Source organism: Pituophis catenifer, unplaced genomic scaffold (assembly GCF_029215685.1).
Source record: "Pituophis catenifer annectens isolate HBS135680 unplaced genomic scaffold, rPitCat1.0.hap2 SCAF_3, whole genome shotgun sequence".
Lineage (NCBI taxonomy): Eukaryota > Metazoa > Chordata > Lepidosauria > Squamata > Colubridae > Pituophis > Pituophis catenifer.
Genome location: NW_027256883.1, coordinates 42,540,343 through 42,684,521, shown reverse-complemented (window position 1 = coordinate 42,684,521; position 144,179 = coordinate 42,540,343). Strand labels below are relative to the sequence as shown.

General features: G+C 35.9%; 1 protein-coding gene and 2 long non-coding RNA genes across 3 annotated transcripts; 1 reads left to right on the top strand and 2 right to left on the bottom strand.

Annotated features, from left to right (window-relative positions):
• Nucleotides 1–43,053: 43,053 nt before the first annotated feature.
• On the bottom strand, nt 43,054–94,109 carry RB1CC1 (RB1 inducible coiled-coil 1). The gene is made up of 24 exons (XM_070940543.1): nt 94,062–94,109; nt 93,449–93,564; nt 90,442–90,571; nt 89,824–89,950; nt 89,568–89,738; nt 86,001–86,203; nt 84,187–84,619; nt 79,266–79,436; nt 75,574–75,758; nt 73,848–74,034; nt 73,643–73,724; nt 70,028–70,089; nt 68,489–68,592; nt 67,576–67,702; nt 61,948–63,863; nt 56,146–56,299; nt 55,397–55,505; nt 55,066–55,306; nt 53,104–53,155; nt 49,897–49,944; nt 48,312–48,370; nt 46,673–46,809; nt 44,322–44,392; nt 43,054–44,004 (listed from the first exon to the last, which is right to left on the bottom strand). The coding sequence occupies exons 3-24, from the start codon at nt 90,510–90,512 to the stop codon at nt 43,927–43,929; spliced, it is 4,788 nt and encodes a 1,595-aa protein (XP_070796644.1). The 5' UTR covers nt 90,513–90,571; nt 93,449–93,564; nt 94,062–94,109; the 3' UTR covers nt 43,054–43,926.
• Nucleotides 94,110–94,916: 807 nt separating this feature from the next.
• Nucleotides 94,917–100,622, bottom strand: LOC139314726 (uncharacterized). The gene is made up of 3 exons (XR_011600211.1): nt 100,538–100,622; nt 96,956–97,007; nt 94,917–95,058 (listed from the first exon to the last, which is right to left on the bottom strand). It is a non-coding gene; the product is annotated as an uncharacterized lncRNA (long non-coding RNA).
• LOC139314725 (uncharacterized) lies at nt 100,611–115,344 on the top strand. The gene is made up of 3 exons (XR_011600210.1): nt 100,611–101,011; nt 113,102–113,227; nt 114,486–115,344. It is a non-coding gene; the product is annotated as an uncharacterized lncRNA (long non-coding RNA).
• Nucleotides 115,345–144,179: the final 28,835 nt, after the last annotated feature.

Sequence of the window (144,179 nt, the reverse complement as noted above, 5' to 3'; positions counted from 1 at the left end):
CATTCACATATTACTGTTATATAAAACAGTAATATTTTCCATATTGCTGTGGAAAATGCATCCATGTCTGAGTTGTTAATTATGAAACAATTGTGCTATAACTGTACTGTGGGATTATGAAATTCTATTAATTCAACATGGTTGAAGGGAAAGTATGTTTTTTCCATTTGTATAAAGTAAAAAACTTAAGAATAGAAGTCCCGCTAAACTTTCTTACGTGTTTCACACTTTCTCCTTCTTTTTGCATTTAACCAGGACTGCACACAGATAGCATTAAATACGTTCTTGAATAATCAATTCAAGAATTTTCTGTATAGCTGTTCACACATTCTCTGGCACACGTGGAAAACTCAGAACGCTCTTCTAACCGGACACTTCAAAGGCAAGAAGTGCTTTGATCCAGGATCACCGCTTCAAAGGAATGTAATGACCTGCAGTTTTCTTCAACTGAAGTGCTTCCAAGGCTATGCACAGCCAAAGTATAAAATATATTTATCTTGAATGGTTTTGACATTGGGTACAATTAATATAATTATGATTTTAATAAGTTATATATTCTTTATTTTAGATACAGTATGCTGTTTAATATGTGATTTTCTCACTGTGAGAAATAATACCTTCAACTATAATTCACATTCTATTTTCTTTTTGCTACAGCAGGAAGCTGAGAAATCCTTCATAGTACACAAGTTTCCCTATTTCGGAACCCTGCATATTCCTTATGTTCTACCAGGTCTAATTAAGGATGCAGGAAATTTTGGAAATAATTGTTTGGGTTTAATTCTTGCATTTCTCCTACATTTACATCCAAATTTTACCCCTTTAACAAAGCCCAAGGAAGATGTTTGGAAAGTATAAGGAAAAAAATTGTCTTATGATTCTTGTAAGTATATAAATATTTTGATAAAATCCACTACTTCATATTATTAGAAATAATTCAGAAAAATAAAATCTTTTAGAAGGCAGAACAATGAATTCTTCCCCCTTTACCTGCTTACTTTCTACATACAAGAATTATTGCTGTGTATCCTTAAATAGCTTCTGTATTTTTATCTGAAAATAATTTTGCATCGGGTTGTTAGGATTGTTGTGAATTAACTTAATAAGCCAATCATAACCATAACAAACATCAGAGAAAAATCTGGTATATTTAACATGGAAATATCAGAACTCAGCAAAATAGAGTTCAGGTTTAACTGAATTAATCAAAATAACACAGACATATTGTGTGTGCCTGAATATGATTATTGCTATTTCTTTGCCTTTTTAAGGAGTCAGACTGTGTAAACTTATTCCACTATTTTGTCTGTGAGTACCGTATTTTTCGGAGTATAAGATGCATCGGAGTATAAGATGCACCTACCTTTTTTGTTTTGTTTTTTTATAAAAAGTTTTTTTTTAATTTTTTAGACAAACACACATATAAACATACAATGTATTTTCTTTGAACAGAGTATTTGGCCGGTTCACAAATTTAAACAGTGTTTAGTTATTTCAATTAAATTTACAATTTCTATATTTCCTTATATAGATTTATTCCTATATTTATTCCTCATCTATTTTTTAAAAAAACCAATATTACCCTTCATCCTCATCTCTAATCTTAATCAAATTCAATTTTTCCCTTCTATTCTATATTATACCCCTTCCCATTGTCATCTATTTTTATATCCATCCTCACATTTGTTAATTATGTAATATTACAATTATTTAATACAAATTCAGCATTTTAATATAAATCAATTAGTTATATAACTATCTTTTTTGTAAATTAATCAATATGAACATGAATATTCCAATTATTTCCATGCAATCCAATTTCTTACAAATCAATTAATTATAATTACCAATAATAATAAACCAAATATTTTTCCCCATATATTCCTCCAAACCACAATTTAACCATTTCTGCTTTCAACACAATATACACTTAATAGTATCTCAATTATTACAATTCCCTAGTTAAATAGAGCTTTCCCCTTATGTTACTCATTTTCACATCTTAAACTCTCCCAATAACCCAAATAGTTTTGCCCATATAATCCTCCAAATCACAACTTAATCATTTCTACTTTCATCACAATATATAATTAAAAATATTTCAATCGTTACAATTTCCCTAATTAAATTTAAAAATGTTCTAGCTGTTATCCAAGCTACAACTTAATCCTTTTTACTTTCACCACTATATACCATTAAGGGTATTTCAATTGTTACAGTTTATACGTATTCATATTTCTAAAAAAAATAAAAAAATAAAAACTTATCATTGTCTAGATTTCAAAAATACAAAGACAAATATTCCAATTATTATTCATTTCATTTTTACAATCATGATTTCCCATTTATTTCTTACTACTATTCATATTTCAATGCTAAATACGTATAACATCTTTCTCTTTCATTTCTTTTTCTTTTTATCCCTTCCCATTTTTATTTTTGCCTTTTTCTTTCTCCTTTTTTTCTTTTGTGTTTTAAAATCTTTAACTCTCCTCTTTTGCCCTAAATTTCCCATTGTTTGCACCTACCTTTTTTGGTGAGGAAAAAGAAGAAAAAGAAATCTCCCTCTGCCTCTGCCTAATTTTGCCACGTTGCAGCAAACAGCAAACAGCCTGCTTTACTTTCAGTTTCGTTTTCAGCATAGCTTGATTAGCGCAAGGAAAAAAAAATCTGCTCCAGCAAATTACCTCTTTGCAGCAAGCAGCAGATCTCTACACAAAACAGCTGAGAGTAAATCAGCTGAGAGTCGGGAGGCCAATCTAATCAACTTGTGCTAATTAGGCAGTGCTGAAGCTTAAAGGTGCTGTTTTTTCTTGCTGTTTGCTTGCAAGGTGGCACAGACCAAAGGGTGGTGGCCAGTGGGTGGGTGGGGCTAGATTCGGTGTATAAGACGCACCTAAATTTTCACCCCCTTTTAGGGGAGGGAAAGGTGCATCTTATACTCCGAAAAATACAGTAGTTTCTGCAGCAATTTAATTGAACAGAGAAATTCAAAAAGGGGGAAATGATGGATATACAGCACTTCCTAACTATAAGCAGTTTATATACACAGAAAAGCTACTCATCTTTACTCTATCATGCATGAAACTTTAAATATTAACTCACAAGATATTTCATTTTCAGTTAGTTTCTTCCTCTAATCTTTGATGCTAATGTTTGTCTCAAAATTGCTTCCTTGATGAAACATGTCTGAAAGATTCAATATTTAATGCTTCCAAAGAAAGAAATGCATGTTATCTAATTCAGAGAAGACAAATTATATTTATCAGAAGAATAAGCAGTATTCTCTAAGTTGTCAAGGACTATCCATTCTGATTATATAGAGATACACATGAAAATGTTAATCATTCTACTTTTTTTTCAGGAATCATTGTTAGGATTATGACACAAGTGTGGCAAGAATACTCTGTAAAACGAAATAAGATTCTGTCTGGATAAATGACAGGTTGTAAAACTATGCATTGACTAAGAAATTAATGCAATATTTTGTTTTTCGTCTACCAAAAGATGGCAGTGATCCTCTAGTTTGATACAAGTTCAACAACACTCAGGTATGTTTATGTGGTCCACTGTATAATAATAGTGGTAATATGATGCAGTCAGGCTCTATGATCTTTACAGGTCCCCAGATCATGAAGGAGCATTTCAGAGCTGCTTTGTAGTTTTAAAAACTGAGTTGTTTATTTAACTGTGAGTGCAGTTGATAGAAACTAAATGTAGCTAATGACAAGGTATAATGAGAATGAAAGAAACCAAGTAAGAACTGTTGCTGCCAATGTAAAAGCAATACTGGGACTAAAATACAAAATAGAAAAGACCCTATCAAATCCTAGTCTATTGATACTGAGTTCAACATAAAAGTTTTTAAAAATAATAAAATAAAATCTAAGAACCCAAGTTAAAAGAAAAACAAAAAGCAAGATAGGGAAGGAAAAATGATTTTAGCAAGCAGTTTTGTGAGTCCTTGAAAAATATTTCATTTAATATATTATTCTGAAAGTTGGATATGATTGAGGAAAACTGCAGGGTAAGAGTGAAGAAACTGGAAAGATGAAAAAAACAGATATTATAGTTAAAAAGAAATCTTCTCTGTTTCTTTGATTCACCACAGAACCGCAAAGGGGATAAACCCCGACAATATTGAGAAAATAAGTCCTTTAAAAATATAATTGGGAGGCCTTGCCTGTGGTCAGTTATACCCAAGTCAACTCCTGACTGAATCCCTGCAATGTTCTCCTGCAATGTATTCCTGGACTGCACTTAAAGATCATCTTGAAACTTTAGCTGGACTGGATTGCAGTGGCACAATCAGTTAATAGCACAGCTTGGGATACCCACATGATGCTCCTACTCTGTAAGCTGCACTGGCTTCAATTGAATTCTGAATGCAGTTCAAGGTGCTGGCATAGCACATGGCATAGGATCAGATTATTTGCATAACTGTCTCTTTCCCCCCAAGAATATTTGCCCATCCAACATGTTTTTTTAAAAAAATAATAATAAAGTTCTTTTAAAAAACATAAAATGTAACACAAACTAATAAAGGGTTAAATAAATCAAAAGAAGAAAGAAAAAATAGTGAAGAAAAAGAAAACCAAAAGAAATAGAAAGAAACAACTTCTGATTTCTTTTGCAATGATCACAAATAAAATTACAATATTGTTTCTTACTCTTTCTTATTACAAAAAGATCATTTTTTTCTATCATCCAATTTTTTTCTAATCATTAAAACCATTAAAACTGTGTGTGTGTGTGTGTGTGTGTGTGTGTGTGTGTGTGTGTGTGCATTTATATATGAAATTTTGGTGTATTTGGGTCTTTTCCCATGTAAAATTGAGAGTATCTTGGCGACGTCTTGATGAGGTCTCACTCGTCATCTTCAGGCTGGTGTCTTCAGCTTCGTACTTGTGTGAGGAAAGCGTGATCAGAGCTGCCATCTCTCTATAAATACTGGTGAGGAGGTGTGGGGTCCTGGCTTTGTTGCTGTGAGCAGGTTGGTTGCCTGTGTTGTTACATCTTGATTGGTTGATGGAGTTAATGTTTGTAGATTAGTCAGCTATTTAAACAGTTGTTTAAATATAATATATTTAAAAGTGGGGGGTGGAAGAGAGATTTAATTGACAGTTTAATGAAAAGAAGGACTAGGGGTGACATGATAGCAGTGTTCCAATATCTCAGGGGCTGCCACAAAGAAAGGGAGTCAAACTATTCTCCAAAGCACCTGAGGGTAGGACAAGAAGCAATGGGTGGAAACTGATTAAGGAGAGAAGCAACCTAGAATTAAGGAGAAATTTCCTGACAGTTAGAACAATTAATCAGTGGAACAACTTGCCTCCAGAAGTTGTGAATGCTCCAACACTGGAAGTTTTTAAGAAGATATTGGATAACCATTTGTCTGAAGTGTTGTAGGGTTTCCTGCCTAAGCAGCGGGTTGGACTAGAAGACCTCCAATGTCCCTTCCAACTCTGTTATTGTAGGGTTTTTTTTCTGTTCTGGTTTTTTCTGTATGTTACAGACTTCATGTGCTAATATAAAAAAAAGTGGAGCTCTGTATTAATCATTTGCTTCCTAAATACAGGTAATTCTTGATTTACGACCACAACTGAACACAAATTTCTGTTTCTAAGTGAGACAGTTGTTAAGTGAATTTTGCACATTTTATAATCTTTTTGCCACAGTTGTTAAATGAATCACTTCAGTTGTTAAAACGGTAACGTAGTTGTTAAGTAAATCTGGATTTCCCATTGATTTTGCTTGTCAGAAGGACAAAGAGAAAGACAGAGAGGTTTATCTACTTAGCAGTGTTGCTTTCTGTTAAGACACATTTTGAGGATGCTGGAATGTAAATCATATAGAAACAATTCTAATAAAATGAATGGAAGGTACAATTTGAGACAAAATTTTCTAAATGTTGATCAGAGTATGGGGAAAATTCTAACACCACAGAGGTTCAGAAAGATCCAAGTAATAAAAATGTCATGGGCGCTTTGGGAAAAAGAACAGAAAGCATTGTACCAGTACACACATTTTTCCTGATAAAAAGCTCAATCCATATAAAGTTTCCATGCCCTCTGCTGGATAAGAAAAATAGTTATCCAAATTACTTGGAATTTATCTAAGCCTTCTTGAATCCTTTACTCACTTAGCGGCAGGAGGGTGAGAGTAACTAGCAAGAAAAGTTAAAAAATATTGGAAAGAAACATACACCCTGTTTGCAGTTCATTTCCAATATATATTGTTTTCCAATATTTATTCTAAACATTTTCTTCCAGAAGAGGAGCAAGGAATAGGACTTACATCTAATCTCACTGTTGTTTCATTATAGTGATTTAATTGTTTTTGTCTTTCCTATTTTTTACTATTTATATCAGATTGCATTATGATGTTATATACTTATTTGTTATTTAATAAGCCATAACAATATTTTTTCTTCCGTCCCATGTGATAATATCCTTTATACTGTATCTCTTATGTATAAAATCTTTCATGTATTCTTTATATATAAATTATAAATATTTTGTATAGAAAAGATAAAACTACAATATCATGTTGAGGACTACACAACTGCAACATGTGTTTAGTTATACTTTATTTTCTTTTACTTTTTATGTTTGAACATAACTTTATAATGTAGAATGGAAGGCACAAATTTTCTACCTTAGCAACCAAATCTCTGTAATTTTATAATTGCAAGATAAGAACTTTCTCAAGCTGAAGTAACAAATGATTATTTACCGTGCTTTCCCAAAAATAAGACAGGATCTTATTTTCTTTTGAACCCCAAAATAAGGGCTTGGCCTTATTATCGGGGAGAAGGGTCTTATTATTTTGCGGGTGGAGGAGGCAGCGAGTGTGGGACCGGATATTCCATTGTCGCTGCCGCCTCCCCTCCCTATTCTTCATGCCGGCCGAGTGGCTGGCCGCCGCTGCCCTGATGTGTCCCACCGCTGCCGCTGCCTTGTGGAGCAGGACTCTGCAAGGCTTGTTGTGCTGTTGCATGCATGAATTGCAGCACCACCACGAGCTTCCTCATACAGGCACAGCTGGTGTCCTGCTGCTTACGGCTGCACTGGTATGTGAAACCTTGCAGCAGTGCTGCCATTCATGCTTGCAAAGGCACAAGCCTTGCAGAGTCCTGCTCACGAGGCAGCAGCAGCGATGCAATGAATCTCACAAAGACTCATTTCTGACAGGTGGGGTGGGGGAGAAGCGAGACGCATGGAGCGGGACATGGCTCCCCTTGCCATCTCTTCTCCCTCCCCTCGCCGGGCATGGATTCTGCCCCTTGCTTAGCTACCTGCCCCCTTTAGGGATGCAATTTGGGGTGGCAAGTGAGGCAGGTGAGAAGTGGGACATGCATCTTACCTTTCCAGCTCGGTGGCGTTCCTTACCATTGTGTCCAGGGAAACACATTGTTAAAAAAAAAAAAAAACCCTTCTCGCGAGTTCAACTTGCGAGAAGTTTTCTTTTACAATGTGTTTCCCTGGACACAACGGTGAGGAACATGACAGAGCTGGAAAGGTAAGGCATGTGTCCAGCTTTTCGCCCACCCCATTTGCCACCCCCACTTGCCACTTGTTCATGAATGCATTTTACTAGTCTTCTACCTGTTTGTCCTACATAGTGGTTGTTGCAGTCATTACATAATCTACTTTTAATACAATGCTTATTCAAATGGTCATTTTTAATATTATGAGATGTTTAGCAAGCTGTCCATCTTTCTGATGTAAATGGGCAGGATGATTTCTTCCACCCAACCAACTTTTCTTTTGTATTTCTTTCTGCTTCTAATGAAGCTTGTAATCTGGACAGAAACTGGGAGTTATCTGCATTCCCTGTCTGCCTCATTACTGGAGCAGACTGGCAATCATTTCTAGAGGACAAAACAGGTGATGTTGCCCTGTAATAATCCTTAGTCACCTTCAAAGTATATTCAGGACATGTTTTTCTATTTCATTTCCAAAGTATAATTTCCCTTATTAAGCTACCAAAAGTATTCCTTTTAGGGTAGAGTAGTTCTGCTTTTGTGAGATAAACTTAGCAGTTTATTGAGTAGTTTGCAGAGGAAGGACTGCTCCTTCAACTGAGACAATGAATACTTAATTTTATTGCAGTCATTAACCAATACAGGAGAATTGGTATTAAAATATACAAAATAAATTGAAAATTTTGGGATAATTAAGAAAAGTACATACAGAAAAAATGGCTAAAATATAATATTTAAATCAAACTATGCTAAAGGGCTTGTTCAGGCTAAACATATACAACAAGAAGTAAAGAGATTGAGGGGTGTGGCCAGCATCGCAGCAGTACAGTATGGCATGGATTCCAGGGCTCCGGGAAACACTGATATTCCAGCCACTTTTGGGGATCCCCAGGGATCATAGCTGTCCTGCACAGGCTGGCACGGACAGGGAAATTGCAAGTTCCCTGAAGTGCTGACAATCAACCTCTGACCCAGCGGTGAGAAAAGGTTGCCATAGGAGCTGTCAAAAGCCAGGGTGGCCACAATCAAGAAAAGGAAGAAGAAAGAGGTGCTCATCTGGGAGAGAGGGTAAGATCTTGGAAACAAGATTCCTTTTACATATTTTTCTCCTGAACTTTTAAAAACTATCTAATTTAAGAAAACTGGCAAAGAAGAGAGAGGAAGGGGCGGAACAAGGCTACCTCCCCACTTCTTGAATAGTGGCGAAGAAGCAAAAGCCATTAATATATTAGTATATTTTTAACTGTATTTTAATATTTGTACTTGATGTTTTTACTTGGCTGTTCACCGCCCTGAGTCCTCAGGGAGAAGGGCGGTATACAAATTCAAAATAAAATAAAAAATAAAATAAAGATTAATTAATGAAAGCTGAAAATGTAACTTAATGAATTGAAAGCAGATTGGAAAAAGAGGCTTCTCTGGTTAATGAATTGTATTTTGAAAATTTGAGTTTTGTAGCTGGGAGTTCAAAGCTGAAAGAAGAAAAATAAATTGGTATTTTTTAAGACTATTTTGAGTGAATTGCAGTGCCATCTAGAGGTGACAGAGAAAATTAAAAAGATATATTGAATAAAGGAGAAGATGAGAGTTGAATGACCTTGGACTATGTTTTGGAAACTGGCAAGAAGATTCTGATAAGAAGTGGTGTTGTGATTTTGTAACAGAAGGGGAAAGATATAGAAGAAGAAAAAAGAACAAAAGCTGTCTGTTTTTTCCTTTCGCTTGATGGAATAATACTTTTTCTTTTCTGATTTTTCTTTTTGTTCTTTTTTCTCTTTTTTTGTAGAAGTTTTTTCTTCCTGGATTTAAAATTTTTATGATTGGGATGGTTTTTGTTTTTTCTATTTTTTAATTCTTTCCAGGATATTATAGTATATATTTTTTTTTCATCTTTTTATTTCTTGTTTGGAACTTGTTTTTTCTTTTCTCTTTTTTTCATTTTTTGTTTTTTTGGGCATCTTGGTTGTTTTTGGGTTTCCTTTTTGTTTTGTTTTTTGACACAGCCTTTCTACCTTTTTTTTAAATATATGGATTATGGATTAAACCTATGTAGATTAGGGTATCAAGAACCTGAAGAGTCTGATTCAGCAGTTTGAATTTGAAGAAGTCGATTATTTGGATTATAAATTGGGCAGTAAGACTTGGAAAAACAAGATGAAGAAAACAACACAACATCTATCATCACCATCAATATCAACAGCAACTGGTACCACAGGGCAAAAGATAACAGAAACCACACCACAGCAAGAGAAAATCAACCCAGAATTAAAAAATATGCTACAGACTATATATGAAGACCTCAAGACAAGATTAGATAAAGTAGAGGAAAGAATGGAAAAAATAGAAGGAGAATTTAAAGAAGTTAAAGAGATGATAGGGAAAAATGAACAACGATTACAGCAAGTAGAAGAAAAACAGAAACAATGGAGAAAAAAGTGGAAGAAATGAATTATGGACTTACAATTACTGATAAAAATCAGGAAAAAACAATTATAATTCTGGAAATGTATAAAGCTTATTATTATTTAAGATTCCAAAATACTGAAGAAGAAAAGGGAGAAAATTTAGCAGAGAAAATTGCAGAGATATTAGCAGAAGCAATGGAAGAAAGCAAGCAAAGGATATTAAATGGGATCGACGAGATATATTGAGTGCACACAAGATATGCGATGAGAAATAATCTTCCTAGAGAAATTCACATCAGATTTACCAAGAAAACACTGAGAACAGAGATATTGCAACTGATGAGAAACACGACAATAAAGCAAAAAGGGAGAGAAGTAGTGGCACTGAAACAAATTCCAAAAAGAGTGAGAGACCTGAGAAAAGAATATCAATTTCTCACAAAATGTTTGATAAAGAGAGGAATAAATTGTAGATGGTTGATTCCAGAAGGAATATTGGTGAATTGGCAAGAGCAAAGCTACAGATTAGATTCAATAGAGAAAGCAGTTATTTTATAAACAGCACATAGATTTTCAAGAGGAAGAAAGATTGAGAAATGAAAAAGGGGATGGATGACAGGAGAAGAAAGAACAGCCAAGAGAGATAACGAGAAAATAAGAAGTGAGAGCGATAAGAGAAGGAGCAAGAACAAAAAAAGTTAAAGAACAAAGGGAGAAAGTAGAAGAGGAAAGGAGGAAGGGAAGGGAAAGAAAGAAGAAGGAGAAGGTTTGTTGTGAAATGAGGGAAAAGAAAGGGTAGAAGAGCAACCCTGAATGTAATTAAAATACCTTATTTTTATCCTTACTTTAAGAAAAATATGTCTATGTAAGACATATGTATACAATTATGTATAAGAGAATGTACATTTACATTATGTGTATAAGAAATAAAAATAAAAAACTTCTCAAAAAAAAGAAGAAGTAAAGAGATTAAAATTAGCTGTCTGGATAATATAAATTTTGAAATAAAAAAAATAATCTTTTTCCAAGCTATGGCAATGTCTTCACTGATATGCCTGCTTAGTCTCTGCACTTATTTTTCAAAATAGACATTTATATCTGGACTCGTTATGGAGAATGCTTGACCATATGAAGAACAGATCTGAGAAAAAGGACGTCCATATTTTAAAACATGATTTAAAGACAAATATTCAAGAAACAGAGAAGACACTAGCAGTTAAAATTCATTTCAACAGGCAAATTAATGTTGGTAGAGAGATTTACATAGAAGTGCTAATTTCCTTGAACAAAATTCCAACATCTGACAATCACCAAGAAGGTTATCACAGGAAAAAAAAGCAACTTCTTTAGCTAAGAGGCGCAACAGCCTTTGAACAGTATAGCTTTCTAAAAGCAAATGATGCTTTCTAAAAGCAAATGATGAAATTGTTGACTCTTCCTAGTCTCAAAGTTCTCTGTGGATCTCACAGATGATGTTTGGGGGTGGGGGGTATCATAGTCTTATTTCCATAATCGCATGTCTAGAGAGAAAAGTATTTCCCAAATATCTTCAAACATGGGCAGTATCATATAAACATTCTCAAACATCATTATCCAGGCATTAAGTATCTGATTACTACAACATGCCGTATACATATAAAAAACCAAAACATTCTGGACAACAAATACAAGCTAACAAAAGCCCCAATAATTAAATAAATAATAAAAGAACAAAATGAGTTACTCTTCCACTGTTTTAGAACCCAAAGTAGTCTCCTGTTAGTATATTGCATATTTTGGCTGACATGCTCAAATCTTTGGGGTAGGGGGTGGGGGAGTTGAGAAAAAAGCTGTTAGTTTTTTCTTTTTCTCAAATTTTAATTTCTTAATCTTTTATTCTTGTTAATCTTTTTTCCCAAACTTTAATTTTCTGTTATAGTGATCTATTTTGTTAATGCAATATTTTTTACCAATGTATAAAGCCGTGATGGCGAACCTATGGCACGTGTGCCAGAGGTGGCAGGCAGAGCCCTCTCTGCTGGCACGAGCACCATCGCCCCAGGTCAGATCTCCATGGCGTTTCTTTCGTGAGCTTCTGTTTCCCTGCAAACAACGAAACAGAAGCTCACAAAAGAAACAGACCTTACCTCTTGCTGCGCTGCCGGTGTCTTTGGGCCTCTCCTGTGCATGTCGGCGTAGGTTTGTGCATATGTTGGCACATGTTGGCACATGCGCATGCATGTTGGTGCATGCATGCGTTCGCATGCGCGCACACACCCCTTCCAGTTTGGGCATGCACGAGTGCACAGTTTGGGCGCTCGGTGTCTAAAAGGTTCACCATCACTGGTATAAAGAGTTCATCCAATTGTAGATTAGTATCCTTTCAGCAGCATTTTAAATAAGACACTTTAAAATGAGAGGCAAGGAGGGATTCACTTAGTTACTATAAATTTAGTTTGTTGTGCAAGCACAGAAGTTAATAGCAGGTTACTCATTTTAATTATTTCATTAAATGTAAAATAATTTGCTGCTGACAGACCTCTATTCCTATTATGATTCCTATTTTGTCATAATTCCTATTACATTACACTTACGTAGTAGTTGTCACAATCACTTCTTACAGAATAAACAAATAATAATAATTAACTGATGTCAGCAATTGAAATATATAATTACATATGATTTAAAAAGAACTGAAAAGGTAACTGTCATGACAATTGTGCTTCTAAATTGTACCCAATGACAATAAAACAATGGATACCTCCTCGTCTTGGCTGTTAAATTCTCACTGAAACTGAAGATATGATTTTCATATCAATTCAAAAATGAACTGAAGAAAATGTCTGAAAAGGAAGCTGGGATAGATAACATATCAGCTAATTCTGCACATAAAAACTAGTAATTCATTTGTTGAAGTTAGGCTTGTGTTACACTTCAGTGAAATATAATGTATGTCTCTAAATAAACTTGTGGCCAAATGCTGTACCAAAAGAGGTATTTTTTAAACAACATTTTGAGGTTATTTGTTGGGAGGAAAAAAGCTTGCTTTAAAAAAAATTAAAGTAATTCTGAAGACTGGTATGTTAAATTGTTCATTTCAATTTCAAGGCCATTTGATTCTTTAAAAACTGGACAGCTTATAAATAATCACAGAATACATATAAAAGAAAGATAGGTTTCCAAAAGGCATGAACTAGTGACGGCAGGGAGCTGGACTAGGACAAGGACCTTCCAGCTCTGTTATTCTATTAGTTAATGCCTTTCATGCTACTTGCTTCTCATTATACAACTATCTGTCCAATGGTTTGTAGCCCTCCCATGATGCTTTTTTAAATGAAAAACCATGACAGCAACACCATTCACCATCCATTTGCAACAATAAATTCCAAAATAGCATGTAAAGAATTTCATTCTAAATCATTCTGAAGGGGATAGTTGATGGAGTGAGAGGGTGTTGAGACAAAATCTCATTTGGAAGGAAAAAAAGAAAAGTTTCAAAAAATTGAAGGACATACTTTAATGCAATCTCATTGAACTATACAGACAATACTCAACACACAACACACAATTGTTGATATAAAAAAGGCAAAAGATCTCAATAGTAAACATTGAAATACCTGGAGAGAGCAGAACAGAAAAGAAGAACTGGAGAAAATCACAAAACATGCAGACCTGCAGATAGAAGTAGAATGGCTGTGGTAAGGGAAAGCGAAAATAGTAATAGGCATATTGAATACCATGAGCTTTGGCAAACAAACGGGGAAAAAAAAGACTAACAAACATCCAACACTAACCACATAAAGAGAAAACTCATGTGGTTCAAAAAGAAAAAGAAAAAAAAACACCAATTATATCTAAAATTAAACATTTTAAAAAAACCCACTCTGGCTGCAATACCATCAGCATTGAGAAAATCACTATACATCAATTGCAAAAGGCAGATTCACTTGGAACAACTTACAACCTGCGACAATATTTTTAACACCATCAAGCAGCAACATTTGCCTATTCCAGGATCTAGGAAGGACTTGATAGGTGGACAAAAAGAGACTGGATACTGTTTGTGAATTTTCCACACATTCAATACAATGACAAATGGTTAACAGAGGGATTTGAAGATTAATTTTAACTTTGGGGTATGTGAACAGATGTAGGGTCGATTCGATTATTAGATAAATAGATTTCCACATCAGGGATATTTGTTTACATAATGAAGCATTTTTGCTAAATACAAACGGGAAAGTTTATAGCTATTTGTAGACCTGTTATGTAAGGGTAGTGGAATATATTAGATGTTTGATGTACCTTTCAGCAGTTACCCAGAGTGGGTTTTTTTTAATGTTTAATTTTAGATGTAATTGGTATTTTGGGGATTTTTAATGTTTAATTTAAGATGTAATTGGTATTTGGGGTTTTTTTTCTTTTTCTTTTTGAACCACATGAGTTTTCTCTTTATGTGGTTAGTGTTGGATATTTGTTGGTCTTTTTTTACCCCCTTTTCTGTGTTTTGCATTTTATCTTTGGCAATGAAAAATAAATAAACATGTCTGAAGAAGTTATGACAGATCCTCCTCCCAAAATACTTATGCCCCAGTTCTAATAGCTGCCCCTCTCCGATGATCTTGTGACAGCATTTTGAGTGTTTGGCAACCGGCCTGTATTTATGGCCATTTGCAGCATCCTGTAGTCACATGACTGTGATTTATGATATTTTTGCCAAAAAAATCAGCATTTATTTCCAGTTTTAAACAAAACTGCACCATAATACGGATTTGTTTAATGACTGCTGCAAATGAAATTTGTAAAATGTGATAACCTCCTGGATGACCATCATGACTTATGACCATAAGGGGTAGGCTGCATTACAGTTGCAATCTGAGAACTAACTGTATTCTTAGGGAGCAGTTATCTACGCTAAGGACATTACTACTCTCACTAGTAAAAGAGGAACGATTCTTACTACTGGAATAATTGATAAATCCATGAAATATCAAGATGAACTCTTGTGATCTTGTTTACGAGTTTTTTCCATTTTCTCCCCCGACATGCTCAGTATTTCACCAGTTAGCAGTAAACAGTTCATAATGGATTATGAAGCTGCATGTGTTTGACTTGCAGTGTTCCCTTTGCCCTTTTTCAAAATATACAACTTGCAGTGTTATAATTATGTAACTCACACTTTGTTACTAATAAACAGAGCTGCTAATCCTTCTTTTACCCATGATATAGACTAAAATCTTATTAACGAGGTGTGGATGGACACATATCAAAACTAAAATTCTAAAACCGGCTCAAAGCTAAACAGATTTTTCAATGCTCAGTAATGGTGCTGCATTTTTTTAAAAAGCAGTATTTCATTGCTTCACATGGCATAGGAAAATGCCATCTTTTGCTTGTTTGCTGGCAAAATATAAATTTCATGCATATCACTAAGAGATATTTGAATTGTATCAACAGCTGGATTTGTTTTCCTATAAGCCTATTATTTGTGTTTTGGAATACGTGCATCATAGTTATTTTGAAAACATAGATGGGTTTTATAAATGGATATAACTAATAATTAATTACATCTGATCTCCCCAAGCATTGGATTTGTTTTATTTATTTGAATAGATGGTGCAAAAGTCACATGAATTTATCGTTGGATTTTCCTTAAATCCTGACAATTGTTCAGCATTCCCCTGCTCTGCTAATTTTGCTAAGTTTGAAGACAAGAAACTACTTTGCTTTGTATTCCACTACTGAGTTGTATTCAGGTTGCATTTGCTACCTGGGTAAATCCTTTTACTTCTCAATGATAGAGCTATGTTTAAATAGAGGATGTGTTTTGTATCCTGGTACTTCACATCTATATACTACTAAATAATCTCATTGTCATGGCCTTTAACTGGGCAAAACAGTGCATCATAGGGCAATGGGTTTTGAACCAAGATACCTCAAATGAGATAACTTACAGAATGTCTCCAAAATCCAGAACCCAAGGGAATGAAATTTGAGGAAGTTGTGGCTGCTTCAGTACTGTTAGCTGGTGCTGGGGTGCTGTTGCAGTTATATGATCTTCAAGTTCAACATTCCATGACAGTTCCCAGCCAGTCTGGCAACCACTTCCTGAATTGTTCACCCTCCCTGCTGGAAAAGGAAGGGAAGTGGGAAAAAGGAGGCAAAAAACCCTATGCACCTTTCCTGGCCCATGCCACAATCCTTGCATAGTGCTCAAAGCTGTGCCACCTCCCTTGTACCTTCCCTGACTTATGCAACACCTTTTGTGCATTCCCACAGACCTTCCCTGACCCATACCACCCTCCCCCATGCACCTCCTCTGACCCATGTGGCACCTCTTGCATTTCCCCATGCACCTTTCCTGACCTGTGCTGTTCCTGCACATATCTTCCCTGAGCCACGCAGTACTCCTTGCACATTTTCAAGCACCCCCATGCAACCTTCTTGATCCAGTCCCTCTGTGCACCCTATCCGATCCATAGCAGCTCTTGTATATCCTTGGGCATCTTTCCAATCTATGCCACCCATCTGTGCATCCTGCCCGACCCACGTAGCATCTCTCATGCACACCCACATATCATTCCTGATCAACACCTCCATGCAACCTTTCACTCCTTCTTCCACCTGACTGCAATCACTTGCCTGTCAGCTGGCCTTGGTATGCAACTTCCTCTGGCTTCTTTACTGAATTTCTCCCTACAAGTTTCCCAGAAGGAAAATAAATGGAGAAGCCAGCATAAATTTAAGGGAGAGAGGAAGGAGAGGGAGAGACAGAAGAGAAAAGTAGGCAGGGCTGGCAGGTAGGTTTTTGATGTTCTCTGTCAGCTTTCCACAGGGAAATCCTGCAGGAAGTCAGAAGTCACTGCCACTTCCACTACTTTTTTGCTTATCACTGGTCATTCTGTTTAGGTAATAAACTAGCTCTCAAACAATGGCCCAATGTTTACTTTCCTTTAAGAGTAAGCCATCCTTTGCATGCAACAGTTTCACATGTACATTTTAGGATGCTTTGGGCTATGGACTGGAGTAACTAATAAGATTTCCTCCTGATTTTTTAAAATGACTACTAGGCTATATATCTGGTTGCATTTGCTAACTACATCTGGTATTTGATAGCTTAAGTGACACCAGGCATGCTAATAAATCATGGTCATGTATTGATGTCTCCTCTCTAGTTACTCTTTCATCCTGCTTCAAGGAAAGTTCCAATTTAATGCAGAATTTCACTTGCATATGGTGGCGAAGTATTGTTTGTATGGGTTTGCATTCTTCCATGATCTTTCACACCATGGGAAGTCAAATCTGAAATCCCCCCTGCTGAAAGTAGCTCTAGTACCTTTTAATGCTTAACATATGGAGATATTCTATCTACAAGACTACAAATCAAATCAGGATCATTAATATTTCTGCTTGCTGTTATATTCATCTAATTGTTAAAAATATTATGCATTATACTATTAGCTTCTAAATATTTTTATTTATTTATTAATTTTTACAATGCCCTTTTTGGATAGAAATGCAGTAAGAAATTGGGTAACATTCAGCAGTATAACGCAGGGTATTCTTGAAGATAAAATGAAAAGGCATTCAACGAGATCCCTGTCATGGAAGTGAACTAAAACACCGGGCTGATTTTTTACCATGCCGGTGGCATTTCTTAGAGTAAAACTTGATTATTAGAATAATAATTATTTATTTCTATTAAAGAAAGAAAGAAAAGAAAATGCTGTATTTTATTAGCATTAAAGTAGATAATGCAAAAGGGATGCAGTGGCTCAGTGGCTAAGATGCTGAGCTTGTCGATCGACAGGTCAGCAGTTCAGTGGTTCGAATCCCTAGTGCTGCGTAACAGGGTGAGCTCCTGTTACTTGTCCCAGCTTCTGCCAACCTAGCAGTTCAAAAGCACATAAAAAATGCAAGTAGAAAAATAGGCACCACCTTCGGTGCGAAGGTAACAGCGTTCCGTGCACCTTTGGCGTTTAGTCATGCTGGCCACATGACCGTGGAGATGTCGTTGGACAACGCTGGCTCTTCGGCTTTGAAACAGAGATGAGCACCACCCCCTAGAGTCGGGAACGACTAGCACATATGTGCGAGAGGAACCTTTACCTTTTTTAGATAATGCAAAACTAGCTTCATGCTCTGGTTTAAATTTGTAGTTGGTAAAAATGATCTTTATTTGTTCCTTAATTTAGGACAACTTGGTGTAATGCCCTCCACAAGGGAAGGCATAAAACACCCATGTTTTCAAGATAACATGCCTATTAGCTATGCTACTTGGATATAATGGAGATATGGAGGATCTCATGTTTGGATTCTGATCTATGATAAGCCAATCTTATCAATCAGTCAGATATTGTGCTTAAAACATCCACTACATGGGTAATTCCAAAGAGTAGCATGATTAAAGTTTATATTACATGAGACATACTGGCACAGTGGTTAGAATGCAGTATTGCAGGTTACCTTGCAATACTGAAGTTGACCATTTTTCTGACGTCAGTAGAACTAAGTCCCACATTGCTGGGGGCAATATGCTGACATTTGTAAACTGCTCAGAAAGTTCTTTAAAGCACTATGGAGCGGTATATAAGTCTAAGTACTATTGTTATTGCTATTGCTACACTGGCTACACATTATTTAATCTAACACTGATTGGCTTCAATTTTATCTTTCAACCTTGAATTAAATTGAATTATATCAACTAGCATTTTTGAGATTTGGTTTATAGAATAAAGTGTTAGAAGATCTGCAAATATATACATAATTCTGTACTACTTTCAAAGAATTTCAGGCTCTGACAGATTTCAGGGCTACTATTTCTAAATAAATAAAAAAATTAGGCTAAACATATATTGTTATGAGGCTTCTTCCAATTAAATTGGAAATATGTTTTTTTAATTCAAGTGCTTTGTTATAATTTGTAGACATTTCAGTTTGGAATGTGAAAGCTATCCAATTGGAAGCTGTCAAAGAATAATTATAATTTCATATTATCATTGCATGCATTTATTTTCTATACTTTTAGACTAACACAATTCAGGGCAGCTTACAAACTTCAATTAATATAAGAGCTTACTTTAAAAAATTATATGACCAGTATAAAAAGAACAATAAGATTACAATATATTAATAATGCCATTGTAGACATGTTTCAAAAAGTGGAAACTTCATGGAACACAACTGAGTTTATGTCCAGCTAAATGTGTATAGGGTTACAGTATAGGATCTTAATAATACTTTGGGAATAACATGATTTTGATGCCTTACCACAGTGTATCTTAATCTTGGCAGATTTTAAGGTGTGTGGACTTCAATTTCAAAATTCTAGGAGATGAAGTCTACATATCTTAAAAGTACCAGGGTTAATTTTGCCTTACCAAAACATGCCATTTTAAGGGTTACACCTGAAATGCCTTTCTGTGCCCTATGAATACTGGGAGAATCAGAATTTTGCATATTTTTATTGCTGCAGCAGTTTAATCATTGGAAAATCCTCTAATTTTTCCCCTATATAAAAGTGACCTGCGTTTTTTTCCCTCGTTCTTAAGAATTCCTTTTGGGTTGTTGGGATGTACCACCAGTGCTAGTTCTGTTATGGTTTTGTGTTATCTCTGTCTATCATTCTGTGATCTCTTTAACTGAGCAAGTTTTCCAAGGTTAAAAAAAAATGAATTAAAGTGTGGGAAAGATACTAGTGATTGTGCAATAAAAGAGAGGATATTCATCCCTACTTCTTCTTCTATCAGTTCCCCCTAAGTGCAAGAAACCTCAAATTGTTCCATTAAATTATCCTGAAAATTTTCTCTAATTCATAAAGAAACAAATGCATTCACACAAAAGCAACCTCATCCTATCACATGAAATGAGAATTGTAAAACAAATTACATCTTCAGCTTAGCGCTTCTGTTTCTTTATATTTTAGTTCTTCATATTAAATTAAAGTAGTATTTTAAATTGTCAGTTCTTATCTTTAGCCCCTTTGATTTTTTTATAAAGGTAGTATATAAATGTTTTAAAATAAACACAGTGAAAATTTGAAATGGCTAAGAGCAAACTTTCATATTATTGTGTCTTTGAAATCAAAAGCCTGTGAGGATGATATTTCCAAAAGGCTGGCTGAATATTTAATAACAGGAAAGCAAAACCAGAGTCTACTTCAAAGAATAAATTTATTCAAAGTAGCAACTAGAGGCTAGGCTGAGCCCAGGAATTGGTTATGGTATTTGTGTATGGGTATGTCTATCATCTCTGTCTGTCTGTCTCTCTCCCCCCCCGCTACCCCTCTCTTTGCCATTCTCACCTAAGCGATGCTGGTGACTCACAAAACAGATAAAAACAATCCAATAAAAATAAATTAAAAAACAGTCTACAAATATATAAAAACATTTAAAAATGACCGCAATCAACACCACAGCAGAAAAGGCTGAAACCTGAAAGGCTGAATCCTGAAAAGGCTGAATTCTGAATCCTGTCGAATGTTACTTCTTCATAGATGGCACCCGTAATATGCCTCTCCTGCTGGTCCTGAGGGGATGAGTTGATATAACCGAGGAGAGTCAGTCCCTCAAATAACCCAGGTCCAGGCCATATATAGCTTTATAGGTCATGACCACCATCTTGAACTGAACCCAGAAGCAAACTGGAAATGAATCACAGATCACAGAGCAGAGGTGTAATATGTGCAAATCGAACACCATAACTGCCTACACTGTGACATTCTGTACTAGAGGTTTGTGTAGCTTCAACTCAAGAATCCTAGTGACTGCCTGGCCAATTCCCTGTAGTTTCTTGGCAATATTTTTAGAAGTCATTGAGAGACAGCCCAGCTAGCTATGTGCCAAAGGTACGATTCACATCCTCCTAGTTTATATCCTGGTGTTCTAACAACTATACTAGATTGGCTGTCTTTATGGTATGTTTATACCAGAATTATTTGTATACACTTACCTGATCATATCCTCAAGTTCTGCAAAATTTATGCCTACCTACTGTTCTCCTCTCTATTTAACCTTGTCCAAATAGTTTGAAGTTCAGTCCTTTAATGTGATACTTATTTACATTAAAGTAAATAAGAATCTGGTTTCTACTAGGCATGATTGCACAGCGAAGTGCTATGTTCCATTTTTATTGGTGCAACTCAGGGGTGGGCTTCAAAAATTTTAGCAAGGGGTTCTCTGCCCAGTTGCTGGGTGGGCATGGCCATGGTGGGCATGGCCTAGTTGGCCTCCTGCACCACGGCGGGTGGTGGTGTTTTTGCCCTCCCCTGGCTCCGAAGGCTTTCCTCGAGCCTCTGAGAGGGCAAAAAAGGGCTCCCCAGACTCCAGAGGCCCTCTGGAGGCCGGAAATGGGCCCATTTTTGGCCTTCCCAAACTTCTGGTAGGCCCGTTTTTCACCCTCCCCGACCCTCTGTGCGTGCCCTGCACTTACCTGCATCCAAAAGAGGCCATGTGGGACACTTGGGAGGAGTGGGGTGGATGGGGCCATCCAGGATTGGGATTTGGGGGTTCTCTGAACTGCAAAGAATCTTAGCTAGAGGTTCTCCCAAACCCCTGCAAACCCCCAGCAGCCCATCCCTGGTGCAACTCATCAACATCTAAAGCAGGTTTTCTTCTGAATGTCATGCTTTCTGTTTGTTTATATTTCTGAACACAAATGTGCAGTGTCATTCTGGTCTCTCATGCCCAGAGCAGGACTTTTGGGCAGCTGAATTGAAGGGAGGTCCCTTCCTTCCTTCTAGTGGCACTTGGAATGTGTAGACCACTTCACTACATCACCTCAGATCATCAGTGCCACATGCATGATTTCTTAATAAAAAATTCAGAAAACACACAACCGCTATTATGTAGATTTTTCTGTATTTGGTGTTTTATGCTTTCATATGCCCCTATGCACTATGATATTTTTACACAATTCCTAATACAATTTTTTAAATCTATTATTTATTTGAATGTGTCTTAGTTTTAACTTGTTTTCCTTTATAACACTTTCAATTGTGCTCTGATTTTATGCCACTATTCCAAATGTATGTTAATAATTAATAGACTTTGCTGATGGAATGGCTGCCATCTCACCAGACATTGCCGTGATGGATCATGATGTTTGAGGTAAAAAGAAATCTGACAAAGAATTTTTCTTTCATTCCTTATGACAGGCCCCATTAATCCTTCTCTTCCTCCTTGTCACTATTGCCAACTATTTCTTTTGCTTTCTGAGTTGGCTAACTCTATCTAGTAATAAGCAGCAGCATCCACGGCATGTTCATTAGCATATGGAAATCCATATAGTGCATAGTAGAATTATTAAAGAGGAAAAGTAAGTACAGGTAGTCCACAATTTACAACTAAAATATTTGTTTAACAACTGTGATGATCAATCCTCATACTTATGACTGCCACAGCATTACTGCACTTTAGTTATGTGATCAGAATTTGGTTATTGGCAACTGGCATGTATTTATGATAGTTGCAGCATCCAGAGTCATGTGATTATTATTTATAACTTTCCCAAGAGGTTTCTAACAAACACACTTGTCAATGGGAGAATCCAGATTCAGTTAACAACTCCGGTAAAAAAGGTCGTAAACTCAAGTGTGATTCATTACCAATAGAAGTTCCAGTTCCAATTGTAAACATAAATTGAGGACTATATGTAATATTGTTAATCCTATTAGCCTGTATTTACTTATAACAAGAGACTTGTCTACACTTTTGTTCAAATCTAAACACATCGGCAACTTTTTTTAAAAAAGCTATTGAATGTAAATTCCTTGACCAGTGATTGGTCATGGGATTCCTCAGACACTGCCCAAATAATTTTGCTTGATTTTTATTTATTTTTACTGGCAGCTTCTGACTGTAAAGGGCAAATCTCACTGAATGCTTCAGGGGATTGCTTTTCCTTGAGATGCTTTTGTTTTTAGAACGTTTCATAATTACTTTTGTTGTTGTTAGTTGTGAAGTCGTGTCCAAGCCATCGTGACCCCATGGACAATGTTCCTCCAGGCCTTCCTGTCCTCTACCATTCTCTGGAGTCCATTTAAGGTCACGCCTACTGCTTCAGTGACTCCTCCAGCCACCTCATTCTCTGTCGTCTTCTTCTTCTTTTGCCCTCAATCTTTCCCAGCATTAGGCTGTTCTCCAGTGAGTTCTTCCTTCTCATTAGGTGACCAAAGTATTTAGTTTTATCTTCAGGATCTGGCCTTCTAAAGAGCAGTCAGGGTTGATCCCCTCTAGGACTGACTGGTTTGATTGCCTTGCAGTCGAAGGGATTCACAGGAGTCTTCTGCAGCATCATAATTCACAGGCCTCAATTCTTTGGCGCTCAGCCTTTCTTATGGTGCAACTTTCACAGCCATACATTGAAACTGGGAAAACCATAGCCTTGACTATATGCACTTTTGTTGGCAGGGTGATGTCTCTGCTTTTTAGACTGCTGTCTAGATTTGCTATAGCTTTCTTCCCCAGGAGCAAGCGTCTTTTAATTTCTTGGCTGCAGTCCAGTGGTGAAATGTAAAATTTGTTACTACTGGTTCTGTGGGCATGGCTTGGTGGGGGAGAAGGGTAATGTGACTGGGTGGGCATGGCCAACTTTTTTTTTTTAATTTTAAAAGCATTTTTTCTACAACCTCTAAAGAGGTTGTAAAAAAATGCTTTTAAAAGGCTCTGATGATTCCAGCTGAGTTGCCTGATCTTCAGAGGCTTTTGTTTTCTTTTAAAAGCATTTTTTTTGCTTTTAAAAGAAAAAGAAGCCTCAGACAATCAGGCAACTCAGCTGGGATCGTCGAAGCATTTTTTCTACCGAAGGCTTTGATGATCAGCCGAAGAGGTTGTAGAAAAAAATGCTTTTAAAAGGCTCTGATGATCCCAGCTGAGCCACGCGATCATCAGAGGCTTTTTTTTAACTTTTAAAGCATTTTTTCCGCCGAATAGAAAATGTTTTTAAAAGTAAAAAAAAAAAGCCTCTGATGATTGCGCGGCTCAGCTGGGCATGGGGGGGCAGGGATTTTTGCTACCGGTTCTCCGAACCACCCGCTGCCATCGCTACCAGATCAGGCGATCCAGTCCAAACCAGGAGCATTTCACCCCTGCTGCAGTCCCCATCTGCAGTGATCTTGGAGCCCATCATAATTACTACTGATTGCTTATTCAGCATTTTCAAACTTAATTTAGAAAATATGTCAAATACATCTTCGAAAATAAGAATTTGTTTCTTTCTTTGTCTGTAATTAGGTCAAAGCTCCCAATCTTCTTTTCCAACTCATCCTCTCTGCTCATCTGAGCTCATCTGACAATGTTAGGCCAGGTAAAACTGCAAGAGAGGTGACCCCACAGTCTTGTCCAGTCCCCTGCACATGGTCTCATCCAGTCCATTTCATGGCGTCTATCCTAGTGGTTAAGGCACTGTGAGTCCTATCTGTATGAAAACCAGCTGGATGACTTTGAGCCAGTCATTCTCTCTCAACCCAAATCATTTCACAGCATTAGGAGAAGGAGAAAATATTAGGTATGTTAATTGCCTTGAATTATTAATCAAATAATAAAAGCAAGGGTTTTTTTTAAAAAAATGAAAAGTAAAAAATCCTCATCAGAAAACAATTGGGCTTCGAGGGAGTCTGGAGAAATTATTCCCTGCCTCAATCATCACTTTTTCTCTGAATTATAAGAAAAAGTGAATTAATGATTTTTAAGAAGAGAGACCTAATTAAGCAACAGAAAGAATCTGATGGTAATAGTAACATTTTTGATAGACTTCCTTTTTTGTTGCTGCTTTCCAGGGCCTACTTAGCAGCAGAGTAAGGGAATTCCAGCATGCAGAGAATGATTTGCGAAGGTATGAGCATAACCACAAACCAACTCTGCTAACTACTGATGAGTGACAAAAGTAAGTAGATTTACTTTGTACAAAAATCATCCAAAAAAGACACCTGAGTTTAAAAACATAATAAATTAATTAAATTAAGTTATTCTTTGGTCTGTAAAGCTCCAGATTTTCAATATTTTCAAATTTTCAGGCAGGAATTTTTCTATCCCAAATGACAATGTGAAAGATGAATTTGGGATTGCGTGTTTGCAAAAATGTGCCCCCTGGTATTATGACCTTCCTTTAAAAATCCCATTTAAAAGGTTTCCATTCGTAGTATCTTTGGTCAGCAGACATCCCACTAGACCAGGGGTGTCGCACTCAATTTCATTGAGGGCCACATCAGGGCTGTAGTTGACCTCAGGGGGTAGGGGGGTGGCTGACTGGGTGTGTGTGGCCAACTGGATGGGCGTGGCCAGCTTGACATCACTCTCCAAACTTCTGGCATGTTTCCTCTTCACATTGGATAGACCAGATCAAAGCGATGTAGGCTGGCCCTTTACATTTTCCAGGATGGCTCCACGGGCCTGAACCGACCACATCACAGGCCAGATCTGGCCCCTGGGCCTTGTGTTTGACACCCCTGTCTTAGACTGTAGGACCAAGATACCCTCTGACTTCTGTATCTGGAAGTCTGCTCTACCTCAGTGAAAAAGCTGTAGAAAAAAAAAGCCAATGGTTTGTTCCAATATTGGCCAGCTTCTATGATTAGAGATACCAGATGTGGACTGAAGATGCAAATGATAGCCCTATTTGTTTTTCAATTGTTCTGGGTGAGAACATATAACTTAAAGACCTAGGAGTGAAATGAGCCTCTTGAAAGCCATCTGTAAAACTTCAACATAACAATTCTTCCAGCTGTTTTAAAATTATCTTTGGCAGTCTTAACATTGGTTTGAAATGATACATATCTATGAAAACAAATACTTGGCATCATTTCATTTGCCTCCTTAACTGGCAAAACATGCCTTATTTTCTTCTTATTTATAAAATACTACACTAAGAATAAAGTAGGAACTGTTTAGTAACTCAATTGAACACCACAGAGTTTATTTCTGAGCAACAGAAAGACCGTGCAAATTATTTATGATATAGCCTAAGAATGAATGACTGAATTAATTAAATAATTGAATAATAAACCAAGGCATGGCTGAAGAAGTACTATCTTTCTGTGTTAGATTTTTTTTTTCTAAATGTACATTTGTAAATTAACTGGATTAATGAAACAAATCCATGAAGACGTTAACCACATAAACTGATGGTTTTATTATACTGTATATAGACAATATAATTCCTTTTCTGAGATGAGAACATTTTTTGAATAATTGTAACTTTAAAAAAAAATCTAACTACTTAATAGAGTACAAAGTCTTGCTTTATTCACATATAAATGTAAGTTTACTCATGAAGGCATGTTTTCATAAACAATATCAAGATTAAAAATGATATTCAACAAAAAAAATGCCTGATTTCCTTCCAATGAATAGCATATATTTAGAAGAGCTGCTGATATTTTGCTATAACTAACAGATTAAATTTGTTGTTTCATCTCTGTTAAACTTATCCATACAAATAGGTTCTAGTCTATTTGTGTAATATAATGTATAATTAAATTAAAGCAAGAAAAAAAATATGCAGTTTTATTTCATTATTCAAAAATATTTGTTATTGAAATGAAAAATTTATTTCATTATTCAAACATCTCCCATAAATTTGTTCATCTATAATGCATTCCAAAATACATTTTTTGATAAACTATCAGTCAATAATTGTGCCAGGAGTTATAGAGAACATTAAGACCCCTGCTCCCAGGAAAATATCTCAAATCAGGCAGCAGAGGAAGTCAAAATGGGATGTAAAACAAAACCAAAAAGTGCAAAAGAAACAAACAATCACAATTTTTTTTTTATTTATATGCCACCCTTCTCCGGAGACTCAGGGCGGCTTACAATGCGTTAAGCAATAGCCTTCATACTTTTGTATATTTATACAAAGTCAGCTTATTGCCCCCACAAACTGGGTCCTCATTTCACCTACCTTAGCAAGGATGGAAGGCTGAGTCAACCTTGAGCCTTGGAGAGATTCGAACCAGCAGTAAATTGCAGGCAGCTGTGTTAATAACAGGGTACGTAGACCACTGTACTATCAAGGCTCATCTACTATCAGGAGTGACTACATCACTCCTGCCACCTTACAACAATAAAATAATTCAATTTATTCATTAGATTTATATCCTGACCTTCATTCAGAAGTTCAAGTCTTTGTGCTGTGTGCTTCCATCTACCCATTTTTTATTTATTTATTTATTTTTGTATAAATAATCCCAGAGGTAAATTGGGCTAAGAAAAGGTGAGCAGCACAAAATCCCCCAAAGTAAATTTCCTGGGTTGAGGAGGTAGTAAGCCCAGGGCTCCCCAATGGCTCCAGCAACTTAACTACTGTATTGCTCTCTCTCTCTCTCTCTCTCTCTCTCTCTCTCTCTCTCTCTCTCTCTCTCTCTCTCTCTCTCTCTCTCTCTCTCTCTCTCTCTCTGTGTGTGTGTGTGTGTGTGTGTGTATATGTATGTGTGTATATGTATATATATATATATATATATATATATATATATATATATATATATATATATATATATATAGGATAAACAATTTCATCTATTTATAATATATTGAGCTATGAAGCAACTTTCTTTGGAATCACTATTTCAGAATAGTTAAAAGAGTTTTGTAGAACCAAAACCTCCACTTTTACATTTTCCAGTAGAACCAATAGAACCATATGAAATATTGAGACTTACATTTCCCAGACTTTTGCAAAACATTAAAAAGTATTGATATGGAACATACATATTTGTCAATTAAACATAAGAAACACCATCATATAAAAAAGTCCTATGTTCTGTGAACACTTATATTCATTAAAGTCTGTTCAGTGTGTCTGTAAGGCTGGTCATTGACATCAATATCAAATTAAATATAATGAGAAAAAAGGCATCTTTGTTTAGCTTTATGAGCCATCTTTATAGACGAATAACTGAATAATTTGTAATGTCATAGAAAGAGTTGGGTATTATACTTAAATACAATGGTAGAAATCCATATTTGGAGAAAAATTGTGTCACAAAGTTTCGTTGTGCTTTTTCATATCTGATTAAATCATGACTGTTGATTTTAGTGATTCTGAGTAAATATACAAAATATTCTAATAATCTAGTATTGGATATTTGTCTACTTTTCATAAAACCAGGCTGGGAAGAATAGATAATCAAATGAAAGATTACCTGTATTCTGCTGGTTGTGTTTGCAATTGCTATTTTGGCATCATTTTTTTACTATTAAAATATGTTTTAGCTTCAATATCCTTTATAATAAGAATAATATTACTTTGTTGTAGCTATTTTAATCATGAAGCCAATAATTTACAGTATTTCCCCTTGCTCCCATTTTTTTTTTGAATGATTCAGTAAATATTCTGATCCAAGTACACAAGAGGAATTAAGTTAACATCCATAAAAGCTTTATATACTTCTGATGTAGTTGCCTTCAAAAGTTCCCTCAGCCAAAAATCTCTTTAATTCTCCCGTCCAATTGTCTTATTTGCGGTCTGTATGCTATTTATCTTTCTTTTTCCATGAAGCAAAAGTAACCATGTAAGTACATATATATATGTACTTACATGGTTACTTTTGCTTCATGTCTTAAAGACTTTCCAAACCACTATTAGGATCACAGAGTTTCTATGTAAATAAACTAATCTATAATCCATATTCTTTTGAGAAGAATTTAAGAAGGATTTAAGGATTTACAAGATTTAAGGGATTTAAAGGATTTAAGGATTGTCATATAGCTGCCAAACTGATTTGATGTATAAGTTTATAATATTTTAAGTACAAAATTAAACTTAAGTAGAATACAATTATGATCAAAGGATCTCAAACTTTATTAAAATTCCAGCCATAATTATCTGACCTATATAAAATGAAAATATGCTGAAAATTCCTATATCATATATCTGTACAATCTTTAGTGGGAAAATAACAACTGATAAATGACAATATATTTATTAAAACCTATCAACGGATATTTTTTTAAAAAAATCTTTCTTTTAAACATTGTTTAGCTCTTGTTTCGCCACTATATTGCACATTCATTAATCACATCCCAGAAAGTCTGAAATTTCTACTGACATATAGTTGGCCAATCTATCTTCTAGTTAAGAGATGTTTTTCTTTGGAATAAATATCTATATCCTTGGAAGGACATCTAAGGCCTTTTACATTCCATTAAAAAAATAAAGAGGTCATGCTGAATGAAGACTAAGCAAAGAAAAGAGAAAAATGGCAAAGACCAATATTTATTTGGGTCATGGGAAAGAAAATAAAAATTGTCTAGTGATGGGAAAACTTTTTAAACTAACTCAAAAATAGCCAATTAAAAAAAGAAAAGAAAAAGAAAGAAAACCTAGCCCACAGAAAAGTAAAAAAAACTAAATTAAAACCAAAACAGAAATAATTTCCTGCCTTCTCTTGCTATCATTTTAGTTGCTTCCCTCCCAGATCTACTGTTGTTAGGATTTCAGGATACTATACGGTCAAATTTTAATACAGGAATTCCCCATAAAAAGGACCACATATAAATATGATTGTGGTGTGTAAAAAAACAATTTAATATATAATGCATTACAATAATCTTTGTTTTCCATTCCATTCCATTCCATTCCACATGTCACAATAAATGCAGACTATTGTTCTGAATCCCAGAACACAAAAGTCTCACAACAATAGAACTATGCTTTTGGGTGGACTAAAACAAAAACAAAAACAAAAACCCACACAATAAGTGGTTTCAGTTTCATACTTAATATTGCATTTACAGGGAAAAGAAACAAATACCCTTCCATATTTTTCACATAAAATCTGCCATGTGCTGATCACACTCATTATTAAGAGGAATATTTGGCAATCCTAAATTGTTCCTGTATACTACATATAGTCCATTCCAAAGATACATATTGACATTCAAAATGGTTTTCACCCTAGAATGCCATTTATGAGAATTTTAAAATATGAAATATTCTTGTTTCATTTGAACCAACCATTAACTTTTGTTCAGCTTCAGCCTTTTTTTAATCAAAGCCATGAAATCTTTAGTTGAAATCTAGACACCTTGCACAAAACGTTTTATTGCATCAATTTATTCATTCCAAAAGTTTATGAATGATGCAAAGTTGTGGATAAATTTCTTCCAAACACTTCACAAAAAAAGGTGAGCAAGTCAGGCTCATGATATTATATCTGTCAAGCTCTTAGCCTTCCAGTCTTTTCCAGTGCTGAAGTATTAGCCTTTGTGATGTCCAAAGAGTTAAATGAAAGAAAGCTAGCAGATGTTAAAGAAACCTGATGTAAAAATGGAAAAAGGGAAATGGGAACAAAAAAAGAAAGTAGATAGGTGGAACTGGATAATAAACTTGTGCATTCATGCTAATAGGCAAAAATGTGCAAATGACATATTTTAAGCAACTTATACAAAGATGATCCACTTTATACATTTTTATATATAATGAAATAAATCCACTATGTTAAAGACTACAGGATCATACTATTTTGGCAGCCTTCACAGCAACCTCCCGTTAGCATTTAAAGAGAAATGATAGTAAAATATTCCTTCTGAAAGATTTATCTTAATGTTATTATTTTCTGATGTCTATCTGCATAGCTGTCAAAATATTATTATTAATGAAAATGTACAATAATTGTGTAGACCAGTGTTTCTCAAACTTGGCAACTGTAAGATATGTGGACTTTCACTATTCCCCAACTACTGCAGTGCAGTGTAGACCATATATTAAATCCATCATAACTCCATATTATGGCAAGACTTCAAGATTCTGACTTATCTTTTGTGAGTAGCATGATGGGGAGTTGTGCTGACCTTGTTACTGTTTGACTCCAGTAAGCAGGAGTGAAACATGGAAGCTTCTTTCTTGGGAGGCTTTCTGTGATACATATTCTAGCAACTCTAGTTTTTCCCCTTCTAAGGATTAGAAACCTTCAACTGGTCTTGGGTTCCACAGTATGACTTGTTTGGAAGTGGAAAATTTCAATGATGTTAAGTGCCAAAGCTTTTGAATTTTTCACTGAGTGTAGATGCACTGATATTAGGAAAGGATTTGGAAGTCTTTGGGTGTTCCTAATTTCATTTTATTAATAAAGGCAACTTAAGGCATACACAAATTAATGGAAGTGAATCTATAGAATTACATATCATCTAGTGGCTACCCATGAGTCAAATGGGAATATAATTTTTTCCATTTTCATTGAAAATTTCTGGAATGTGAGTGGTAGCTTGCTTCTTGGGCTCTCTTGTGTCCTCTGCTAAAATGATTCTTGGATGCTGTCCTAAAAGATCAGCTAAACAGATCCTTAAATGCTTAAATGGCTGTGTTCTGAAAATACCTGTCTGGTGCTGATTTACAATAGCTAAGGAGTTTATTGTTAGTTTCCATTCATACTTATTATAGCTATATTTTATTCCCTTTGTAAATATGCATCACCTAGGAATGTTCTATGAAAGGAAACATCCGTTTTTAGGTATGTATTTGAACATTTATCAGGAACATGGTCAAGCACAGTTGAATTCGGCGTTTGGTATGAAAGGAATTTATTTAGTTTCTTTGAAGACTCATTCATACACAAAGATTTTCCAGAAATTGAATTACAAGTACAAAAAAAATTCAGATCTATTTTTCTTATCCCTCAAATAGCTTGCTTAACCAGTCTGTTTAGGTCTGTAATAACTTCCATGATCCATCAAGCTAAATCCATGCCTGGCCAGTTGGGAATGCAGTAGTGTCTAGCCTATCTTGCAATACATGCTCTCCTGAGTTGTTATTTTCCGGTTGTTGCAAAAGGAATGATTTGGCACTGCTTGAATAAAAAGAAGAAGAGCTTTAGAGCACATTTTGATTTACTATTGCCTACTATTAGAAGTGTTTAAAATATAAAGGATCAAAATAACCATGTACAGACTCTGTTTAATCCATAGTAATTAGACATTAGCTATGAATGTAAATATTAGACATACATTTTCATAACTTTCACACTATTAACAAATGCATAAACAAATATGCATTTCCAAGATTTTCCTAACTTGGATGTGAGGTGAATGTAAAAGAATCCATTAGGACATCAGAAATAGAATATTCCTATTTCCATGTTCCATTAAAGTAAACAAAGAGATTCCTTTCTGATGGCCTAAAGATTCCATGTTGGATCTCTGCAGTGTTTCTAGATTTTAGCAGCTTATAAACAGTTATGCGATATATGCCATTCCTTTGCAAATTTTGCAATAATTATTATTAGGGACGTCTTTTTTATTTGAAATTGAAATCAGTATTTTCTTTGTTGAGGAATAACTCACATTTATATCATTAAAGTGATATTTTTAAATTATTATATAAACAGAAATGTAACATAATGTTTTCTCTTCAAGGTCGACCAGATCAGAAAATTGACTCAATAATACTTAGAATTCTACTGAGATAGGCTGTAGTACACAGATGGTGTTGTACTTCCTTTCCTCTTAAATTCCAGGAAGGTAAGGCAGAACCACTTTGTGTTTCTTTCTAATGGTTTTTTTGTTTTGTTTTGTTTCTCAGGCTTAAATCTTGCTTTTGTAACCTCTGCTACATAGTTCCTTCAAATTCATCTCTATGGTTGTCTCCCCAAGCATTTTCTTTTCCAAAAAATGAAAAGGTTAGTGAAATAATTTCATAAATAAATAGCACCTGCTAACAGCCAAGGCATATTAGCACATTTTGTGATAAATTTGCTGTAGATTTATTCTTATAATGGTATACTTAGTGTTTCTTCATTGCAGAATGTCTACATTGTTTGATGTCTAGAGGTCTAGCCCAATAGAACATATGTATCCTTAAACTAGAATAATTATACTAAAGCAGACGTGGGCAATTAATTTTTCCAAGGGGCCACATGAGAACTGGGATTGTTGTGGAGGGTTGCCGCTGCTGGTTGCCCAACCCCACTAGAACCCCACTCACCAATGCTGCTGCATCAATGCTCTGCCTGCCTACCACTACACCCTGCTGCCAATGCCATCAATACCGCGGACCAGACTGGCACTGCCCATAAGCAAGATGTGCCCCACAGGCTGTAAAATGCCCAGGTTTGGTCGAAAATCATGTCAACAATCCTGTGGAGCAGGACAGGTAAGCTAATTGTTCATCACACTTTTATATATTATTATCTATTATGTATATGTTTATATATTATTGATATAGCTAATATCAATTTCATGAACCTCTTAAAAAATAAAATTTTAAGAATAAATTATTTACTATAAAGATTGTTCTTTAACAACTGTGAAACTTCAGAACTGGGAATGTTATTAGGTTTGAATAAGTCAAATAAAAAGTGCTTGATTTAAAAAGACTGTTTAAAAGCTCTCTAAAATAAGTCAATCTCAGCTATAAGATCTATTTTTCTTTTAAAAAGATTTGTTAATTAGTCCAAAGTAAGAGTGGTAGATGTATACAGTGGTAGATGTATACAGTGGATATATTTTAAAAATGCTATTAAAATCTTGGAATATATAAGGATATTGATCTATATATTATAGATCAATCCCATTGTAATTTGGGATCTGTTGTGTTTGTAGTGTTTTTCCAGAATTAGGAAAATCTTCTATATAGAGAGAATGATGCTTAAAGATTTGTGAACCCATTTGGATTTTCAACAGTTCTGCATGAATGTGACCTAAAATGTGACCTTTTCTTCATATAAGTCTTGAAACTAGATAAAGAGAAACCAAGTAAGCAAGTGAGCCATCTGTTGATGAAGGTTTGGGACTATACATTTATTCTAATAAACCGTATCATTTCAGGATACCTACTCATCAGCTGAAGTGATATATGTTCTATATATAATGTTATTAATAAGAGAAGAACAGCAACAACTGTTAGATGATATTGGGATAAAATCTGGAGTGCTCTTTATGACTACTTTTCACAAGATGAGAAACATCTTAACAAATTAGAGATGCTATGAAATTAGAAAGTGAACAATAGCCCTATATTTAAGCTACTTAAACTTTTCTTTTATAAGAAACCAGGAAGGAATCTGAGAGTTCTCATATTTGTACCTCCTATTCAAAACTCCAGGGCAGATAGCCACTCATGGGACAAATTGTGAAATGTTAGTGAGGCATTAACTTCATATGGAAATAGGTGACATCTTGGACTAAATTTATTACAAAAGGACAGTTCCTTATTAAATGGAGTGGTGACAATTCAGGAATAAAAACTGAGTAATTTGCCTTGTGATTCGCAAATGTGAGTCAGAGAGGAAGATGCACAGGAAAAAGCATTACTCATCAAAATGGAAGATCAGTTGGTACAAAAGAGTTTAATTCTAAAGCCAAGTAAATCCCAACTTTGCCCAAGAAAATAACATACACTCACAATTCTTCAAAATTAGCAAATATTAACAAAACTGTTAAAATATTTTTTTAAAAATGTGAGAATATGATGGGGTAGTATATTTTAAATTTTTTAATTTTTTTTTAAAATTTTTATATTTTTTGTGTATATTTGTTGATTTTAATAGTTGTTGGTCAATTGTTGTGTGAGCTGCCCTGAGTCCTTGGAGATAGGGCGGCATACAAATTTTATAAATAAATAAATAAATAAATAAATAAATAAATAAATAAATAAATAAATAAATAAATAAATACTAAAAAAATAATTATAGGCATTAATAAATTATTTAAAATACATCTTTAAAGCATGAGGACTGTGTTTGAAATTAAATCAAAGCTCTAAGGACAAAGACTGAAATTTGTTGGTGCATTAGAACATGCTGATATTGTCATAAGGAAATAAGTCATAATTTCAATGCAGAAAGAAAAGAAAATAGTGAGAGACAGAGAGAGAGAGACAGAGAGAGAGAGAGAGAGGGAGAAAGAAAGAAAGAAAGAAAGAAAGAAAGAAAGAAAGAAAGAAAGAAAGAAAGAAAGAAAGAAAGAAATAAAGAAAGAAAGAAAGAAAGAAAGAAAGAAAGAAAGAAAGAAAGAAAGAAAGAAAGAAATTTTCCTCTGCCACATATTCCCTAGCTATATTGGATAGATTCCCAGAATTTCCAGTCAGTATGAGACCTGAAATCCAAAACATTTCAAAGCTGCCAGGCTGAGGTAAAACAATAGAGACATCACTATGATTATGATTGCCAACAATTCTATCCTATGAATAAGAGGGTGTATTTAGACACTTGAGTAACTTTAATGAAATGAGTGGCATTTATTAGTCACAATCAAGTCTTCACTAAGTTTAGATTCAACCCATTAAGATGCCTGCTGAAAAATGGAAGCATTTTAGTAGAAAATGCTTGGAAGACAGCACTTCATATTGTATCCTCTATAGATGAGCTGCTTAGATTCATCCATCTAAGAGAAATATTAGATATGGAGCTCTGCCAAGGCAACATTTTTTTCTATAGCAGTCATGTCAGTTGATAATATATCCATAAACTGTCTTGCAATAACATCAGATGATTGTAGTAGGATGTTATTAACAACTACATTTACAAGTATATGCACAAAAACACACAATTAAACTATAGAGTTTAATTGCTTAAGGAAAGGTTTGATAAAGTATCTTAGATTAATCTGAAGATTACTTTCCTGAAGTAATCAATTAAAATTTCCGTACATAATTTCTTGTAAAGGCAAAACCACAGAGCTTAGTCAGATATAAGTACAATAAAAACAACTAATACAATAGAAATTTCAAGAACTAATGTCCCAGAAAATAATTTTAATCATCCTGTAAGGTTTTTTTCTCTCATAAATTTTCCATTTATATGAATGAAGCTGCACAAAAGAAAGAAAAAACCAACTAAACAATAAAGATTTTTTGATTAGAAAATCCACTCTTATCCTTACGCCCAAAGTTTTAATTGTTCTGTGGCATGATTTGATTCTTGTAATACACTCCCTTTTTCAGGCCAAGTATCCTCCTCGGATTTTGCTTTACATGAAAATTAAGTCCTCATTTTGTAACACCCACAAAGCTATGCATTTAAATGCAAAGAAAAAATTAGGATGCACATAAATTTAATAAACAAAATTAAAAAGAATAGATTTCTGTGATCATTTGCCAACACAATCAAATTTCTAAAGAAAGCCTCCACTTCATTACCTACATTTGGCTATTTTCTGAGAAAATAAATGAGCCATAACTGAATAGTAGAGAACAAGCTTCGTGTGCCAAAACCTACTACCAGTAACAGTAGATGAGCTGTCAATAACTTGCTTCCATCCAACTGTGATGTGATCCAAATGTGATCAACAGTCTGTAATTCTGGAAACAATAAATACATCTGTAGGGCACCTGATCTGGGAAAATATGGTTTATAATTTTGTATTCCCTGTCTCATTCCTTAAAATGGTATATTTGTACATACCTGTACAAAATGTTAGGGAACTATGGGCAGTTGTTCTGTCATCCTTTTGGCAACAGCACCCATGCTACTATATACTGTTGAGCAATATCTGTTTTACCTATACTACTCTAGAAAAATGTTAACATTTCCTCCACTATGAATTGTATTTATAATTACGTCTTACATGGCACTGACACAAAGTCAAAACTGGGTGGTCTGTAGCGGCAGTCAGTAACTTCAAAATAAGTAGTCATATTAACGCCACTCTTTTTTATATGTGTGCTATGCATGAGACACATACCATATATGATTTCCTATTTACATCTGCCATTTTGACATGTACCAAATGGATACTCTTGGTGGTAGAGTTGCTATGGTTATTCTATGCTTTGCACTTCTTATATTTCTATCTTTAGCTCTTCTTTTCTTTCACAGCTTGGTGTCTGGTAAAGTTGACAAGAGAAACTTCTTTTTGGCATAGTAAATTATTAGTGAAGATCAATAAACACCATAGGGGAAAAGTTATATCTCAAATAAGGTTCCATCCTTTATAGTCAACCAATCAAGAATTGCCTATAGTCTTAGAAAATCAACCAACCAGGTATTGCCAAGAGCAGAGATGAAGAAAGATGCTAAGTATATTCAGAGAAGTCTGTGTGTCCATCCAGGCAGTCCTATATAGATTTAGAAGTTGAGTTCATTATTCTATTCATTTAAATTCTTTTTTTTTTCTTGTGAAATTCTAGATAGTTCTGCTATATGAAGCTTTAATCTCTCTGATTCCAGAATGACATAATTGCTTTCCTTTCTTGGTTGCCATTGCTTTACTTCTCCTGTTTTCTATTTTGATTAACATGAAGTAAAGATAACCAAGTCTCTGGTGGTGATAACCAAGCTTCAGTTTCTGAAGAAGAAAACTGATAGTTTATCATTGGTACTCAGGTACTTGGGTGGCATGGAGCTGGAAAAAAATCTTGATCTCTGAATTTGAGACAGAAACACCTTTGCAGAGTAGCTATTTTGTGCTCCCCTCCCCAAATTATAAGTACTTCAGGCAAAGTAAAAGGTGTTTATTGGGAGGGGGGTGTTCTTTATATAGGGCACAGAAACAAATGATATTTAATATTTGTGACAAATGTGCCATGAAGCAAAGAACCAAACAATAGAACACATTGATTCTAGATAATATTTCACAAGTGGCAATTTTATAGGTTACATCATTCCCTATCCCAGTTGAGTTTTTTTCTTAACCATTGCAAGTGTATTCATAACTCTAGAATATGCTTCCTATTGTTCACTTGCTGAAAAGACTAATTTTCACATATCAAAGGAAATGGTCTTGGCTATGTGCGAAGGTAAGACCCCCATGTCACCCTTGTCACCCAAACCACTCGCCAAACCTGGCCATCCCTGAGAGTATAAATAAATAAAACACAAATAAACAAAGCAATAAAACAGAAGACTTCCTAAGCCTTTCCGCTCATGCAGTATTGACACTTGAGCTGAAACTGACTAAACCTGTCTCTGGCCAGAAGACAGGCAAATATCAGCAACTCAGTCAAAACCATAAGAAATCCCCTCAAGTTATGAAAATCCTTCACATACACACCAAAGATTCTCCAGACCCCAGAATCAAGATGAATACTGGGTACATTGGGTCTACTGGACTCAGCCCAACCCCACCCACTCTGAAACAAACCATGTTCTCATACTTTATAAACAAAGACCAGACTTTCCTTTCTAGGCTTGCCTTTCAACGTGTGGCCACCTTAGATTGCAAAGCTGCCTCTTCTGTCAAATAAATTCCACCTGCACTTCAAGCAGTTGTTCTGTGCTCTTTGACCTGACCTGGATCAAGAGCCTTGATAGTACAGGGGTTTAGTGCACCCTGTTATTAACACAGCTGCCTGCAATTTCTGCTGGTTCGAATCTCTCCAAGGCTCAAGGTTGACTCAGCCTTCCATCCTTTCTAAGGTAGGTGAAATGAGGACCCAGTTTGTGGGGGCAATAAGCTGACTTTGTATAAAATATACAAAAGAATGAAGGCTATTGCTTAACGCATTGTAAGCCGCCCTGAGTCTCCGGAGAAGGGCGGCATATAAATCAAATTAAAAAAAAAAACAAAAAACCAAGAATTTTCTTCTAACAGCTGAAAAAGTGGTTTCCGAAATTATAAAAGAGACTGCCATGTTAAAAATCCTACTATCACTTTTTAAATGCTAACAATGAAGTCTCAAATTCCCAGGAACAATAGCAGCACAAGTCAGCAATGTTTGGGAAGGACACAGCTTGGCAGTTTTCCTATTAATATCGCTGTAATGAAATATCATACAACTCAATTTTAATTGTTTCTTTTTGGACAAATGTTATTTTAAACTTGCAACTCCCTATGTATGATCTCCCTTACTCTTAATCATATTTATCTTTCTATAGTTTAACTCCAAGCTTATTTTTATATTGTATATTAATTTATTAACAAAAACGATCAAGTGATTATTTCTGATTTTTCATTTGTTTGTTTCAAAAAGCCCCAGGACAAGATTTTTACTTTCTACTAGTGAAGAAATCTGTTTCTTCTTTGCAATTCAGTCAATTAGAATGGCAATTAGAATACAGTTGAAAACCACATTGTGAATGAGAGTAGAATGTCCAACCTACAAAAGATATCAGATTTGACTTATGCATAACTAGAGATATGGGTCATTACTGTCCATCAGTCCATCTGTAATCAATTGTGATTCACATCTAAAGTAAACATTTCCCTCGGAATTGGAAAGAGCAAAACTCTTTGCTGATGTAGCTTGGGTTATCCTTTGCTGATATTGAAATACTGACAAGAGAGATAGATTGAATATTGTATACTGGAGCTGAATTCTTTAAAGGTCATCCAGAACCTGAATCTGAAGCCAGCCAGAGTTGTCTAGAAGATAGCTCTCTGTAAAGAAGTTGCTTGACCCAAACTCTGGGAAGAGCAAGCTTCCTCTAGTGTCATGAATGCCTCAGGGATCAGAAATACAGATAGCCCTTGACTTACGATCACAATTGAGCCCAAAATTTATGTTGTTAAGCGAGGCATTTAAGTGAGTTTTGCCCCATTTCACGACCTTTCTTGCCACAGTTGTTAAGTGAATCACTGAAGTTGATAAGTTAGTATCCTGGTTGTTAAGTGAATCCACTTCCCCATTGATTTTGCTTGTCAGAAGATCGCAAAAGGGGATCACATGACCTTGTGACACAGCAATGGTCGGAAGTGTGAACCAGCTGCCAAGCATCTGAATTTTGATCAGGTGATCATGGGAATGCTACAAAGGTCGTTACTGTGAAAAACGATCATAAATCACTTATTTCAGTACCGTTGTGTCTTTGAACTGTCACTAAATGAACTGTTATAAGTTGGGGACTACCTGTAGTTATAGCTTTAAAATGACCAACTTAACCAACTCAACCAGGCCAAAATTCAGTTACTATTTATTTCATAATGCCCCTATTTCTTTCTTATCCCCAGAAAGCAGAATTCGAGCAGTGCTTTTTAAGGCTACTGTTATGTATTTTGAATTCTTTGTTTTAACTGTATACATATTCACTTGGTTACCTTTGAATATATATTTCATCTTTTAGAAATCTCATTAGTAGTATAGCACACTTAAACTGTACGTCAAGCATTATTCACCCATGGAACAAAAGGTGACCATATCAGTAAATGCCTTAGCAGACCATTGAAATAGAATTATACATATAGATGTCAATAAGGCCTGTAATTTTTATTACAAACTTGATACAAAAACAAAAGCACCCTGGCTTATTTATGATTTTATTTTTATTAGCCTGATTTTACAAAATTATATAAGAGCATCAATTACTTGAAAAAAATATAATTAAGTTATACCACTGAATTTAATATCCAAACATGGTAGAAATACCTATATATTTGAGTGTTAGTTGACTGTGTAAACTGAACGAGTGTAGGAATGCTTTCAGGAATAATTTTTTGTCATGAAATTTGGTCCAAGAGGCAGAGATATATTATTCAGGTTAGAGTTCAAATAAACTAAGATATATGAATCTGACCAGAGATATTGTAATTGTTTTTTTATAATGTCATTGAATGAGTTTTTAGCAGAAAGTTAAACTTTCTAAGTTTCTCTTGTTATGGTATTTAAAATATATTTGTATGGTACTGTATTTCCAATAAGCAAATTCCACAATACGATGGTACTTTCAGTTCTGCTGCATTTCTAACCATCAACATATTTAAAATATAATTTTTAGTTTAGGAAGAGAAGCATGGTAATCAGTCAAATGCCCTTCAATACTGCTGTTTTCGAGAAAAATAATTCAGCTGTTCAGAAAGTTTCATTAAAGGTGTGAATGTTTCCTTTTCATACAGAAACATGCTATTTTATTCTCTATTTTGTTTATGTGCATTGCTAATGAAGTTTCTGCAGATATATCAAGTGAATCCTTTTAAAAATGATTTCTCTTTTTGGCAGCGAGTCATAGCTTGCCAAAAGTTTACAAAACTAAGGCCAATTGTGTACAAGATTATTGAAAGCTGATTCCATACTGAATTGTGTATAAGAGGACGAAATCACAATGGTATGCAATCCTTTAGATGTTTGCAATATTCTAAAGTGTGTACAAAAGCATCTTTTGTTTGAAGCATTGACACAGCCCTGATTTTTCTAGACTTGCACAGCTACTTGAAAACTACTCCCAGATGTCTCTCTATTTGTTGCAGGATAGTCACTTTTCCCAACAATAGGCAGCAGCTCCAAAAAGCTTTTAAACAACAATAGTCCACTTTATTAACTGAAAAACAGGTGCTTTGTCCATGCACATTGCAAAGAGGTTATTTTGAAAGGTTTATACTGGTCTATTAAATGAAGGCTTTTCACTGTTCACTGAGCTGATTGATTCATAATCATTGGCTTGGCAAATCAGCTATATATTGTAACAGCCATTTTCTTTTCCTATTCCTAGCTTGAAATGGAAGCCTTTATACATACAAGTTGATTGACTTTTTGAATTTAAAAAGTTGATTACATTTTTGTTCAAACAGTTTTTGCTCACCACTTGGTTCATATCAGAAAGTATTTGAGATATGTAAGAGAATGAGAATTCCCTCCCCTCCCGTAAGGAACTACTGAGTCACTTAATATATCAGCCTCATTCTGTAATGTGTTCTTTATAGAATTATAAAAATATGGATGTGGTTTTATTATTGTAGAGTTTGATGGAATAACAGTACATACCATTCATAGTTTCATAAGCCAGCCAGGCTATAATATCCAACAAGAATGTAAACTAAATATTTTTTGATGACTGTTTAGAATCATTACTGAATATGTTAACAGTTCTGTTTGACAGAAGTTCCATTCTAGATACACACGAAGATTATAAAATGAAACAGATGACAAATATTCCTTAAAAACTAAGATTATCACAAGTTATTTACATTTTAAATGCATGACTTAATGTTCCTAACGTTTTTCTGAGACACTGCTGCAAGCAATGTGCACTTTTTTTTCACAGTTAAAATTTATAGAAATGTTATGTTACCTTTTGCTCTTAATTTATGTAATGAGATGCAGTGATAAGTGAATATACTAGTGTCTTGTGTTTCTGGTTTCTTATTACAGCACAATAAACAGGATTGTACATGCCGAACATAGTATACAACACCTTCCTTCTTCCACCTGTGTCCCATTACCATTACCCTATTCTGCTTTGGCTAGTTGAGCAGTAGTGGTGGCTGCGGTGTATTTGGGAATCAATTCATGCCTTTCACTAATGTAATGTCAGTACCATTACCTTGGAGGATGTAACTCAGGCCACGTTTTACCTCCATCCCGGTTCTTCTTGTCTTTTATAAATGTTAATAAATCATTAATTAAAGTAAATCTACTGTTAAAACATTTATATTAAAATAATCTTAAATGTTTAAGTTTGTCTTCCAAATGATATAGAATGAAATACGAAGCACTCAATGTCAACAAAAATGCATCACTTAAAAGCTTTGAAAATTGGAAGATTCTGCTGCTAATGGCTTATTGCAGGCATTACAAATCAATTTTTGAAGGGCTAGTTGGAACTGCTTGAACAGAAGGCTTGAAGATCTTTCCTTGCTTCATTTTCACTAAAACTAGGTATAAAAGTTAGATGTTTTATTTCCATTTCAAAACAAACCACTATTAATCACACAGCGATAATTATATTTGAATTGAGATGTAATGATTAGGAAAAATTAAGATTTGGTAATGTCTTTGTCATCATATATCAAGATCAACATGATGTAACAAAGGAAGCATGAATTACTTACTGATCATATTATTACAGAGTATTATAAATTCTTGGTCATTAAATATAGATTTAGTGTTATCTGTTGTTCTATTTTTTTAACAGAACAATTCTGTATTCTCATTTTTGGTAAAAGACTAAGAGTGGAAATATTTACAGACAGAGATCCAAGCTCAAAATAAAGAGGAATGCCCTGACTATGGAAGCTATTACGTAGGGTATGAATAAGTAGGGCTTTCAGGCAAACATTGCACAGCCATTTGTCTGGGATAGTTTGAGAAGTCCCAAGGTCCCTTTCAACCCTAGAATTCTAGAAGAGAAATGATTAGAACATTATTTTGCCTGTAATTTACTTAGATAATTTTACTTAGGTGTTTTACTGTGCAAACGTAAATGATGATTAAAATAATTAGCTTGATCATACATGGAATGTTTCAGAAAACTCTTTACAGGCATTTTTAAAATATTTATACAAAGTATCTTATACATTCAACTTCAAAATTTACAAGAATGGTCATGGATAGGACTGCTCTACCATGTAGAATTTAAAAAGCATGTAGACCATTGAAACATTTACAGGTTCAAATCTTTATTGTTTTAAAATTCTACATGTCTTTTACAGTACAATAATTTGTTATTTAAGTGATCTTTGTATAGTTAATGTACAATGGTTTTTTTTTTCCTCCCTGAACCTTAGCCATGAGATACAATTTCATTAATATGATTTTTCTTTTAAATAGATCAATACAAGACTTCTCTGAGGACTGGGAAGGTGTCTCATTTAAATACAAGAGCATAGCTACTTCCTTCCAAGATCTGTGATCAACCCTTCAAAAACTTCAAAGACTGATCCATATTAGCTTAGCAAGATACTGTCTTTTTTTCCTTTCTCTTATATTAAACAGCTTTTTAATGCAATAAAGCAAGTTGCAAGAGTTACCTTTTCATCTATTGAGGCAAACTCATGCTGAAGAAAATTATCTGCATGCAATGAACACTCCTGTATTATAAATAACTGATGGTTTTATACATATTATAAAGAATCTGTTAAAGAGTGAAAGTAGTTTGATAATGGTTTCACAAAAGGACAGATGCTGGTAATGGTAGTTAACATTTAACATCTAATATGAGCTAATGTATATTTAAACAGGCAATTAACATGGCTAGTAAACAAGCCATGATATGTAAGATTTGCCCTTTCAGAAAATGAACTCTTTTGGTCCACATTTCTAAAGTTATCTGAATAAAAAATCAGAACAATTAGGCCAGACATTATGATGAATTTCTTGTTTCTAAAATATAACACATTAAAAAGAAAAAAAGGTTCATAAGAAGCATTGTCATATGACCTCTGTATTAAAAAAATGGCCTGCTACTTGGATTGATGAATGGGCACCGAGAGACTAGCCAGAAAATATGGGATTGAGTTGAGTTTTCCTCATGTGTTATACTTTCTTATTCCATGGTACTGCTTTTACTCTGTAGAATTTTGTACCCAGAGGAACTTTGAATCGGTTTTGTGCCTAAGGAAGAAAGAAAAGAAAGAAAATTATTTTAAGGGTAGCACCAGATCTATAACCAACTGTAAACAATAATTTTTGTAGTCTGCAATGCACATATGGATGGGCACATGCTATATGCATGACATTTTAGGTACTTTAGGTAATTCAATAGAACATGGCATTTCATATCTTTTGAACATGGCATTTTGTATCTTTTTATTAATTGAACAATGATGCAAGTAGGAAAAAAGCTGTATTATTCTTCTCAGAAAAATAATGCTCAAATTCTACTATATAATTTATCTGAACCATGACTCATCAAAAAATTTAACTCTTACCTTTTTTGCCTGACAATATTCTTTTTCCATTACTTTCCCTAACACCCAAGGTCTTCGAGATGTTCCAGAAGCTACAAGAAAAATGTTCATGACTTGAAAACATTATATTATACTGTTCAAGGTTATATGTCTATGTATTTAACTATTTAATAGGGAAAAACTTCCACATGTGTAATACCATTTTGATAATAGAGCGAGGAGTAGAGGGTAAGAAGAGGAGAAGGAGAAAGAGGAATGGAAGAAAGGGGAAAGGAGAGGAAGAAAAGGCAGGGGACAGGAGTAGGAGAGAAGGTGAGAATGTACATTTATATTATGTGTATAAGAAATAAAAATGAAAAACTTTTTTCAAAAAAAAGAAAAGATAATAGATGACACATAATTGTTCCTCTCTCCTCTCTGTAAATGGTATAAAGACCATTGGACTTCCAAAAATATTATATTACAATATAAACATTATAATAATAATAATAATAATAATAATAATAATAATAATAATAATAATAATAATAATAATAATAATAATTTTATTTCTATACCGCCCTTCTCCCGAAGGACTCAGGGCGGTGTACAGCCAATTTAAAAACACAAGACACAACAATAATTAAAAATTAAAATAATTAAATAGATTTGGCCGATTTAAAACCCCAAAAATTTAAAATACCCCAATTTAAAATTATTAAGTTGATAGCCCGGCCTGGCGGAACAACAGGGTCTTCAATGCGCAACGAAACACCCGGAGGTCGGAGATCTTGCGTATTTCCGGGGGCAGTTCATTCCACAGGGCTGGGGCTCCCACAGAGAAGGCCCTCCCCCTGGGTGTCGCCAGCCGACATAACTTGGCTGATGGCACCCTGAGGAGACCCTCTCTGTGGGAGCGGACTGGTCGGTGGGAGGCTATTGGTGGCAGAAGACGGTCTCGAAGGTACCCGGGTCCTATGCCATGGAGCGCTTTAAAGGTGGTAACCAACACCTTGAATCGCACCCGGAAGACCACTGGGAGCCAGTGCAGCTCGCGCAGGAGGGGTGTCACGCGGGCACGAGTTGCGTCCATAACCACCCGCGCAGCCGCATTCTGGACCAGTTGGAGCCACCGAGTGCTCTTCAAGGGGAGCCCCATGTAGAGAGCATTACAATAGTCCAGCCGGGAGGTGACAAGGGCATGAGTGACCGTGCGCAAGGCGCCCCGGTCCAGAAAGGGCTGCAACTGGCGGATCAGGCGAACCTGATAAAAGGCCCCCCTGGCCACGGCCGTCATATGCTCTTCTAAAGACAGCCGTGCGTCCAGGAGGACACCCATATTGCGAGCCCTCTCTGTGGGGGGCAAAGATTCACCCCCAATAGTCAGCGATGGCACCTGCTGACTATATCGGGACGCCGGCAGCCACAGCCACTCGGTCTTGGACGGGTTGAGTCTGAGCCTGTTCCTCCCCATCCAGACCCGCACGGCCTCCAGGCAGCGAGACATCACATCAAGGGCATCGTTGGGGTGGTCTGGGGTGGAAATGTACAGCTGCGGCGGTTAAGAGGGTTAGGAATAGGGGGCACCGTTCTGCGGTGGTTCTCCTCCTTCCTCTCCGACCGCTCGCAGTTCATGTTGGCAGGGGGGCAGAGGTCGACCTCGAGGCATCTTGCATGGGGAGTGCCACAAGAGTCGGTCCTCTCGCCCCTTCTGTTCAACATTTATGTGAAGCCACTGGGTGAGATCATCCGTGGTTTTGGGGTGAAGTGTCATCTGTACGCTGATGACACTTCACCCCAAAACCACGGATGATCTCACCCAGTGGCTTCACATAAATGTTGAACAGAAGGGGCGAGAGGACCGACTCTTGTGGCACTCCCCATGCAAGATGCCTCGAGGTCGACCTCTGCCCCCCTGCCAACATGAACTGCGAGCGGTCGGAGAGGAAGGAGGAGAACCACCGCAGAACGGTGCCCCCTATTCCTAACCCTCTTAACCGCCGCAGCATGATACCATGGTCGATGGTATCAAAAGCCGCTGAGAGATCTAATAGGACTAGGACAGAGGAGCAACCCCTGTCCCGAGCCCTCCAGAGATCATCCACCAACGCGACCAATGCCGTTTCTGTGCTGTGCCCCTGCCTGAAGCCCGACTGGCACGGGTCTAGATAGATAGCTTCATCCAGGTGCCCGGGATGAACATTATGACATTTATTTGTGCATTAAATGTTTCTACTTAAACATAGTTGTAAGTTTCTAGTATTACTTAGCTGTGTTCATGTGTTTATACATAATTATAAAATATATGTGTGTATACATCCTGATAAGTACACAATAGTTCAAACATTTTTTAAATATATCATAAAAACACTTTCCACGGTGATGACACTTACCACACTCACCTGGTTTGAGATCTAGTGCAGTAAGAGATTCTGAGTGTAAAAAATACAAAGTTGGGCTAACAGTAAATAATACATAGTTGTCATGACGTTCATCCAAGATTATGAGAACCAAATCGCCAACTTGAAAACTAGTTAAAAAAAAGAAAAAGTTAAGCAGGCGATATGTAATACAATATTGAGCAGATATGTATTTACTCGAAAGAAAAATCCCAAGTAACCAAACACAAGATTATATCCTAAGTATTTATTTTTGTGGTCCATAGAAATATACTGTAAATCAGGAAATTCTGGTTTGAACTGAAAAATATTCCTTTGTAAACTCATAATTTTAAGAAAAAAAAAAATTTTAATGCAGAAAGTACATTCTGGAGTGGTAGGTGGGTAACCGAAGATGACACTGTGGCACATATTTCAAATCACAGTTATCTAATACACAAAAATATAAAAAAATAAGTTTGCATATGTACAACCCTGATATATACTAATATGGGCTAATGAAAGATAATCATTTTGAAATCCCAGTGCTTTAAGCATGAAGTTTTCATTGATTAGTGGTCTAATTATTGGGTTAATAATATTATATATATAGTGAATGATAAGCAAGAAGTTCCATGTTTCTTACATTAAAAAAAAGCACTACTCTGTGGCTCATGTTAAGAAGTAAAAGCCATGGTACACGTAACTGTTTTTCCCCCCTGAATGATATATTTAAATTTTCTTAAACTTTTCAGAAAATAAATTAATTACTAAATCCAAGATCCAGGGAAATACGTAAAATGGCAAAACACTATAATCGGCTTCTATTCAAATTTCACTGTTCCAGCTGGAGAGAGACATCTCTATGAATAATGAGTGAGGATTCAAAAATAGACCTTAGTGATTTTATTGGAAAGAAAATGTAGCAGAAGTAATAAGAATTCTGGATTCTCTAATTGAAAGACATTTGGAAAGGATGAAATATTTTATATTTCCTAGTAGCGTAATCAATAACAATTATTACCACAACTGGCCATAATCGAATAGGGAAAGAATAAACAACTGGAGAGTTCGTTTATGGGCTAGGTTTTGGAATCAATAAAGACATAGAACAGCAAAAATTGGATAGTCGCATTCCTTTCATGTATCATTTTAAAAAAGGGAAATTTCTACAAGAAGTCATTAACTGGAATGCCTGAGCTAGATGCATATTTCAATTGAATTTACTCACAGTGCACAGCAAAACTGCTGGACTCCTGTAGAGTTCTGGATGGCTTCAAGGTTTGATAAAAGTGGTTAAGGTTTTTTTAACCAATAATAAATATAAGTGTCAGCAGTTTGAGGACAGTAATTGTAATTAGCAGTGTGCATGCATGCTTTTTGAAGTTGTTTTCAAATTCTTGTACAAGTTAACTTGTATCTATCCCAACAAAAACTGCATGGTAACCTTTATTAAGTCTTTAAAAAGTAGTGGCAGGGAAGGGATTCAATTTTTGTTTTCAAATTTTTGCAAATAAACAAATGTAAATAATTAACCTACTCAATAGTTTTCAGACATACTGATTTTAATCTGTATTAATGACCTCAGTGATATTATTTTTTAAGAAGAATTTAATTTAAAAAACATTTCACAATTAACAACATGTATACTTACTCTCTGATAGCAATTTTTTCAGAATGTCTTAGAGAAACTGAAGACATGCTTTGAGACATCTGAAAAAAGTAACATTACTATTATTTTCCTATTATAGCAAATATGATAAACCATGTTCTAGACACAAGTTAATATTGATTAATCTTGTCACAGACTGACATTAAAAAAAGAAAAAAATAGCTTTGTGTGCTTTATATCTACTGTTTGGACAAAATGTATTATAAATTTAAAGCAATTTCATCATAAGAAGATAAAGAAAGTTAGCCATTACTATTATAACTGACTTTTAAGCATCTTTATGTTTTTATGAATGTCAACACATTTTTCTTCAATCATACATCCTACATTATAATTTATACTTTGTATTTATTCAGATTGCTTGCCAACTCCATTTTTATGCTCAACTATCTACAAAACATGAAGTGCCAGAGCAGAAATATTTTTCTGATTTATTAACTGGCATGGTACAAAAATAACCAATCTGGGCTGATTTACTGTTTGCAGCAATAACAATACATACCATTCATTTAAAATATATGGCTGTGATTAATACCTTTTTATCAACCCTTTTAGAATTTCTCATTTAGAGAACCTAGAGTATATGTCTGTCATGAAATCAGACCTACAAAAAAAATTAAGAGATCCTTTACAAATAACTCTGGAGGAGATTCGATTCGAACTGACATCAACAGGATACTGAAATGAACTTAAATCCTTAAACTAATGGTATATCTAAAACCTGATCTGAGAAAATATATATATATATTTCAGAAATCTTCCTAAATAAAAACATTTGCCATCTTGCTCAGTTACAGTGATGATGAGCAGGAGCCTTGACTCCCAACGGGACCCCCAAGTATCCACTGGTCTGCCTTTTCTATTACAGTTGTACCAATGAGCAGTTGCTAAATGAGGCAGCCACTAAACAAGGACTACCTGCAGTAGTGGTAACTGCTAAAGAAGTGGCAAAACTATCTTTAAGTTATTCACTGCACATTTGAATATTTTTTAATAAAGCTAATATAAATCTTTTTTTATATATATAAAAAGAGAAAGTTTTCTTTGTTGTGTGTTTCTTACTAATCAAATACTTTATTGAATCAGACATTAGATGTTTCCAAATGTTCTGTTGGGATTTACAACTTCTAAAATAAATATAGTAATTTCTCATGAGAAAAGTCCCCAGTCTTAAAAATTGGAAAGCAAGTTATTTAAATCCATGAGATCCATTTTAATTTTGTTGTGAAGCCACAAAATGGAAATGTGTTGTCTGATGACTCTTCCGAGACACTATCATTAGTTGTGAGCCATGATTCAAGAAGTGAAATATCTATTCCTAATTCCCAGTATTGTGTTGCTAACTGACCCTTTAATTTTAAGAGGGAGGAAGTGAAAAGCAGGAGGAAGGAACAGATATTTTTCTATTCTCTCTAACCTATTGATCAACATTTTCCTTTAAAACTAAAATACAGTGAATACCGTACCTCATAACAATATATTCTTTAGAATACACTTTTTAAAAATTAAATTGACTGACTTTACTTATTCTTTTGAATAAGTTTTTAATAAAATTTACAAATCTTACCAGTCTTTGATTGAGCCTTTTATTTTCCTCCTCTTTCAATTGCAGAGTCTATAAAAAGATGAATTTTATTATATATAAAATATATAATTATATATTAATATTATATAGCTCTATACCGGTAAATGCATTCCCAGTATTTTAAATTGCAATCCTATTCTTACCCTCTTGACATGAAATAGAGAAAATGAAAATTTGTTGTCTGAAAATGTCATATATGAACAAATTTTGTACCTCCCAAATAAGAACACAATGTATAGATGTACCATGAATTTTGTAGAAATTTCTGATATAGTTCACAGGTCAAAAAATAGCATGAACAGAATACATTAGAAAAAGACCCAGATAAGCATGCACAGAAAAACTGCACATAGAAAACTCCACTAGTAAAGGACAGAATAAAACTTACAGTTGATAATTTTTGGCAAAGAAGAAAAAAGATAGATGCTCTTCTCTGGGAACAAATATAATCTAGCACAATTTAATATTGTTATAATATTGAAATAATATTATTTATTTATAATAATAAATAATAATAAATAATTACAATATAATAATTATATTATTATAATTAATAATAATAAAAAATTAGAAAAATAAGAAGAAAAATAAGAAATTATAAATAATATTCTAATATCTAATATTTGGTAATATTGAATTTCAAACCAGGGCATACAAAACTCTTGCTAGACCAATTCTTGAATACAAGAATCTGTCTGGAACCCGCACTGCATATCGGACATTAATACAATCAAACGAGTCCAGAGATATTTCACAAGTAGAGTCCCCCACTCCTCTGCTCGCAACAGAATACCTTATGCCACCAGACTTCAAATTTTGGGATTAAACAATTTAGAACTTTGCTGTCTTCGGTCAGACCTAAGCGTAGCACATAAAATTATTTGCTACAATGTCCTAGCTGTCAATGACTACTTCAGCTTCAACCACAACAATACATGAGCACACAATAGATACAAACTTTGGTAAAGTAAATACACATTTCTCTGCCTGTTTTCCCCACAACAGCAACAACTCTGTACAAAGTGGGCTTTGCTGACAGAGAGTGATTGGCCCAAAGTCACCCAATTGGCTTTCATAACTAAGGTGGGACGAGAACTCATGGTTTCCGACTTTCTAACCTGGTGACTTAACTACCAGACCAAACTAGCTCTTATCCAATTGAATCCAATTTCTCCCAAGTCCATAATTTCTTCTGTTTTATGTTATTTTATATTATATTACACATTGGCAAAAAAAAATAAAAAAAAATCAGAACACCAAATACAAACTGGGCGGATATGACTTCGTAGACGACCCTCACTCTGTCAAGGACCTTGCTCACAACAGAATACCTTATGCCACCAGGCTTGAAATTTTGGGCTTGGACAACCTAGAACTACGCCGCCTACGGTCTGACCTAAGCGTAGTACACAAAATTATCTTCTACAACGTCCTACCTGTCAATGACTACTTCAGCTTCAACCTCAATAATACACGAACACACAACAGATACAAACTTGTGGTAAACCGCGGTAAACTTGATTGCAGAAAATACAACTTCAGTAACAGAGTTATTAATGCCTGGAATGCACTACCTGACTCTGTGGTTTCTTCCCCAAACCCCCAAAACTTTAACCTTAGACTGTCTACTGTTGACCTCACCCCATTCCTAAGAGGTCTCTAAGGGGCGTGCATAAGCGCACCAGCGTGCCTACTGTCCCTGCCCTAATGTTCCCTTTTATATGTATCCATTTCATATATTCATAATTATGTTTATACTTATATCTATTACCTATTACATGCTTGGTGAAATTAACAAACAAACATAAATAAATAAAACAAATAAATAACTGAAATTTGTTCCTGAGTAAACATGGGATTACAATTCAAGCTGAAATACTTAGCTCTCTTATTCAGGAACCCAACTTTACGTTTGTGTGTATGCTAGGATTGTGTGTGTCTATGTGTGTGTGCTAGGATTATATTCTCATGATTATAGTAAACTAAGATGTTCAATAAAACTTCAGAGAATTTGAGCTATACATCTGCATTTCAATTCTGTTAAACCACAATGTTTGTCTCAAACTTCATTTAAATTTATATTACCAAATATAGGAGGAGAATGATAGCAATAGAAAACTTTCATTTTTTGTAAGCAAGCACCCCAGAAATTTTGATGTTTGGAAATCAAAACAGGTAACTCTAGCATGTACTCTTTATTTCTTTACTGCAACTATGCTAGGCAATGTGTGATAGAATATAAAGACAAACCTTTCGTAGAAGAAAATGTGCTAGAGGTTTTTATACCTAAATAATTAAGCTAAATAGAAATTAGCCCCTTAAACCTTAAAGGATTCTGTATATAAAATGAGTGCTCTATTGCTGAATTATGGAAATACCCCCTAGTTACATAACAGGTATCTATCTATATCAGAAAATAAGCTTTTATATCTTTCTTTATATATCTAGTGTTTACCAGGAGCACAGGATAAATTTAATCACCCTTAAAAAACAATCAAAATCAAATACATCTTAAAATTAATCTGGGCTCCTAGTGATTATGCAGACATCTTCCTGTGGTTGTTGTTTTTTTTAACTATACAAAAGTAGTTTTTCTTGGTCTTCTTCTAGGATGTTTTTTTAAATCTTTACTCAGAATCTTTGATTTAAAATAAAGTAATTCAAATGAAATATTTCTCTATATCAGAGAAATCACAAGTCACAACTCAGTACCAGCTTTGATTTCTAGCCTGCCTTCATGCCCATAAAACTCAGAAATCATTAATGTAACAGCAAACACAACTGTGCAAGCAGATCAGTGCAAAATCAGACTGCTGTGAATGCATGTGGGTCTTGTAAGCATGGATGCAAGTGGGGATTGGTTCATGCAAAACAAAGGGGCTAGGTCTGATTAACACAGACCTGAAGGACTAATCAGGGAACTAAGAAAACACCCAGAAGAAGACAATAGTAAACAGCTTCCACTGGGTTATCAAGACAATGGCATGGATATATTCATGAAGTCAGCATGTTAGCTCAATTCGAAGGACACTTTATTTTAATTGTTAGAATAACATGAATAGGACTGGATACACAATGGATATATAGGAAGGAAAAAAGCTGAAGTTAGGCATCTTCCCAAACCTTAATTCTGCTTAGCATCACCAGTAATGCTGCTAAAAACTGAGACTGGCTTAAAAAGCTACTCACTTTTTCTAACATCATTATCCTCTGTTTTTCTTCAGACATCTGGACATTTTCACTAAAAAAAAGAAAGCAAGATAGAAGAAATTAACAAGAAATGAAGTTTTTTGTTTTTTTTTAAATAACCTGTCTGGCTCTTCAACGTATTTATGATTGTTAAAAAAGAACTTTAAATAGTATAACAAACAACCAAGAAAGATTAACAGCTGTTTAGCATTGGCCAAATGACCTTAAATACTTTGTATTATAGATGTGTCAAACAAAAATGAATAAAAGTGGAGTGTATATAATATGTTCAACTTTTCCCATTTCATGCAAGCCTCATGTATACAGATACATACAGGGCAGCAATTGAAGCTGCCTTTCTTATACCAAATATTCTGGAGAAGATAAGAGTCTTATTGGGGGTAATTAGAAGTTGGGCAGATAAAGAAACCAAACTGGGACAGATGTCATCAAATGAATTGGCTATTAGTAACGGGATGGAATATTGCCTAGATATCAGTCACTATTCTGAGAGGCCCAGAACCAGCAAATGATACTTCTGGGTATTTGAGTGACGTGTTTCATTAGGTTATTAAGAAGGTTCTGAAGACTAAGTGACTAGATGTGGGTTAATGAATACACCTGTGCTCAATTCTTGTAATATTTTCATTTAAAAAGGGAGTTAAAGGACAATAAAACTTCAGTATATAATAGAAGTGACTGTGAGAACCACCTAAGACTGCCTCGGCAGACAATTCCTTCAATCCCAAGGAATCATTATATGCACGTGTAAGAAAATATGAGTGAACAAAGTATCGACAATAATAGAAATTGGTGGAATAAAAAATAGTCTATTGGTACCAATATGCTTGCATTCAATTGGATTAACTTCATTTAGTGATGCAGGATATATTCTTTATTAATGCCAGATATATGTAATTCTGAACAGATCAGCCAGTTTAAAAAGATACAGATGAAACAATTGTCCATCTATTTATTCATGACTTTGTCATATATAAGCTCAGATTTAAGCTCATGGTGAGCTCAGATTTGGAGGAGACTGACAATGAGCAGCCAGCTCCACGGTTACAGGAAATATTATTGCTATCTGAGCAGGCAGAGATGAGGCTGACCAGTAACCATCTCTGAAGATGAAGAGGCTAAACTGCTACCTCCTCCCAATGCAAGGTCCCACTGTGCGGAGAGGAGGGCAGAGGTGCTCTCAAGTGAGGCAGCTTGCAAGGAAGGAATCTTGTAATTCTAAATGAACAACACTAGGAATGCTTTTTGTTTAAGAAGGGCAGCAAACTCAAAACTCTCAACTGATGACAACTGCCCTTAACTACTACTTCATGCCCCTTGACTCCTGACTGATAAGCCCTGACTCTGGAAATGGACTGGCTGAGGAACCTTCCATGAAGTTTCCACCCTTGTACTTTGCCTGACATTCTCTTGTCTGATGTTTGGATTAGAGCTCTTTTAAGGCAAGCTTGCTAAAACTATGAAATATTGTTTTACTACCACCACATGCATTTGACGTACATTTTGATATTAAGGGATTAGAAGAAGCCTCTTTCAGTGTTTTCTGCTGTTCAAAATGCTTAATATAAAACAATATTCCTCATAAATCTGAAAGCTGAAACTTCATAAAATATATGTAAAAATTAAACTGATGTGGTGGAAAAGGGTGTTTTTTTCTCCACCTAAACAGAGGGTCAAATGAAATCTGACTGACTAATAGTTGAGGATTTGGCAGTGATCCACATTCTAATTTTAAATATATTATCTTTTAAAATAACAGATAATAATCAAGACATGTGTTCTAACAATCAAACCTTATATATACATTTAGCATGATAATGATATAAATGTATAAAAAACACTCAGGAAAAAAACTTAGAACCAGCACTTTAAATGGGGTAGGGAAAACATGTCATTCATTCTGTAATATTTAGATATTTATTTCAATGCAAAATGACTTACTTTACAGTCATCATGCTAGTTTCTAGTGTGGAATCAATTTTTCCTTCTTCTGCTGTATCAGAACTCAAACGTTCAGTTTCTGATGTGAAATCAGCTGCACAAGCTCCAGAAGGTTCCAGAATAGGAGGCAAGCATGTTGATGAAACAAGATTGCTATTTTTCAGCTTATTAACTTCTTCTTCAAGTTTCTTCTTCTCTTCAAGTAAACGAGCACGATCTTCAGAAAGACTTTCAATCAGATCTGAGCAAGGCATTTCAATGATTTATATTTAATATTGCACTGAACAACTGCTATGGTATGCAACCCTAATGTAATACATTGCATGCTTACCCTTGTCTCTTTCTTGCTGCTGTTTTATCAATTTCAATTTGTCACTAAGTTCATTGATTATATTTTCTTTTTTCAGCTTTTCTCTTATTAGAACAGTGTTAAATGTAGTCTGAAAAGATAGCATTAAAATTAATTTTGGTAACACAATGAACAAAATGTAGATGTACATACCCTTAAGTGTGTAATTCTTAATAGTATTAAAACACATTAGAAGCTTTTAGATGCACAGGCTTGGAACACATCTAACATTACATTGTCCTGTTGCTAGATTGCATTTAACTCTAAATAACATTGATGTTTAGAAATTGTGGTATAAAAACATTTCTTCATGAGCACAAAATTAAGTGAAAATTTGCTAGATATGAATACTTAGAGATACAAAGATGACTTGTAGGTATGATTTCTTTACTCATGTCAGCATCTATTGCTTCAGTTGCATTGCATTTTTTCTGTCTGAGCATATGTATTTTTTTTACAATCATAGTCTGTCCCCCATTCCTGGGATATCAAGTCTTCAGTAATGTAAAAGAACTCAGTGAAGACCCAGTTAAAAGGAATATGGATTCTAAAAGAAAAGAAATTGCCCCCAAAGCCAGGCAATCATACTTTACATACAAAGACATAAGGATATAATCAACTTTTGAAATTTGAGGAATTTGTTATCCAGACTGGCAAAACCAAAAAAAGATTCCAATTATTTTATATTATCCCCCCTGACAAGAAAATCTAATCTGAAGTCATATAGCTACCTGCTGCTCTGCAGTGAGTGATGTTCGAATGTTTTGCATTTCTTCATTTTTTCTTTTCTCATATTCTTCAAGCTGTTCCAAAAACTTCACTTTCTCTTCCTGGAGTTTTTCTTGAAGTTCTGCAACCAAGCTTGAAGCAGATGATTCAAATGAACTTGAAAGAGGGGAAAAAAAATATTCAGAATATATTCAAACAATCTGTAGTAGTAAAAAAAAGTGGGCAAAACCTCAGTATCATTTAATCTGGCATACGTAAATATAGTTAAAAATGAAAGACTTTGATTAATGTTAGTTGCTTCAGCAATTACCAGATGTTAGTATGTTTTGGGAAAAAATAGGTGCTGGCCTTGCAATAATAACCTATTTATAAAATCCAAGCCAATATTAAAAAATGAATTCAGACCTCCAGCAATCTGGTTTTTCCAATGGTTATCTATATTTACATCTGTTGTCTCCCCTGCCACCACTTCAACTGAACAAACAGTATATAGCAAAGCAAAATCAACAGAATAAAAGAAACTTTAATAGAAACATGTAGCTCAAAACTCAACAGTTTAAATATTCAATTGGAATAACTTTGGTCACTTCATTACATGTATGGAACAAGACTGAATGTTATTGGCCAGAAAACAGAAGAGACTGAAACTCAAACCTCCTACATTCACTCAAAGGTGTTTTTTTTTTCTTCTTCTTCAACACAACTGGACTGTTTTTTCTTTGAGGAAGAAGAAAACATTTCACTTCTCATCCAAGAAGCTTCATCAGTTCTGACAAATCTTCTTGGATGAGAAGTGAAATATTTTTTTCTTCTTCCTCCCCAAGGGGAAAAAAACAGTCCAGTTGTTGTTTAAAGAAAAAAAAAAGCACTTTTGAGACAACTATGACCTGGATGACCGAGAATCTCCACATGCACTCCTACATCCACCTTATCCAATAAGAAAGAAGTGATTCATAAAGGTGTCTGAAACAGAAGTAAAAACATGCCTATTTTCTTTTCCTTCAAAGGAGTTCAGGGTGGAATGTTTGTTCTCTGATGCCACCAGTAATTAAAGTCAACTACAGATTTTTTTAATCTTGAGGATTTAAATGTGGATACTCATAAGCTTGGTCAAGCTGTTTAATTGTCATAGGACATCTACTCAACGTACTTACTAGTGATTCAAAATTAAGAGCATATTGTTGCAAGAAAAAAAAAGAATTATCATCCCATATTCTTGGACTGTATAGTTGATCAGCTATTAATATATATATTTGTTTAAGAGGTTTGGTTTAACATCTCTGGATTTTTCTTCCTTGATTTATTTTTATTCAGTGTCTTGCTATATTGTTAGATGAAATATAATCGCTATACACTGCAGCTAATTAACATTTGCTAGCACTATACATAAGAGTACAGTGAGCAAAGTGTTTCAACCAACCTAATGACCTCCAATCTTACTGGGTTTGTTCCAGAGCTACTTTATCTATCTACATTTAACCATTATTTTTATAGCCTTATCCCAGGGGAAAATACATGCAAATTATACCATATTTGTTCTCCCTCTCTTTTAATCATAATCTGAAGAATAATTCATTTTCTACCATGTCTGAGAACTAGCAGAGTTCTCCTACAAGCCCTAGCTTGTAAATTTGCCCTCTCATCAAACTTCCAGTATTATACCAGTAATTCCATGTAACTCCTTTGCTGAAGTCCTGTGTTGAAATGTGCATGACAGAAGTACCCAAGGGTCGAAGTTTATTTTCATAGTTTCAGCATGCTACAATGTTAAAAATGAGAGCACCAGAACTAAATGGAAACAACTGTAAACTGCTTTAAAAGTTTACAAATAAATGATATGCAAATGTTCTAAATAAATACACAAACACAAATTACATATTGAATGTACTAGTTTCCTGAAAAATCTGTAATTTTTCCTAATTTACCTGTAAATCGGAGGATAATTCTATTTAATTTTATCTAGATGCAAAGAACATAGTTAAGGAACAAATGCTCTATGGTGTGTATGTCTACACGTGTCTTCTTTTGTGTGAGCAATCATTCTTTTGTGAGAAAATATCTTAAATTCAGTGTTGTAATTTTTTTTAGATAAATTTGGTATGCTAGATATTACCCTAGGTATGTTGAACATATCTGGGAAAAAGGTGGAAGGATAAATAATCTTTGAGTATTACCTTTTTTAAGAAACTCTCTTCAAACCAAAATTTGTCAAAAAAAAAACCCTAGATGTTTGTTCAAAACTATCTGTTTTGCTATGAAAATGTTATCATTGTCTGAAACTAGGTAAAAAAACCCTCTAGATGATAAAATAGTTAACACTGTATCTTCATTTTATCTTTCAGTGACAGATACAATTTTAACTATTTGTAATATATATTTGAAAAAAACATTGCTTAGAAAAATAGACATAAACTGCAACAAGGTACATTTAAAAAAAAGAACATCCTGGAACAATGAATAAATTCATTTAACATGCTTCCTGACTGAAATTTCAAAACTGAACAATTTAAATTAGAATGAATGAATGAAATGAATGAATGAAAAAGCATGGGATCTATTAGTGATGCTACTTTGCACAGAGAGAATTATAAGAAATATTTGATTAAAAATAAATTGTTAACTGGAAACTTTAATAAATAATGGTATTCATTTTGTTTAGACAAAAACAAGGAATTTCAATTTATAACTGGGTGATTTTGGCATTATAATATTTGATAACGGCAAGAGTTGTATATAGTTAAAGAACCTTAATGAAGGCCATCTTTCTGGGAAAATTCAAACTTCTACAATGAACTGAGATACTCAGTCATCCAGGTCATGGTTGGATCAATGGTGTTTTTTCAAAAGGGAAATGTTTTTTCCCTTGAGGAAGAAATTGTTTTGCTTCTCATCCAAAACATGGTCCAGCTGACTTTTGAAAAAGTGTCTTTGAGTCTACAACAAACTGTTTTTGCTTTCTTTTCGAAAATAAAGAATATCTAAATAAAAATTTTTGCTCTTAAAAGATACACATATCTTTTATAGTACAGGTATTGGAATTGGAAAGTACAGGTATTTTCCTCTGGAAATAAAATATGGAAAAAATAACATTACTGTTTTTTATTAGGTAAAATGATTTGAAAGAATAATTGTTTATGCTTTTGTCTGATTTTATGATGTAGCAATTTATTACTTCTGTTTATCAAAATTGCTTAACGCATTGTGAGCCGCCCTGAGTCTCCGGAGAAGGGCGGCATATAAATCAAATTTAAAAAAAAAATAATTATTATTATTTTAAATATGCATTGTTCCCCATGCAAGCTCAGTTTATGAAATGTCTGAAAATATGACTAAAATACTTTTATTCATTAAATATTACAAATTAATGTATTGTAGGATTATTCATGCATTTATTAAAACAAAATATTCAGAGATCTGGATATTCAATCAAATATGAATATAGACAGAAATAAATTATAATACTTTCACATTTGTGTCATTTAATCAATAGCAGATTAATTCTATATAATTACTCATGTATTTAGCATATCCCTTTATTTCACCAATTTCAACTAAATTGAATTGGAGATGCCTACAAGTGTTTCATCTTGATGCCATATACAATCTACATCCATTTTTGAGAAACTTTTGCACTTCTCAGGTTTATATTTTATTATCATAATTTTAAAAACTAAAACTTTTTGCTACAACAAAGGCCCATATCATATTTTCTTCAAACATTTAACTTCTTACTAAATTTCTTGTAAAACTAAGACAAGTTTTCAAGAATGGTTTGTGCTTTGTGTTCTGTTTAACATAAATAAAATAATCTAATCTAAATCTAAAATAATCTTAATAGGAGATCTTATGTGAATTACAACTCCATCAATTATAATCTTTTTTATTTCAAGTGGGGACTAGAATCTCGGACCTTGAGCAGAAGTGACTCTTAAGCAAGATGACCATGTGATTATTTCACTCAATAACAGCAATCCTGTCACTCCTGGTTGTGACGGAGTAGTTAAGTGGATGGAGGCCCAGGTAAGGAGCATAAGGTGCCTTGGAAGTGTGTGGGAGAGCCCTGAGTTGGCGGGGGGGGGGATTCTTCATCAGGCTGCAGGAATGAACTAAAATGAAGCTCCATGCCTGCAGCCTGGCAAACAATTTCCCTTCTCCTCTTTCCACTGGGGAAAAATTATTCATTAGGGTGCAGGAACAGAACTTCAGGATTTCCAGGGGAGAGTATAAACTCCATACAGAACTGAAATTCCCTCCAGCAGGAATTCTTTCAGCCAGCCCCAAAAACAAGAAGTCCTCTCAGCAGACAATAGCATCTTGGAAACTTCCCTGGTGGCTTTCCATTGACTTTCTGGGGAAGCGGCAGAGAAGATTGCAAATGGCAATCATATGATCACTATGCTTGGACAATCAGTCGTAAATATGAACAGGTTGGCAAGCATTGAGATCATGATCATATGACCATGCAGGGCGACACAATGCATTACGATGGCTTAAAGTGCTTTTTTAACATGTAAAGCACTCATTACCTTGCCTTTAAAAGGTTAAACAACAACCTGTGACATGGTGGGTTTTAGAGATATTTCCTTACCAGATTCCTCATTGCCTTCAACAATGACAGTAAAGTACTGAAAACTCCTTAAAAATACAAGGAGATATTTAACTGTATCTGCCTTAAAAGTAGCCCTTGTTGAATTGAAGAGCACAAACATCAGAAGTTGACCACAGGAAATGTTTTATTATATCATAAAATGTTTTATGATAAACTTATGCAACAAAATGTTTTATAAAATTTGCTGAATTTCAATTCCATGGGAGTCCATGGGATTTTGGATGCATTCTGTAAGATAACCCATTTAAGTTACCTTGGCTGACTTGATCTATGACCATCTGCCCACATAAAGGCTACAGGCATGACTGTTTTAGCAGTATGTAGATTAAAACTACTATTTAGACTAGTTAGAAAATAGCAAGTACTGAATTATGTTCAACTATACAATTTTGTTCATTTTCAAACAGATAGCACAATTTTACCAAAGCTTACGCTAATTTATATAAGCTCGACTCACAAAATAAATCTGACCGTTACATTAAAAAAAAAAATAAGCATGAGTTGAAACATAGCTCGTATGACTCCTAATACAACAGCTTTGGATATGTGGGGGATAAAAGCAAATAACAATTTGATTAACATTTTGCAGGAGTAACTAGAAATTCAAAGTTTTACCCAACAAGGAGTACAAGATGTTTTGTCAATAATTTGTAGGTATAGATATTTCAAATACATATGAGCAGTTAAATCTACATATAATCATTTGTTTGAAAAATACCTCTTCTATGAAAAAACTTTCCACATCAAAGGGAAAGCTTTTCAATAACCTTCTTGTGATGGCAACTTTTTAATATGGGAGAAAATTTTAATGTGCAACCATTTCTAAAAGAAATCCCAATGTCTTCGATCCACTAGGATAATGCAGTATAAATCCAAAGCAATATGTGGCCAAATATGGGATGGTTTGAAATAACATGTCATTCAGTATTAAAATTTAGAGAAAATAACTAATAACTCATTTCCTTAGAATAACCCATGAAATAATTGGAATAAAAATTGATTTGTATGTTAGCATAAGAGATAGGCTGATGATATCTGTGGGAAAAATATATGGCTGGTTGAGCGAACAGACAAGCAAACTGACTGAAGAGATCCTCCTGTAATTTTATATTCTATTTTTTCAACTCATACAAAATATATTCAGGGTGGTTGTTGTTATTTAAAATATTAGAAGGTACCCTAATTCATACAATACCTCTGATTAACTTGCATCTCAAGTTGCTGGATTTTTTCCAAAAGTTCTTTTTCAACAGCATCCCTCTGTAATTCAAAGTCTTTAAGAGCATTTTGTACTGCATCTTCTTTTTCACAACTGAGTTTCTGTACCATCTCTTTCCTGTCTTGTTCATGGGCAGCTATTAATAGTTCTTTTTCTTCTATGAGTTTCTCAATAGTGTCTTCATATTTCTTCTGCTGTTCACGCAAAGCTAAAAGCTCTTCTTTTTGTTTCTGTACAGCATTCAATTCTAATTCCAGCTTACCTTGCAATTCTTTAATTTGTTCTTCCAGGTTTTTTTCTGTTTCCAGTGCTTTCTGATGCAAGGAGGTTGTTTTATCCAATTCTATTCTAAGCAAATTTGCTTCTCCTTCATGCCTGTCAATTAATTCTGAAATGCAGTGATCTTTCTCAACTGTTATTATAGTCCTCAGATCTGCTAGACCTACCTGATATTCATCGTTATTAACTTGAATTATATGCCTTAATTTATCAGTCTCTTTTCTTAGCATTTCAGTTTCTTTGTCAACAAGGGTTCTAAGATTATTTTGCTGCTGAGCTTTGTTTGCTTCGATAAGTACTTTCATTTCATCTGCTTCTGCTTCTTTCAAGGCAAGTTCAACTTCGAGCTTACATCTCCAGTCAGATAATTCAGAAACCTTAATCTTTAATTCCTCAATCTGTTGTTCTTTTTCAAAGACATTAGCAGCATGAGATTCCTGCAGTTTTTCAAGTTGGTGTTGATGTTCTTTTTTTAACTTCTCTAAACATTCATTGTGTTTGCCTATTAATTCTTCAAATTCTTGCATATGTCTGACATGTAGATTAGATTCCAATTCCTTTAGGTGATCTTGCTCCATAGTTTGACATTCTGCTTTCAGAAGTTGCAATTTTTCCTCATTTTCAACATTAAGTTTTTTCAAATTGTCTAATACTCTTTCACGTGACTCTGTCAGTTCTTTAATTTCATGATACAGCTTCTTCATTTGGCATTCCACTTCAATCAATTTCTGATCTTTTTCATTTTGTAAGAACACAACTGCTTCCTTTTCATTCTTTACTATTTCAAATTCATTATCTTTGTCATGTAAAACTTCTTCAAGTTCTTTTAAGTCACAATGTAATTTAGCAATCTTTTTTTTGTTTTCTTCACTATCTTCAACTAAAATATTTATTTTACTTTCATATTCAGTTTTTACAGACTGTAGTTCTTTTTGATGCTTATCCTTTAAAGATTTTTCAAGAGAAAATTTGACTTTCTCTATAATATTCCTTATTTCTACCGAAGTACATTTTAAAGAAGAGGAAAAGTTACACTGTTCTTTTTTTACAAATGTTCTAAAGTGGTAAAGGTCTTCTTTGATATTCATTAAATTTAACTGAGACTCTTGGGCAACATCTCTGCATTTGTCCATGTAAACATTTAGAGCAGGATTTTCTAAAACTGCATCCTTTACACATATATTTGTGTCTTGCATCCTCCTACTATCTATTGCATTGATAACTGAGGAATAGAGGGATTCTACCATCATTTCTGGACTTTGAGGGTCACTTATCACATTTGGAGATGATGGATTTTCTTCTATTATAAACTCATTCACTGCAGACATAAAATCAGATTCTGGACTTTCGGCCAATGAGTCCAAATCTAAAGATTCTTGTTTAAAAGCTTGCTCTATGTTTGGGTGGGCAATTGTTTCAAAATCAAATGTGTGAGCATCAATACTGTCTGGAGACAATTCTTCTAAAGGAGCTGGAGGACACACAGAAGGGCAAAGAGGACCCTGAAGATTGAGAGGTGATGGAGTTTTAGGAGAGGTAGCAATTGTTATTCCTGTTGTATTTTCCATTCTTGGTGTAGTGATAGATTGTGGCGAGGCTTGACTGTTGGAAGCCTATAAGAATAAAAAGTAAGTAAGAGTTAAAATAATATTCTTTCCTAACAATTCCCAATACAGGCCCCAACTCAAATATACTCCCACACGTGCCATAGGGTTTATGAAGCTTTTTGTATCTTTTAGAGAAATGGTCATGCCTAAAAGCTCATAACAGTTTAAAAGCAGCTACTGAATGCAGGAGCAGCTTTTATGAGAAAGAGGAAATCTAAGTGTTTACCAGAAAATTCTTATTTGGCAACACATCATAAGTCAGAATAGTCAGACAGGTTGAGTTAAACTAATAGAAAATTATAAAAGTGCACTTATTATACTGATTTTTTTAAAGCAAGGTATAATAGCTATATTGCATCAGATTACAATTTTATTAAGTGAAAGCATATAAATTATCAGTGAAATCTAGCCATGAATATAAACTTGCATAAGTATAAACTACTGTAAATGTTACATGTTTAATAGAAGAGCCCAAATAAACAAACAAACAAACAAAAAAGATAATGAGGACCCAGATTGTTGGGGGCAATACACTGACTCTGTAAACCGCTTAGAGAAGTCTGTAAAAGCACTGTGAAGCGGTATATAAGTCTAAGTGCTATTGCTAATTATTTGGACTGATTATATAATAAATTGGCAGCATAGAAGGAAAAAAATCAGTTCAAACACAGTATTTCCTTTTAATATGGCACAGAATGCACATTACAACACCATACAATGAAATTATGGATATATATATCAATGTTGCATGAAACATAACACATGGAAAAGCTAAACACACCTGTGCATATATTTTCAAATTCAAGTATTACACCAATAAAGTTGTTAGTCTTTTTTAGGGCTCTAAAAACCTGGCTATATTCCCAAGGAGTGCTAAATGCATCAAGGGCCCCATTTCCTGGCTTTAATGTTAACTGGCCAAGTATCTCGGTTGCTGTATATATTTATTTATTGGATTTTTTATATTTTTGGTATTATTTTAAAACACTTATTGTTTTAATTGTAGCATAGATTTTGAACTGTAAGCTTCTCAGTCATTGATTGACACCGATAGCTACAGAAATTGAACAAATAAATAAATAAAGCTAGCTACATCTTTCCATATGCCAGTTCTAATAAAAGCCAAGCCTGCTGTGCATTTCTAAATTTGTAGTTAAAAATCTGATTTTGAATAAAAACTAGAGGATGGTCTGATGCTTTCCAATTCACAATTACAGAAATAACCAGGAAAGAGTTTTCTTCTTAAAAATAGAAACAGGAGTACAAGAATCTCTGAAAGAGTTTAAGACTGCTGAGGCAAACTTTTCCAAGATATCTCATTACCCTGAAAACTTTACATTTTATGTTAATGTAGGTAAACTTGAATCTACTAGTATACAACGCATCACTTTAAGTACTGAAATAAAATTGTTCTGGAAACTGTTCTTCTAACATTTTAAACTGAGATGCCAATATGACATCCAGATCTTATTAAATTCCAATGCACATCAAGTCTAGCATGCAAACAATAATGGGAAGTGCAGTCTACAACATCTGGAAGGCTGTAATTGAATAATTAAAGTACCACAAATTACCAATGGAATTGTGCTTTTCTCTAAAAACAACCACTTGGCTACAATTAAACAAATGATCTGTGGATGTATCTGAATCCCCATTAAGACTATATGTATCCCACATTATGGTATCCTAACAAATTATCAGAGTACTTATTCTGAAGTGGCTGTATTCCCCAGAAGGGGTTGGTACAATATTTGAAGGTGTTGGAAACTTATAGCTCATTTTTAAACACCATGTAGAAACTGTGGTGAGGATTTCCCCTATCTCTATTTGGTGTACCAATTAGGGCTCCACTAACCAGGATTTCCCAGCAACAGTAACTCACATCTTAATCAACAATCAGTTAAACTGAGGCTAGCTTTTCATAAGTAGGATAAAAAAGTTTTTTATTCCATTATGCTTTTGGCCTAAGATGAAGGATGGTGATTTACCAGGATTGTTTTAATAATAATTTAGTTTGTTCTAACTTCTTCTATTAGAACAAATAGAACTCAGAATCCTGTGAATAATTATGGGAGACCTCTTAGAGTAGCCACATGCCAGAAAAAGATTTAAGGGTTTACCACGAGGTATTACTTGACTAATCTAGACCATTTTGAACACTTTTTTTCCCTTCTGAATTCTGAATAGAAGAAATATTAATTATCAGTACCGTTTTTAAAAGGGACTTTCAAAATTTATATTTTCATTATGCGGAGCGATAGTGTGCAAATGAGTGCCAGTCATAATATTATATCTTTCCATTGGTTAATTCTCCACCACATTACATTTTCCAGTATACAACTGACACTGTTCAGGAGAGGCCAACATTCCCAAAAGGACTTTTTATACAATTCATACAAGGATCTTTTGTTCTTTAAAAACATTCCAAATATCTAAACAAATTTTAAACCATGCAACTGAATTTTAAACCATGCAACAGCCATGTAGGACCTTTAATGACATACAAATCTGGAGGGCATTTAGTTGAGAAAGACTATCCTTGAAGAATATTATTTCTCCAGTCATAACTATTTGCTAAGAAGACAAAGATCAAAGAGAATCATCTGGCCATTTCTCTATTTAATGTTTATATAGTGTTTCTTTTAATTGTTATGAAAATGCATACAAATCTTGCAAAAATCTTAACATTTTATTGTATTCATGTCATCATGAAAATTTAGAGTGAAGCTAGGCAAACTAGGGGAAACAGATGTAAAGAAAAAGTCTAGATGCTACAATTTTCTTATACATATAGCTAGTCTTTGATTTACAACCACAACTGGGACCAGAATTTCCATCATAAATTAGTGTGATTGTAAAGCAATCACCACGTGACCAAGCCCAATATTATGCTCATTTTTACTGTGGTCATTGAACAAATTACTATTAAATGACTTTGGCTTCCCCACTTGATGTTGCTTGTCAGAAACTGGCTGGAAAGGCTGCAAATTGCAATCACATGACTGCAGGAAGCTGCAACCAGTGGTAAATGTGAGCCTGTTGTCAAATGCCTGAATTGTGACCATGTGACTGCAAGGGTGGTGTGATAGTCACAACTTTGAGGACAGGTCATAAATAACTTTACAGGAGTTATTTATTTAGTTATTTAGTTACTTTAAAGTTACAGGAAGCTGTAACTTTTCACCATTGTTAAATCAACAGTTTTAAGTCAAGGACTATCTGTATCCCTATGGCTCTATGAAATGAACATAGATCATCTATAGAAGGACATTCCCCAGCCATCAAAAATGGTGCTGAGCTTACATGGATTCCTGAACCTGATTTTCCACATCTTCTTGTTTCAAGACTTGCTGGACAGTCAACAATTCAGAAGCCAGTGGCTGTGACTTCTAATCCCATCATAGGAATGGAAGTGGGCTGAGTGATTTTGAGCCAGTTGCTTTTTCTCAGCCCAACTCACCACACATAGTTGTTTTGGAGGAAATAATAGGAGGAAGGAGCATTAGGTATATTTGCTACTTTGAGTTATTTATAAAAACAATAAATAGGGAGCAGGGAATTAAAAATAGGGGATATGGAGTTTCCTTTCAGCAGAGTATCCTTCGAACAATGCATTAGATTTAATCCAATCTTTAATGATTTTATTGTAGAATTAAATACTGCAAAGGTCTGATGTTTTGCTCTTTCACAAAATTGCATATGTATAACTCAGTTCTACCTTTTGTTCATTCAGCAAATCCGTAATGGTCTGGGACATTTCATCCAAACTCTGTGCTGCTTTGACAAGGTTATGTAAAGCAAGTACATGCTGGTGGAGAGGTTCAAAATCACAAAGTATGGGAACCCTTAAAAATACAACAGAATTTAAATTGATTACACTTATCAAATAATAAATTATATTATAATCACATTGGAGAACAATTAATTGCAAAGCTTCTGTCTTGTTTATTACAATTTAAGGATAACATTTCTTATTTGACTCCTACCATTCATTCTGATGCCGTTAAATCTTGAATTCCAAGCTTAGCTAAACCAGGCCATGTAAGAGATTGTATGATAAAATGATGGAGAACTTCAGCAAACAAACTATCCTATTTCACTATTTATACTTTGAAAATACTTTTGGTAAGTTTAATCAGGAAAGAATCTGAACTTAGTCCAAAAGGAGTAGTATTCTTTAAATGTTAATTTAAAAAATACTTCTAATATATGTATGTATTTAATTAAATTTACTGTGACTGTCCATTTGAAAAGACTCTGGGTGAAATATTTAACCCACATGTAAATAGTTGCAGGACATAAATCTATGTAAATAACAGAAGAACAACACAGGAATGTTTCTCTCTTGTTTATTGCCCAGAATTTCTGACATGGATTTTTTTCTCTTTTGAAATTAGTCCTAATTTCTAACAAATCTGATATACAGACATTATAACCTTATTATAAAAATGCTATATAAATAGTCTTTTAACATTTACAGAGACTGCTGAAATCTGTATCTTTTTGGTTAGCTGCATATTCATGAACCAGAAAGGGAAGGGGGAAAACAATTTTTCCTATAATTATCTGCAATTTTATTTCTTTCTATTGGCAGAAGCTCTTTATTTCAGGTAATTAAAATAATACCTTACCTGAGTAATGGTTGTACTTCTGAAGGACAAAAGGATTGAAGAAACTGCAAATCAGATAATGAAATATCAGGAAGTTCACCATCAAATCTGCGAGGTTTTCGAGTCTGTAAATAAAAAAGAAATGTATACATAATTAAAACAGGCAAACATTCAGGCACATAAAATCTATAAACAGCCACTTAATAGCTGCATTTATATGTTGTTCTAACTGAGAGTTTAAATATTTTTTTAAAAGTGGATTTTATCAATAATTCCATTCTGGTAGTCATGAATAGGTATCATTCCATCAGGCTCTTCTCAATACTCCAATCTGCTCTGGAGGATTGGAGGATATGAGGCATTCATGGAGAGAGAGAGAGAGAGAGAGAGAGAGAGAGAGAGAGAGAGAGAGAGAGAGAGAGAGAGAGAGAGGGGAGAGGGAGAGGGAGATTATTTGTGATAAAGCAGATTATAAATGCTATTCACAGATCATATTAATGGAGAAATATTATACAAAATATTTTGGAAAATGAATATTAATGCAGAGATTATATAATTGCTTATATTTTACATTACATTAAATGTTATTCAAAATGTAGAAAGCACTGTCAGATATGTGGCGATTAAACCTGTTGCTATTAAAATAATGCGATTGATTATGTAACTGATGCAGTTACAGTTCTTTACTGTTGAATACAATACAATTCGAAATAGACCACATCAAAGGAAAATAAATCTGACTTTTACTGTACACTCTTAAGATCTGAATTACTGTAATTATATAGGAAATATATTTAAATTACTGTAGATAGCTCAGTGAAAATAAGTAATACAGCTCTGAATTCTGTAAGAGTACCCAAGCAGCTATAATCCCAAACATCTGAATAGCAGCAGGTTGTTCACCTCTTGTAATAAATATATTATCTAAATATGTAGTACCATCTCGCAGAAATGTAAAGCTACAAAAAGCCCCACATAGTTCTAACGTAAGTGAAATTAATTCAGAAATCTGATCAGTCCCAACAGGGAGATTTAAAAGTGTTCCTGTTTACCATCTGCCAGCAAGGGAAAAGGGGAGAGGAACAATTCTTATTCCTATCCCATTTCTATGGTAATTTTTTAAATTCAATTATTTAAGTTATTAGTTCTGCCTCATCATGTGAAGGGTCATCAACATGTAAATGTTAATCACATATTTTAAAAATTCAGTTCTAGAATAGAAAACTATTCAGTTTTCACAGTACAATATTTCCTTACTTAGAAATTTAATTACTGCAGAAAATTAATCAAAACTACAATAAATATGAATTCATAGTTATTTAAAGCCATATACAAATGAACATAACACCAATTAATATTTTGAAGTATTTTACAGCAATCTATATTATTAATACAAGAAAGGCAACAAACAAATTATTGCATAAAAAGCCTATATATCTCTTACTTACAAGTTTGCCAATACTATACATATCTATAGTATGTATCTATAGGAGGCTATTTATTTAAAACTCTTAGAAAAGAACTAGATTTCTTCATTTAAAAAAAAGATAAAATACTCACACAAAAGGATGGTGGCCAGGCATCAAGGCCCCTGAACAAACGATTTCTTAAGAAAGATTTCCCTGTTGAAAGAAATAAAGGTTGCTCTTTTTATTCATGGGTAAGAAAATCTCTTAATATGAAAGAATACTTTATCATCTATTTCTAAGGAAAGTAAGTTTTCACTTTGATCAAATTTCAAGACTAAAATTGAACAACTTTTCAAGAAAATGTGTGAAGGCCTCAAAAGGAAGCAGAAAGATCAAAATATTTTCAATGCAAAAGTATATAAATATTTGCATAATAAAGCTGGCAGAAGAGCTATTTTATTAACAGTACAAAGGAAATATCCTTAGTTTAAGTATTAAAGCATTAATTAAAGTATTAAACTTTTGGTGTAGTTGTTTGTCAAAGCTTTGTCAGAATGACCAGGCAGGTGGGATTGCAAGGTAAATGAAGTGGCTGGGCACAGACACACCCAGGCAGATAACTAGGAAAGCCATCTAATCAGCTATCTCAAGACCTGTGGAGAACATGGCTGCTTTAATGCTTTAAGAGATGTTTTCCTTATGCCTTATCACTTTGTGAAGTGCTCCCTTCTAATGCTTTACAAAGCACTAATATTTCTCTATTCAGCCAAGAGATCTTTTTTTTAAAAAAAAATCATTTTGATTAGAGATATTTTGCCTGGGCCTAGAACTGAAACACATATTTTGGGCAGAAGTATTTTAAGATGGGAAGAGAAGGGAAAAAGCTAGGGTGATATTGGCTAAGAAGAAATAGGTAAAGGAAAGCATAAAGAGATTAGAAATGGCAACCAGGGCAGGTGAATACTTAAATTCAAGGATAGTGGCATGAGATTGCTAAGGGAGGTGGAGAAAGGAAAGCACCAGGAAGACAGAGGTGATGAGCAGGCCACCGACCTTCCATTCATATAATAAATACAGCCAGACTTCCTACACATCCTTCTACTTGTTATATGATACTTAAAGGGTAGTAATAGTTAAGGGTAGATAATAGAAAAAAAGGCACCGGGAAAATTTGTGAGCAGATCAGTACACAGGCCATGTGGCGGAGAGATGAGGCACACAAGCCTTGTTCCAGAGGCCCCCAACCCCTGATCCATGGACCAGCACCAGTCCATGGCATGCCAGAAACTGGGCTGCACAAACAAGCAAAGCCCCATCCACAGGATGCAGCCAGCACATGAAACCCGTCCAGTACCATGGAAAAACCTCTCTTCACAGAACCGATCCCTGGTGCCCAAAAGATTGGGGGCCATTGCCCTAATCATCCTGTGTGACTCCTCTGGAATTTGTCTTGGCCAAAACCTGAAACAATCAAAAATGTTCCTGGTTTCAATTTGGGAAAATTTCTAAGTCACAATATGTTTGTTTCAGGGTTGAAACAAAATGTATTTTCAATTTATCACACCCTTCTCATGAGTGGGGTGTGATTCTTTTATTTCAAAATATCAAGATATCTGAAGAAAGAAAAAAAGTAAAGCATTTAACAAATGCCTGATTAGTTAAAAAGCTAAGTTCTAGTCTTAGCTTTAATCACAATTCTAGTCATCTACCTGATTTGCTACACAACACCATAATTTCCACTACAGCACTAAAATAAGGTGCAGGAGAAATGAAACAAACTGTGCAAGCTAAGTCACAGAATTATAAAATAAAGCAGATTATTTTTCCTCCCACCAGTTCTTTCTTATTGTTTAGGTTCAGATCTAGACCAGGCAATCCCATCATCTCTTCATCAATGTTTTGGAAAATGAAATAAGACCACAGAAGAAATGGGAGTTGCATTAGTCAAGTTGGCTTTTCAAAGGGTATCCAGGTAGTTGAGGTCTGCCATCATTATTATATTGCTCCTCCCTAAAAAGTTCTCAAATTATCCAGATCTGCCTGATATGTATATCTTTATAATATCAATGGGGTTCTTTTAAACTCACTGACCAATTTTTCATGCTCATATTTCTGGCTTTCTAGATGTGTGCTTTTTTTTTTTTAATACCCTTCCTCCCCCCTTTTATCTAGCCTTTTTTTTTTTTTTTTGGAATTAGTTATATCCAATTGTGTGTGTGTGTGTGTGTGTGTGTGTGTGTGTGTGTGTGTGTGTGTGTGTTTTATATAAGTTATATAAACTTAAGGCTGACTCAGCCTTCCATCCTTTCGAGGTAGGTAAAATGAGGACCCGGTTTATGGGGGTAATAAGCTGACTTTGTATAAAAAAGAACACCGCTTTGGGGGGGGGGGGCAAAAGCCCTACTAAGCAGGTATATACAAAAGTATGAAGGCTATTGCTTAACGCATTGTAAGCCGCCCTAAGTCTCCGGAGAAGGGCGGCATATAAATCGAACCAATAAATAAATAAATAAATATCCTTCAATCCTTCTATTCCAGTCATCAGTTTTCCCTCACAAGATTTTACAATGCCTACCAAATCATACTTGCCTTCCTTCATTACAACTTGTGGTTATCTTTTATATGTCCCCACATTCTGTGCATTTTTATGACACCTTGGAAACAACATAGGTCAAATAATTTGGCATGTTCTTCATTGGTATTTGTATTCTAATTATCATTCTCATTAAGGTGCTTCTATAGCCTGTGTTATCAGTACAGTTCCATTCCCAGTGCCCAATGTTGCAATTTCAATCTTTTCTGAACTCTCTTCTAATAGATTAGGGCCAGAATTGCAGAACAAATTTTCCCAGCATATCTCAGATACAACTCATCATCCATCATCACAAAAATATATATCCTACGTTTAAAAAAAGAATATAATTCATTCTCACTAACACTATTTCTATAGCCATCTCTTGTTTGCTTTCAGTATTCTCTCTCTTAATGGATCACACACCTTTAATAGGAGAAAAGTGAAGAGAATACTATTCATGATCCCAGCTTCTTCATTTTCTTGCAGTGTTCTGATATAAGAAGTAAACTAGAAGAAAAGTGTCCAGGACAATATAGCACAGGATAGTAAGATGATGTGGAGAATTGGCTGCGCTTTACCTTTTTTTCTCTCATATGCAAACACTCCCACCCCTTTTGTCAATAATGTGATTGCATGACTGAGGCCAGGCACATGAATAATTGTGACTTATAAATGCACATTTAGTTTGGGTGAGTCATGACACAACGCTGATTCAATAAAACTGTCAGACTCTTCAGGAACACTGCTGTTAAAAAGCAGAGCTTCATTGATTCGGCATAATATTCAGACCAGAAAAAGCACATATTCAAAAGATCTGTTACTTTCAAACATAAAAATGAAAGTGTATATATGTTTGTGTCCAGAGTCCGTTGTCAATAGATCATCATCCAGGGTTTAAATTCTAGGTTTTTTTCCTGACCTGTTCCATGTCAATGGAGTCTTGCTCAATCTTTTCCAGCCTTGCATCTGTTCAAAGTTTACATAATGGTTCTGTCTGGCAAAATCCTGCTAATTCCCACCTTGCCAGCTTTAAATCTTATAAAAATCATCATATGTCATAATTATGCTGCACGTAGTTGGGCATAATATAAAAATCAACACTAATTTATTCAAGATACACATTTCTTCTAAAGTTATGATGTTGTTTGTGCCATTGTAGCTTGAGAGCAGAGAAATAATTACAATACTTACTAAATAATTTTCCAAAAGATTCCCTTTTGGCTTTTTCTGCATCATAAAGATGTTTACCATCTTTTACTAATGCACCAGCCCACTATAAAACAAAAAAATGTAATTAAACACAAATGTACAAACACATTTTCTCTATAAAGCAAAAGATATTGGACACAAATTTATAAAATATTCTAGGTTTAAATTATCTACGCAAGTTACTTACCTCTCTGTAGTGTTTCACAAACATTTTTCTTCTTACAACTTCAACAACTGCCAAACAGTACATCTGTGGGACATTACTGAGCTTTTCTACAATTTTCACTCTTTCTAGCAGCTCTGTTACAAGGCGAAGCAATGCTTGTAGTTTCTCTCCATCTTGGTCAGCATGAAGCATGACGAAGCAGCACCACCTACAGAACAGGTGAAAATAGGTGAATTTGGACTGGTGATTAAAAGAAAAATCCTCTACTGAACAGCTATTTGTTAAATATATATCTTACCTTTTCTCAAGGGGCTCATGAAGACAGTTTCATATTCCAAATCTATTTTTTTCCATAACAACAAATCTGTGAGGCAAATTGGATTCAGAAGTACTGACCAGCCTGTAGCCACTCAAAGAACTGGCTCTTCTAATAATTGCCAACCAGGTATTTGCTTATTTATGATTTGAAAACTGCTCAGTCACAGAATATTTCAGATAGGCTTCATCAGCGGCCCCCAACCTTTTGGGCATCAGGGACTGGTTCCCTGGAGAGAGGTTTTTCTGTGGACCGGAGGGGCTTGGTTTCTCATGATGCCTCCATCTCACAGATGGGGCTTTGCTTGTTTGCACGGCCGGGGTTCTGGCATGCCACGGACCAGTGCTTGTCTATGGACCAGGGGTTGGGGTTGGGGATTCCTAGGTTACACAAAATGCAATTAAAATAAAAGCAAACAAAGTAACCTAAGAATGTAACTGCATTCCATGGATAGCTATTAAAATCCATACCATTCAAATTTCTAATGTGATTCAGGATTCATCAACCACAATGCTTTGTGGTTCTGCTCTAGATAATTGTTTCATATCTTCATATAAAAATGAAAAAAGGCCAACTGTTCAAATAAACTATTACACAGATAGTCTTCAACTTATGATTGCAATTGGAACCAGATTTTCCAGTCATAAATTGATATGATTGTGCGTCAAAGCATTCGTATGAAGAGACCTAATTTTATGCCATATTTTGCAGCAGTTGTTAACTGGACACCACACTCATAAGTGCAACCCTATACTTCTGAATGGAGATCTGCTGGAAGCTGGCAAAAAAAATAAAATAAAAAATAAAAAAAAATCACAAATTGCAGTCATGTGACTGCAGGACTTTGCAAGCATTTAGAAAGATGAACTAGTTGCCAAGCACCCAAAAAAGCAATCAAAATGAGAGTGTGTCTGCAACAGACAGCCACTATTAACCAAGGAAAGATTCTGACTTTCCAGAGTCTTTATTCATGTGGAGAATCTCAATAGAAAAAGGTTCTCCACAGTAACTTTTATTTGCTAGCGACCAAGATCTGCTTCCTTTTCATATACTTTGTTTCTTCTGCTTATTCACTTATGTTTAATAGTATTTCCCCTATTATCATGTAAGTAAGAAATGCAAGATTTCCCTATTAATTTGAAGCTGGAAAATATGAAACTACATACAGAGATACCCATTGAAGATATTACAATAAAAGAAACAAAATCCTATGCACTTAATTGCAAAGGAAGTTTGCAAATTTAGTGGATAGGACACAGCAAACTAAACAGACAATTCCTGAATATAATAATTATACAGTTCTGGGCAATTCATTCATTCAAGAAAGAAAGAGATTTGGGATATAATTTCTAAACAGTAGTTATAAAAATAATATACATACAATTAAAAAATACATGGGGTGAAATAAAGTACTGCAATAGCTTCACTTACTTCAGTCGGACTTGTAAATTATTTGCAAGTTCTTGTTTGGCAGTAGTACATTTTTGTTTAATATCTAAAAGTTTCCTGTGGTTAGTTAACATGATCATCAGTTGATTTGCATGGCTCAAGCACAAGTCAGGTAGTACAGAAGGATCTTTCAAGTTCTCTGCTCTCTTCTGATTAGCCAAAAATCCCTTAATAAAATAAATTGATGTAAGAATAGAAATATTTTCTGTTCTCTATGCCAAATCAAAATTATGTTAATTCATTCCCAATAACTTAAGAAGACTTTTTTTTAAAACCATAATCACCTATGGACAATTGATTGGCATCCATACTAATAACTAAAATGGTTTCAGAACACTAGTTTTAGTTTCAGTTTATTTAAATTTATATACCGCCCTACTCCCGAAGGACTCAGGGTGGTGAACAGCCATAAATAAAACAAATATAATATAAAATTTAAAAACAAGTTAAAAGACATATTAAATAGATTTGGCCCACTAATTGAAACACCCCTATTTTTAAGAACAGATCTGAATTAAAATTAAACAATTAAAAAGGGTTAGGCCAGCTGCACTTGATGGAATAAAAAGGTCTTGAGGGCATGGCGGAAAGTGCGCAAATCCGGGATCCTCCGTATCTCTGGGGGGAGCTCGGTCCAAAGGGCAGGTGCCCCCACAGAGAAAGCTCTCTCCCTGGGGGCCGCCAGTCGACACTGTTTGGCTGACGGCACCCAGAGAAACCCCTCTCTGTGGGAGCGTACTGGTCGGTGAGAGGCTACTGGTGGCAGAAGACGGTCTCATAGATAACCAGGTCCTGAGCCATGGAGCGCTCTAAAGGTGGTAACCAGTACCTTGAAGCGCACCCGGAAGGCCACCGGGAGCCAATGCAGCTCGCGCAGGAGAGGTGTTACGTGGGAGCACCATGTCACTCCCATAACCACCTGCGTGGCCGCATTCTGGACCAACTGGAGCCTCTGGATACTCCTCAAGGGGAGCCCCATGTAGAGAGCATTACAGTAGTCCAGGCAGCAAGTGACGAGGGCGTTAGTGAGCCTTCATAAGGAGTCCCGATCCAGAAAGGGACACAACTGGCGAATCAGGCGAACCTGATAGAAAGTCCCCCTGGCCACAGCCGTCAGATGTTCTTCTAAGGACAGCCGTGTATCCAGGACGCCCAAGTTGCGAACCCTCTCCGTGGGGGCCAACGACTCACTCCCAATAGCCAGCGATGGCGCTAGCTGGCTATATCGGGACGCCAGAAACCACAGCCACTCGGTCTTGGATGGGTTGAGCCTGAGTCTGTTTCTCCCCATCCAGATCCGCACAGCCTCCAGGCACTGCGACATCACTTCAAGGGCATCATTGGGGTGGCCCAGGGTGGAGATGTACACTACAGTAGCCCTCCTCTAAGATCTTGCAAAATGATAGATAATAGTCTAGATCAGTTGCCCCAATCTTTTGGGTGCCAGGGACCCGTTCCATGGAGGCAGGTTTTTTCGGGACTGGGGTCATGGTTTCACATACTGCCTGGATCCTGCACATGCTGGATGGGGCTTTGCTCGCTTGTACAGATTGGTTCCTGGAGGGCCACAGACCAATGCCAATCTGTGGCCTGGCGTTGGAGACCCCTGCTCTAGATAATTGTTTCATACCTTCATATAAAAATATTCTAAAGGACACCAAATGACTTTATTATCAATAAAAACAGCAGGTAATTTAGGTTTAACAAGGTTGCATTATGTTAGAAACTAAGTGACAGAATCCTTATAATATATTGCCACCTAGTGACCATATTTTATAAGATGTTATATACACATGTAATTATGCAATAAGAAACTACCTGCATTTATTTTCATATTTTTGTTTTAATTAGATCCAATCTCACTTAAATACAGTCATTAACTGTATTTTGGTTAGTTTTCTCACCTTTATGGATAAATTACTAAATACTAAAAGACTTTATTTCTACTTCAGTAATTTATTCATAGATTACTAATTCTGCTACTGGTTTTAAATATTTAGCGTTTTTATTAATAGTTTTTTTTTCATTAGAATTCTATTATTTGTATTTATGGTACTATCATGAACTACTTTCTTAACTCATATTGATTTTAGAAATATTTATACATTTTTGTTGGAACTTTTTAACTTTTGAACAGTTTTGTACAATTGTATTCAGTCTTAATAACACAAAATATCAAACTATCTGATTACACCTGCAACCAACATTTCTATCTTCATTCTCATGTTGTTTTCAATTGGCATATTAGTAAATTAATTTAATTCCAGTTAAGCTCTGGTTTTAAAATGCATTTTATTAAGAATCAAAAACGTGCTCCAGTGGTTCTAGAGCAAGAGAAGGCACAAATATGCTGCTTGGGGAAGAACTTTTGAAAAGGACAACTACAAAAAGTATTGAATGAAAAGATGGACCCAGGAAAGCTACTCTTAAAAGCAAATAAATAAGGAAAACCTTTAAAACTTGGGGTGTTAAGCTTTTGGGGTCCCAGCCCCTGTATCAGATTGGAAGAAGACTGCAAATCAATCTAATATAGGAAAAAGGAAGATTATATAAACTGGTATATGTTAGGATGATGCAAGTATTTGAAATGGATGTTTCTCTGAAAGGTTCAGCATAATTAGTTTGAATGCTTTTTCTGGTTATCCAAATTGTGTATACAGTATATGCACAGATAACTCCTCCAATAAGACAATTAGACAACCAAGTTAAATCTTCAAATTAGACATGCTGAGGCTAAATTCAGTGCCTTGAGTTATTTATAAAAATAATAAAGGTGTGTGTATGTGTGTGGGGATCTAAAAGAAAAAACATGCAAAACTTCAAGGACAGGAATTGCCCTGTGCATTATGCATAGCAACTCTTTTTAATTGTCTATTCAGCCATAATATTTATTTTATTATTAATATTCCTTTGGTGTTCTACTCGCCATGGCTCCAAGCATCCATCACAGAAAAAGCAGAGAATTAAAAACAAAAGAATAATAATAAACAATATACACCACAATGGTACTGAATAATAGGGGTAAATAAAAAAACAACACACCCCAAATGTTTCCATCTAGAATTAAGATTTTAATTCTTTACATTTAAGAAAGAGATAGTTCTTACATATGAGGCAAACTATTTGATAATACTATAGAATTAAACTATTTCCAATTGTTGAATTGCAATTTTCTTATGCTTGACTATAATGGCTGATTCTGTACAACATATCTCTAATTCAGAGAAATAATAGGAAATGTATTTGTGTACATCAGATGAGCATTATCTCAGTATAAGTGGACATTGATTTCAATCATGAGAGCAGTGCTAAATAACAGAAAAAAAGTGGGATTGCATCAGAGGTACAGAACTTAAATCTCCTGATTTGAAAACTTCTGGTGATGCCTTCAAAGACACCCAAAATCATTGGGAGTTGGGTAGCAAATATATGTATACTAAAACATCCACACCAAAATCAGTGCCTGAACTAAAGAATGAGGTAGTGAGTTTCATACCGTTGTAGGAAAATATCTGTATCTGTGATTTTAAAAAAAGTTTAATTTCAAATTTATGTTCTGTTAAGATAAAGGAAGCAGCTTAATCTAAACAAATCCAATTTATTGAACAATTTTCAGAACACACTATTATTATAAAAAAGGCTATCTTGCCTTATTCAAAACAACTACCACTTACCTGAGCAAGTTCTTTTTGTTCATTAACGAGCCTGCTGCAGCTAGCTATCATCTGGTCCAGCGCATAAAGCCTATCCTCCAGTCCCTTAATAGCCTTCATGTTCTGATTATCTAATTTGGCAATCGTCTGTCTACAGTCGGCCAAAAAAGGTTGAATAATTCTTGGATCAAGCTGAAAAAAAAAAGACAAATTTAATGACTAATCACTTCTTACGGAAAGGAAATTATGGGGAAATTATCATGTGTCTACAATTAGATTCACAGTCTAAGACCGGTGGAAACTAAGTAATTCAAGTCCTGACCAAGGATCCAAGAATTTTTAAGGTAATGTTTAAGAATGTAGGCAGTTCCAAGCAGGGTGGTCTTTTATAAAATTAGGGTATTCAGGTCCAAAAAAGTCAATATTTCCTGATATTGTCAAAGTCCTTTAGATAGTACTCTGAGGATTCTAAGTAAGATTGGTACAACAACAGATTTCTTTTTCCATAAGCATTCAACTTTGATCCGCAAGTCCCACTATTTCATAATTTTCCAATTGTTTTTACTCAATCCTAGCTTCATCCAGAATAGCAATGTCAATGAACCAGACTTTCTTCTTTTCAATAACTATTATATCAGGCATGTTAGGTACAAGGTGCCTGTCTGAAAGTTCAATTTCCCTTAAGATCTCAACCTGCTCATTTTCCAAAATCTTCTCAATTTGATGTTCCAGTAGTTTTAACTACACTCAAATCCAAGCTTCTGGAAAAGTTTCCAATGAATTCTGACAACTTGGTCATGATGCTGGCTGTAGTCAGTTTGTGAAATTTTGCGGTAGCCATTGATCAAAATGGTAAATTGTTTCATCCTTTTTACTACAAAGGTGACATGGGCTGTTGTAACATTTGAATTTTTGCCTTCATGAAATTAGTTAGCAAAGTTTGTTGTGAGTCAGAAGAGTTTTTGAACACTCCTGATCTTCACTAATTGTATGTGAGTTTTTATTAGCTTTTACTTTTATATTCCTTCAAATATTAATCATGTATTGGCTTTTTCTTCCAATTAACAAATTGGTTTTCAATTGTTTCTTTTCTATAGCCAATCTTCACCTTTATTATTTTCAAGAGTTTTTCCTGATCGACTGCCTTCATCAAAGGTTCTTGGCTTTTCTTAATGTAGTCATTTAGGCCATGTTTTCTTCCTCCAGTTTGTTTAATCTGTACAAATCCTCTATCCGTTTTAGCTCTTCGCATACAGCCAATCAGTACTACTTTTTGGTTTTCTTGTTTTCCAATTCAAATTATCAAATTCTATCTGGGACCAGTCAACTATTCCTGCTGCATATCAAATAGTCGAGACTGCTCAGGTATTAATTGCTTTAATGATATGTACATGATTTAGCTTTGTTTTCAAAATTTTCAGAACTAGCACCTGAGTTCATTACAGGGAGATCAAACTTGAAAATATGGAGGAATTTCCTGACAGTGAGAATGATTGATCAATCGAACAGCTTGCCTCCTGGAATTGTGGGTGCTCCATCATTGGGAATTTACAAGACAACCATTTGTTCAGGATGGTATAAGCCCTTGGCAGAGGGCCGGACTAGAAGACCTCCAAGATCCCTTCCAGCCTTATGATTCTACAATATATTTAATAGAAGTATTTTGACTTGAATTTGTAATAAATTGGAAGCTTCCAAATCCCCAAAATATTAGTAGCCTTCTTCGGGTACCACTGCTGTTATCATTGTTAAGCTGTATTCCATCATCTTCAACTATTTTCCTGCCATTATGGCTATAATTGCACACTTGCTGATGCCAAATTGCTTTCCAATATCTTTATTACAGTCCCCAACATTTTTAACACCGTCAAGAAACATCGGCTTATACTTGGGAAGGACTTGATAGGTAAATAAAAATGCCAAATCCAGGCTAAACATCTGGCTGATTGTGGGACCAACCATAATAGAAATCTGTATCCAAACACATGCACTGTAAGTAATGTGATGTAATCTGACACTTGCACATTTTAAACTAGATTTTCTTAATAAGAAACATATAACGGGTAAAATTGACCTTCATTTCTTAAACAGAAGATATTTTCTTTCTGTCCTCTTCTACTGGAGCATCATAAAACATTGAAAAATGGCTTCTACAAGGTAGCCCAAAGGGGGTGCCATATAGAGAAACCTATTATAAAAGTTGCAGGAGGGTAGAACTGGATTTAATGAGATTTATATTATGAAATTGTCTTAAAAGCGCAACTTTAGTAAACTATTTAAATCTTGCTGTATTCACAGAGATTAGTTCTTTTAAACCATATAATCCTCGTTTCTTTCAAAACAAACCTCTAACGGTGTCTTATTCTGAATTTTTCTTCAAAGCAAATGTCTACGTCAAGCCTATATATTAACATGTTAATATTTAATATTATTAACCTACCTCATCTAATGAAACAAGACTAAAATTTGAAGTTACCACTTATAGTACTATCCCTTAATCCATAAATTAATTCAGTCCAGTAGCTGTTTAAAATATTTAAAGGACAACACAGATCAACTCAAAATCATTTGTATTTTTATAGTAGTCCTGGATATCTTTATGCAATTCAATTTACTACATTCTGCTTTCTGTCGAAACACTTATTTTTTAATAAAAATTTTGCATGTTGTATTCATCTATCAAGAGATATTCTTGGGGCATTTACAGAGCAAAACATGTCTTAAGTATTCTATAGAATTTACAATAACTTATGGTAGTCGGGTATTCCTTCCAATGACTGGATAAACGGTATTCCCTGAAAACCATGTGCATTTGAAGGACAGAATGCACATAAAAAAAAAAAACCATGAATGCATCTTTAAAAAATAAAGGGCAACTTCCTCAATAGTGAGAGCTATAAGCCAACTGGATGACTTTGGGCCAGTCACACTCTAAGGATGTTCACCATCTTGCCCCTCTATATACATATACGTATACGTATACGTATACGTATACATATACATATACTTTATTAATTTTTAGTGCCCTTTATTTAAAAGATAGTTTGAGAGGGGAGAGGGGATCTTCAGAACATCCATAAATGCTGGTTGCGCTAAAGACGGTAATTGATAAAAATTAGGAATTGTTTTGATCAGTTTCAACCAAGTTTAATTTCATACTGCCATACAGTTAGGAAAAACGTCTCAATGTTTTATCTCCCTACACCCTGGAGAGAAGAGAAGGGAAAATTAAATTTTGCTTAACATTAATTTATATCCTATCATATTACAAGTTAAGCAAACAACTGGACATTCAGATAAATTTTATATAAATTGCTAGAATCAATACTAGAACAATAATTCATCAAATCAATAAAAATTAACAAAAATCACATTTGGGAAAATATGATTTTTTTAAGGTTCTGGAGAACTTATAGTCATGGAATCTAAAAAAATAGTTACTACTACTAGATATAAAATTAATTACAATTATATACTAGTTAGCATTCCTATATGACATACAAAGGGGTTTAGGGCAAAATCTGGAATAAATATTTGAAACAGAAGTACATGGGAAGACATAATTGTCAAATAATGAACCAGATTACCAATATACCTGTAGACATCAATGTCAGATGCCACACAATTGTAGAACATATATTACTAAGATCAACTTGCGTCTATGTGATAGAATATAAATTTTCAGAAACAGATTAAATGCAGCTGTCTGTCACAAATTTGTTAACTGTACCAATTATTATGCTGAATAGAGCTATGAGTTTTAAAACTAATATGTTCGAATTTCACCAGTCTGAGAAAGATATATCCACTGCTGTTTCCCAAGGATTCAAAGATTAAACCTACAAATTTTGCATTTTCTTTGCTTGGAAGCCCATATTTTTGGTGCTGTGTACTTATTATATCAATTGATAGTGGATTGAAGCTTGAATGGGAAATGAGATTAAGTCAATTGCTACATGAATAATCTAAATCTAGGGAAGTCAGCTTCATTTTTCATATTATTGATAAGAAATTATAGACTAATATGCAATTAATCAGAGAGCCAGGCCGTTTTCTAGTTCATAGAAGTTATTCACTTGAAATTTTTTTGTCAATCATCTTTTTTAACCAGCATGGAAATTCAAAATATCAGCCTTTTAGCAGGCTACTAAGAAAAAAAATCTTTTATTATCAACTTTGGAAATGAAGGAACTCAACTAAAAGGCAAACAAAATAAAATAACCTGGTGGAAGAGTGGAGAGTCTGACAGCACCATTGATAAGCCTTCAGAAAACTTTTTTTCATCTATGGCTATAAAGTGAGCAATATAATACAGATAATCTTCGACTTATTATCACAATTGAGTCTAAAATTTTCATTGCTAGCAAGTTTTTTTTTTTTTAGTTTTGCCCCATTTTACCTTTCTTGCCAGAGTTAAGTGAATCATAAATACATGCCATTTGCCAAGCATCTGAATTTTGATGATGTGACCACAGAGATGCTGCAATGGTCCCAAGTGTGAAAAAGAGTCATAAGTTACTTTTTTCAGTGCCGTTGTAACTTGGAACTGTCACTAAATGAATGGTCGTAACTTGAGGACTACCCATATAAAGACACTCTCATCCTTACTGTGAACGTTTGACACTGCTTTAGTTGTTAAGGTAATGGTATGAATTAAATTTTTCTGGAAAAATATGCAAAGCAGCATATCATATAAATATGAAAAAACCTTCAAAATAATTCTATTGGGAGAAAAAGAGATCATGGACAAAAAACATCTTCCTCTTCCACCAGTAAGAATCTATGCTGAATTGCAATTACCCTCTTCAAACCAACATCAAAAGGCCACTTTACATCTAACATTCTGTAAGTTACTTACAAGAACAGTTATACAAGACAGAAAATAATAATTCAAAGGGTTATAAAACAGAACACAATGACATTTTAAAAAACATTAACTTACTCTGCTCATGGAATCAAAACATTTCCTGACCAAGGACTCAACATCATTAGGTCTATCTTGAACATTTATCCAGTCTAAAAGTGAAACATTAAAAGAAGGCAGATCATTCTCGTTAAGCTCCATTGAAACATCTCTGTCTTGAACTGCATATTGACTAGCTTCCCTATTTTCATTCACTTTTTCAAAATCTGGATCATCTGAGGTTGGATGTTCCACCGACTTGCAAAATGATGCTATCAATAATTGTTTGTTCATTTTAAGTGTATCAGGAGAAAGCATAACTTCAGCCGACTTCTCATTTTCAGTGTCTTCGCTTTCTGTTCCTCCATGATCAGTGGAAGAATCCATTCGTTCCAAACACTCCCTGTAACTATGTCTAGTTAGGCACTCCAGCAATGGGATCTTGGCCATAATCGAAACAGCAGCCCCTAAGCTTGGGAAAATAAATAAACAAATAATGTTAAGTATAAATAAACAAAGATGAGCTTTTCAGTGATTTCACTACGTTACCTTAATTCTTCTAATTTTATCTAAATGCTTTATCAGACAATGAAATATTAAATGTGTTTTGATTTAATAATCTCTTCACTACAACTAAAAAATTTAATGTACCAGTGTACTTTAAAAGAGTTTATCAAATAATCTGATATTTTTATCCAAATTTAAAGTAGGAAATCACATAGGTAAAAATTAATATTTTGCACTATTTTATCAATGTTATGTATTTTATCTGAATCTGCCATTAAGTCAGTGTTGACTTCTGACTGGACAAGTCCCCACAATTTTGTTGGCAAGATTTTGGAAAATGTTTGTTGCTGCCTAAGAGAAAATAACTGAGAGAAAATGACTGACTCAAAATCATCCAGCTGGATTTGTGTCTAAAGCCAGACTAGAACTCATACAGGTAGTCCATTTGAAATTACAATGGCACTGAAAAAGTGACTCATGACAGTTTTTCAACTTATGACTTCAGCATCCCCATGGTCATGTGATCAAAATTCTGATGCTTAGCAATTGGTTCATATTTATGACAGTTGCAATCTCCCAGGGTCATGTAATCCCCTTCTGTCAAACAAATCAATGGGGAAGCCAGATTCACTTAACAACTGTGCTACTAATTTAACAACTGCAGTGTTTCACTTAACAACTGTGGCAAGAAAAGTCATAAAATAGGGCAAAACTGATGCTGCAATCACTGCACCAAAATGGCTTTCAATGTTACATATATAGCAACATTAATTATACAGTAATAGTTTTCTTCCAAATTTTGAATGGAAAGTCTGAATATAAATTGTGTCTGAAGATTAGCTTTCAAAACATTCAATCATGTAGTCTGCAATTATCCATCATCAACATCATCATATTAAATAATGAAGCCTTAAAACCTATTCAACTTTATGGAACCTTTCCTTATTAAAAAAGGCTATCATAATTTGTATTATGCTTTAATGCTATGCAACTGATCACATAAATGCTTTCTAAGTTAAGTATTAGTACTCAAATAGTAAGCCAGCAAATGAAATCCACTGCGAACATATTTGCAGTCATCTATTTTTTGGGTAATACACCAATGACTACGTTCCATTGAATTCAGAGGAATCTGGTCTTTTACGATGCAAACGAATATATAATCACATTTTCAGAATTCCTAAGTAACAGAACTACAATCACTCACTGCTTTCCTCTCAATTGGTATTAAATCCCAAGCACAAGAATTAATCTACTGAATAAAGTCAAAACAAATGTACAAACCCATAAAAACTTAGTTTTCAATAGCAATAGCTTCTTACTGAAGAGTCTAAATGCAAACTTACTGTGTAAGTTTCAGTTTAATATCATCTATGGATTGCAGGTAACTTGAATATGCATTTTCAAATTTGAAAAGCAATTTTTGATAAGAATATGTGCAATCTTCCAAATTTGCCATTATAGCAGCCCAGCCTTGGTGCTGAAGATGTTCATCATGAACGAGGCCTTCACAGAAGGAGCAAAGCTTTTTGGCTATTTCATACATTTCCTGTATAAAAAATATGTTAAATATCAATAGTCTATATTTTCTAGTTAAAACATGTAAACATAACGTATTTTTTTCAAGGAAAGAAATATGGAACATAAAAAGAATGTAACTCAAGAAAAAACTCAAGACTTGTATGACAAGAAATGCCCTTGAAAGCATTTGTGAATAATAGTTTTAAACCTTCAGGATAGATAAACCACCTAATATTTTTCAGTAAACCTTCTCAGAAGAAATGTCTATTTCTTCTAGCAATACACTAGCAATACAGTTTTCATTTTTCTGCAGTATCCTTTGTCTTTTTTGTAGTTAAAAAGAAAAGCAATGTTGATATGCTGATGTCTTTCCATTACAGGTAATCCTAAAGTTACAATCATTCTTTCAGCAACTATTCAAAGATACAAGGGCACTGAATGCATCCTCGTTGCAGTGTCCCTGTGGCAACAGGATCACCAATTCTGATATTCCTTGCCAGCTTCCCTTAAGCAAAGTCACTCGGAAAGCTGGCAGGAAGTTAGAACTCACAGTCACATGAGGTCCACACTTAACAACCTGTGTGGTCCTTGCTTAGCAATGGCAACCAGGATTGCCAAAATTGTAATTGTTGAGCAGCACAGAGCCATAACATTGTTCTTTATAACCCCATTGCTTAGTGATAGCAATTCCGATCCCAATTGCCATCATTAGCTGAAAACTACTCATACCTACCCTTTAGCCCGGGTTTGTTTAGGGGTATTTCTGATGTTGAAGCGGATCAAATTAATTCAATAAATGTATTTATATTACATGCAATCCCTGATTTATAATGGCAATTTGAGTCAGAATTCCATCGCTAAGTGCTGTGGTTATAAAACACACCTGCATTGGTTAGAGATAGCAATCCTGGGAAATCCAATTGCCATAGTTAACTGAATCACAAGGTCAGTAGGCAAGCAACTTCCTGCAGCTTCCCATATCAAAGTCAGTGGGGAAGCCAGCAGGAAATTGCAGGTCCTAGGCCAGCAGCTGTAAGTGGCTGCTGCTGGCTGGGAGAGAGCACAAGGAGGTGCACAAGAGTGAATAAGAATATGTTTGGGGGGAGGTAAGTGGCTGACACAGTGCAAATACAGAGAGGCTGGGGTACGGTGTTTGGGTGGGAGAAACTTATTCCAGCCACTTGCAATCTTCCCTGTCAATATCAGCCTTACCAGTGGGAAAACACAATCAGATAAGTTCATTCTGTTTTATTGTAAATCTACAATAACAGAAGCTTGCAAATCTGAAAGCACATACCTCCCATTGTCTTCTTTACAGTCTGAGAAGCTAGAGAAGGCCCCTTCTGAGTCTGTATGCATTCTCTTAGCTGACAGTTCCCTAAGCAGCATTTCTTTGCCTCATCTCTCAAAGTCTTTCTCACATACCATTACAATTGGTTTCTCCACTGATTTCCTTGGGAAACCAGCAGGGATCATAGGATTGTGGAGCACTGCAACCAGTCATAGGTGTGAAGTAGAAGCCAAGGGCCCATGTCGCGATCATGTGATCATGGGGGTATTGGGACAGCTGGAACTCCTAGGACTGATTGCAACCACCATTTGTTCAGCATATCAAAATTTTGAAAAATCACTGAACGAATGCTTGTAGATCAAGAACTACCTGTAATAGAACACAGGTAAGTATAAGGAAAAATAGCCTGTTCCTAATATATAATTTGGGAAAAGGGATGATTTAACAGCATTCCCAAGTGTCTTTCACAGCTTTAGTTCCAAAGAGAAATATTCAAGAATATTGTTAAAATCACCTCCTTTCCCAAATTATATATTAGGAAAAGGCTGCTTTTCTTTATCACTGATTTGTGTTTCTATTAAAATTATCCCTGGAATAAACAGAAACATGCTGTTAAGAAGCAAATAAACAAAAGCCCTGTATCTTTAACGGGAATTTTATCCCTTAGCATAAATTTAGATTTCTGGTAAATCCTACTTGTCCTTTCATAAGCACCAGCGCTATAATAATTTATATATGTGAAACAAACATTGTTTCAAAATAATAATGTGACTATCCATGTTTATTTTGCTGCTACCCCCGACAATTTTTTTCTACTAAATATGAAAATTCATTACATAATTTCAGTTATTCATAGGAGAAATAATGAATCTGTAAGGTCAGCAAAAAAATAAAACCCATATAGAAAACTGTCTCAGCAGCTTTCTTTCTTTCACTAACATTGAATATTATGACAACAAGGATAACAAGTTCATTTTTGAATTATTGCCATGTTCTTATCCTAGATTATTAAAAGGGAGAAACAAAATAAAGTGGATATTTAGGAAACCGTATTGAATCACTGCTTTACTGGTTATTGTTTCCCAGTTATCACAGGCAAGGTACTCCTATTATCTACTATTTGACATGTCTCACTTGAAATGCCAAAAATTGAAAAATACTTACTCTATCATTTCCATTATCAGCTGATACTTAAATTTCTATTTTTAGGTATTGTGCTGGGGAGCTCTTCCTGAAAGAATTGAATTCCTTAGTGCCAAAAGTTTCTTTATCTACTTGATGAAGAGAAGATGTATGGAATCTAGGTATCTTAATGCACAGCCAAGTTTCTTTATTCTGCAAACACAATTAAGGTGTTCACACAACTGAAGAACCTGCCTCTCCCATAGCAAAGAGTACATTTGCTTCTATGCTGCTCTTTACCCTAATCTCCCTCTTTAAAATGAGTAATCTGTGCAAATTTACGAGTGGGTTTCCATTCAAAGAAAAGAAGAACATTTTTTAAAAACCTTAAGAAAAAAATGGATTTAGTAAGGGCCTTAAGAAATAGATATTACAGTAGCTATACTTAAATATTCCAAATATATTCACTGGGCTTGTGCACTTCTGAACCATCAATGTCTTTTCTACATCAAACCAAGCATGCTTCATGTGTGGACTTCAACTCCTAGAATACTGAACAATGTCCATGCTTGCTCTAGAATTCTGATAGATGAATTTCAACATATTTGGAAGATATCCAATTATCATAGCCTTTGCCTTTTCCCACAAAGTTCATTCTAATCTTTAATACTTTCGTCTGTAATTATTTCTGAAACAAAATTAATCTGAAAATTATTAACACAGGGGATTCAAAATTTATAATCCAGATGTTTTTGTTCTTTCATCTTTATGTTAATATGTTTTGTATATTGATGTATACTTTAATTCAATTAAAGTATATATAAAGATACAAAACATATTAACATAAAGATGAAAGAATAAAAATATCTGAATTTACAAATGATTTTACAATATTTTAGATTAGCTTTGTTTTATTGAATATTTCTATCACAAAATTGCATAAAAGTAGTTAAAGATTTTAAGATTTTAAGTTGCTTACCACAGCAAGCTGTGTTCGTGAAGCTACTGTGTGAAAAACTGCAGGCATCATAAGGGATTCTTCAACTTTTATTTCCATCTCATTTTCTGCTAAAAATGTTGTTTTAGGTATAGCTGGAGGACGTTCACACAAGATCATTTCTTTATTGAAGAGGAAAATTGGGTTTGTATCCTGTATTAAAATAAAATCAGTTATTTCAACTTTCTTTTCATTATTGAATAATTTAAATATTTTTTAAAATTATCTGAATATTTACCGTTCCAGCACTGTAACTACAGACTTTTCTGTCAGCTGCCATACATTCACCTCCATTGACAACCAGTACCTGATATTGAATGGCTATTCTGTATTTGTTTTGGATTGCTTGTTTAAGATCAGCCACACTAATAAAACAATAGAAAAGACAGTGTGTGCATCAAATGGTTTTGTAAAACTCAAGGATTTTTAGCCCTTATTTAAAGTTTGAAGAAAAATGTCAATTTTAACTTTGCCAACCTTTATTTTGTTAGCAACAATAATTACACTTTTGGGATCATGCAAGAGTTTATCCAAAATCTATAACAATAGACATATTATATTCTATATTACCACTATTATAATAAAAATACAGTTCATTTTTTTTTACAAAAAAAATTAACCAAAGAGGAAGATATTTTCAAGGAAAATCAAGAGAAATTTTCTAGCAAAAATTCAAATATGTCTCCATGTAACTACATTAGTGAAAGGCTTATTCCAAACACCACAGAGAAGTTACAGATGTATTTTGATAATGGTTCTGCTTCAATTCTCGATTTCAAAGTTTGCCATACTTAAAGACAGAAGGTTAATCCAGGAGGTTACATTTAGAAGATTTTTTTTAAAAAAAATGCCTTACTTCTGTACTGCAAGTTCTGTATCAAAGGTAAGGGTAGTTCCTGTGTTGACCAGAAATACATATAACTTCATGGTGACTTCTTTAGGTTTCTGAAGCTTATACCTCTGACTTTGCTATTATTATTTTGAAACTGCAAAAAACAAAAACAAAAACCCAACTCCATAACAGTATTAGTCATAAATACTGAAATTATCTAAATCATTTAGCTCTGTTCAGATGTTATTCATGCAAAATTACCAGTACATGACAAATATAAAAGACACAGAACCAACACATATCAGTCTTGATATCCCTATATGGAGCAGGTAGTCTTCAGTTTCCATTCATGAAGTGTTTTATTTCTGTTCAAATAAATAAAAACAGAAACCTCCTGCAGGTGCTATAGACTGCATTCCCTTTTGCCTTTTCTCTTTCAACCCTCCAAGTGACAGGCTGCATAGAGCTGAGGGATAGTGCCTAGTCCGACGTCACCCAGTGTGTTTTTATACCTAAAAGTGGACTTGAAGTAGGGTCTTCCCAAATCTAATTCAACCACAATTCAGCCTGGAATTTAGGTTGTAAGTTATTTCAGTCATTAAGTGGGTTACCATGTAACCTGACTCAAGTTTACCACCGCATCCTAACTTTCTCATGTCTGGACATTAGTTTAGTTAGTTTATTTGATTTATATACCGCCCTACTCCCGAAGGACTCAGGGCGGTGAACAGCCATAAGATAAAAACACATAAATACAAAATTTAAAAACAGAATAAAACCTAATTAAACAATTTGGCCAAAGACAGATTTAAACACCCCAATAAATTAAAAACGAATTAAAATTTGCATTTTAAAAAGGGAAAAATTAGGCCAGGCCAGCCTGATGGAATAAAAAGGTCTTGAGAGCGCGGCGGAAGGTGCGTAGATCCGGGATCCTCTGTATCTCCGGGGGAAGCTCATTCCAGATAGTAGGTGCCCCCACAGAGAAGGGTCTCCCCTGGGGCCGCCAGTCGACATTGTTTGGCCGACGGCACCCAGAGGAGCCCGTCTCTATGAGAGTGTACCGGCCAGTGGGAGGCTACTGGTGGCAGCAGGCGGTCCCATAGATAACCATACAGGCAATTAAAAAAGATAGAAAGAACTGCCTACTGAAGCGGGAGGGGGGGGCAGGCATCTCCTTTCCATGCACAGAAGGGAACTGTAGCACTTGGCTGGAAAAAGGAAGCTTTAATCTTTGTGATCTAAGCCTTCTTTTCTCTGGTCCAATGCTGCAATTTTCCTCCTGCCTGCTGGAGATACTCTGTCCCAAGCAGGGGGAAATCAATGCATTAGGCAGTGCTTTTGCTCTCAAAGAGGCTGGGTGAAGAAATCTCTTTGTGAGGGACATTCTTCACCCAGCCTCTTTGAGAGCAAAAGCACTACCTACCAGAGAGACTCTGCTCCTGTGTGGGTAGAAATCAGTCCAACAAGCAGTGCTTTAGCTTTCAAGGCTGGCTTTAAAAAGTCCATCCCAAAATCCAAGTAGAAATCCAAGGTTGGATTTCAGGATGGATCTTTTTCAGCTAGCCCCCATGTGGCGGTGACTTGCGGCCTTCCCTGTTGACTTATTGGGGAAGCTGGCAGAAAGTATTGCAAATGGCAATCATATGATCACAGGGTGTTTGGCAACCTGTCTTTAGTACAGAGGAGTTGACAAGCACTCAAATTGCAATTACGTGACTAAAGGGATGCTGCAACAGCCATAAATTTGGCAACTGCTCGTACATCCCTTCGTTCAGCACCATTGTAATTTCAAATCTTAAATTAAGATAAAAAGAGAATTATACCTAATGCCATTTATTTCTCAGAATATAGAAAAAAATGGAACTACTACTGAATATAATGTTAGAATCTCATTATGTCCATTTGGAGATTTTTGTTGCCCATAGTTTACGCTCGGGTATAGGACATAAGAATGTTCTATATAGTTTTCTGCCTTGTAGTTTATTGTATAGTCAATAATAGTCTAAATGGGCTCACTGGCCAGAGGCTATGTAACTCAATGTAACTTCCGCCAGGCTGAGCTATCAATGTAAAGATTTTAATTGGTTTTAAATGGGATTTTCAATTTGGGGTTTTATAAATTGGGCCTATTATTTAATAATTTTAATTACTTTTAAATTTTGTCTGTCTTTGTGTTTTAATTAGGCTGTACACCGCCCTGAGTCCTTCGGGAGAAGGGCGGTATAGAAATAAAATTAATAAATAAATAAATAAATAATAAATTAATGGAAAGCAAACCTTTTATCCCAGAAACAAAAATAGGGCTTAGCCTAGAACTTTGTTATTCATGGTTTGATCACCCAAGTGCCCTAATTTAAATATACTTTATTAAAGAATGTGATTAAGGATCAATCAACAGTGCTGAGCAGGAATTTTAATTGCATTTAGATCATGGTAGTTTTCCCTACAATAATACTAGTAGTTTGCCATTCAAATGAATCACTGATAATTACATTTTTGCATTAAAGCTATACGGAAGTAACCCTTTCAGGGAGCAAACTGTTCACTTCACAGACTCGTTCTAAGTGGTCATATACAATACATCCTTCAAATCACATTGTAGCAGTTTAAGCACTTATTATCAATATTCACTATTTCGTCATCCTCCTCCATCAAAAGGGGTATTGTTATCTCTCACTGACTGAGCTTCCCTATAATTAGATCTTCATCTGATGCTATGCTAGTGTACCAAATAAAAGTTGCCTTTATTTCTAAACATTTTTGTCTGTGTGCATTCTTGTTCCCCAATAATCACTCCATCATTCAGGCAAAATGTAATGTTTTCTACTTACAGTAATTTGCAAATTGTAAGAGGATGCTGGTATAAGTTGACCAGAAACACTGCTAAAATTTAACTGCCAGGGTAAGTCATTATCATAAAATTATATTAAAAGGATAAAAAATTCCACAAAATTAAACCTTAACATAGTAGTGGGAGATATTATGAGACTTTATGAATCTTAGATTGAAAGCAAGACAGAATATTTACCTTCAGGAACTGCATGGAGGTATCCCTGCCTTTATAAATAGCTCGATTGCTAAACAAAGTATTTTCCTCATTAGACTTTGGCAAATGTTTCTTATCAAATATGGAGCATGAAATACCTAACAGTGAAAAATAGAAATTGTGAATATATATGCAAGAGGAAACTAGTTAATAATTATATTTCCGTCAGTGACAACCCTATATATCTTTATTTACATTAAACTGTGACATATAATATGGAACAATACAAATATTCATTTAGTGAAAATTGGATTGGGCAACTCTACTACTCAGCGAAGTGGTCACTAAATAGGAAATCATGTGACTACAACTGTAATTTTCCCCTCCTCAGCACTGGGATAGTACCTAGCTTGAAACTGATGAGATAATCAATCAAAACTTGGGCTTTTTTGCCCCCAAACCATTTCCTTGTCCTTTGGAATGCTCATCTGACACTGGGATAAACAACAAAAAGGGAATTAATACTTGCATTTACATTCACTGGAGAGGAAGGTATTGCAAGAGAATAAGTAGGCCCACAATGGAGAATATACATTGAAAGCAATGTGCTCCTGCCAGCAGCCACAAGTGCTCTACTCAAATACCCATTCTGTACCTGCTTCTTCTCTTGTAATCCCATCCTCTGCAATCTTTCCACTCTGAGTGAGGTGCGGAATGGATCAGGAATAGGAGAGATTGCCGACAGAAAGACAAAAGCAAGGGGTTAAAAAAAAAGGCCAGGCACAGGACAATGCTTATTATCATGGTGATCACATAATTGAGGGACACCATGAAGATCATAAATGTGGGCACTGGTGTAAAGGGGTTTTTTTTCAGCACCATTGTAACCCTGAATGATCTCTGAATGAGACGGGTGGGAACTGAGGACTACTTGTACTCTGTAATTCTTGTACAGAATACTTACATTAAATAAAGACTAGATTACATTAGAGAAAAAAACAGTAAAAGACTGATAAATGCCAACACTGAAAATGCCATTTAAATAGCACAGCTATAAGTACAAATAGATTTTGTAAATAAGTACACCCCCATACAACCATCTATGCTAGTAATCGGTTGCTTCTGTTGCTCAGATATATTCAGGAAAAAAGTTTTAGTACGTGGATTCAGAAATAACATAACTAACCTAAAATGGTTCCATACAGAAACACAGATATGTTTCTACACTGCTATTTATGTGGAGATTATGTATGAAAATAATTTATTTAGACCAGATTTTAACACCAAAAGCTTTAATTATTAGAAAATGTATCAGGAAGTTTCAAGTTTTTTGATGAAAATGCATATCTTAAGCAAGCAATGACACTGAACTGTGGACAAACAGTTGATGCATCTCCAAAGATACAGTAGGAAGTTTCATAGCAAGAGTGCCATTACCAAGAAGCAGAGATGCAGGTTTTCTGGAAAAGTCTTGAAATGAGAATTTCCAAAGAAAAAGTGCATTGATACAATCAGCATATTATTCATCTCAATGCTTGTCTAATTTTCTGTAGCTTCTAAGAGCTTCTTCTCCATTCTTCTATCTCTCAGCCATTGGAACCAGTTAGGGGTAGCCATAAAATCCCTGCTTTTCAACTTTTTAAAACGAACATCTGAAAAGCAAATTGTACAACTTTGAAACCACCAAACTTGACTGAAGTGATTTTTTTTCAAGCCTCATCTCTAGAAGAAAGGTCTTGTTTCACACAAGTAATCCCCACTTATCAAAGATTGGGGCAGTGGTTCCACTTATGCTGAACAACAGCTCTGTGGAGATCTACTCCAGTACTCACTTAGAAAGACATTCAAACAAACTCAAAATTAAGAATGTTCTTCTCAGGCCACTAATTGATTTTATTTTTCTTAATTGCAAGAGCCAAAGTACTGTAGGAATGCTTCATGAAAAATACAATTTCAGCTTAATTTCTAATTTGGGAATATATATTTTTAACCAAAATGTACAACACACTACACATTTCTGTCTTTTTCTTCTTTGCAATTAGATACATTCCCCATGTACAGAATCACTAAATACATTGAAAGCTAAAGCAAATTATTCTAATGAGAAAGAAAACTGGGGCCTCAAAGAAGTGGCTCTAGAGCAGAGGTATGAAATTCAATTTCATTGAGGGCCGCATTAGGGTTGTGTTTGACCTTAGGGGGCCGGGGTGGGCGTGGCCAGGGTAGGCATGGCCATCACTCGTGTCAGGGGCGCCTAGGGTGGCCCGAGAACTCTGCCAGAGAAAATGGGCTCCCGAGCTTGTTTTTCGACTGTGATGGCCTCCTGCAACCCTCTGCCAGTGAAAATGGAGCTCGGGAGGGCCACAAGTAACCCTCCCGAGTTCCATTTTCTCTGGCAGAGGCACTGCGGGCCGGTCCTTTGCTGTTTCCAGGGCAGCCCCACAGGCCAGATCTAAGCACCCCACGGGCCAGATCTGGCCCCCAGGCCTTGAGTTTGATACCCTGGCTCTAGAATGAGCTCTCCAAACATGCTGAGGATCAGCAGCAACTTCTATAAGTAATAAAGGGATATAAGAAAACAAACAGTACAGTACTCTGAATGGCTAAGACTATGTTACCACAAACTAACACTTGATTTTATTGAAAGCATGAAGATGATCAAAGAAGCTTTGCTACAGGAAAATTATACCTTCTCTTTATTGCTTATTAACATCACAATCCTATTGTGCTTCTTTCCTCTTCCACAAAAAATATTTGTGTGGAAGTAGAACAATGACATAGAAAGGAACTTACAATTTAGAGAAGAAAGCATTAAAATCCTTTATAAGGCTTAGGTCAGGCCAAGGTCAGATCAACTCAAGTTGTTAAAAAGGTTTTGAGTATTTTATTTAGAGCCACTGAATTAATTTGAAAAACAGATAATTAAAAAAAATAAAGATGGAAAAAATGTTTCCACTTTTTCCAAACAGGCAAAAAGGCAAATCCAAAAAACTAGAGCAAAAAGAATAATACAGGTAGTCCTCGACTTACAACCATTTGTTTAGTGACCTTTTGAAGTTACAATAGCACTGAAAAAAGTGACTCATGACCATTTCTCACACTTATGAAAATTGCAACATCTCCATGATCAAAATTTGGGCACTTAGCAACTGGCATTTAGTTATGACAGTTGCAGTGTCCCAGGTCATATGATCACTTTTTTGTGACCTTCTGACAAGCAAAGTTTATGGGGAAGCCAGATTCACTGAACAACTGTGTTATTAACAACTGCAGTGACTATACAGTTCAACTATGGCAAGAAAGGTAAAATGGGTAAAACTCACTTAATTGTCTTGCTTAACAACAGGTCATGCAGACCAGATTCATATTTCTGCTCATATGCTTATAAGCATATACAGCATACATGCTTACTAATATTCAATATAGTAGATCGCAAGAATGTCAAGGACCTAACGTACATTTTTTCAGCATCTATCTGACATTATATTCATGTTGAAAAGATAGTAAATATGTAATTGTGTATATACTACTGTTAGATAGTTTACTCACCGGTTAACTACAAATGCATGTCCTGCATAACTGCAGCTCTTTTTAATCTGATCTAGAAAAATGTGAAAATAGGTATTTGTCAAATCTACAGTTTAAATTTTAAAGAGGGTATTGACACTCTGCATTATGCTTGGACCATGCCTGTGATTAGGATAATTAAAGAGCTGGAGAAAAACTCCAGGAAAACTATTCAACTACAACAGTGGTGAAAGTATGTACAAGATTAAGAGGCAACTCGAGAACAGTGTTAAAACAAGTATATGAAAGGTTGATCTAGATGAGACCATAGCAAATATTTGAAAGAGGACAGGATAAGAATCAATGAGTAAACCCTGCAAGAAAGCAAATTTTAGTTAAACACTTCAGGAGGTGCCTGTGGTCTTAAATGATGTGAATCAGTTTGGCCTAGTGGTTCAAGCACCCGGCTAGAAACCAGGAGACAATGAGTTCTAATCCTACTTTAGGCATAAAAGCTGTCTGGGTGACTTGGGGTCAGTCATTTTCTCTCGGCCCAGCTCAGTGTTGTGGAGGAAAGAGGAAGAGGGAACATTAGGTATGTTTGATGCCTTGAGTTACTGGCAATATAATAAGGAAATAAATAATCTGGGAAGAATTTGAATTTGTTTATCCTGATAACAGGGACCTTGGATTGTGAATTCAGCCACCTGTTCTTTAAATCCTGTCTTCTCCTGGCTGATCAAGGCCTTCTAGTAGGTGAGGGTCCCATGTGTACTGGGTCGATGCAGAAGTTAATGTTTCTTTGTGGGAGAGAACAGTGCCAGCTGTTCTGAAAAAGGCAATTATTTGAATGAAAAAAATAGTCAATAGTCAGATTATTTGCCTAGTAGTTCAGAGATCAAAAACCTGATGCTAGGTATAGATGTGATGTTGGATGCTTATGTTGCATTGTTGCAACAACAATGTATAAGTCTTATGAATATTAGCAAAGATGTAGAAGTTAGAACTCTTAGTCTTTACTTCGTAAATAAGGCATGCTATCAGCAGCAATAAATATTGTTTCATTTCTCCCATTATCAACATTGTTTAGGTTTTTAACAGTAATAGCATGCTTACATGCTATAAGAAAATGTGGTGTTTATGCCGATCTCAAATGCACTTTAACTTTCTAAAGTAGCCTAAATCATGAGATCATAGCACAATACTAAAAATATCCCTTCAAAGTAAATGGTATGAAGTTCAGTGGAGCTGACAGTTAGGTGAATAAACATAGGATAAAAATATCAAAACACTTATGGTTAAAAATGAAAATATGCACAGAATGAAAACAAGTCTCAATCAAGGCTGAATCTTAAATCAGCCCTCAGAAAATCCTGGAACACACATTGGGTAGTTACACCAAAATAGCTACATGAAAAGAATAGAAAATTCTGAACATGGAATATTGTTTCTTCATTTTACTATGTCAGATCCTTGCAAAAAAAATCTTTGCAAATTAAGGAAAGTATTTAAAACTATGAGTCACTTGTTTGATATAAAAATGAGACCCATGAGTATCACATGGCAAAATTGGGCAGCAATAATTTAATACCAGCTATAAACCTCAACATTTGTATGAAATTGCAACAATTTAAAGTTGCACACAAAGTTTTAGGCACCCATGGATAAATTTTATGTTTCAATGAATTTTGAAACGAGCACAAGCAGGCATAACCTCTCCATGGCACAGAACAGAATATGCCATCTTTTTAAAAAACCTGAATGCATGTTCATCAACTATGTACAGTTGTTCAATAATTTAAAGCAAGAAAATTGTCTCTATGGCAGGTGCAGAAGTTTGCACACCCTTTCAAGTCAGTACTTTGTTTCACCTTCTTTGGCAGAAATAACAACTTCCAAACATTCCCCATAGTCCGGGGGTATCTGTGGGATACAGGCAGCACATGAAACCACACACCGTTCCCATCCGTGAAAAATGTCTTTCCATGAACTGGTCCTTGGTGCCCAAAAAAGGTTGGGGGCCATTGCTATAATCAGTTAAGAATTTTTCCATTCTTGCTATCTGAGATCTCTATATGCTCATGTTTTTTCTCTATTCAGATCTATGAATTGTTAAAGTCATACCAAAACCTTCAGTTTCCTTTTAAATATGTAATGATTGTCCTGGGAAATACTAGATCACTCTATTGCTGAAATATCTAGCCTCTTTTTAATTGTCCAAATTTCTGCCCTTACCATATACACTATTTTCTTGTTTGGAATCTGAACTGTACATTAATAGCAAGTATGCATTTAAATTTACAGAAAAAATATGTTGAACTTTGCACCGTATAAGAATTATGCCAACTCCAATTGTGCTTAAAGTAACATATTATTGGCATAAGACAACTCATATAGATTCTTATCAATATATTTAATTATTTTAATTAGAAATTATTTTTATCAAATTAAAATATGCAGTTAATATTCTCTGAAAAACAGAATGCCTATAGTTACACAGTACCAAAGGAAAACAAAACATTTTATGGAAATATTATACAGTAGCTATTAATTTTATAATACTTTATAAAATAGATTAAGCACATTTATAAGGCTTTAACATGTAAAGAGAATGCAAAAACATATCAGCTGTAGCAATGAATTCACAAACTAATCCAAACAACACTGTAGGTGTCTAGTTCAGAATAGTGAGAATGACCAATTTCTGGCAAACCTAGCTAAATTTTACAAACAAATGTTATACACTGTGTTATCGTTATCAACAGAGTTATAGGGAATGTATCTCCCACTGGAGTTACTTCCAAAATATGTACTGAGTATGGGCTGTGTTTATAGGTTCCATATATACCACAGCTAAAAATAAATACATCAGTGTAATTTTACCATTGTTTCCTCCAAACTCAAAACAATTCACCATCCACCTGAACTAATAATCCTGGGGAAGCCACAAGATGACATGGAATCTCACCATGGGGCCTGGTACCAATTTTCTACAGTTGTCTGATCTTTTAACCATGGGAAAATCAGTCAATAACAAGACTTCAGCCACTACTACAACAACAACAATAAAAAAAAAAATGAGAGAGAGAGAGAGTCCCTTAATATTAGCCATGCCAAAAAAAAAAAAAAAAAAAAAAAACAACCCTACAAATACACGGGCTTTAACGGAAAAGCTATCAAGTGGGCAGGAGATTAAAAATGCGAAACAATGAAGGGGTGAAAGGAGGCATTTCTCCTACCTACCTAGACTACTTTAAATGATCGCGCTTAGTGGAAAACAAGAGAAGGGAAGGGGGAAAAAATAAAATAAAATAAACACCACCCTTAAAATGATCACTGCCTTCCTTACACAACAAGGTGGGGGGGGGAAAGGCGGGACTACAAAAGTGCGGGACGGCTGAGTCATCCCCCATGGAGTTAACTTCAAGGGAAAAGGGAATCCCGGAGAAGTGAAACGGGACATTTTCGGGACCGGCGTGCCAAGACACCGGGCCGGTCCAGGGGTGGGGTGGGGTGGGGTGGTTGCGCAAGGGGCGGTCGTCTCGGTGACAGCGACGGCCAATGCCGGCGGGCTCCTCTCAGCCTTGGGACATCGCCCCCCCCTCCCACTTTCCCGCGACTCACCCCCAGCGGGCCATCCCAAGAGCAACAGCTGGGCGGTCCCGGGCACCGTCCCGCGCCGGGGACCGGCGGCTGCGGGAGCTCCTCCCCTCTTCTGCGGCTTCACACACACACACACACAGGGCTTCGGGGGTCCGGCTCCCGGAGAAAGACAAGTGACGGGAAGAAGCACGAGCAACGGCAGCGACGCCAAGAGACCGAGCTGTCGATGGGATGGGGGATGCCCGCGGGGAGCGGCGAATGTACTTCGAAGGTTCCGGGCTGTGTATCGGGCCCCGCGGGCTTAAGCGCAGCCCTCACTGCCGCTGTTTGTTATTGTCGTCGCCTATTTCCGCCGCGGTGCATCTTGGGTAAACTCACCAGCCGGATAGACGAGTTGCGGAGGTAGCAGAACAACCATAGAGAGAAGCCAGCGGCCTCTTGGGTAGAGCGGCACCCCGAAATCCTCGGGGTTTTGACAGAAGGAAAAATAGGAAGGTAACGAATGAAGGAAAACTTTTGTAGCCCCAGGGTTGAAATGTAGGGGCCTCGGTGCTCTCTGAGCTTGGTGGTTTACTTGCAGATGTTTCGTTACCCAGCTAGCACTAATGATGTTACCTAGGGCAGGGGTGGGCAATTATGGCCCCTTTACGACTTGTGGACTTCATTTCCCAGAATTCCTGAGCCAACCATGCTGGCACAGGAATTCTGGGAAATGAAGTCCACAAGTCGTAAAGGGGCCATAATTGCCCACCCCTGACCTAGGGTAATGAAACGTCTGCAAGAAAATAAGCAAGCAAGCTCAGAGAACACCAAGGACCCCACATAGGAAGTTAAGGTTGTCACAAATATGGACAAGTGGATTAATTCAGTTTTTTTTTCAGGCAGGGAGAGAGGTGCATGTTTGCCTTCTTAATCTAGTCCAGTGGTCACCAACCAGTGGTCCATGGACCACTGGTGGTTCGCGAGAAAATTCTGATGTTCTGCAGAAAAATTATTTACATTTTTTATATTGCACTAAATATTATTTATCTTTTTTAAAAAAATCATATTGGTGGTCCGCGGGATTTAAAACTATGGATTTAGTGGTCCCTAAGGTCTGAAAGATTGGTGACCCTTGATCTAGCGTATTGTTTCTGAACCTTGGCAACTTTGGCAGGTGTACATTTCCAACTCTCAGAATTTCCCAGCCACTTTCCTGGAAGCTGAAGTCCTCCACATATCATAAAGATGCCAAGCGTGACTTTTTGGGCCGTGCTGGCAAGAAGAAATTGAGCATGTGATTCCGCAAAGACATCTGATCTCATGATGCTTAGTGTTCTTCTAAAAAAGCATTTGATCTGGTTTGAAACATAGGCTTAGTACTGCTTAAAAAAAAAAAAAAAGTGGTAAACCTATGTTTAAGAAATGGAGTGCAGGGAAGATTTAAACCAGGAAATAAATGTGGATTCTTTCAATGGTGTGTTACTGATTTTGGCCCCAGAGAGGGCATTACAGATTTTCTGTTGACAAGGAATTTCTTTTGTCTGTACTTTCTATTGTATTCATTATTTGAACTGGAGGCCCATTTTTCCTACTTTAATATATTTTTGTACATACTATAGGATACTACTAGGTCCTTCCATCTGGGATCACTTGTTGTTAGCATTGCTTTTTCATGCAGTAGCTACTGATTTTGAATATTGAGGAGCTGGTGTGAAATTGACAAGCATCCTCTTGTAACAAGTCACACACCAACCAAAAGGCATAAAATGAGGTGGAATGGAATGCACCTGATATTTCTCAGAACTGCTCCATTGTGCTTATAACTTGTGATTTGTCCTATTTCTGATCGTAGATCTACTGATCTTCTGAAAGTGTGACAAAGCTTCATCCCAAAATATCCCAGAAATAGGATTAAGCAAGATGCTCTTTCATTGTACCATACAAGATCATGAACTTTATTATTCATCCTCCTACATCCCATCAATCTGTCAGTCAGGAATTAAAACCATATGAATAGTGATCATCAGGCTGATTGGTATTCAAAAATGTCCTAGCTGACAGATTTCTGGGGCATACGAGGAGCAAGGGATGAAGCAAGAGGCAACTGCCTTGATAAGTCCTGGAAGCTGGTTGCTGCTTCATTCTGTATCTTCCTATGCCGTATCAACATTGCTGCTGGGATATTTTTGGATGAGAACCCTGAACTTCCAGATAGGCCCATGCTTAGAAATAGTCTGAGTAGCTGGACACAATCACATAATACTTCTGCATGCCTTTAAAGATACTTATAGCATTCTTCCAGCAGCTATCCATAGTCCCCTAAGACTGGCTCAGTACACACTAAGGACACACCTATACTGAAATTACTGAAGGCAAAAATAGTCCCAATGTGTGGAATTGAGGGGCCTTGCACAAAGCTATCTCCCTTGAACAAATTCAGACCCATTTTTCAAGAAGCATTCCAAGAACTAATAAGAAAACATGATGAGCCCTTATGGTCAGAGCAGAAACAGATATCTATTCCGTACATAGCCAATCAATAATTAAAGTTTCCACATACTGGCAAAGTATCTACCTAATGTATGTTTAGTGGAACAGATAAGTGTGGCTCAACCCAATTCCTCGCTAAGCTGACTTGCCAAAGTTATTCACAGAATGGGTTTTCAACCTGTATTTACTCTCAACTGTCTCCCAGGCAAGGGTCATTTTTAAACAGAGTCCTAAATATATCAGTGCCCAAATTGACATGGAGTTCTTGGCAAAAAATAGATCTTCAAATTGGCTGGCTAAGAACAAAACTATTTTCCAATTTGAAAAATATTTGCCAATGAGTTTGATGAAGTTCTTAAGCAGGTCATATTTTAAAGCAAGTTTTGAGTTGTTGGATTCCATGACCAAATATGGGTACTTCCATTACCTGCCATATCATGAGTGGACATGTACAGTCTGTGCAGTGCCCCAGCTATCAAATATATTGCTCGTTTGTTTAACTGTCTTAAATATTTAACATATATATTTGAAAGAATAGCCCACTAATCTGGGCCCTGGGCGAATCTGAATCACAGATTATCCTATTTTCTCCTGGCATCTAATTGTGGCATTGTGAGCATAACTACTTCGTTAAAGCAGTTTTGCTAAGAACCCATTATATCAAATAGATTGGGGCATCATATAAAGGTGATGTATCTATCTGAATGCTAATTCTTTGTATTTTCCACATATGTATTTTATTATTGAATTTTTATCCATTTTACCCCGGAATTAGATCCCATACTTTTATTTTCTTTGATATGGCCATAAGATTAATCAATTAATAAACTATTACATATTAAGGACAGTGGTTGATGGCTGTTTCTCCTGCTAGTTGGTGATATTATGAGATGAGAAGAGCACAATAGCACGGAGGATTCAAAAGTCCCTGTCCTTAACCTGCCCCACATTAAAACAGTAAGGACAGCATTTATCTGCCTTATCTGAGCACAGAGATCACTCATCAAGGCATATTCATCTAGTTGATTCAAAGAATGTGGCTATGAGGAACAAGCTCTGTATCAGGCACATGTGTTGTCATAGACATGGTCTTCACGGTGCCCAGACCTAAATAATATTGAAAATATGTCAGCAAATCTCAATATAGTTCATCAAGGAGGACTAGGAATATTTCCGAACTATATTGCAAGAATTCTGCAAAGAAAAGTAAAGAAAAAAATGAAATGTAAGGGGGGGAAAAGGCTCTTAGCTGGCTACAAAAAATAATTGGAGGTAGAATTGTCACTAATTACCAACTAAAAGGCTCTGCAAACGTATGCACCTGCCATGTTAATTATTAATACCATATTAATTTCTTATTAATAACTGCCACAAATAGTAAGTATGCATTCAAATTTGTGGAAATATACTGTGTTTAATTTTTGTACCATGTAGAGATTGTCAGCTTCTGTTCATTTAGGAATTCATTGAAGCACACAATTTGACCTAAACTGTACAATACTGAGTGGGCCATTGTTGATCTGTTGCTTAGCATGTATAAGGAAAATAGGAAGTGATGTTATGGGTAGAAGAATATTTTTAACAGAAATTTCAAGCAATAAGGTCTTTACCCAAAAGGTTTTCAATCTACACGATCTATCTACAGTAGTTTAGTACTTGGTTGAAATATCTGATTATGTAATTAAAAATGAGCCATTGCTATGGCTGTGATTCTAATATATTAATGTAATCCTATGAAGTAGGGGCGTTGGTAGTACAGTGGTCTAAAGCACCCTGTTATTAACACAGCTGCCTGCAATTACTGCAGGTTCGAATCTTACCAGGCTCAAGGTTGACTCAGCCTTTCATCCTTTCTAAGGTAGGTTAAATGAGGACCCAGTTTGTGGAGGCAATAAATTGACTATAAATATACAAAAGTATGAAGGCTATTGCTTAACGCATTGTAAGCCACCTTGAGTCTCCGGAGAAGGGCGGCATATAAATCAAATAAAAAAAAAAAAAAGGAATGCACCCCATGAAAAAATATGTTTGTTTATATGTGTACTGATTATAATGTTTTGATGAGATAATAGTATCTCAAAGTAAGCCAAATACCTGATTTTTTTTTAAACTCATGGATATCATCATAGATGCCTTAATTATAATTATCATAGGAGGGAATCTTTTTGCCTTGTTTATACATTGCACAAAGCAATGCTTCGTTTAACCACAGCTATTTGAATCAGTCATAATTGCATGGTTTCACAGCCCACAAAAAGCTATAACCAAAACTTTTTAAGTGGGAGTATAGTCAGAAAGATTTTAGTAAACTGCATTGAAACTTCTCAATTATCCCACAAGCTTCAAACAACTGGAAGCCATTTTTGCTACTGTTAGTGTTAACAATCTAATGTCCAAAAGATTTTGCCTGCCAGAGACATAATTGATTAGTGTAATATCCTTGTGATTATGGTGTGGTACATACATTTGCAAAGGTAGCTGTCAGCCATCGATCAATAACTAATCCTAGTCTATTTGCCCCCCCCCCCAAAAAAAGAACCAAAATAAGCAGATAATTGATTAGTGTGCAAAACTCACTGGCAGGCAAAAACATTTTGATCTGCAAAAAGGGAACAAGGGTTGATTAATATGTATTATAGTTTTGCATGCTTCAAAAGAAAGATAGAAAAGATGCTTCAGAATGGGAAGGAACGTAGTATCTCTTTAAAGCAGCTGTGTCTTTTTTCTGGCTTCCTCGTAAGATACAGCATTGTCTTTAACCAGACTCCATAAAGCAGGCAGTTATTTTTTTCAGGCTCATGCAGAAGACACATCTGTTGTGCTTGCATTCCTGTACATTCTAAAATATCTTTTTAAATTATAATACTATAGTATAGTATTATATAATATATACTATACTATGAGATGAGATGAGATGAGATATGATATATATGATATGATACGATACGATATAATATAAATTATAATACTATTTATGAACAATATAAAGCATGAGTGTCAACTCACGGCGTCACGTTGCTGCCACATGAAGTTTCGCAATGTTTCTCCCATTCATGGAGCTCAGGTAGGCGTGACCTGTGTGTGACACATGAGGCCTGCGGGCCACCTGTTTGACACCCCTGATATAAGAGTGAAAGGAAAACTGATTTAAAGGAAAAGCTACTGTACTGACCTGGGTGACCTATATAATGTGATGTTAAAGCCTAGAGTATAAGTTAAATATCTTTAACTTATGTTAATATCTATAGATAATACAAATATCTATGTTCTGCATTAAATATAGTTTGTACCCATGGTTTGTTTTGCAACAACCTTAACCATGGTGTTGCCTATTATCCCAATACTGAAGAAATGGAGTTAGTGTTAATTTACAGTCTACAGTAAAAAAATTTAAATCAATCTCCCCCCCCCCTCTCTTTCTCTCCCACTCCCTCCCTTCTTCCCTTTCTGTCTCTCTCTTTTAGATTAACACTAATTCCATTTCTTCAGGAAATACCATGGTTAAGGTTGATCCAAAACAAACCATGGGTACAAACTATATTTATTGCAGAACTATTCTATTCTATTCTATTCTATTCTATTCTATTCTATTCTATTCTATTCTATTCTATTCTATTCTATTCTATTCTATTCTATTCTATTCTATTCCATTCCATTCCATTCCATTCATTATATTACATTACATTATATATAATCCGGAGACAATAGAAGCAAAATGGGGCTATTCCAGCTGCAACATCTCTGCTGCCCTTAGCTCTGATTTCATTCTCTGCATGTGAAAGAAACAGAAACACCAAAGGACTGGAGGAGATTCTCCATGTGGGCAGAGGATCTTGGATCTTTGATGTGTTTGCTTTTACCTTCTATGACAAATACATAGTCATAGGAAGTGCCAACTAAATGATCGTACCAGTAGTGTCTAGAATACCAGCCAAGATGGGAAGTGACTAAGTCTTTTGTCATTTTATCTGACAGGGAACACAGTACACACCCATTAAGAATATATTGTGTTGAACTCTGGAAAACTGAGACTAGCATATGCTTACCTTCCTGTAGATCATGTTTATGGATATAGATGGGCCAAAAAAAGAACATCTTTGTTACCCTATACAATATATCATTGTATTTCTGTAGTTGTTGTTTTTGTCTGGTTGAATCATGCTCTAGAGTCAATACACTTGCCTGCATGTACCTTATTTTTATTTCTGTCATGCATGTGTGTGTCAAGGACTTGCACAATCTTTTTTGCCAAAGCCATTAAACGAATCCTGCACTAGTTAAGTGAATCCAGCTTTCCCTGTACACTTTGTTTGTGAGAATCTGGCTGAGAAGCTTGCAAATGATGATCATATGACCCTAGGATGTTGCAACTGTTATGCAACCCTCGACACCAAGCTATCCTGACTGGATGATACCCTGGAAGAGGGGTGGGGGGAATGGACGAATGAACGTTGGCACGGGTGACGGTGGTGGGCTTAGGAACCACTGATAGGAGTTACTGCTCACTGGTGTTGGGTATAGTAGGGTCGCGTGGGGAATATTGTGGATCGGAGGATAACAGCGACACAAGATGAAGAGCAACGTCATACTCCCGCGACTGGGCTGCTTTCTGTGGCAGTAGATACAAACCAGAACACCTTTTCACTGGCTGTAATTGCAGAGACACGCCCAACACAGAAGCAGCCCCAATAAAAGGGCGCTGGATAGCAGCCTCTCTCAGTATTGCTTTATGTGCATTAGCAATCCAGTGTTCAATAGTAGCTGTTGTGTAGCGGATATTGAACCAGGATTGATTCACCAAGCTCAGGCTATTGAGAATTCCCTGCGTTTTCACACCGGCAGCCTAGCGGAGCCGAGAATAAATATATCCCACTTGCCAAGTGCATGAATCATAATCACGTAACCACAGGTATCCTGCAACAATTGTAAATCTGAGAATTGGTCCTAAGTTACTGTTTTCAGTGCCATCATAATTTTGAACAGCTACTAAATGATGGTTGTAGGTCGAGGAGTATCTGTAGGAGTCCTGTGGGATTTTCAGTTGGAAAATACAAAAGGACCAATAAAGGAGAATACTTATAGCTGAGGGGTCCTTGATGCTATCTGAGCTTGGTTGTTTTTGTACAGACATTTCATTATACAAGCTACAAACATCATCAGTGGTAGGATTCTAGACAGAGTTTTGCCAAATGCTGATGTAACAAGACATCATTAAATGGGCAAAACAGTATTTCGATATGGAATTAGTATATTAAGTTTTCATGCAAAATTATAGTTATTGATTATTAATAACTTTCGCCCAGGAAAAAGCATACTTAGAATACACAAAGACTGAACAGTCACATTCTGGTCTGTCTCACATTAGAACAAACCTTACTGTGCAAAATTATAAAGGGAGCATAAACAGACATGGAATTAAAATCAAATAGTCACAGCCAGACATGGTTACAAAGCTTTTTACTTTGCTTTTCTTGGCATTTCTCAACAGCGAGAATACTGAATATTAAACTAAAGGTCCAGAAGAAAAGACTACATGCTCTGAAGAAGTTGAGAGCAGACTCGGAAACCAAAAGGAGCAGTTTATCCTATCCATCCAAATTCTCTCCATCCTCTTTTCTTCATACTTTCAAATTATTTAATGTTCTCATATATCTTTAAATAAACCTGGGAGAGACATTAAAAGACAAATGGTTTTCTCATGTCTTTATTTTACTTATTTGTAATTTATATCTGGAGTTTTCTCCTTGTCCTACATATACAGTAACTAGCACGTCTTCCTCCATTTTTTTGCTACATCAATCACCTTGTGAGAAAGGTTAAGCTGAAAGAGAGAGTTGGGTTTTAACATTATCCAGTGAGCTTCAGTGGCTGAAAATGGACTTGAACATGAGTTCCCCTGGGCCTAGTTCAACAAGTGGGAATGCATGATGCACAACGTTCTCCTCAGACACTGAAACCCAGAGGGTGGGGAAGGCCGTTTCCCCCCTTCGCCAGGCTCTTAGAAAGCCTCTGGACCTGGGGAGGGCGAAAAATGGGCCTTCCTGTCCCACTGGAAGTCAGGAAATGGGCTGTTTCTTGCCTCCGGAGGGCCTCCGGGTGGATGGGGAAGGCCCTTTTTGCCCTCCACAGGCTCCTAGAAAGCCTCTGGAGCCTGGGGAGGACAAAAACGGCCTCCCCCTCCCCCAGAGGTCTTCCGGAGGCCGGAAACACCCCATTTTCCAACTTCTGGTAGGACCAGAAGGCCCAAAAATCAACTGGCTGGCTCACTCATGCGCATTGGAGCTGAGCTAAGGCACCGCTTGCGTGCCCACAGGTGCCATAGGTTCGCCATCATAGTTCTATGAGATTCAAATTTTCTACTAGGAATTAAACTCTGGGCCTTTGCACTTCAGATATACAGTGTACTAATTTAGATGCTTTCTGTCAAGAATAGCTAATTCTACTTTGTTGTAACGCTATATTAACAGAATCTTGTAAATCTGATAATACAGATGTGCTTTTTACAGTTAAAGAGTTCCCTTCTCTGTTTCTTTCCTGTTAAGCAGATGCAGGCTGTGCCCTCTCTTATCTAATTGTTCCTTAGGCAATATCTGTTCAACCCGTCTCCAAGAATCCATTCCACATACCATTATACTATCTTTCCTAAACTACAAATGTCCATGAGTTCAATTGTCAGTAAAGGATTTGAACCCTACTGAAAACCATTTATCTATCTTTGATAAATCCAAATTGGATGAAACTGATGATCTGCTACCTTCTTGAGATCAGCATATCTGAAAACTCCACACAGGATATGTGCTGTAAAATAGAGAAACTAAAGTCTTGTGAACTCCAAACATGGGATCATGGTGTATTGTTACATATAGTATATAATTTTCTGCTCCGAGAGCTTAAAGTGTAGTAGACTGAGAGTGACTTTACACAGACTTTAAATACAGATAAACTAGTATTTATCTAGTTCAAGAGAAACTGCCAACAACAACAGCCGGCTGGATCAGGCAAAGGCCTATTTAGACCAACATTTTATTTCACCCAGTGGCTGCCCAAATATGCATGTTCTAGCATAAACATAGTTCCCCCCAATTCAGAAAAATATAAATGTTCTTATTCTCTGACAAATATAGATAGTGACCATATATATCAATGCAGATGAAAACTACTTAAATGCATCTATGGCCATATCAGTGGGCATGTAAGCTCAGCTCCGGCACACATGTGCATGCCGGCCAGCTGATTTTTGGGCCTTCTGGGCCCACCAGAAGTAGGGAAACAGGCTGTTTTCTGTCTCCGGAGGACCTTGGGGTGGTGGGGGAAGGCCCGTTTTTCTCTCTCCCCAGCCTTCGGAGCCTTTCTAGGAGTCTGGGGAGGGTGAAATCAGCCTTCCCCACCCCCACCTTGGAGGCCCTCCAAAGGCCAGAAATTGCCCATTTGCCAACTTCCGGTAGGACCGGAAGTCCCATTTTTTGCTGTCCCCAGCCTCCAGAGCCTTTCTACGAGTCTGGGGAGGGCAAAAACGGCCTTCCCACCCCCCTGGAGACCAGATAGGGAGACCAGAAAGGGACCAGAAGTTGGCAAATGGGCTGCTTTTGGCCTCCAGAGGGCCTCTGGGGGGTGGGGAAGGCCGTTTTCAACCTCCCCAGACTGCTAGAAAGGCTCTGGAGGCTGGGGACAGCAAAAAACGGGCCTACAGTGCCATCATGTGTCAGGAGCATGGGGGGGTTGCGTGCGCATGCGCGGGGGCAGGGCACATAGAATTATGTGCGACCTCCCCCTCCCCCTGCTCCTGGCACGCAATGGCAAAAAGGTTATCCATCACTGATCTATGGGATACATAAACCCAAAAGATAGTGTTATCTTTTCAAGAAAATTATTTAATAATCAACAATGCATTTTTCAATATTTACTATTTTGTTTTTAATATATTTATTTAAATCAATTTATGGCTCCTGATCTTACAAATGTGACCTTATGTGTCTGAGAAAGATGAAAAAAATACAATAGAAAAATATATTTTATGTTAAAAGCACACCACATTTGAATCACCAATAGAGGGCACTTCAGTACAGTTTATATTTTTTAGAGTGGATACAATAACTTTTTTTCCTGAAATGATTTTTATTTGTTCAATAACTGAATGAAAGTTACTCTTAACTCATTCATAAATGCAGTAACTGGGAAATAATATTCTGTTGAATAGATTGATGCATCACTATAACATGCTAGTCAAGTTCCATAAGCAGGAGTGATAAATTTCTTTCATCCCTGTCTAAAGACATTGAAAGAAATTTAGAAAGCTTGGTCATTCTGAACTTTATTTAGGTCCTGTTAGAGATATAATTTAACAAGCTGATTATAAAAAAATCCATCCAGACTTGAAATTCTGAGCATTCATAGCTTGTGAGAATCCATATTTTTCTATGTTTAACAGAATTAAATGGAGACTTCATTAATAACTAACTGATAACTATATGTGGATAGGTACAATGCAATCTGCTGCTTCCTCGTGCTTGCTTGCTTTTCAAAAGTAAAAAAAAAATAAAATCAGTCATCTTTTTATTTCTTTCCAGAGATAGATTAAATTTACAAGTGAATCTTGGGAGGGGTCAGGCCTTTACCACCGGTTCGCAACGGGATCACTTCTGCGCATGCGCAGATCACTGATGACATCCAGGGCAGTGGGCGGGGCCTCCCGCTGATTTTACTACCGGTTTTACTACACCCCCCCCGGTGGGGGGCAACCCACCACTGGTCAAGCCTATTTAGTTTGAGATTACTATTTTTTCAGAGAATAGTAGACAACCCATGACCCTTAGGTCAGTGTTTTAGAGATATATGGTTATCTAAATAGAGAAATAGAATGGCCATGGGTAGGCAAAAAAAGAAGTGAGAGTGAGTTCTGACTTCCTATCAGTTTCCCCATTGACTTATCTTCCAGAAAGCTGACAGGGAGTGTTGGAAAAACTATCACATGCGGCATGGTGGCAGCGCTAAGGAAGTGGCCCCTACTTAACCAAATTTCAATCCCATGGGAGTAATGGATCCTGGATTTTGGATGCATGCCTTAAATTAGCCCATATGAATTATATTGCTACAAAAAATGTTGCCCATGATGCACCAGTATATCCAATTGAAGATTACAAACAGACAAGGGAGTTTTAGTAGAATATAGATCGAGGTGACCCTAAGACATGTCAGAATGATAATTGAGGTGGATTTTGCAGAAAATTGATTCCTCCTCCATAGTATGTTGCTTGTTTATTTATTTGCAAACTGCATGAAAATGACAACACGCATAAAGACACAAGGAACCTACAAAATTTCAGAAAGATAAATGCAGAGTAAAATTACCAAGCTATTGTTTTTTTGTTCTGTTTGATTGATGTTAACATTCTGTTGGATTGAATTGGGGCTAACTTTAAGACATGCAATAAGATAAAGATGGATGATAGATGGAAAACAAAACAAAAGATAAGCAAAACTTGAATATCAGCATATTTAGTGCTGTAATCAGTAGAATGTCTCTTGCCAAAACTATCTTTCCTGCTTGTCGAAATAAAAAATAGACTTCAAGAGTACTGTAACTGGAAAACTTCATAAAACCACTCACTTTGATGGAAGGTAAGACAATTAGTTGTAGAACTATGCCGTATTTTTTCTTCTCTCCATACCCCAGTTGTTTTCTTATTATGGAGAGCTTAGGAGAAATGTGTTCAATTTTGCAGATATAAAATCTCTGAGTTCATCTGAATTCTCCTACCAAAAACAAATGTTTGATATAGTTCAGAAAAACTTTATTCAATTTATTCAGATGTCTTCCAAATCTATCTGAAACAGATTGATTCAATTATCAGAGATCCTAGGAATAGCAATTATTTATGAGTATACCTTGTAGCATAGGATAATACTAAATAAAGGGGCAAAATGTGTCTGTATAATACATCTTTGTTAACAAATGATAGCAAAAATATTTCCTGCCACATTATAGTCATTCAGACGATTTAATAACTCTGTGCAAGATTATAAAGTCAAAGTTATAAAACTTTGTCAGATATATTCATTAAATTCCCAATAAAACCTATTTCCATATGGTTTGAGCTATGTTATTTTTTCCAGAAAAAAAAAAGAACATGATGATGTTATCTATGTAGCAATAAATCATCTGCAAGAAAACAACCAAGCTCAGAGAGCAACAAGGACCCCACAGAAAAGAACATGTTGATAGAAAGCATCACTATTCAGGTAAACCTTTGCTTTAATCAATAGCTTGTATACTCATCTCTCCTTTTCCTTTCTTGCAGAAATGTTTATATATTTTAATAGCTCTCTTGCTAATTTTCTCTCTTCCTATTTTTTTTAAATGATCCACTATATTACCAAAAATAATTAGCAAGAAAGATGAATAATATAGTAAAAATAGAATTGACTTTCAGCAATTTTCAGACATGTCTATCTGCAAGATGAATTTCAATAGAAAAACAGCTTCATTTGATTTCTCTTGGGGAGTAAATATCTGACATTTCAAATATTGGTTTTTCAGCCAAGAGCAGAAAAACCCTGTAAGTTACAGTTCAGAAAATCTCCATTACAAAGCTATAAATCAACAGGTATCTTTTCTTCTGATTCCATTGTGTGGTAATATAGCAATAGCACTTAGACTTATATACCGCTCTACAGTGCTTTACAGCCTCTCTAAGTGGTTTACAGAATCAGCATATTTTGCACAACAATTTGGATCCTCATTTTACCCACCTTGGAAGGATAGAAGGCTGAGTCAACTTTCAGCCTGGTGAGATTTGAACTGCCAAATTGCAGTCAGCCGGCAGTCAGCAGAAGTAGCCTGCAGTACTGCACTCTAACCACTGTGCCACCATGGCTCATACAGTGTCACATGACTAGTTTTGTCATCCTTAAGAGTAGTAGTAATTAGTAGGGAAATATTGCCCAATCTGGCAAATGGTTCTTTGTATTTCTCTTAGCATACTGCCTAGCTTACTGGTCAGTAAAAGCTGAACACAAGAAAACAATCAGTCTTTTTTTAGGGAAAAAAAACTTTTTGAGTTGAGCTCAAACCATACTGATTATATGGACCAGGATATGCTGTTTCGTTAGTAGCAATATTCCAGTCAGCTCTTCAATCCTGGTTTTCTGGGCTGGTAAGAGTATTTCCCACTGAGGACCACGCTTAACTTTTTTCTTTTCTTTTCTTTTCTTTTCTTTTCTTTTCTTTTCTTTTCTTTTCTTTTCTTGCTGCTATTGCTATGATTTTAGAAATCAGTATTAGGAAGCATACCATACTCATATAAATACTACTGTAAAAAAAAAAGATTTGCGAATGTCGAATTGTGGAAGTCAGTTTAATGTCAGTTGCAACTCCTGCTCTCCTGAACAATGAAGAGCTTACTTAGAGGGCTACAAAGATAGTAGGAATGAAGAAAATGCTGATGGTACATGTTCATCTGTTGTGTGCAATTTCTAGTTTGCTATTTTGATGTTGCAGCATCCTGTGGTCAATGGTCATCTGATTGCCATTTGTGACCCTCACCACTGGATTCCTACTAGCAAAACCAATGGAACCCATCAGGAAGTTGCAAGTGGTGATTATGAGATGCTACAACCATATGGGATTCATCTAACAATAGCAACTGGGAGCACCAGACTGACCTTGTAAGTCAACATGATCATGTGACATTGTGCCTTATGACTGTTGCTTAGCAACAGAATTCCCAGATCCAATTACCATTGTTAAGTGAAATTATAGCTGCTCATACAGGTCAACAGGACCATTTTAATGTATTCAGCAGAGTTTTAGGAGTGAGAAAAGAAGAAAAACCACCAGTAATGAAAGGAGGAGGAAATAGAAAGGCAACCAAGGAAATAGGTAGGATACACAGGTAGGATGAACAGAAGGAGCTGGTGTGGGGAAAGATGTCTTGAACAGAAAATAAATTGACACAAGAAACCTATTAACAATAGACCAATAAAGGGTAAAATAGAATAATGGAGAAATAAAGAAGGGATTAATCAGAGAAATAAACTTAACCTATTTTTAGAGTCAGTAGAGTTTGCAATTCCCAGCGGATAGAAGGGATACCAAACAAAACATTTTGCCACCTTCTTAGTAGATCTTGACTCTTCAGAGGCAATAGTTAATAATACATACCTACAATAACTAGGAAAAAATAAGATTGCAGATGAGATTGCAGTAATTGTGCTTAGCAGAGCAAACCATCACCCACCTGGACTTCAGGAACAAATGATGATTCCTTGGGAAAAAATGTTCCTGAGGGGCCTGAGAAGCATCATTCATTGATTTATTTCATTTAAATCTGGAGTGTCTATCCAAGGTCAAGACAATGTAGCCCCCAATTTTATCCTTGCAAAATCTAGCAATGGCTCTAAAATCATTCACTTATGTGATCAAGTGAGAACTTGAACTCAAGTATCCAAAGCAAATTAATTACCTATTAACTATCCATAAAATTTAATTACCTATGATGCCATGTTAGCCATGATTTCAAAACATAGCAAAATAATATTAAGACTTTTGTATAAAAGTCTGACATAGTTGGCAGTCTACTCAACATGAGTCTTTGATTCTGTAAGCTACCATAGCTCTTACTGTGAAAATAACTTCAAGGAGTATATAACAATACATCCAAAAATTGATCTAAATCTAGAGTGATGATTAAGCTAAAAGTGATTTAAAAGTTTTTTTTAAAAAAAGGAGAACAAAAAACTTAATCCAAATTCTGGGAAGTCTTTCCACATTTGAATATTTTTTCTATGTCATTGACTGCTACAGAATACTTCTTAAATTGGGGATATTTATTTGTTTGTTTGTTTGTTTGTATCCCACCTCTATTATTTTTACAAATAACACCAGATGGCAAACATATCCAATATACCTTTCTCTGCCTGTTTTCCCCACAACAGCAACAACTCTGTACAGTGGGCTTTGCTGACAGAGAGTGATTGGCCCAAAGTCACCCAGTTGGCTTTCATAACTAAGGTGGGACGAGAAGTCATGGTTTCCGACTTTCTAACCTGGTGACTTAACTACCAAACCAAGCTAGCTCTTATTGAATACAATTTCTCCCAAGTCCTTAATCTCTTCTGTTTTATGTTATTTTATATTATATTACACATTGGCAAAAAAAATCAGAACACCAAATACAAGCTGGGTGGATACAACCTCGTAGACGACTCTCACTCTGTCAAGGACCTTGGAGAACTCATCTCAAACGATCTAAGTGCCAGAGTTCACTGTAACAGCATTGCCAAAAAGGCATTAACAGTTGTTAACCTAATCTTGCGAAGCTTCTTCTCTGGTAACATTGTACTGCAAACTAGGGCATACAAAACCTTTGCTAGATCAATTCTCGAACACAGCTTATCTGCCTGGAATCCGCACTATATATCGGACATTAATACAATTGAGTGAGTCCAGAAGTATTTCATGAAAAGAGTACTCCACTCCTCTGCTCACAACAGAATACCTTATGCCACCAGGCTTGAAATTTTGGGCTTGGACAACCTAGAACTAAGCCGCCTACGGTCTGACCTAAGCATAGTACACAAAATTATCTGCTACAACATCCTACCTGTCAATGACTACTTCAGCTTCAATCGCAATAATACACGAGCACACAATAGATACAAACTCAAGGTAAACCGCTCCAAACTCGATTGCAGAAAATACGACTTCAGCAACAGAGTGGTCAATGCCTGGAATGCACTACCTGACTCTGTTGTTACATCCCCAAATCCCCATAATTTTAACCTTAGACTTTCTACTGTAGACCTCACCCCATTCCTAAGAGGTCTGTAAGGGCGTGCATAAGCGCACCAACGTGCCTACCATCCCTGTCCTACTGTCCTCATTTATTCATACCCATTTCCTTTGTTCATATTTATCTTTATACTTATACCTGTTATCTCTTACATGTTTGACAAACTAAATAAATAAATAAAATAAATACAATTAAATCAGAACCACTGGTGCAACATCTAGATTCTTCTAAAATCTTGTCTATGAAAGAATAAAATCAATAAATAAGGAAATGAATGATAACACAACTTGGGATCCAAAAGATATAGCATCCATTGCAAAGATAGAGTTAGCAATGCTTAAAGAGCCATAGTGGCTCAGTGGTTAGAATGCAGTATTGCAGGTTAATTCTGCTAAGTGCCGATTGCCAGCCGTTCAGCACTTCAATTCTTACCAGCTCGATATTGACTCAGTTTTCCATCCTTCTGAGGTCGATAAAATGAGGACCCAGATTGTTGGGGGCAATAAGCTGATTCTGTAAACTGCTTAGAGAGGGCTGTAAAGCACTGTGAAGCGGTATATACGTCTAAGTGCTATTGCTATTAAGAGATGTAGTCAGTTAAAGATGTTACAAACCTCTTGTGTTGGAAATCCATGTAACCTTGAATTAATTACAATAATTGGGACTGGAATTTCCATCACTAAGCCAAGCAGTTACAAAGTGTGTCATCACATAACCATGCCAGTTAGTGACGGCCATTTAGGCACTTCCAGTTGCCACTGTTAAGTGAATTCAATGCCACTTTTAAGTGCAACTGCCATTTGTGACCTCCTGATGACTTCCCCATTAACTTTGCTTGTCAGAAGCCAGCAAATGGCAATCACAGGATTATGTGATGCTATGATGTCAAATTGTGAGCTGGTTCTTAAGTGCCTAGATCATGATTATGTGACCACAGGGACATTTGTGATGCCCAGAGCTCCTAGAATCAGTTTTAAGTTCCACTCAGTCAGCACCATCATAACCTTGAACATGTGGTTGTTAAGCAAGGGCTAACTGTATAGCTGATATGGGAGGCAAGGAAAGTCCAGTTAAACAAGCACATTCATTATTTAGTAGATCATCTTCCTTCTGATTTGCTACCTCTTTTATATTTCAACATCATCAGACATTTAAAAAGTACTATAATGGATTTTGCAAGTGGTTCGGTAATTTATTCTTCTATGGCTTCTAATCAAAATTTCATCATATTATATTGTGCTGGTAAGAATTGTGAGTGATACCTATAATGAACAAAGCATATTACAAAGCACCTTTTCTTTTACAATAAATTATTCAGACATTTAATACTGTGGTCATATCTCTGTTTTTAAAAAATGCTTGTGGTTTACCTGCTTGCTTGAGGAGACATTTCCATGCATGCAGCATTAAAAAAAAGCTGTCAGTCCTAGGGAATGGCTCTTCAATTATTTAATTGTTCTGTTTCCTTGCCGGAAGTTTTCCTAAAGCAAATGAATAAGAGATATGCTCAAAAACAGAAACCTGCCATCTAAATTGGATCGGATCCTGTAAGCAAGTAGGGCTTTTTCAGGTAAAAGAGTCAACTGATTCTAATTTTGTGGCCTTATTTTACTTTAATTTCCAAAATTTCTGATTCCATATAGAATAGTCAATGCCTAACTTTCAAGATTAACTGTATTGCATCCTACTAATTATTTTTCAGCAACGATTATGTCACTTCTATAATGATAAAGAGCAACAGGTGTTCATCAGAACATTTTAACCTGAGAAGACTGATAATTACAACAATAGAATCCAAGTTACTGGAGATAAGGGGAAATCTGAAAAAAGAAAGCTAACATAATTAAACTTAAAGGCATTTAAGTTATATGTATATAAAATAATATAATGCACTTTTAGTGTGTATTTTTCACCATATTAGGTAACTTGAGTCATTAGGACATTGCTAAATGATCTCAACTGTGTATATTTCATTCCTATCCATCCTTGTTCATCTACAAGGTTTCCTCCTGTTATATCATTATTCCTTAAAATTCAGTCCAATCAGGGAAAATTGGATATGATGTGTATTTTAGGGAAATGTTATAAGCAAGTTAGCATTTCTAGAGAAAAATAATTCAAATCTTAAGAAGGCTATTTTTGTTGTAATAGATTTTCTCTTTTTTAAACAAAATGTGCTCAAGGGTATTTATAAAAAATTGTGTAAAGATTATTTTCTATCAATTCTGTAAACAGCAACCTAAATTCATTCACTGCAAATAACTAGTTTTAGCAAGTCTGCATTAAGCAACTATACCCAAGTTCTATTTATTTTTAATATCTTTTATTATTGGAAACATGTTTTGTAAAATAGAATATAAAAGCATCTTCTCTGAATGGTGTGTATTTTTCAATATTTTTCAGGCAATGTAATCTTACTGTGCAGTTAATGAGTGAAAACAATATTTTTGAGAATATGCCATAACATATTTTTTTTTTTTTTTTATTTGATTTATATGCCGCCCTTCTCCGGAGACTCAGGGCGGCTTACAATGTGCTCAGCAATATTTCATAAATACATTGAAAAAATATGTTCTAAAAAGTATTAGACTATTTTACAGAATTAATAACCTTAAATATTTCTCTCATTCTGTTCTTGTTTTAAATGCCCTACACCTGTACATTAAAGGAGCAGAATTAAAATTATTTTGAAGATCCAATCTATTTTCAGTGTATTGTTTTGAGTTGTCAAACCTTTTGCATCAACAACAAACTTTATTGTTTCTCAGTAAAAATGTTTTAACAATATTTAAAATGATGCATATGGGTATGAGTATTTCATCAGTTTTATATAAAAACTATTGCATTAAGCATGACAGATTACCTTGAAAGAAACCCTGAGAAGGTGACTAGAGCTTTAATTTGATGAATTTCATCAAACTACTTTGTGATATAGAATACTTTTTAAATATTTCAGCATATCATTAAAACTTTAGTATAAAATAATTTACATATGTCATTGTTATCTGCTAAGATTACACTGAATAACTTGCAATAGTTCTGGATAATGTTGGCAGGAATGTTAACCAATTGACCTTTGGTGAAAATGCCTATTTAATCAGTGCTTTCTGTTTTCTGTTGAAATTGAGGAGGAAAAATCACTAATATTTTCCTCATAATAACTGCTGAATTATTTCTGATGTCTGTTTCTCAATGCATATTTAACATAAACATTATAATATAAATATAAATATTCAGCATATTCAGGTGACACACAGGTGGGTTCTAGCAATGATTAGTGCTTCTCTTGGGAGGGGATGGTGACCCAGCCTTTTAAGGAAGCTGTGGTCCACCCTCTTCTTAAGAGGCCATTGGTACAGTCCACCCTATTAGGTCATTTTTGCCCTATCTCAAATCTTCCCTTTCTTGGGAAGGTTGTTGAGAAGGTGATTGTGTGATAGCTGAAGAGGTTCCTGGATGAAATGTACTATCTGGACTCATCAGTTAGGGTTAAGACTTGCATGGAAACAGCATTGGTTGCTCATTTGATTATCTCTGGTGGGAGTGGGACGGGGTTAGTTCATCCAGGCTCACTCTACTTTATCTCCTAGTGGCCTTTGCTATCATTGACCATGGTATTCTTTTGTAGAGGCTTCAGGGAGTGGGAATGGGGAATACTTTGTTGTGCTGGTTCACTTTCTTCCTCTGTGGTTGCTCTAGTTTGCGTTAATAAGAAGTGACAGCTCTCGTCCTCATCCCCTGCTTTCCGAAGTCCTGCAGGACTTGGTAATTTCTCTGCTTCTGTTTAATATCTACATGAAGATGCTGGGCAAGATCGTCCACTACCATGGGCTGAGATATCATCAATATGCTGATGATACCCAGCGGTATGTCTCAGCCTATGATGAGTTAAGTGATGCTGTGATCTCCCTCTCACAGTGCTTGGAAGCTATTAAGGGCTGGATGGGGAGCAACAGCTGAAAATGAACTCTGGGAAGATGAAATAGCTCTGAGTTTGAGATTCTTTGGTCCATAGAAAAGAATGCACTCTGCATAGGGCTGATCTTAAAATGTATCTGGAAGCTTCAATTGTTAAAAAAAAAAAAAAGGGAAGGACACAGTGGCTCAGTGGCTAAGACACTGGGCTTGTCAATAGAAAGGTTGGCAGTTCAGCGGTTCAAATTCCTAGTGCCGCATAACAGGGTGAGCTCCCGTTACTTGTCCCAGCTTTTGCCAACCTAGCAGTTCGAAAGCACATAAAAAATTCAAGTAGAAAAATAGGGACCACCTTTGGTGGGAAGGTAACAGTGTTCTGTGCGCCTTTGGCATTTAGTCATGCTGGCCACATGACCACAGAGATTTCCACCTGTGTCACCTTTCCTGTGGGAGCTGCATTGGCTGCTAATTTGCTTCCAGAGCCAATTCAAGCTGCCTGTTGTCACCTTCAAAGCCCTGCCTGGCTTGAGAAACGGTTACTTGAAGCACAGTATTTTCCCAGTCATAATCACCTGATCCATCAGAACAGGTAGACAGGGAATGCTACAGGTACGCTCTCCTAAGGAGACCCATCTAGCAGGACCAAGAGAAGGATTTTTTCCGTGTGGAACGTCATCCATACAGAAATACGATAGGCTTTTTTTCCCCTAAGGCTCTGAAGACATGGTTCTGCCAATGGGCCTGGGGATTCCAGAATGTTATGGAGCCCATCAAATGGCACATTTGATTGTTGTCTCTCCTAGCCCCCACCCCCTCTCCCAAAAAAGCCACAACAAAAAATGAAATGAAATTTTCATTTCTAAAATGAAACACGTTTATTCTTTAAAAATCATTTTACATTAATATTATTTTGGACTTTGGTTGTTAAAACATGTATCTCACCTCAAGATTGGACATATGGGTATCTGGGATTTTTTTAGTATACTTTTTCAATTTGCAATCTCTTATTTTTATTTTTTATTATTGTTATATTTCTTACTGGGTTTTTTTTTCCAAATTCTTTGTTTAAGTCAAGGTTTAAATCAATATGGAGCCTTAGTTTACCAGAGCTTTCTATATTTTTCAGTCGGAATGCATCCATGGACATCTCATCAGAGCAAGTCATACTTTATATGAGTTGGTGCTTTAAAGCTATAAAATAATCTTTTGACCTCTTCTTCAGCAATCCAAGTCTTTATGTTAAACAAGAAGGTATTTTCAGTTTATATAAATGAACTCTGTCCTCAATTCCCTTAGCAAAATGAAGACTCTCAACAGGCAGTAGCCATCTGAGCTGGAGAGCTTCCTGCTGCTGGCACAAAATCTTAGGCTCTGGACGACATTTTATTCAATTTTCAAATGGTTCATTTTGGAAGAGAATTTAGGAATGATGTTGTGACCTAGGCCCAAGTAGTTATTACCAGACACAATCAGTCATAAAATTTTATTAGAACAGCTAAGAATTACGTCATTCTCAGCTTAATCCAAATTAATTCCAAAACAAGTCCTTCAGACAAAGTCCTTCAGCCTTATCACAAACCTTTGTCTTCTTTGGCACCCTGCCAAAGGCTTTTCTTGGCAAGAACCCCACAAAGTTCAGAAACAAGAGATGCCGACAAGAAACAATTGTAGCAACGTTGCTTTCCTACAAAGAACCCAAGAGCCATTCCTGCTCTTTTAAGCCTTATGGGAGGGGCCAATCATCTCCTGGCCTTACTCCCGAATCGTCCTTTTTGCTTTAGCTGCTCTTGCCTTCTGGCAGTTCTTCACATGCGTGCACTAGGAACAGGCTCCTCCTGTTTTTTTTTTTGTTTGTTTGTTTGTTTGTTTTTTGTTTTGTTTTTTTTTAATTTGATTTATATGCCCCCTTCTCCAGAGACTCAGGGCGGCTTACAATGCATTAAGCAATGTTCCTCTGCCTCGCTGCTGTCCACCTCTGGAGGCTCCAGAGTCCATGCATCGCTCCCAGATGGCCCTGGCCCCATCTCTGCCTCCAACGCAGAGCCCTCATCCGGGCCTTCCCCTGACTCCAGGACTGACCCATTTTCCTTCCCAGCCTCCTCACTGTCCGACTCTGCTGCCAGCTCCGCAGGCTGCTGGCGGACCACAACAAATGATTCACATCATTTGTTGGACCTGGGTACCTACAAGACCGCCTTCTGCCACCAGTAGCCTCTCACCGGCCAGTATGCTCCCACAGAGAGGGGCTCCTCAGGGTGCCGTCGGTCAAACAGTGTCGACTGGAGGCCCCTAAGGGGAGAGCCTTCTCTGTGGCGGCACCTGCCCTTTGGAACGAGCTTCCCCCAGAGATACGGAGGATCCCGGACTTACGCACTTTCCGCCGTGCCTTCAAAACTTTTTTATTCCAACAGGCTGGGCTGGCCTAACTCTTTTTAATTGTTCAATTTTAATTTGCTTTTTAAAAAGGGGTGTTTTAATTGGTATGGGCCAAATTTGTTTAATATATTTTAATTGTTTTTTTAAATTTTATATTGTATGTGTTTTATCTTTGGCTGTTCACCGCCCTGAGTCCTTCGGGAGAAGGGCGGTATATAAATCCAAACTAAACTAAACTAAACTAAACTAAACTAAACTAAACTAAACTAAACTAAACTAAACTAAACTAAACATGAAGACAAGGATGAAGCTGCTGAGTTTTCCTTGACTATTTTAATACAGGTCTGAGGTGAATGAAGGTCCAAACTGAATCTATGATGTGAGCAGTTTCTTTGCAAATAGTCATAAAAAGAAATGGCATTTTATATACATAAGCTAAAATACTTATCAGTAATGATCAGTAAATGATCAGCTTGAAATTGAAGATCTCAGATTTTGCAAGTTAAAAATTATTTTAGAAATTTGTACAATACAGGTAGTCCACAATTTATGACCATAATTGAACCCAACATTTCTGTTTCTAAGTGAGACAGTTGTTAAGTGAGTTTTGCCCCATTTTACGACTTTTCTTACCACAGTTGTTAAGTGAACCCTTGCAGTTATTAAGTTAGTCACACAGTTGTTAAGTGAATCTTCCCCATTGACTTTGCTTGTTGTCAGAAGGTCGCAAAATGTGATCACATGATCGTGGACACTGCAACTGTCATAAATATGAAATTTATTTTGATAAATAAATTTTGATCACATGACCTTGAGGATGCTGCAATGATCATGAGTGTGAAAAACGGTCATAAGTCACTTTTTTCCATGCTGTTGTAACTTTGAACAGTCACTAAATGAACTGTTGTAAGTCAAGAACTATCTGTATTTCTCAGCAAGATTATCAATCCTTATGTGGCAGGCATTTTGGAATGTGTTAAATTATTGTACTAATTCACAAAAATATTGCTTAAAAAGATAAACAACGTCAGGATGTTGTTTCATGCATACTGAAGTACAATCTGTGCACTAATCAGAGTGTAGATTGATAAATGTTATTACAGTCACAAAAATAGCAGCAGTCAGGACAATAATGTAATTTGAACAAGCTTGGAGAATCACATCAACAGACTAGGATAATTATTAACAAGGGATCAGATCTCGTGTAGATTTGCTTTTCTGCAAGTTGAATATACTGTTGAATTGTGAAACAAGCGAGTTAAAAAAAATATGCTGAGTAAAGGCTTCAAGGGAGAAAGCAACAAGACAATTTTTGCCTCCTATTTTCTCCGAGTGTCAAAAAACCGATTTAAGCAATTGGCAAACCTAGAAACCTTTCTGGCAACCTCCGTTGATATTCCAGCAGGCACAGTAGTTGGAAGGCGGAAAATAATGATTTGTAATACTCTCCAATTGTTCAAGTTTTTAAACAGAAAAAGTTAAGCATGTTTTGCTATTGCACTTGTCAATAAATGTTTTCACTGGGGGGGGGAGCTATCTCTCTGCAGGCCACCTTTAATGTCAACATCATCATCTGAGAGAAGCATTTAAAATTGTAAAGTAAAGAAATAACACAGCTGTCCTAACAAGTTGTTTCAGTTGCTTGGCAACACTTAAAGCAAATGTATTGGGGATTGGAGGCAATTTAAGGAATTTGGGAGCCCAAAGCAACATCAAAGCTAAAGCTCCATGCCCTCCCTTTCCTGCCAGCCCTAAGTTTAAAGATATTTTAAAGACTTTGGTTATCACTTTTAAAGCCCTTTATGGCATAGATCCAAGATACAGAGGTCGTATTCAGCAGGTTCTGACCAGTTCTGGAGAACCGGTAGTGGAAATTTTGACTAGTTCAGAGAACCAGTAAATGCTACCTCTGACTGGCCCCGCCCCCATCCATTCTCCGCCTCTCGAGTCCCAGCTGATCAGGAAGAAATGAGGATTTTGCAGTAACCTTCCCCTGGAATGGGGTGGGAATGGAGATTTTACAATATCCTTCCCCTACCACGCCCATCAAGGCATGCCACACCCACAGAACTGGTAGTGAAAAAAATTTGAATCCCACCACTGCCAAGATACCTAGAGAACTGTCTCACCCCAATGGAATAGGCCCACCCCACTTGTTCCAGAGAAAGGGGCATGCTGTGAACGCCATTGGTCAAGAAATTCTGACTGGCAGGGTCCAGAAGAAGGGCCTTTTCTGCCATGGCTCCTGCGCTCTGAAACCTTGAGCTCCTCAAAGACAAATTCATCTCAACCTGCTTGGCCTTCTGAAAGAGTCTCAAAGCCTGTCTCTGCCAATTGGTCTGGGACCCTGATGGGGCATTCCAGGCTGGAGGTGGTTAGTGGACTAGGAAAAAGATCGTATTCTCACCCCATTGTATTATGGTTCCTAGTTTATTTAATTTTAATATTATTTTTTAATGTTTCTAACTCTGCTTTTATGATACTGTAAGCTGCCTAGAATTGCCTGACATTGAGATTGCTGGCATATACAGTTAATACATAAATAAATATTGGAAATCTAAATATTTCCTACATCTATTTGAAAATAATTCTTTTTAGACATAAATTGCTTTTGGTTTTGAGATGCTACTTTCTCTGCTTTTTATTCTCTATTCTTCTACCAAACTTTTATAACAATTGCATGCATTTCAGCAAGTAGACAATAGAGTGAACAACAAGGAAACACTCATCATGAAAATTCTCCTACTTCTCTAAGTCAATATTGGTATTTTTCTTTCCTTTCCTTTAGCCAATTACCTCTCCATGATAAGCCTCTCTTTCTATTGCACAGCTTTTTACTTTATTTTGTGAAGGACAAACAGCAAACATACAGTGTGAAATGGATTTCCATGCCTGGTTACACACTCAGCTAATGCCCATTTTGTCTCTCTTTAAGACTTCCTTTCAGTTACCACATAATGTGACATGCCTACAAAAAGGCAACTGCAATTTTAGTCCACCTCAACAAAATCTTTGTTTCCAAATAACCACTATATTTATTTCACTTTCCTAAGTGCTCATCTCGGGTATGGCTTCCAATTCTGAGCTTGTGCTCAGAAACTTAAGAAAGTTTCTGAGAAACTGGACAGATTCAGAAAAGGGAAAAGGAAACATTATGCAGAAAGATTTGTACAACTGGGAATACAATAAACTTGGGAAGAGAAGATTAGAAGGCTTTGATCATCTTTTTAAAATAGCTGAAAGGATGTCTCACAAAATAAAATAAATACATGCTCTTCATTCTTCTAGAATTCAGAATAAAAATTGATAGATTCAAATTAAAGGAAGACACATTCAACCTGAATGTTAGAAAAAAAACTTACTAACAGTAAACCTGCTTCAACATTTAACCAATCACTAGATATTGCCCCTGGATACAAGTCAAACCACCATTTGAGGGGATTTCTTAATTTTGAATTTCTGCACTAAGCAGTTTGGATTCTATGATTCTTTTCAGTAGATAGTTGCTGTTATACAGTAATATTAAGAACATTTTAATGTCTATTTTTTATTTACTGGTTTTTAAATTACAGTATGTATATAAGCGTTTTAGTTTTACAAAAGAAGTCACTGAAAGTAATTTTTCAAATATAAAAGATAGCCTGGTGGCGCAGCAGATTAATAGCCTGTTATTAACATTCAGCTGCCTGCAATTACTGCAAGTTCGAATCTCCCGAGGCTCAAGGTTGACTCAGCCTTCCATCCTTTCTAAGGTAGATAAATTGAGGATCCAGTTTGTGGGGGCAATAAGCTGACTTTGTATAAATATACAAAAGTATGAAGGCTATTGCTTAACGCATTGCAAGCCGCCCTGAGTCTCCGGAGAAGGGCGGCATATAAATCAATTTTTTTTAAAAAAAAAGATATAAAAATAACAACCAATCATTGCAACGTATTTAAATTATATATTTAATACAGAAAGTTTGACTGTTGGATTATATGCCCCATTAGGCTTAAATACTTATTCCTATTGGAAAGATCAGCCTACTGGGATCCAAACCACAGATTGTCATATTTTCTCTTGGGCTCCAATGTACAGATTGTATGTAGAACTGCTACATTTATAATTGAGATAGTGGTCCTAAGGACCTGATATATTGAACAAATTGGGGTACCCTGTAGGGGAGATTCATTTATCTGATTAATGACAATGTATTGCCATATATGTAGTTTATCTCTCCCTTTCCTCCTACCTATTTTATTCTGTAATTAGACTATGTATTTTATTTTATTGGCAACATTTCAAAGTTAATCATTAAACAAACAACAATTACTACTAATGCAGCAAGCATAGAAAGGGTGGAAGACGTTGGGCAATGGGGGTGTAAATTGGTGAGGATGTGCAAGGGTCAAGGGACGGTCAGGGAAGTGTATGAGCATGTGACTTGTGAGAATGGTGCAGGTTGAGGAGGGTGCATAAGAGTGCATGAGAAGTGTGGTGCAGGTTGAGAATGGTATGTGCAGGTGCAAGGGAGTACATGAGAGTGCCAGGGGGGTTGGGAAGAGGGTGTGAGGGTGCAGGGAGGTGCACAAGAAATGTTATAATTGCCATTGGCTTCTAAGAATTGCCTAGCATTTGACTCTGTAAATCAGAGACTCTGTAGAGAAGGCTGTAAAGCACTGTAAAGCGGTATATAAGTCTAAATGCTATTGCTATTTTTGGGTTTGGCTTTATCTAACATGTCAACACCCCACCAGGTGTCAACAACTAGCTGGCATTTGCTAATCTAAAACTGTAAAACAGTGATATCAAGTTAGTACTTAAAGGGGATTATCACAAAGAAATCCAGGAGGGGTTCCCTGAAGACTTAACGTCGTCTTCTTCTTTTCCTCCTCCTCCTCCTCCTCCTCCTCCTCCTCCTCCTCCTCCTCCTCCTCCTCCTCCTCCTCCTCCTCCTCCTTCTTCTTCTTCTTCTGCCATATCTGTCATCGGACATTGGCGATCATGTTGGCAATCCTATTTTTGTCAACAGCCATATGAAAAAGTGCTGCTGAGTTTTCTCCAAACCAGTCCCTTAGGTTTTGAAGCCATGATGTTCTTCTTCTGCCTGGACCTTGTTTGCTTTCAATCCATCCCTGGAGGATTAAGTGAAGAATGCCGTATTTTTCTGGGTGTCACATCACATGTCCAAAATATTCTAACTTTCGCTTTTTAATGGCTTTGATTATTTCCCTTTGCTTTCCCAGGCAGCTTATCACCTCCTCATTTGTGATTTTGTTAACCCAGTTTATACATAACAGTCATCTGTAAATCCACATTTAAATGCTTCTAGTTTCTTCAAGTGGTTTTCTGTCAGACACCAACTCTCTACTCCGTAGTGCAGGATAGAAAAGATGTAACATCTGACAAGCCTAATTTTCAGCCTTAGGCTTATGTCCTGACTGCAGAAGACCTTTTTCATTTTAAAGAATGCTGTTCGAGCTTTCTCTATCCTTCTCTTTACTTCACTGATCATGTCCCAGCTTTCGTGTAAATTAAAACCAAGGTACGTGATCCTTTCAACTTTTTCTAATGGTATTCCTTCCGAATTTATCAGTGGTAAATTAATGGATTGTTTGCTGACGACCATGATTTTGGTTTTTGAGGTGTTAAGCTTCAAGCCATATTTTTCAGATATTTCTGAGACTCTGTTGATGAGGAGCTGAAGGTCTTCATGCTTACTGGCAAGCAGAACTGTATCATCAGCATATCTTAAATTGTTGATCTGAACACCAAGCTTGACTAGGAAGTTGAAAAAACATCTTGGAAGAAGGCACTGTTCTTTAGTGTTCCCAAAAAAACAACATGGGTATCTCCATGAAGTTACCATCAAAAGCAATTTTATTTTATTTTAGCTCTAGTCTAAATGCTGATCTTGTCCATTCTATCAAATATATTGATTGTACTTCATCATTTTGTCTGTTAATATAAATAGCCATTTAGCAAGTAAATACATGAATGGAGTGCATCTATTTTTAAGATAGTAGAAGGTACTGTAGAATGTAGTGAACCTAATTTCCCCCCCCTCTCTCTCTCTCTCTCCCCCCCCTTCCTCCCTCTCTCCTTCTCTGTATATTTATGCTTCCAAGGTCTAATAATGCTTGAAAAAATTGGCCTTTAAGATAGCGGAACATCAGCGAGGGTGTTTTTAAAATGTCATTCCTCAGTTCCTCATTCCTCAGTTCTTCAAGTATAAATGATCCCAGAAAAATGTTTTTCACTACAAATATTTCCATGTATATGGCTGTGGATCAAAAATGGATCTGGTGTGATTTCTATAGAACCTGTGGACAGAGACAAAATATTTTGACTATTCTAAACTGCTAAATTAATAAGAGAAATATATCTTGCAAAACTGTCAGTCCACACAGGTTTGAAAGGATGCAATGTCCAAAAGTTCCATCTGTTGTGTATCTTGTCATTGGTTTGCTGATGTAAGGGTATGGAATTTTCTTCCCCCTCAAAATATGAATAAACTTCAGCTTGCTGTCTTGATTCCCTCAAGACTGTGTTTTGGAAGCTTAACTTTGGGGTCAGGTTTTTAATGTTTGGGGTTTTCCCCAAAATAAGACATTCCCTGATGATAAGATCAATCCGGCTTTTGAGCGCATGGCAATAAGGCCAAATGCTTATTTCTGGGTTCAAAAAAATATAAGACAGGGTCTTATTTTTGGGGAAACATGGTAGATATGTACAGTATATTATGTTATTTTATTATTGAGGATGTTTTAACTGTTGATTGGCAGCTGCCCTGAGTTTGATATAATTAATAATGTCTCTATAATGTTTAAAATAAAACAAAATAAATAAAATAAATTATTCAAGTGATCTCTCATGCTCTCCTGTCCTGCAAATACCCATGACTATAGAGTTAATACCTAGCTGCACATGGGGTTTTGTGATGGACAGGCGGATCTTTTGCATAAAATTCTATTGAATTCAAAGAAGTCTATTGCCATCTGCAAAGATTTGTAATCTATACCAGAAGTTTTTTTTCTCTATATATCAAAGCCATAACTTTTCTATTTTAGTACTGACTCAACTAAGGGAAGACATATGATGTGAAAAGATGACACTGATTCACTCAAATGATAAATTAAAAATATGACATGGAAATATCAGTTCTATCATAGTTTTGTTATTATTATTGACACAAGAATGTGAAATCACACATGCCAGTTCTTTAACTGGGTTGGTCTTCATATATATTCTTCCCAAGAATGTAGGATGATTTTATTATATGGGATAGTGTATATGCCAGTGGTGGGTTTCAAATTTTTTTACTACCAGTTCTGTGGGTGTGGCTTGGTGGGAATTTTTATTATTATTATTTATTAGATAGGGAATGGCATGGCTTGGTGGGCATGACAGGGGGAGGTTACTGCAAAATCCCCATTTCCTCCCGATCAGCTGGGACTTGGTAGGCAGAGAATGGGGGGGGGGCAGTCAGAATTTTTACAACTGGTTCTCTGAACTACTCAAAATTTCCACTACTGGTTCTCCAGAACTGGTCAGAACCTGCTGAAACCCATCTCTGGTATATGCAGATCAGTGGTGGGTTGCCCCCGGTTCAGACCAGTTCACAATAACTGGTAGTAAAACCAGCGGGAGGCCCCGCCCACTGCCCTGGATGTCATCATTGGTGATCTGCGCATGCCTTTTTATGTTATGTTGTTGTTTATAATCCGAATGTGCGATCTTCTTGCACATGCTGATTTACTGTTTCTTCTATACTGTTTCTTCTATTTCTTATTGCAATCTGCACTTTGAATAATTTAATGATTTTTCAGTTTTGGCCTTGATAATAATTTGCTCTTGAGCAGCCAAAATCAAGCTTGCATTTTTTTTTAATGTACCCCTTTAAACTATTGCCAGGATTTATCTTTAATCTATTTTCCCCTCGATCTTTATAGAAATTAACCATGTAATGCTTTTCCTCGCTAGCATTCTTTTCACTTTTCTGTTACATTATGTTGATATTCATATTTTGTTTATTGCACATTTGGTAAATTCCAGTTTTTAACTTGCATCGATGCCTGTTCTTTGTCTTTTATGTAATTAGTCAATGCATGCTTTTCTTCTTCGACAGTTTGACTTGAAGTAAATCCCCATTTCTGTGGGGCAGGAATAATCTACCAATATCACTATGAGGATATAATACATAGTGAATAGTGAATATTTCTTGTAGTGATGGTGGTCATAACTGTCCAGTTCAACTTGTATCCAATCAATAATTTTCAGCAATATATCATATCACAGGTGTGGCCCAGGTATTGATGACTTTGATGGTGTTTCCACTGTTCAATTTTGTCTGTAGCAATTTCCCCACTCTTTGGATATATTCTTTATTAATTATATTTTAACTTGTCCATGCTTGATATTATCCAGTTTGTTCAGATTTTTGTAGGCTTCATCCTGGGGGTTACAAGCTTTCAGAATTGCCCATATGAACAAATATTTTAAAGTGTATAGACTGGATATAACATATGTGACCATGGATCTGCATACTATGAGCATCTGGCTTCATCATGGAAAAAACAGCCTTTCTTACAATTTTCCTGTTTACATATTATGGATATATCATATTTCTAGTGGCAGGTATTAATGTTATTTACTTTGGCCTGTTGGGTAATGTGTGCATTAGCATGGTTGCATAAAGTAACAGAAAATAAACTGCACAGATGGAACTGATAAAAATAATCTAAGGAAATGTGGTAGATGATTAATGCATTTTTCCAATTCTTTCAGTTAGAGTAATGACTCATCTTCTTTTTGGAAGATATATTATACTGCTTGAAAAGTCAATTCAGGAATAAAAGTAATCAACTCTAAAGATAGAAGGGGTAGGTCAGAAGTTATACACATTTTGCTTTACCTGAATATGTCATCTCATCTCTTACTGAATGACTTAGCCTGATAAAGCATTGTGAAATAGCATGTATTTAAATCTGATATAGGATGTATTTAAGCATCCAAAAGTGAAATAGCATGTATTTAAATCTGAAATAGGATGCATTTAAGCATCCAAGAGTTCAAAAAAATATAAATTAATTGGGAAAATATCATAGATGGTATCTATGCAATCACTATATAATAGATCATCTCCTAAAGTAGTGTGAGGGCTGAAGCCAGCAAGTCTGGAAGTATGAGACCAGACAGGGTCATTTTCAAAATATTTCCAACTAACTTCCACAGCCAAGAGTGAGAAAGGAACAGTTAGAAATCCATTATCACATAAGCACATGATCAATAAATTAGAATTTAAACCCCGGGTCTATTATAAATGTAGTTTGATTTCTGTATTGTATTCTGCAATTACTGATCATTATTAAAGATCTTTGGGTATCAGCATTGAAAGAAATTTATTAAGCTAAACCTTGCCCTTGGTTCTTCTGCAGCAAGTTTCTGATAGTGGGCTAGAATTTCTAGCAAGAGATGCCATATCCTGGATGATTATCTGACATTCAATTAGCACTACTGAAATGTATTGGCTAATGGTGAATTGTTATTTGAAAATCAGTACTGATCAATCCCAAGTAATATTAATTGTATATTCTCTTGTGACTCATTGAGAAATTACACATCTTCAGTTTAAAAAATAAAGACTGCAATCAACCTCCATGCTGAATCTATCTACATAAGAACAAGGGTCGACTGATCTGATTTTATGCCTGAATGTACTAGAGATACCATGGTCTGGAGTACAGATCAATAAACTGCAGAAATGATAAGACAGAATGGTTTTTAAACTTCATTGTAAAGGCTAATTAGAAAAAGTTAGAGGAATGAATTAACTGAATAATAGTCTGAATTGTGGCTTCTCCAGAAATTTGGTTTTAACTTGGAATATTTTTACAGACGGTCTTCTACTTGCAAACTTTCACCCAATGATAAATCTGTCTGCAACTCCAACCTAGAGGGTCCCAGAAGAAGGTAGGAAAGGGTTAGTTTATGGCATGCTGAGGATGTACACTTGACAGCACCTTTGTGCATTGAGAGGCTCAGCACACACCACACAGCACTTTGGATGCTAGCTCATTCTGTGTGTTCATTGATCTCCTGGTGTTTAGTTTGCAGTGGTTTTCCTTTGTGTATTGACTATAAATTAAATTATGTCTGAAATTAAGCATAAGTGTCACTTATATAAGGCAAGAACTGTGATGTTCATATTTTTAAATTTTGATTAGACTTACAAACAACTACCATGCACTGAAGCTTAGGTAGAGGAAGCTGGAGTCAAACTCCCAAGAACTCTATCTCTTTCATACTTTCTTTGGAAAAAAGGTAAAAACCGAACTGAAGAAAAGGTGAAAAGATACACGAGAAACCATTTAAAGTATGAATCTCAGTCACATTAGGACACATCCACATAGTTTCATTGCTGTCCTATCCTGGATCTGTCAGGAGATCGTGCTGCCCTAAATCTTGCGGCCCAGACAGATTCCAGCACAGTAGGGATGGGGAATTCCCATTTGTTGAATGACAATTCCCAGCCTCTATCACCATTGCCCATACTGAAGTATGGATTATATGGAAAGATACAGGCTGCATGATTCAGTCTATTGGGAGGGGAGAAGAGCTGGATTTTGGAGACTGCATTTTGTTGAATTTCTACACTGCTGCTCAGAATCACTTGGATTGCAAAATGGCTATTCCAGACGCTGTAAATTATCATCATCATCATCATTATCATCATCCTTATACATGACATAATGGATATAGTCACATGAAAGGATTATCAATGTTTAGCTTAACAGTGTTTTAATTCATCTACATTTACATGATATACCACACAATAAGGAAATTTCAATCTGGTTTCACAAATTATACCTGTTTAAATATATTTGGATATTTTGTGGTTTTCCGTGCTGTACAAAAAGAGAGCAGAATTCCACAAGGGAGATTCACATGACTGCCATTGAGTTAGAAGCCAGCCAACTCAGCAAACTTTGTGCCACCTCAGCAAACAGGCAATTCGGAGAAACTTCTGAAAATTACATTGCTCATTCTGTCACAGTCTACTGGATTGGATGATGAAGATTCAAGAGAATGAGACTCAAGAAAAAAGGAAATACATATTAGTGTCTGACTCTTACCATTGATTGTTTAAGCCAGGGATGTCAAATTAAAGGCCTGCAGGCCAGATCTGGCCCATAGGGTGCTTAAATCTGGCCCGTGGGGCCACCCTGGAAACAGTGAAGGGCCAGCCCGTGGTGCCTCTGCCAGCGAAAACAGAGTTTGGGAGAGCTCTGTGTGGCCCTCCCAAGCTCCGTTTTTGCTGTCAGAGGGATGCAGGAGGTCATGCCCCTCCAGCCACACCCATGCCCCCCGCAAGGTCAAACATAACCCTGATGAGGCCTCATCTTTTGACACCCCTGGTTTAAGCCAATAGATTACCCTTTAGGATATGTAGTTTTTGACCAAAACAGAAAAAAAAATCACTTTGTATCAACACCTGGAAATAACATCAATAAAAATATCTGTGCATATGAAAGACAGGAATCTTTAGTCAGATATTCTCTCCCTCCCTCCTTTTTCCTGACTTGGAGCTATTGTCTTTTTCTTCTGTTCCTCATCTTTTCATCTCTGAAGGTCCCCAGAGAAATGGCAGCAATGTAATGATACTGTTGGAAAAAACAGTGGTGAATCCTCTTCCCATGTTTGCCTTTTTGCAGAATGTAAAGATGTTTTGCAAAGCAAACATTGTATGATTAATATTTTAGGAGGCTTAATGTACTGTTTCTCCCACCACCCCTCTCTCTCTCCATATACATGCACATATAGATACAGTACATAATACAAAAGTCAACACACCCCTGTTTAAAATGCCAGGTTTTTCAGATGTAAAAAATCACTTTTTTCCACCTTCAATATATAACCTATGAAATGTAAAATAAAATAAATAATCTAAAAATAAACTGAAATATTTACTCTTCCTTGCAAAACACTCCCAATCTGTCAGATTGTGAGAACATTCTTCATGATGTTTTCTGTGCTACTTTGTGCTTCATTTTTGATTCCTTATTTCTTTTGATAATTCTCCAGACTGGCAGGATGCCCATTTTGAGAGAGAGAGGGGGGGGAGGGAGGGGGGGAGGGAATGTACATCAAACATAAAATCATATGCATGTATGTACAGTATGTACAGTATAAAATCAGAATAAAATTGCAATAACAATAAAAGATACAACTCAAAGATGGGGAGAAAAGGAGTAGAATATATAGGATGGGATGGGAGCTGCTACTAGGCAATAAACCATTTCTAGTGTGCTATTCCCCCATTGGGGATGCAACTCAATTGGCAGAGCCTGGTCTTCAGGCTCTTGGAGAAGGTCAGGAGAGATGGAGTCAATCTCACCTCAGGGGGCAAGATATTCCAAAGGGCTGGGGCTGCAACAGGCTCTTCTCTTGGACTCCACCTGCCAGAATTCCTTCAATGATAGGATCCTCAGCATGCCTCCTCTGCTGGCATGGATTAGGATAGGCAAGTCCCATTGGTATGAGATGGTTCCTCAAATAACTTGGACCCATGCCATGAAGGGCTTTATAGGTAATAACCAACACCTTAAATTGCAATTGAAAGCAAACTGGCAGCCACTGCAACTCATAGAACAGCAGTTTACCCTTACTACCACACTCTGCACCTGCTGAAGCTTCTGAATGCTCTTCAAGGGCAGCACCATGTAGAGTCTATTGCAGTAGTCAAAGCATGAGATGACCAGGGCTTGAATGACTGAGCTCAAGGACTCCTGATGCACGAAAGGCTATAACTGGGACAGAATGCAAAGTTGTGCAAAGGCTTTGCTAGTCACAACTGTCACCTGCTCTTTCAGCAGGAATCACAAGTTCAGGAGAACCCCTCAAGTGCAGACCAGGTCTGTCTAGGGTGGTGCCACCAGGGGCGGGTTCCAAATCCTGCTGCTACCGGTTCGTTCATGCACGCATGCACAGTCATGCATTCGCACTGCACTTTTGTGCATACACAGAAGCATCCGGGCGGGTGTGCGGAGCCTCCCACTGCCACCGCTACCTGTTTCTCCAATCCAGTGTGAATCAGTAGCAACCCAGCACTGGGTGCCACCTCATTCAGAGCTAAAGATGTCAAAGTCCTGGATCTTGATGCTCCATGCACACAAAGCCATTTGGTCTTGCTGGCAAGATCCCATACAGGATGGTAAATATCAAAAAGCATTGGGAGGACTTTTCTTGGTAGCAGTACACTTGATGGGAGATTGCTATACAGGAAAGTAATAACTTCTTTGTTATGATTAGAGAAGCTTCATAGCCAAGTGCATCATTTGTGTAGATTGATTCATGTGGCTGAGAATTAGCTGTCTTTTATGATTTCTGTGATAAAATTCTGAAGAATAGCAGCCCTATTGATCTAGTTTGCATGAAATCAACAAAAAATAGCTATTAATATCTTCCAAAGTTACTCCGAAACTCTGTCTCCTTCATACAAATACTCCTACATATATTCATTCAGCGGTAAATCTCAAAAACTCAAAATTGCCCTAATTATTAAGGAGACAACTCAGCCTGTATAAAATGAATACCTAAATTACTGTTCCAGTAAGGATTCATTTCTATTGTTTTTCTTCTGTTCAATTGTGTCAAATTTTCAGGGTTTGTCTAGGCAGACTTTTCAGAAGTGATTTGCCATTGCTTTTCTAGAATTCAGACAGTGTGACTCACCCAAGTTTTCCCAGCTGGCTTTGTGCCTAATGTGAGTCTAGAAGTCACAATCCACCAGTTTCTAGCCTGATGCTTTAATTACCATAAACTGGCTCATTTGGAATAAGCGCAGCATATTAAAATCCAGTGAAATCTAAAAATTAGAGCCAATGTAAACTTTGAGGGCCAGTTGATATAAATGCAGTTTGGATAGCATGCCCTAAGCATGCACAAAACAGCGAAGATAGTCTTCAACTTGCAACTTGCAATTGGAACTGGATCGTCTATCATTAAGTGATACAGTCATTAAATGAAACATGTGAATATATATATTATCTTTTTTGCCCATTGACTTTGATTGATGGTGATCACTTGATCCCAGGACACTAAAACCATAATAAATACATGCCCAGATAGTGATCACATGATGATAAGGATGCTGTGATGCTTGTAAATGCAAAGACTGGTTGTAAATAATTTCTTTTAGCATCATCATAACTTCAAATGGTTGCTAAATGAAAGATCAAGGATTACCTGTACTATGAGGAGAAGAGGTCTATTCACACAATCCCTGCAAAACATTCTTTCACTGGCATTCAAAATAAAGAACCTGCCATACAGAATGCCTCCCCCCACCCTGGTATGTATCTTCCCTACTTAAGTTTGTTATTGAAAGGAATATAATTTCTTCTTCAATGGGGACCCAGAGAGATTCTTGTAAAGATAATCTGATGCTAAAACTTTCCAGTGCATCCTTTTTCAATCTTTTGCAATTAAAAGAAAATTGAAATATCCTTGAAAAAAGAATTTTAGCTGAGATAGGAAGCCGGGGAAATGGTCCATAAAGTTGTTGGTTCCATTAACACAATAGTGTTTCCCTAGAAGAAGTCAGTAAGCAAAGAGCAAATGGGTGTCAGCAAATAAAAAAGGAATACTTGGACAATATCATTTATCTGACAAGCTTGAATGGCATAGAATTGATTCCATATTTTTCATATTGAAAGCAGACCTTAAAAAATGGTCTGTCTTATATTTGATTAAAGTGGACTTCAGGAATAAAGATTAGATGAAATGAGTACTAAGGTTGATATGAAAATCTATAAGATGGGAACATTTTTTTCAGCATTTCATTTATAAAAAGAATATAGCCATGTACTTTAACAATCAAAAACTTATGACAGCTATCCATTATAAGAAATTAGTGTCATTAGTTATAATTAGTTATAAGAAATTCCATTTCTTTAGTATCAACAAGAAATCTATGAAGCTCTAAGAGATAAATCCAAATAATATACAGTACATGCTTGAGAAAAAAAAAATTGAAAATGAGAAGGTGCTTAGGGTCAGCTCTAATATGGCTCACACAGTATCTACTGCATACATTTTTGTTGCTGTAAAAGCAATAAAAAGCAGCCTTGGAAACATTCTCAATAACACCATAGATCCTTGTTACTATGGCTGTGAGCAATCAAGGATGCTCTTTCCATAGCATGTAAGGTGATCCAGTTCTTTTAGTATAATTAAGAAAAACCTGTATTGTTCTGTTTCTAACTTTTGCATTTGCATATTAATGCATTTGCATGTTAATCAGAACTTACTACTACATTTGAATTTGGAAGCTCACAATAATGTTTTCTCATAGACATAATATAATTGTACAAAATTTATTATAGGAATGATAATCTGGTAGGTTAATTGATAAGATTCCTAACAGTATATGACAATATATAATAGAATAACATCAGCATTCATCTCCCATTACTGAGGTGTAAACTGTGTGGCTTGGCAGTAACCCTTTGTGCACACATGCCCCTTGTCTGGGACTTTAATTCTTTTTGGCGTATTTGGAATTGAGTTAAAGGGCCAAATGGGTGCTTAAAATCTTACGGAGACTAATAACAGACATAATGGTTCTTCACTCCTTTTCACAAATCCTAATATGACCCTCAAGCTGATAGAAGTTACCCACTGTTCTTTTAAATAAGTGGTTTGTTTAAAGCTTTTATGACTAGACTATCAATTCTATCTGAAATTCAGTTTAGATTAAACAATCAAAACCATTGTACAATATTACTAGGTATGCACAAAAACTTTCAACTTCCTACAATGAACACTGTAAAAAAATTGACAATCATAATGATTCTTTAAAATGTTACAAGAATTTAATTTTTATAAAAACTTGTGTGTATCAAATTGAATTTGATTTCTTGACTAATTCACTTTACAGATATTTGAATCAGCAGTTTTGATTGTTGTCTGAACAGGAGGTACATAAAAGTAATTTCAAGCAATTTTCCAGGGGTTTATTTCTTAATGACATAGAGCTAACGGCTCACAAAGTTAAATTTTAGTGGCTCATTAAAGTAGATAATTTAGGGATATAGCATTAATTTCTATTGCGGCTGAATGATAAAATAGTTGTGCTTAACAAGTCTTGTCAATCAAATAATTTTAGGGATGGGTAGTGAGTGTTTCATTATACTTTGCTCACTTAGCACTGAGCAGCTGCAGGCATTAATTTTGAAAAATACATGCATTAAACCTGAAGGTTAAAACTATTTAAAGCTAAAGCTCCAAAAATGTTTATTCTAATTTTATCAGAAGCAACACTGCTGCCTAATAGAACAAATATTGATAAATTGCCAAAAGCAGACCTTTAAATTATTGTGTAATTTAATGGACACAGATGCTTTTTATGCACTAGGCCAAGACACAATTAAATATGCAAATCAATCATTTCTAACTAATGAATCCAAAAATGCCTTCAGCAGAAAATAACTGGAGAAAATGAGTGGATTTACTTTTAAATATCGTTATGGGAAAATGATAATTGAACTTCCATTTAAACAAAATATAGGATCTCTTACTGCAATTCTATTAATTATATTATGTTTTGAGGCTTTATATATGTATTTTTAAGCAATGCAGCTGAAAAATATTCTACATTCTAAAGTAAATGAGATGCATATATTTTAAACAGCGATGTATAAAATCAGTGATAGCTTTCAAAGTTTACATATTTATCAGAGTTCTGCATCAACATTTAGGCAAATGTTAAGTTTTCAGACTTTCCAGACTTTCCAAGAAAAACTATTCTCTCTCAAATTCTCAGAACTGAATTTTGAATCTTCCTAAAGGCTATTAGTGATATAACACTTCAGACGGTGGAAAAATTCAGACAGGATTTCTGTAAAAATGTATTATTCAGTTTTCACTTTTCCATCTACAGAATGAGAGAGGAATGTGCAGATCAACAGGGAGAACTTTTTCTCCTAATTTATGAAACTGTTTAATAAATCTTGTCAATCAAATTATTTTGGGGGAGGTTGGTGTTTCATTACATTTGGCTCATAACTACGACCTAATCATTGAGCATCTGATCAGCTACATTTAAAATATTTTTATAACTTTTGTATGTCAATTTGATTCATATCAAAATGACCGTTCACATTAATTCTCATCCAGCCTTCTAATTTTGTATTCACTTCCTACTTCCTTTCTGTCTACATCTGTTCTATGTTTCACTTCTTATTGCCATTTTTAAAATTTATATTAGAATACAGAAATGAAAGCAGTATTCCTTCTTTCCTCCAATTCCTCTACTTCATTTAGCCGCAATTATGCAGGTTTTATTTAGTATCAATTAACAGATTTTCCCTCATTAGAAAAATATATTTGGGAAATATTTTAAACTGATAAAATAAAGATAGTTATAGTACTTGCACACAAAGGGCACAGTGACTCAAGAGTTAAAGATGCTGAGTTTGTCAGCTGGAAAGCTGGCCGCCTGAGTTTTGAAACCTAAGGGCTGTGCAACAGCCTAGATTCGAGACCTAAGGGCTGTGAGCTCCTGTTACTTTCTCCAGCCCACCTAGTTGTTCAAAACATGCAAATGAGAATAGATGAATAGATACCACTTACTGTATTTTTTGGTGTATAGGACGCACTTCCCCCCCCCAAAAGTGGGTGGAAATGTCTGTGCATCTTATACAGTGAATGTTGTCAAAGCCCCGCCCACCCACTGGCCCCCACTTTTTGGCCTCTGCCTCCCAGCAATTTACCTCCTTGCAGCAAACAGCAAACAACCTGGTCAGCTTCAACACAGCCTGATTTTGCACAAGCAGCTGATTGGTGGTTGGATCGGTCTTCTGGAATACTGCCTATCAGCTGTTCCAGGCTGCAGGAATTGCCACCACCGTTGCTGCCCATTGCCGCATATCGCCGCCTCTGCACTCTCCATTTTCGGCCTCCACATGCCCCATTTTCAACCTCCGTGCATCCTGTTTTTGACCCATTCCAGGTGGCGGGGATAGGCGGTGGTGGCAGTGATCCCTGCCACCTGGAATGGGCCAAAAATGGAACACGTGGAGGCCGAAAACAGGACACACGAAGGCTGAAAATGGGTCATGCGGAGGCGGCGATAGGCGGCAGCAGCAATGGGTGGCAATAGTGGCAACGGATGGTGTTGATCCCCAGCCTGGAACAGCTGATAGGCGGTATTCCGGGAGGCTGATCCAACCACCAATCAGTTGCTTGTGTTAAATCAGGCTGTGCTGAAGCTGACAGGCTGTTTGCTGTTTGCTGCAAGGAGGTAAATTGCTGTGAGGCAGAGGCAAAGCAGACTTTTTTTCCCCCTTGTTTTCCTCCCCAAAAGCTAGATGCGTCTTATACTTCGGAGCGTCTTATAGTCTGAAAAATATGGTAGGTGGGAAGGTAACAGTGTTCCGTGTGTCTCAGAGTATAGTCATGCTGGCCACATGACCATTGAAATGTCTTCTGACAATGGTCTCCTTTTAAGACCGGGAAAGTCTTCACCTTTATAGAACTTGCAGAGGCCATAGCAATGATAATTGTCAAATGCAATGAATGCTAGCATTGTATATCATCATAAATAACTAAGCAAAGTATGATTTGCTTAGTATAAATTCAACGCCAGAATTCTAGGTTTTGATCTCACAAATAAGCCAAGATTCCAAAAGCAAGAACAAGCTATCGGCTTTGATTCCTACTTCTTTGGAAGAGAACAACCCTTTCTAGTTCAAATATTTAATAAATATTTAATAAATAAATACAAGTTACAACAAATCACAGGAAATCTATAATTTGTTTAGTCACTCCTATATGAAGGAGTGTCATATCCTAATCTGCTACTTTTTAGTAAAAAGTTTGAAGAATTCTGAAATGTAAAGTATTTAATTATTATAAATAAGTACTAAATAAAGTACTCCTTATTATAAATAAGGAGCTGCCAATACAGTTCTACAGAGGAATTATTGAGTCTGTCATCTGCACCTCTATAACTGTCTGGTTTGGTTTTGCAACCCAACAAGAAACTATTACTACCAACCTGCCTTCCATTGAGGACCTGCATACTGCATGAGTCAAAAAGCTGTGAAAATATTTACAGACCCCTCACATCCTGAATATAAACTGTTTCAACTCCTACCCACAAAACAACGCTAGAGAGCACTGCACACCAGAACAACTAGACACAAAAACAGTTTTTTCCAGAACGCCATCACTCTACTAAACAAATAATTCCCTCAACACTCTCAAACTAGTTACTAAATCTGCATTACTATTAATCTTCTTATCGTTCCGATCACCCATCTCCTCCCACTTATGACTGGATGACTCTAACCTTGTTGCTGGCATCCTTAAGATTTATATTGACTGTTTCCCTATGACTATCATCGAGTGTTGTACCTTATGATTCTTGACGAATGTATCTTATGTACACTGAGAGCGTATGCACCAAGACAAATTCCTTGTGTGTCCAATCACACTTGACTAATAATGAATTCTATTCTGTTCTGTTCTGTTCTATTCTATTCTATTCTATTCTATTCTATTCTATTCTATTCTATTCTATTCTATTCTATTCTAAAATAATTTATAATGGAACAAATTACCCCTTAAGTCTAATTACTGTTGTTTATTTTAAACTTGCATTAAACTTGCAATAAACTTGCAAAATGCTTAGCACATAATTTTATTCAAAAATTTATTATCCACATACTATATTTCATTCACTGTACTCAATTTAGTATTGTCTAGCCACCACAATTTTGTGGAGTTCAAAGTACTAATGATAAAAATGCATATGGATACAGAAATTCCCGTTCTAGGTATTTAACAGTTTATCAAACTAACATTTAAATTATCAACTCAGAAGATGAAAATCCTCCTCCCAAAATCCCAGCAAGACTTTCAGCCCCTGAGGAAAAAGAGATCCACACACACGGCCTGTACAAAGCCTCTGAGGGCTTCTCTTTCAACTGCCTGTCACACTGCTTATCTTATCTCTCTGCCTCTCCACTGTCTGCTTGGATTTTGGCTCTCTCTCTCATCTCTAGGGATTGACTGACAGAAATGCCTGCCAAAGGATAGTTTCTCTTTTGCATGCAGAAAGGAACATCTTTAGTGGGGTGCAGGAGCAGAGCTGCAGTTCTCCACCCCACCAAAGGAATTCAATTCCCTTCCATGTGTAGAAAGGAACTCCTTCCACAGGGTGCAGAAATAGAGCTCAAATTATTAGAATCAGAGTTCCGTTTTTCTACTGTGCTGAAGGAGTTCAGCTCCTCTTGGCAAGCAGCTCTTTAAGCCAACCCGAGACACAAGAAAGTGTCCTCTCAGCAAATAGCAACCTTTCCTGCTGGCTTGCCCATTGACTTTTTGGGGAAACCAAAGATTTCAAATGGTGATCACATGATCACGAAGCACTTGGCAACTGGTCATAACTGCAAACAGGTTGTCATGCACCCAGATCATATGACAGGGAGGCACAATGTTTTATGACGTCTGGAAGTGCTTTGTAGGCTGTAAAGTACCCTTTCCAAGGCTGTTGTAACTTCAAATGTTTGCTAACAACAGTTTGTAAGTCAAGGACTACCTGTATAACTTTTGGAACACTCTCTCAGGAATTACAAGACTGTATCTCAATGAATTTAAGTGAAAATGCTATCTCTTACTGTCTTGTATGTTCCAGGAAATCAATCTACAGAAAAAAAGGTACAGCTGCTGCACTAGAAAAAAGTATTCTCTCTACTGTTATCTATGGATATTTAACTTTCAGTTGCTAGATGGTATTTCCTGATCAATGTGACATGTAGTCAGTGCAATATCAATTCAGATTTAAACAAATAAAGTCAACCTAATTCTGAAAAAAAATTCTTCATTTGGGTTTAGCAAGCTCCAAACTGTTAATAAAAAAAATATCGAAAGATTAATGATGTAATCATTTCTTTATTCATACTTTCCTGATCTCCCATTTCTTAATTATTTTTAGCAAAACTGAAAACAGTTTAATACATCAAATGTGACACACTATGAAATAGGATTTTGCTGGAGTCTAGTTTGATCATACATTCGTGCAGTAAAACTGTTATCATCTTTTAAAATTATGTTTAAATTTAAT

Coding starts and splice junctions, on each gene's coding strand:
- RB1CC1 (XM_070940543.1), bottom strand. CDS start 90,512: ATGAAGTTATATGTATTTCTGGTCAACACAGGAACTACCCTTACCTTT. Junction 53,156..55,065: donor ACTAGCATGATGACTGTAAA/GTAAGTCATTTT, acceptor TCTTTTTTTTAG/TGAAAATGTCCAGATGTCTG. Junction 49,945..53,103: donor GGATAATGATGTTAGAAAAA/GTGAGTAGCTTT, acceptor ATCTTTTTATAG/ACTCTGCAATTGAAAGAGGA.